Here is a 140639-nt window from a genome sequence, read left to right as displayed (position 1 = left end):
CCAGTGATCTGAGGAAGGCAAGGACCTCCTGGGACAGCAGGTATCATCACATCCTTGGCACAAACCAAGGCACCCAAGGGTGAAGCAAAACGAGGTGCATGGTGTAAAAACAGCTCCAAACTGTCCTTGCAATGGAGGGGCTGGCAGAGGGGTTCAGAGACCACAAGAAGGGACTTAAGCTAGGCAGCAGTGCAAGTCCTGAGCCCCAGGGGAGCACCCCTACACAGTGCAAAAGGGTGAAACATCTCACCTGCTTCCTCCAGCAAAGAGCCCTCACCATCATCCCCAGCCCCACCTCCACCTTGGTTGTCCAAACCCACCGCCCCAGTCTGAGCTCTGAAGGACCAGAGTCCAAGGGGCCACCCTTGCTAGACCACCTGTATAGTAGGACCTTGTGCTTTAGTATTTAGGGGAAGCTGCCCCCCCAAACTGACAGCATGGCTCAGAGCTACGAGCCCCTTCCCAAACCCCATTGTGCCAGGGGATTGGGGTACAGTCCTGTGCCAGCTCCCCAGCCCCAAGTAGGGAGTAATCTGGAGGCTCCAGAGTTACGCTGGTTTATGTTCAGTGCCTGGGACAGGATCTAGGTTCAACTACATTTTGGGGGTGAAAAATCAAACATCACACACAAGAAGCAGCTTCTCTCACAGACCATCCCCACCCTGGACAGAGGCATTTACAGGACCAGTTCCCTGCTGCTTCAGGCTGCTGCCGAATTACAGCAGGCTCTGGAAAATAAGGACTAGGACCAGCCCGTTCCAGCAATGTGCTTTGCATGGACATCACCCAGACAAGAAGGGCTTCATTGCATCCACAGAGAACATCTGTAAGAGCAGAAGCAGGAATACAGGCTGAGCTGAGCCTTTCAGAGGTCCCTTTCCATCCTTCAAAGGGACCAGCGGGACCACCTCCAGGCTGCAAATCAACCCAACAGCTAACGGCAACAATGCCAAGCATCCCACCAGCAACGGGACCAAAGTATCAGTGTTGAGACCCAGCTGGGGGATCCCACTGCAAAGGTGAGAGCTGGGAGCACGGGGGAGAGCAGGATGCTGGTCCTGCTGTGCTATCCAGCAGGAGGCAGGGAAGAGAACACAAGGGGAGGCTCAGACATGCAGTGAGGTGAGGGTGAGGCCACGTGTCCCCAGGACAAATTCAAGTGTCAAAACCATAACAATAACAATAGTTAAGAGAAAAAAAATTAAGACCATAAACTCCCCACCTCATCCCCAAAACAAAACCCAATGATGACAGCACCCAGCTTGCACCGTGAGGTAGCTAAACCAGATTAACACTCGAGAAACGCTCTCCTGCATGGAAAATACCAACCCACACAGATACTAAGACATAAACACACACACACACACACACACAGAGGAATATGGGATCACAGTCACCCCTTGCTTCAAAGACCTCCTTCTCCAGACCCCTGCTGTTGTGCCACAATACCCCCAGCTCCCTCCACCTGCAGGCTGTGAAAGCCTTGAAGCCACCTCAGTGTGCTGCTGGATGCTCAGCACCATCCAGGATTGGCTACTCAGCCCTGGGAAATTAAGCAGGACCTGCAGCCTACGCACAGGAAGAAAAAGGTGGCGAAAGATGAGACAGGTGTGACCGCAAGCCCCCCAAGAGCAGGTCCCTGCACCGACTGCAGCAGGGAGCAGCGAGAGGTTTCAGGCCAGGCACTGGTAGATCTTGGTGCAGACACAGATGCATAGGGTATACACGGCTACACAGTCAAACACACACCTCCCCTCTGGCCAGGGAAAGGTTAAATTGGCTGAGGAACAAGCAGGGAAACCCCCTCCAAGACAGGCTTAGAGCGTAACACCTCCTCTAGCCTCCTACATCTGTGCTACCCTGGCAGCCGTGGTGCCCCGTGCAATTTTGTTTGCCCCCTCCAGTTCTGCAGGTCACCCAGCCCATAGCAGCTGGCACTGGCACCACATCTCCACCGGCTGCAGTCCCGGGCTGTGCAGGGCTCAGCCAGGATCACCAGGGACCAGTCACTGTCCTGGGCAGAGTCACACCCGCACGTGCCATCACGCCCTCCGCCAAGGCAAGCCAGTAGGATGGGGTTTTTCCCCCCCCTAAAAGGCAACCCCTCCCATCAAATCAATAGAGATAGTCCTGTCTTTCAGGATGCAGAGGAATGTACACACTCCACCCGGAATGGTTTTAACAAAGGCTGGTGGCAAATGATCTGGGGCTGGTCCACAAGTCACCATGGTTGGAGAAAGCAGAGGGGAAACGGTCTGTGCTTTTATGGGGCAGGTCCTGGAGCCTCTGGCCTCTGAGATCCCAGTTCAGTGCTAGTGGGATCATGTGGAAAAATCCTTAAATTTGAGTTCAAACGCTGCTGCTTCTGTGACAGACAGGAAATGAGAGTATGTGAGGCAAGAGCAACACTTCTGGGGTCTCCTCGGCTATCCCGTGAGAAGTCCTGCCTGGCCCAGGGCAGGACAGAGCAGGGGATGGTCCAACAGGCCACAGGACAGATGGAGGAAAGCTCCAGTGTGAGACGAGGGCCTTGCCAGCCCCTTGAATAGGAGAGAGGGAGTAGGGAGCCTGGAGAATCCGTGTCCTTGTGGAAGCACTCCTGGATGGAGCCCCCGGCCTTTCATGGAGATGGGACTGTGAGAGATCATCCACTGCAGCACTGCCCTTCAAACGTGTGGTGAATCAGGGCACTTGTGCAAGACCAGTGTGTGCAACCCCTTACTCACCCTGCTCCCAGCACATCTGACTCCAACCCAGCCCATCCTACAGCTCCCCTGTGCCTTGCTGGGCCCTCTCCGGCTCCTGGATCCACGGGGGCTGACAGCCCAAACCTGAGCTAACCCCCTCCCAGGTAGAGGGCTGAGAGCAGTGCCCAGGGGAAGGACTTACAGCTTCCAGCTCCCAGTGATGACAAAACAAGATAGGCCACAGGGGTGGGGTTGACAAATCCAGCTTGTCTTCTTTGCCCTGTAACCTCCATTCTTGCTTCATTTCTCCGTCTCAAGGGGGTTAACATGCAGAAGGAATCTACCACAAGAACCCTGCTGAGAGCCAAGGTGTCAAGAGCAGGGCCAAGCAACCCTTCCCCACTGCAGAGCAGGGTGGGCACACAGAGAGGAGCCCAAGAGCCATGGGTCAGCTGAGCTTATGACTGGGGTTTGGAGAACATCAAAGGGAACCGCCAGCAGGTTTGTCTGGAAGTTGGTGGATGGAGATCTTCCCAGGCTTGCTATGCCTCCAGAGCAGGGACATGGCAAAGGGGCTCAGAGGTGCACACCTCCAACTGCTGGGGACAGGTAGACGGACTATGGGAAATGATGGGACTACCTGGAAAACCTTCAGCAGGCCCCCCACAGCAGAGAGGCTGTCCCACAAGTAACGTCTCCAAAGAAGCAGCAGACACCAAATGTCCTTGTGGCCATCGAGCAGAGAAAAGATTCCTGCAGGAACCAGCCCCAGAGCCAACAGGGACAGAAGCAGCACATCTCAGTGGAGGCCACATGAGCCCATGGTGGCAGAAGGGAATTGAGTGTCTCAGAAGGAGCCAAGGAGCTTTGACCTTCAAGAAGTCCTGGCTGGCGTTACAGCAGTGTGGGTGAGAAGAGAGATGAAACATTTCTTAGTCACTGGAAAACCATCAAGAAACTTCAGCAGGAGGGAAGGTGGAGCTGATGGTGTCCCACAGAGCTGCCTCCTCACAGGAGCTGGCAGTGCTCAAAGTACCAGATGGGACATCGTCCACCCCGTTGGGTCAGGTACAAGGAAATCCCTATCCCTGGGCTGAGCTCCTGTAGATGACCGGGTCTCGATAGCAAGGGAGAGGTACCCTGACCTTCACCCTCCTGTCATGTCTTCCAGTCTTTTTGCAGTTGTTAGTTTGACCCCATGGGTAGCCTCCTCCCACTCCAGAGCTTCACTGTCAAGTCGCTGAGAAACAAAGGTGAGAGGGACAGCATGACCCAGGGGTTCCTGCAGGAGCCCTGCAGACACACTGCAGAGGGGCACTGCAAGGAGAAATGCCTCCCACCCCCAGCCCATGGCAGCATGCAGCCCACAAGACTTACAGGCCCTTTTCTCTTGGCAGGAGGTTGCCCAATCAGTTTTGGGGAGCAGGCAGGCCCAGTGGGGCTCAGCCTCCAGCTCACCTCACTGGCAGCAGTTGGGACAAAGGGAAAAAGTGACCCTCAGGGCTGACCCCGACATCAGGACTCCTGTACCCTTTGAACGAGCTCTGATTAGGTCAAAGCAGTGACACGGCAGGGAGCTGCTATGCTTGGTCTCCCCAGGGCATGGGCTGCTTTGGGGGTGGCTGCTGACTCCCATCCCACCATCCATGCAAGGGTGAGGGCAGGCCACGGCTTCCATGGAGCTGCCACAGTAGATGTGGGCACTCGGCAAGGAAAAAAAAAAAGCAAACCAAAACAATGCAGGGGTATGGCTGGGACAAAGGGGCAAGTCACTTCTAGCAAAGTTTTATCAAGTGGGGAAAAACGCAAAAGTTTCATACCGTGAAGAAGCAGCTCAGACCACAGAAAAAGAAAGAAAAAGAGAGAGGAGCAAAAGCAAGCAACAGAGAGAAAGACAGAGGGAGAAAGAGATGGAGAGAAAGACACAAGGAAAGAAAAGACAGAAGAAGAGTGCATGAGCAAGAGATTCAAAAAGAGCAGGAGGGTCAAGGCAGACTAGTAGCACGGCCCTTTATGGCAAGGACGCGTCGTGGAAGGCAAGGGGTGAGCCCAGGCACGTAATTCCATAACTTTACCCGGCAGTCACTGTGGCACAGATGGGAGGTAGGGAGGAGGAGAGACAGAGAGAGACAGAGAAAAAGGAAGGGAGAAAAGGGACATGGTCGAAAAGAGGATATCAGAGTCTTGCTGCCAAAGAGCTCCCCAAGAGCAGCAGAGGATGCCCAGCCCCAGGGGAGAGGGGTCCCTGAGTGGGGGGATAGCCCGGGGCATCACCAGAGTGTGGGCAGGGGACGGCCAGGGGAATAGCTCTTGGCACTGCAGTGGGCAGGCTGTGTCACGGGGCAGGCTAAGGTGGGCAAGATGAGATGAAGGGGTGGAGGGACTAGAATACTGCAAGGCTCCCCTCTTCCCTCCCTCCCTGCTCCCTGTCCACTCAGCGTAAACCCGCCCAGGCCTGGGGATGACAGTTCAACCCAGGGGGCTCCCACCTCCCAGGGGCTCTGGGGAGCAGAAAGCGTAGGGCTCACCTGGAGGCAGTGAAAATGTGCTTTGAGTTGGTGCAGATGGCATTGATGGGGCTGTCATGCCCTTTGATCTCCCCAACCGGAGTGAAGGTGTCCACGTTCCAGACTTTGATCACGCCTCCTCGGCAAGCACTCAGCACCATGGGGCGGCCAGGGATGAAGGCCAGGGCACAAACCCAGTCTTTGTGGGCATTGGGGATTTGCTGTAGGTACGGGCACAGAGCAGAGATTATCACCAACCTCATCTGCAGCACCACCAGCAGCCTCATGCACCCAACCTGGGAGGCTCAGATTCCCACTGTCGCCCCAGGGCTGATCTGGACTGTGGGGCTAGTGATGCAAAGTTAGGAGGCCAAGGGGATGGATTCAAAAGTTCCTTTGTCCCCTGGGCAGGAGACATCAATCTTGTCTTTAGCAAGGAACACAACATCCAGCACTGCAATTGATGGCGCACCCTGTGTGCTGGGGGAGCTAGCAATCCTGAGTGCCCTACAGCACAAACTTAAAGGGGTACAGAGCCACCTCACACATGCACTGCCAGATTCCTAGGAATGGGAGTACCCTCCTTGGCTAGCTTAATGCAGAACACTGGCACCAGGTCCCTGAACAAAGGTGTCCCACACACCCCCAGCAGCAATACTCTTCTGCCCCGTGTTCCCCCAAGGACCTGTGCTGTATGCTCCCCTCCAGACCTGGATAAGTTCCTGCTGCTCCAGATCCCACTTCTTTATGCCGTTGTCCCTGGAGCCACTGAAGAGGATGTCTCCCTGGATGGCCAGGCACTCGATGCCATCATAGTGAGGGGGCTCAAAGTTGTGAGTGGGGCCAATATTGCCCACCATGCCCTCGGCAATCTCAAACACCTGGGGGAAAAACAGTGCATGAAAGAACCCAGATGGAACTGGAAACAGTTGACCCTTTCTTGGAAACATGGCTATCACTGTTTTCTAGGCTCAAGGCACACAGAGTGATGCTGGAAAGGGGAATGGGCATTGGCCAGTGGAGGCTTTCTTGGGGCTGAGGTCTCTCCAGGGGTCCTGCCACCATCAGAGAGGTCTGCCACCAGAAACCACCCCCCATTCTGCTGCATTTTACTCATGGCGAGCTTTCACACATCTCCATGAGCCAAGCTAACAGCTTGCAGCTGTCAGAAGAGTGGAATCCTGCCTCCCTCATCATCTCACTATCCCTCTTCATTCTCCTTGTGCCAGCTCCAAACCAGCCTGGTCAAACTCAACAAAAACACAAAATGAAGGGGCGAGCTCTTGCTGTGCTGGAGCTGTGAACAAGCAGGTGCAAAGCATTGTATCGAGAAGGACAACAGAGCAGAGCAGGGTGAGCTGCTGATCTGGGTCAGCCATAACATGCAAGTAGCAGCCACAGAGCCCAAGGGTTGAGAAATGCAAATCCATTTCCAAAGGTGCATTTGTATCGTGGATGAAGCAAAAGGCAAGATTCGGGGTAAGGAGATATGCAAAAACCTCACATACAGAGGTGAAAACAGAATCTGGGCTCAGATCTCAGGAGGGAAGAAGAGACTTTAGGGGTTGCCAATATCTGGGCTTCCCTTTGGGACACAGGGCTCTGCTCTCCAAGGAGGGGAGTACCTTGACGTAGTGATCTTTGGAGCCTGTGACCACCAGGTCGTGGTTGCTTGCCGTCTGGTTTACCGTGAGACACATCACAGGCCCGATGTGGCCACTCAGCTTCCCGATGGGCTGCAACCTGAGTTCAATAACATGGGTCAGCCAGACCCTTCCCTGGTGCCAAAGCTCCTCCAAGGGGCTGCCCCCAGGCAGAGATGCCCACAGCCCTGGAACACCCCAGTAGGGATCGTTCTTTTTGAGGGACTGTGAGCAGGGACATCCCTCTTCCTAGCGATGCTGGGGGAGGAAGGCAGCCTTGGGACATGCCAGCATCTGGATACAGAGCCTAGGCTGCAGCAAGGGGTCAGCAGCCCAGTGACCACCCAGCAAGGAGTTGGGCAAGGACAAAACCATGCTGCTCATCCCACGTTTTTGTCTTCTCCTGAGCTCTGCCCAGCTCACGGACACCCCCACCCCCACCCCAAGTAGCTCCATTGCTGCTCATCATCCCTTGGGTCCCATAGGAAAGGGTCCTGAAAGTCCTTACTTCAGGAAATTTCCATTGCTAAAAAGGCTTTCACTTTCCCTAAAGGGAGAGTCATTTCAGGCCCCTCTGAGCCAACAGTGTCCACTCAGCATCTGTAAGCTGTCCTGCCCACCCCAGCAATAACCCCTCACCTGCTCAGCTCCCAGATGCGGACGGAGTTACCAGTAGCAGCGTAGAGCATGGTGCCAGTGGGGTTGAGAGCAATCTGGTTGATCTGGTGCTCCCCCTGCACACTAGTGATGGTGCGGGTGGTGGTCCCAGCACATGCGTCCCCAGAGATCACCTGTCCAGAAGATCTAAGGGAGAGAGAGGTCAACGGGGGAGGATGAGTGGAGATCAGAGCCACTGAGGCCCCACTGATGAACCACATGGGGCTGTTGGCTCCAGGCTGGCACAGGTGTGTCCCACATCGGGGAAAAGCCATAGAATTATCTAAGACCTCAGTCCCCTAGGCCAGTGCCCTGCTTGCAGAGGGAGCCAAGGATGTCAGGTGTGTGCATAGGATGGAGCACCCTGACTTGGTTTCAGTTTGAGGGCTGCTCTTTGCTCCTCCCATTCCTCTTTGCTTCCTGCAGGAAGAGCTGGCTGGTGCTGGCAGTCAGCACAGGGAGGCAGAGGTATTTGGCCTCTGCACCAAGGGAGAAGCACCTTCAGGTCAAGGCAGATGAGCTGAGGCCGCATGGAGAAAGGAGCTGTATGCTGGAACAAGCTGATATCCCTGGCCTGCCATACCCTCCTCACATGTGAGCCCTGCTCCAGACCGGCAGACCACAGCTACAGCCTGTCTCACGCTTCTTTCTGGTCCTCAAACTCCCCATAATAATCTGAGTTTCCCAAACTGGAGAGCCTGTGATTTACTCAGCCATGATGCTGTTAGGGGCCGTGCCTCCTCTGTGGAGGTACTAGCTCTCTTGGCCACCCCTGGAAGTAGCTGCAAATCTTTTCAAAGCTCTTTACCCGAGCCTTCGCTGCAGGAGGTCCCCAGGGGTCCCCTCACCCCAAGCTCTCTCCCAACCTCCCTGTTCTCTAAGGATGCAGCACTGCAAACTGGCACTAAAGCAACTAGTGCTTGGCCCTGTCCCCAGCCCCAGCAGGCCTTGGGACTGGTTTCTGCAAAGCCAGAGATGCCCAGAGTGTCCAGGGTCCCCCACAGCTGCTCCCACCTGCCACGTACGTGAGGGTGCGGATGCACCGGGCTGAGTCCCGGATGTCCCACACTTTGATGTACGATGTGGACACAGTGAACACCAGCCCTGTGTGGCTGCAGTACTTGATGGAAACCACATTGTTCGGGTGACCCTTGAGGGAAGCAATTTCTTGGCCTGTCACCAGGTTCCACATTTTGCAGCTCCGGTCTGCGAGGAAGAACATGCCCAAGAGTGTCAGGCTGGGGGAGTGTCTCCCTCCGGGGGCATGGTGGCTTGGGGGCAATACCCCTTCTGAGCATTGCCTCCCACCACACACAGGGGCAAAGGAAAGGAGCCAGCCAGCCCCAGCACTGGGGTAGGGCAGGGCAAGGCTCGACACTGAGGACAGGAAAGGGGCCCAGGTGGAACCATCCCCACAGTGCCCAGCACTTCACGTATTCCCCTGTGCCGACCTGCTCCCACAGCATCTGCAGGCCAGCAATTCCCCACGCCCTCTCTGTCCATCACACACCTTTGGACCCAGTGAAAAGCAGCTCGTCGGTGGCATCCAGGCAGAGCACAGGCTTGGTGTGTCCTTCTGCCACGGAGACACATTGCAGCGGGGCTGTCCGGGCGTTCTTGGTGCCACCCACTGGGTTAATGATGCCCCTTTCATGGGAAAGAAAGAACAAGCATGGTGGGGTGTGTGTGGAAAGGCACCGCGCTACACAGTCCCAGGGGCATGGGAAAGCAAGAACTGCCTCACCCCAAACATCTTCCACCATCCGGCAGGGTGATGGGACCCTACCTCTGAAGCCAGCATGTCTGAGCAAAGAAAGGTCTTCATGGAAACCCCAGGAATCTCCCCAGGAGCAGCCCTTGCCTACTGCCTCTACCCCCTGCAATACAGACTAGGAAAAAGGGGCTGCTCAGTTCTCCTGCTGAACCTCTCATGCCTGGCTAGCACGGACCCAAGGATCCAGGAGACCTAGCTTAGTGGTCTTCAGGTCAGTTTGGGACAAACTGCATCTTCTCCAGCCTGAAGCTCTGCTGGGACAAATGTTTCAGGGTACCAATATCCAGCACCCCAGTTCTTTGGAGGCTGTCAGCCTGTGGCTGGTGACATTTGGAGACAGGACCCCACTCCTTTACATCAGACCGGAAGGGTGACAAAGGACAGCACCAGCATTTGCACCCAGCATCCCTGTCGCAATGGCTGCGGAAGCCCTGCACCCACCACTGGCTCCAGGCAGGAGAAGACCTATCTCTGCCAAACCTTCCTCCAAGGGACACTTGCTGCCTGTCCCTCTGGACACAGCATCTGCCAATGCCCTCAACTTCAGCAGTGCTCGAGGTGCTGAGAACCAGCCCCTCTAGACCTATCCTTCCAGACCCTAGCGTGCATGGCTACCAACAGCTCTTCCCAGGTGGTGTCCCAAAGCACAGCCTCCCTGTGGCCATGGGGCCCTGGGTTGTGCTAGCCTCTTCTTATAGGCAGGGAAACTGAGGCACGGGACTAGAGAAGGGCAGGCCCAAGGCCACATAAAGTTGCATTAGTCATGAAGACAAACACAGGGCCATTAATTTGGGTTTGGAAATCACATGCATGTGAGCTTTCCTTCTGTTAGCAGCTGCACTTACAAACTCAAATTAAACAGCCCTCCTCTGACCCCTAGTGTTTCTAATCTAAATGGAAATCCTGGCTCCCCAGGGCTGCTGGACTGCAAACAGCCCAAGGTGAAGCAGCACAGACTCTGGTGCCACCTCCCCAGTGACTGGGTGCCTGAGGGAACTCAGGGCATGGGCAGTGTGAGTGGACAACTGGGTGCTGGAGGGCTGATGTTCCCAAAAGATGGGGAAAGGTGGCCTTCACATTGGGAAACCTCCATCGGCAGGAGGGTGCAGTGGGGCAAGCCCAGGAGGACCTTAACCCCAAGGCTGAGCTCTGCACCACAATCTGACTTGTTTTTTTTTGGGAAGGAGATCTACCTACCCACAGGGAAGCACAACCAGGTGTGGGAAGCACATGGAGATATTTGCCTGGAAGATTCTTTACTTGCAAGGACACACTGAGAGTGCCCAGGGTTGCTTGCCCCCTTCCCCAGCATCACACCATCCTGCTGGAGAGCTGGGGAACAGGATGGGACATGGTGGCATCATGCTGATGAGAACCCATCACAGGTAGAGGAGAACATGCTGCCACCCGCCAGTGCCTGTAGGTGAGCCCAGCATCACAAGTCCAAGGGCTAATCAGAGAAGGAACAGTTCAAACTTGCAACCGAGGGGACAGCGTCAGACACCAGAGGTGGCATGCCAACAGAGGACAGCACGCACGAGCTAGGAGTTGGGGGAGAGCAGCAAGGTGCAGGTGGAGCATGCAGGGACAAGGGAGAGCAGACTCGTGAGACAGAGAGGAGGAGGAGGAAGGGATAATAAATAGAAAGTTGTCTATACCTCAGCACCTCCGAGACAGAGGAATCGCTGTCATCAGACCTAGGGGCAGAAAATTAGCAGGATTATGGGAGAGAAAACCCAGACTAGAAGAGGCAGCAGAAGAGTCAGAGATAGAGGATTGTTATTGCATCCGAGCCAGTGTAGGACAGAGAGAAGGAGGGGAGAGAGGGAGAAAGAGAAGCACATGTGGAGAACCAGGGGAGAGAGCAAAGGAGCAAGGAGGGCATGTGAGAATCAGTCATCAGGTCTCCATCAGGGAACATCAGCGCTGCTAGCAGTGCTCCAAGTTGAGGGCAGCTGCCCAACCTGCTGCAGGTAGAGAGGCTGGAGCAGCATTTGTGGGCTGGTGTCAGTTTGTCAGCTTCCCGCAAGCCCCCATCCCACCTCACCCCATTCTGCTCCATCGCCTTTTCCAGTGGTCGAAGGCTGGCATCGCCCTTTCGCCAGGTAGGGTTTAGCCAGAAGCCAGGGCTGCAAGCTCCTGCAAGTGGCCAGCCCGGAGGGGACACAGCAGGCAGAACAGGGCAAGGGTACAGCAGAGCCCTTGCAGAGCATCTGCTCCCTCATGAAGAAGAGCAGGGAGTGAAAACGGTGGCAGGAGGCTGGCTGGAGCCGAGCAGGTCCTGTGTTCCTACACACCACCACGGGGTCTGGTACATGCCATTTGCTGTTATGGCGTGGGTCCCACACACACAGACCCTCCCGCCCTACCAGGACTTACTTATCCAAGGCAGAACCCTGGCTCTGGTTGCTTGTGAGCCGAGAGAAGACATTGCGGTCGTTGCGTGGACGGGTGGGTGGGGATGAGGGAGGTGTGAAGCCAACATCTGGAGGCCTGAGCCAGGAAGGATTAGAAGGACACATGACTTGGGAACTGCTCACCTGAGATGCCTGGCACACCAGGGCCCAGCAAGAGCTGGTCCAGCCAGCATCTCTCCCCACTTGTCTGGGCTGCCCAGCCTCTTCCTCCCCATATTTCCATTCCTCTGGCTCCCAAGCTCACCTGGCAGGTTGCCCACGGTCATAGGATTTTCTCCTTGTCAGAGGTGAAGTGTCTGAGCCACGGGATTGCCTGGGACTAAAGCAAGTGAAACAGAGCACAGTGGGTCCCTTTCCCCCTGCTGGGATGTCTCTGTGATGGACACCCATGTCCTTCCCCAGCAGAGCAAATGGACAAGTTGGGCTGCCCTGGGGTCGCAATCACAAGATGAGAGGATGCCTCAAGTCACCGCATGACTGCGGAGGCTTTTGGCAACTCAAGAAGCCTTCAAGAAGGCTGAAAACCCAGGGTAGTGAGTTGGGGACCCCTGCATGCCCCCCTTCTTTCCCTCCTTCTGAGGTACCCTTCTCTCCATCTGCAGAGGATGCCAACACACTCCCAGATGCTCTCCAGGTCCCACTGGAGAAATCCATCACTGCTTGCTGCAGACAAGTCTGGATAGATGCAGGATTGGGCTCACCCTCACTGCTCTGCAACTCCACAGCTAGGGCACAGCTTCCTACCTGCTGGCTCATGTCTCCACGAGCCTCCCAATGCCCAGAGACCCATCACCCCATGCTCACAAGGTGCTTCCTCGCGTGGGCAGGCTGATGGTGCGCGACACCTTCTCCTTGTAATGGGGGTCTCGGATGGAGAAGCTGATCCCATCCTCTTTGATCTCCATGAGTGATGCCAAGGACTTGGTGATGTTCTTGGTGGAGACGTCCAGTGTGGGTCCTAGACACTCAGCTGACACTGCCTTCATCTGCCCTGAGAGCTTGGGCTCTCCCTAGAGCAGGACAGAGGGCTCAGGTACAGGCAGCATGGGGGAGAACATCAGGAGCAGTCAGCAATCTGTGGGGTGGAAGAGCTTGTGCTCTCTGGACACAGGAGGCTGAGTTCCCCTTGTATTGTGCTGGGATGCTCATCACAGTGCCGGCTCTCCATACTCTAGGCAAATGTGACAGCCTGTGCAGAACAATGGGCACTTTCCTCTACCTTTGCCAACAATGGATGTAACATTGCATAGGGACCTCCTTGGTGTCCACTCAAATCTGGAGGGTATTGGCTGATGTGGTGGGTGTTTCCCAAGTTTCTGGTGCTTCAGAGGACCACAGTACCGGAAGGCTCTGCTTCCCCCTTGCCTAGAGCTGACCCCAACCAGAGACCAGACGTACCGCCTTATGCCAAGCCTGACTCCCCAAGGGTTAGACTACAGAGCAGAGGCCTGGAACATCAATGAACATCATGCCCCTCCATCCCTCCTCTCATTCCCTGGGATGGGGCCACACAGAAAGGCCAACTAACCTTGAACTTGAAGTCATCTTGGCTTGCTGATCCCTTCATGGTGAAAGACTGGGAGACGCTGCAAGGAGAAGGGAGCAAAGATGGATCTTCAGTGCCAAAGTCCTTTCAGAGAGTCGGTTGCCACTGGCCCACCAGATTCCTTGGGTCACTCCCTGCTCCCCAGCACCCTTTCTCCAAGGGATGACCTACTCTTCACTCTCTGCTGGAGTCTAAGAGACACCTCTGCTCCAACAACTGAGTACCACAGGAAAGCTTAGGCAGGGGTTTGTTCATCCATGTCCATCTGCGGGGTCCCGTGGGGGGCACCAGACATCCTACCCTACCCCTGGCCTCCCCAGCCACCACCAGCTCAGGCAGGGCTGGGCTGGGTGCTCACCTCCCATCTGAAGCCAGGCTGAATTCTGAGACCTCCTCGTCTGTGCTGGTGTAGCCGTTCTCTGTGCAGGAGGGAGACAGTGAGTCAGCAGTGCAGAGGGGACCGATCATGCCGAGCCCTCTCTGAACTGTGTGGCAGAGGGGGCAGTCCAGGCAGTTGGTGCGGGGAGCTGGTCCTCATCCCTGCTGTGTGATGACCAGAGCACACGTCCCCACCCGTCCCCACCCTCGGGGCAGCCCTGGGCACACCGGTCCCAGCCAAAGCACCTCCAGGTGCTTCCTGGGGGGCTGGCACAGGTGGGGCATCTTGCCCCACAGGCAGTATGCCTTGTCCAAGGATGCGCCAGCCCAGGCTCCCACCTTGCTGGACGTTGTGGATCAGGGCCTGCAGCTCGGGGTGCGACTCGGCCTTTTCTCGCAGGGCGTCCAGGATGGCGTGGTTCTGCGAGGAGCTGCTCATGTCCGTCTGCCGCAGGCGCCCCTCCAGCAGGCGAATCTGGGCCTCCTTCTGTGCCACTTGCAGCCCCTGGGGAAGGAGAGCCATGCTGGGCCTCAGGCGGGTGCTTCAGGTCCCCGCCACCAGGTCCCCACCCCGGCACCTAGCTCCCCTCCCCAGCTGCGAGAAATCCCCTCGCGCATCTGGGTCCCGACCTGGCCCCGCACCTTGTCGATGGAGGCCTTCAGGAAATTGTCCAGCAGGAGCCGGGCTTCAGCCAGGGAGCAGGAGCTGATCACCACTGAGGTGTCCGTGGAGTCCAGCTCCTCCTGAAATGTGGAGGGACAGGCATTGGATGCAGCAGGGGAGCTTTGCTGCTGGGGGTAGAAGAACGGGTTCCATGGCCAGCACAGCACCTCCACTGCCCTGCCAGCACTGCCCAGTCCCGACGCTCACTCTCCTCAGCCTGCCCGAGTGACTGCTGCGGGAGATCTGGCCACGGAGATGGCCAACGCAACCTGAAGGGCTTCTGTGTTGCTACAGAAATCCTGGTGCCAACACTTAATTAGACACTAATCTGCAGACACCAGCCTCACCTGAATCCGCAGCAGATCCGGTCACTGGCCCGAAGGCTAGTGTAAATTAACAACAACCCTTTCTTCCCCACCAATCTAGGTGATAGCCGGGACAAGCCAGGGACAGTACAGAGCCTCCAGCCCAAGCTGCAGCCACTAGAGGGGAGCTGGGAGCTGCACAGCATCTCTGCAGCACGCCCCGTGTCAAAAGAGGACACAAAACCTGCAGGGTTTCTGTTGAAAAAAAAATCAGTCCTCCCTGGGATGCTTTCAGCACATGAAACTCCCATGGGGACAAGTGACCGCCAGCCCCATGGGCAGGACAGGGGCTGCAGCTTTCCTATAATCCCAGGGCGATGGAGCATGGGGCACTGGCAGCCTGTGCATGGACATGCAGGGACCTGGCAGCACTCCCCTCCACAATTAACCACCAACTGAGAAGTGACTATGCGGTTGCATGAGTGTGTGACATAGCTCAGAGGAGCACTTCGGGGCACCCAGCCTGACTGTGCCCAAGGACACCCTCGCCTCCCAGGGATGCTCCTGCTGTCCCCCGCCAGCTGGGACCAGTCCAGCCACCCACCTTGGTCTCCTCGATCTGCATGATGGTGGCCTGGCAGTCAGAAATGCTATCATTGATGTAGTCAATGTTGGCTCCCAGCACTTCAATCTCTTCGTTCAGCTCTTGCAGCCCCTTCTGCTCCTTGGGGCTCTCTGCCTGCAGTTTCACTCTCTTGCCCAGTAATGCTTCCTGCAGCAGTGCCAGCTCCTCGCGTTTCTGGGGGAAAAGGGAGGGAGATTGGCACTGTTGGCATGGTTGTCCCCCTGCCCCACACCCACCACCCAGCGCTTTCTGTCCCAAGTGCCATGGTCACCTTGATGAGCCGCTCCATGTCAGCCTCCAGATTGACAATGGTCATCCTCTGCATGACAATGTCAAAGATACGTCGCTCCAGCGACTGCCACTTGAGGCGGGCGGCTTTGCTGAAGGTCTGGCTCACCCCCTTCTTGGGGAACTTCTTCCTACACCCAGAGGGGAGAAGAGGCACATGTGGGTGACTGGCCACACCATGCCTGGAAAGCTGTTCTTGCCCCAAAAGGATGTCTAGTCTGTGGCAGGTCAGGAGCAGAGGAGGCATCTGCATTGTTTCTGGATTGCCTAATTCTTCCATTGCCCCTTAGCAATGATGAGCCCAGCAGGGTTTGTGCTGTGGCATTTAACACTCATGGAAGGCCAGCACTGGGCTCAAGCCCAGGTGATGTTCAGTCACACGCTGCCAGCACAGCCTGTCACTGAGAAAGTGATTTAACACGGGCCAAACACACAATAAGATGCTGGCCTTCAACCTCCACCACCAGCCAAAAGCCAGACATGGGAGTCCTGGGATGCCTCATCACTCATCCACACAGCCCCTGCCCTGACCTGGTGGTCCGAGCCCCGTTCACAGTGGATGAGGGGTCTCCCAGGAAGTTGTTGATTTTCCTGTTCCACTGACGCACGATGCTAGAGACAGAGCGAGCACCAGACTCTGGCTCGGAGGAGGTGGTGCTGGCTGAGACTTCTGCGCCTGAGTCCAGCATGGCTGGCTTCTGGCTCGTCCTGCCGGCGACCCGGTCTGACATGGGCTTGGCGAGACGACGCAGTGCCGAGACCTGCCCAGAGGAGGGACAGAGGAGAGGGTGTCAGACAGGCACCCCCAACCCAAACCTGTAGCCGTCACCCCCAGGTCCCCATGGGACCAGGAGCCGCAGCTCTGGAGACCTGAAGCCCTGGGCCATTTGTGCAGCTATAAAGACCTTGGCTCCTCATTTGTGAGGACACCGTTTGTGTGAGGTTTTCCCCCTTCTCCTGCTGTCGGGCTCAGCTGCCCCAGGAGATGGGCAATTCCTCTGCTGCCTGCAACCATCTCCCACCAGGTTACTGAGCCATAAAAATCCTCCCACCCTTTTGGAAAACCTGTTGCCAGAGTGGGCACTGGAGGACAGGGTGTCTGTGAGCTGAGCACTGGGGTCAGGACCCCCATGGGGAATGGGGGCTACCTGGAAGCAAATCCCCTCCCCCTCACCTCCTGGGTTTTCCTCCGCAGCACTATTTCCTGCTGCCGCTTCTGAGACTCCAGAGCCCGGATCTGAAACTGCACGAGAGAGAGAGAGAGATATCCCCGGGGTCCTGCCCAGAAACCTCAGCGATGGTCGCAGTCCCAGGGCTCCCACCACCGAAGTTTGGGGCAGTTACTTTGGCACAAACAGTCTCACTGCTGATTTTAACAGTGAGAAGGTTTCCAGCTTGGAGACTGGCCCCGGTGGCCTGCTCCCCCTTGAGCGTGGCGGGGAGCTCACAGCATCTCCCCCAACCACACTAGGAGCTGTGGGAAGCCCTTGGGAGCCATCCAGCCACGTGCGCTCTGCTGGGGCTGTGCTTCACTGGCTGATATTTATGAGCACCTCAGAGTGCAGAGCAGGACACACATCCATCTGCCACCAGCCAGTTCCCCCCTGCACAGGGACACGCAGCGGCACCCGCACGGGCTGGTCTCTCACCTCCTGCCGGCGCTGCTCCTTCTTGAGCTGCGCAATCTCCCGATTCCTCTTCATCTCCGCCAGCCGCCTCCGCTGCTGCTCCTCCCGCATCTGCTTCATCAGCGCAACCTGGAACGGGAAGGTACTGGGTGTTGGTGTGGGCACCTGCCTGTCCCAGGGCAGCCACCCACCAGACAGACAGGCAGATGTCCTGCACTTGCCACCAGAATGGAAAACACCACTTCTGCACAGGAAGCCAGGCTTGACCAGGAGATGCCCTCCCTGCCCTGGCATGTCCAGGTACCTTCGCCTTCTTCATCTCGGCCACCTCCGCCTGCAGCTTCCTCAGCTCCCGCTCGTAACGGGACTGGTTCTTGAGCAGGCGAGCATGCTCCTTCTGGGCTGCCTGGAGCTTCTGCAGGTCCCGGTTCATCTCCTTCAGCCGCTTCTCGTAGTCTGCTTTGATCTTGTTTGCTTTCTCCTCCGTGTAGCACTCCATGGTGCCTGGGGGAGAGAGAAGAGGGCTTGTGATGGCCATGCACCCCGGGCTCCTCCTGCGCCTACACACCCTGCCTGGAGGCACCAGCCACCACTCCCTCCCCATCCCACTAGACCCCTCCCTCACCCCTCTGCTTTGGCCCCATCACAGTCTGGGGTCTGTCTGTGGGCACTTGCTGGAAGAGATGGGTTAGGGCTCAGCGGGTTAGAGCACAGTCGCTGGGCTGAGAGGAGCTGCAGACCTAGACCTGCAGCCATGCGCATGGGTGATCCTGCCCTGCTGACCCCAGAGATCAGCTATACCACTAGGTCTTTGGGGTCTTCATGTGCCCCTCAGCACCTCACTTTCCCCAGGTGTTCCCACACCTCGTGAAGTGGTGTTCAAGGCTAGAAGAGGCTTTGTCTCACCATCCTTTCCAGCCACCTCTCCAGCTGACTATTCCCACTCCCACGGCAAGACAAGCAAGGTCTTGGGGGTTGTCCTAGGGGCTCAAGCAAAGGCAGGGAGATGGCAAAGCTCTACCAGAGAAAGCATGGCATGCAGGGGGTGGATGCTTTGGCTCTGAGTCAGCTGGGCAGGACTGGGGACTGGGGCCCAATGCTGCAGGGCTGGGATCCCACAGATGAGGTGGTTCTCACTGAGGTTCTGCAGGACCCGATCCCGCTCCAGCTGTGTGTCCCGAATCTTGTTCTGCAGCAAGATCAGCTTCTCCTCATACTGGTGTTTGAGGGTCTGCAGGCGCCGCTGGCTGTTCTCCAGCTCATCAATCAGCTTCTGCTTGATCTCTATCTCACAAGTCAGATCCGCCAGGTCGGCCTGGAAATTCACGGCTGGAGGCAGGTGGAAGACAGTCAGGCTGGGAGGGATGGGGGAGCATCGCTCCTACAGCCCCACTGAGCCACAGCACAAGGAGAGGGCAGAGGGAGCCAAAGGGACCCCACATTGCTGGGGAGCAGCAACACCCCAAAGAGAACTGGAGACTCCCTGCAGCAACCCTGGTGCTTTTCAAAGCCCCCCAGAGGAGTCATGGCTGCAGCATCCCAGCAGACTTTCCCTTCCCAGGACCAGAGCTCAGTGCCAGGAGACAGCGGCAAATGCACCCCCACACCCTGGGGCTGCATGCGTGGCTCTGCACTTTACCCTTCTCCTCTGCATCCGAGTCTGAGTCCACCAGACTCTCTTCACTGCCCGAGTCCTCATCTTCATCCTCACGTCCATCCTCTTCCTCGCAGCCACTCTCATCCTGTTCTTCCTCCTCCTGAGACACGAGTGCCTAACCTCAGCATGGTCTTGCCCTTGTCTCTGCAGCTCTTCCCTCCTCCAAACCTGAGTTCACCCCACAGCAATGGACTGTAGCCCCCACAACAGGTCTCAGCCTCCCACACGGGATGCCCAGGGGCTGCAGCACCATTTCTGGACCCCCAGCATACACTGTTGAGAGAACCAAGCCCAAAAAGATGTGGGCTCCTCGCTCCACAGCAGGGCTGGCTGAGGAGCATCCAGCTCCCCCCTACTCCAGCAGGGGGTCCTCAGTTCCACAACCTCTCCAGCCTCCAGGCTGGGCTTGGTCTCACTCCCACATGGGGCAATGACAATATCCCACACCCAAACACCCTGCTCAGTATTAGAATGAAGCCTGCTCACCTCTTCTACCTCGTTCTCATCTGTCTCCTCCCCATTGTCCTGCTGCAGTTTCTGACGCTTCTTGAACGCTTCCTTCTCTGGGCTGGGGGAGAACAGAGGGGTGTTGGTGAGTCCCAGCAGGGGGGAGCCCGGGGACAGGTCCTGACAGGGCCCCCCTCACCTCCTGCTTTTGGACCCTTTGAGGAAAACAGTCTCCAGGATCATGAAAAGGTGGGTGAAAAGGAGACCAAGGGCAAGGCAGTGCTGGGAGGGGAAGCCAGGCATCTGGGCTCTGTCTCACTGCTCTGGCTTTAGCATGGATGTGGGAAGCAGGATACCTGACCGCACAAGGACAGACAGGGACCGACATGCAGCCTCTCCCTTCCCAACATCGCACAGCAGCTGCCTTCACCTCTTCCTCTGCTGCCTCCTCTCCTTCTTTTTCAGGCGCTCCAGGTCCTGCTTGGCCCGTCGGAGGACATCAGAGGCCTCAGTCTCCACTGGAGCAGCGGGGCTGCACAGGCCAGCCAAGCCAGATGCTGGGGATGAGCCCATGGAGTAGGGGGGACGGGCAGAGACACGTGAGAGGCTGCGACGCAGAGACTCATTCATGGACTCGCTCTCCAGAAGCTTTGTCCTAGAGAGTGGAGATGAGATGTGGTCACAGAGGTGACATCCTACTGTCCCCAGGGGAAGAGATCTTGCCTGGTTTTAAGATGGTGTGAGCCAGGGACAGAGTCACCACAAAGCTGTTCCCATTCACGTTGGTCAGAAGGTCAGGATGCTGCAAGACAAGGTCCCAGGATCGCACAAGAGACAGGGAGGGACCCAGCTTTGGGGGGCCAGCAGTCCCTGGGAGACACCGGGCACTCCCACCAGGATATTCCACTCCATCAGTGTCCACACAAAGGACAACAATGGCCAAAGCACGGCTTGGCACCAAGGCTAGGACTCCGACAGCCCCAGTGTAGCAGCAGTGTAGTCAGTTGCTACTCCACCAGGGCTTATGACTCACCCCAGTGATGCTGGAGGCATGGAACTGCGAGCCACACCTGGAAGCAGAGCCCACCGTGGCACCCACCAGCCCAGGGACCCAGGTGACTCACCAGCTCCCATGCCCGTCTCACCTCAGCTCTTCGATCTCCCGGATATAGTTCTGGATGAGGGCACCAATGGCTTCATTGCCATCACCTGCAGGAGCAGAGGCGCGGGTGGATCAAGGCAAGACACGGGCCGTAGAACAGCACCCATCCCAGCTCTCCTGGCTGGGCTGCCGCACCATGCCACACACTAGCCCAACCTCACCTGCCTTGGCCAGCATCAGATTGGCTTCCTGGCTCATGAGGTGGGTGACCCTGCTGTTGATAGCATCGATGGCCTCCTGCATGGCCTTCACCCGCATGCGCAGGGTGCTATTCTCCTTCTGCAGCATGGCGTTCTCACGAAAAAGGTCGCTGTAGCCCTCCGAGCCATCCTCCCCAATGACCCGCTTACCCTGTGGGGACAGGAGGGGTGTCCCTGAGTGCAGGGCAAGCTGGGATATGGGGGCCCACCACTGCACCCTGCGGGGGCAGCCCCAGCCACCAAAGCAGGGGCAGGGACAAATCTAAGGACAAGGAAGGCCTGAGCTCAACAGGCAGGGAGTGAGAGATGCTTCAAGGCTTCTCCCTGCCTTAGCATCCCCAAGAGACTTGCCCAAGGTCCTGCCTGCTGCAGGGCAGGAGCTGAGCTCCCATCTCTTAAGCCTCCTGATCTCTCCTAGCAATTACTCCTATCAATAGGGGCAGAGCACGGTAGGCAGGAGGGTCTTTCCTGCTAAAAGCGCCCCAATTCAAACACGAGGAGGCTTTCTGCTCCCGCCTCCACCACACCAACCACTCGCTCAACCACTCACCGCCTTGTACTCCATCAGCTCCATCTGCAGGCGGGCGATCTCAGCCCGCAGGGCACTGATCTGCTGACTTGTCTTGTCCTGGTTCACCACCACCTTGTTCTTGATGTTGCGAGCCCGATTGGCATACTTGAGCGTGTTCAGGGTCTCCATAAAGTCCCGGTCAGATGGGCTCACACAGGCGATCATGATGGTTTGGCTTGGGGAGGTGAAGTTCAGGGTGAAAGGACAGTTTCCCCCATCCTGCGCCAACTCAGCACCTGGAAACCTGGGACCCAGCACAGGCCACAAGCCCCCAGACACCCATTCTAGGCCCTTCTGTGTTTTAAAACCAAGGTGTAAACTGGGTTCAGTCCCTCTCAGAGCCAGAGCACTGGCAAGACCCCATGAGCAACACATCACACAAGCGCTGAGCAAAGCCAACCTGCACCAGCCAGCCCACACGCACCAGGATTGCTGAGGAAGATTGAGCTCTTAGAAGTACCTCCAAATCAGGCAAGGAGTTCAATCCACCCCATGCTGGGCAATGTCACCTGACAAATTCCAGATCTGTGAGGGCTCCAGAGTGTTTTGCACCAGCTAATTCTGCCAAAGCTGGCTAATTGTGCCTGGGACTCACGAGGAGCCAAGGTCTTTATATCTGCAAAGTCATGCACTGCTGCCAGGAGGCATCCCCTCCCCACCACGCAAGCCACTAGGCATTTGAGTCCTGAAATAGATCCTAGATAGTGCCACAGACCCTCAGCCCTATTTGCAGTGGGACAGCCCCTGCAGTCTTCTCCCGGGGCTCAGCCCCAGCCTGGGACCCCCTTACCTGTTGCCCCCGAGGGAGTCCTGCAGCAGGCGGGTGAGCTTGGAGTCACGGTAGGGCACATGCACAACTTTCTTGCTCTGGTCTCCAAGGGCACTAATGACGTTCCCCAAGGCCAGCTACCAACACAAAGGAAAGCCCCCCCCCAGATTCAGCCCCTGCTGAGAATACAGTGGTCACATAGAGAGCACATCAGGCCTGGGGCATGTGCTGTGGCACAGGTTTGGAGTGCAAGAGGTTGAGGCATATAGCCTCCCTTGCCAGTCTCAGCATTCGCCCCCCTTCCCTGGGCTGTGCCTCTCTCCCATGAGCACTGAGGAGCAGCATCGAGCCGTGGAAGTTTTTTTTTAAGCTGAAGTTAGCAGACCTTGACCCTCTGGGGACTTACACCCTTGTGTCCACCTGTTCCCCTCCCCATAGTCCTGCCCTCCGCAGCAGAGCTGTGCACTCACCACTGGTATTTTGGATTGTGTACATTCCTGCCTACAGGGCCAGGTAGCATAAACACCAGCAGAGACAGCAGCAACCCCAACAGCCCGGAGCAGCTCCAAGCAGGACCCAAATGTGATGCAGGCTCCCCCAGGAGCCTCTCCCCTCCCTTGCACACCGGTCCCCAGGGCCGTACCAGCCCACAGTTGATGGAGATGCCTTCCTTCGCTCTCTCGCCAGTAGCACCCGTTCGCTTCAGCCTCTCTGAGCCAGCCAGGTCTACGAAGTGAAACTTGGCCGTGAGGGTCTCATACTCAGTGGTGGGCTGGGCTTCATCCAGGAGGCTGGTCACCTCCCCGTTCACCTGCAGCCAGGCACACATGGAGAGGGTCACCACTACGGACCCAGAGCAAGCAGGAGCTCCCTTGACCACACTAAGATGTAAGCAAAAGCCTGCGCATTCACCCTCTACATCCAGCCCCTCAAGGATGGGGTAGAGGCTCCCAACCAACAGCAGCTTGCTCTGGGCCATCCCTGCCTTGGGCCAGACCATCCCTGCCTTGGATGGGGCTGCTCCAGGGCAGATCTCAGCTCCCATTAAATGCTAATGCTGACTATGACTGCAAGGAAGAAAGACAAAGCTCTGCCTCTCTTTATAAGACTTCAAACCCTCTCCCCTTTCCAAGGGATCTACACACATTGCCTGGGTATCAGATCCAGAAACAGCCCGGCCATGAGGCAGGAGCACATCTCACCAGCTCCGGACGGGTGCACACTCTCATCTGGCACAGGTGAATGGTGAAGATGGCGTGGGACCGGGAGCTCTGCACATTCATCTGGGTGCTGGCGGTGGTGCGGGAAAGAGCCCCCTGTTTGAGGCACTGGATCAGCTACAATGACACGGGGCAGGGAAGAACGAAACCTTGAAGGACCCTTCTAGGGAGTCAGGACAGAACCCTGCCACAACCCAACAGGCACACTGACCTCTCCCTGCATCACCCCGGGGCTGCTCTGTCCCACCTCAGGTGAGATCCTCTCCTCACCTGGCTACCCCACACAGCACACCCCTGGCCAGTGGGCACCCAGCTGCCACCCCTCCTCCACGTTTGCCCCATCCCGCACCCACCTCATCCTGTGAGTTGATGAGGCGTGATGTGACCCCTGTGGTGTAGATGCCTCCACTGGCATCCTCGTGGATTTTGATGTTGGATTTACGGTGACGTGCATCAGGGTCGCGAGCACTGTCAAACAGGTCCAGGATCTCCTCGTTGTAGAGCTGAGTGGGGTGGAGGCAGGTATGGGGTCAGTAGTAGTAAGCAGGAGGCTGCTAGAGCTCAGCACAGTGGGAGTGACAGGAGCTGCCCTCTGCCATCCTGCTGCAGCAGTCCTGAGAGCCAGGAGGACAAGCCACCTGGCTGGGAGTGCACGCGTGTTCACAGATATGTGCACACATGTGTGCTTAGGCAAGGCTGACCAGGAGAGCTGGTGTGCCTGCAAGGGTCAGAGAGGACACACAAGCATGTGCGTGCAGACAGGAGATGATGCACTGGCAAGCTCTGACCTGCACACACGGGCGCCCAGCTAGGGCATGATGCCCAGGGGAATGGTATGTGTATGCACGCATGTGTGAATGGGTGCATACATGTGTCTCTCTGCCCCGCAAAGCTCTGAGCTGCAGTCTGGGTTGGTTCCAGCTGCCCAACCCTGTCCTGGCCCACACGAGCAGCTGTGCATGAACCAGGACACTTTTAGAGCCCTGTCCCCAGAGCCTGAGTGGACACCCAGGAGCTACACAGCCCCCCAGCCTTCCCGGCTCACCCAGGGAGCCCCTGGCCACAGGAGCCAGCAGAGCCCCTCTCCCATCACAGCTCCCTGAGGTCACCTCTGCCAGGTGGGAAGGGGACAAGGGGGACCAGGGACTGCAGAACAAGCATGGAAAGCCCTGAGGACCTGGAGATGACAGAGGATGCCCCCATCCATATCTTGACCCTGCAGCACCCTCTCTCACCCTGGGGTGGAGGGACACCCATGTCTGTCTGTCTGCCTGTCACCAGCACTCAGTGCCACACGTTACCCTCTCACGCCCACATCCCAGTGCAGAGAGCAGGGTCACCTGAGGACCACAGGCCAGCAGGGTAGATTAGGCTGATCCATCCCTGGCTGTCCCAGGTGCAAACAGGCTCCCCAAAGGTTAAAACCCCGCTCTGACATCCTGCTCCCAGGAGAGTCACAGGTCGGGGATCAGCAGGGCCAAATCCTGTACCATTGCCTGGACAGCAGGGTCGGTACCAGCGTCTGATGTGCCCATGATGGCACAGGAGAGACATTATCTCCACAAAACCCTCCCTGGGTTGCCTAGATTAGGGTGGCTGTAGGACAGGTCTAGGGCACGGTGGCACAAGACCTCTCGGTTTGATGTCTGTGCCTGCCCAGTGGACCAGTGGGCAAAGCCCTCAACAGGTTCCAACAGCCTTGGTCACTGGGTCATCAGGGAATGGGTTTTTACTCTCCCCACATGTAACAGGGCCCTTGGAAAGCCTTCAAGTCCTTGCCCCTGGGGCTGCCAGTGTCCCACTGGGTATGGCTGGCCTGGCGACCATGATGATGAGCAACTTTGAAACACAGCAGAGGAAGACTTGCTGACATCCTCCACCACTGGCACTGGACAAACCTCTCTGAGGCTATTTTGAGAGCCAGAACCACCATGCGTCAGAGGTGGCGAAGAGAGAGAAAGGCTACAGGAAATCCCCAGGGCAGCTGGTGTGACCCCATACAGGGCCACTGCTCTGTCACCCCAGGTGCCTCCGGGTTCTGCTAAACCTCTTGGTCTGCAGAGAAGCTCCCCAGGATCACCTGGGACAGAGGCAGCACAGGAATCCCCTCCCCAGTGTTCATTCTTCATGGGTCCCAACCCCAGCTAACAGGCTACCCAGCTCCTTGGGCCAGTGTCAGGTCATCCCAAACTGAGTGGGAGACCCCGAGGCAAGGGAAACTATAGCTGGACAGCAGAGTCTCTCCTAGAGGGCAGATACTGCAGGCTGAGGGAAGGGAAAGTGTGTCACACAGGGTGACGGGGCATAAATTGGGCTGAAGCCCAGTATCCAATCCTATAGCCCAGGGAAGGCATGACTATGTCCTGACCCCAACAGAGTTAGGGGACTCTTCAGCAAGGAGAAAGCCTGACAAGGTTCATCTCCCATCAGGTCTTCAGCAGAGGCAGGAAATTGTCTCCATTTCCATCCCAGCCCACAGGTTCCCCAGAGTGGAGCCTCACAAGGCTGAAGATGCGTGGGAAGGCAGCCAGGAGCTCAGACAGGCCAAGTGGTGGGGAGGGAAGGATGTGGCTGCACACAAAAGCACCATGGGAGCTAGCAAGGGCTCTGCAGATAGAAAGCTATTTGGGAAGGATTTCTCTGACAAACAGGTCAGCCCTCCAAGCTAGGAGGTAACTTTGGGTACTGCTTCCCCTCTCCAGGCCATTGGCATCTGGAGGAACCCAGTTGTGATGGCCACCAAAGCCATGCGGAGGCAAAATCACAGCACAGGGCCTGTCTCTCTGCCTGTCTGTCTCCTCTGGGATGTACCCCAGATCAGGACACCAACCAGATGACATGTGCTCAGGAGCTCAGCTTTGCTCAACACCACCCTATGTTTTCTCACCAGGCCTTAAAACATTTCCCATCTTGAACACCTTTATACTTTCACCCCAGGACCAGCCCCCAGGGAAACCACTGCAGATACACAAGGTCCACAGGCTTTTGGGACAAACTTCTTCAGGGAAAGAAGCGGTTAACAGAAGAGGCTTTTGGAATGGAGAGGCCAAAGCAGAGGTGGGAGAGGATGCAATGAAGTGCTCTCAAGGTCAAAGATGCAGCAAAACACATGGGAAATAACACAGCCCTTCCTCAAATCCCCACAAGAATGGCACTTTTTCCTCTCCCTTTTTCGCTGGGAACACTGGTCCAGACCCAGGGGAACAGGTATGCCACTATCCTCTACCTCAAACAGGAATAAGTGAGCTCAGAGTCCCCAGTGGACTAAGGCACAAGCCCCTTCCCCATGGAGAGGGCTCCCCACAGCCAAGAAAGTGCCACCCCAGTTTGTGGCCAACATGAGGTCAACAACATTCAGGTGCTTTGAGTCTCCTTTTTCCTGGCACACATCCCCAGCCACACACCTGCTGTGGGATCCAGCTCAGCTGGGGAGCAGTCGGGCCATGGAAGACTCAAGGAGCCCAGGACAGGGAAGCTGAGCAAAGGACAGGGCAGGGCCACAGTGGCACCCAGACCTCATGTCACCCACCTCCAGGAACTGGGCGCTGACTTTGAACTCCGGCACTGCCACGCCCTGACTCTGGGCTGCCTGCTTGCGCTCCTCGATGCCACTGAAGAGGTGGCCAATGGCCCGTGGGATGATGCCCTGCTCATCCTCAGAGATGTTCATGTCGAAGCCAGTGCCCATGGTGTACGTCTTCCCCGCGCCAGTCTGCAAAAAGGCAGCAGCTGGGAGAGCTGGCTGGGCCCTCCCAGGCTCAGCTGTGCCCACTGTGCCCCACACCTCCCCCTGACACCCCAGGCTCCCCAAATGCCTCTGCGAGCTCCTCTGACCTCCCCCCCCCCCCCCCCCCCCCCGCCAGCTCTCCTGCTCCCACCCCAGCCCTGCCTCCCTCTCCTTCCACCCAAGGCCACCCCCTGCCCCAGCTCTCACCCAGCCCAGGGACAACTCCCTGTCCCATCCACACCCCCCACCTTCCCTAACCTCCGCAGGTGGCATCTCAGCATCCCCAGCACCCAGTGCTGCAGGAGGGCCCAACTCCTGTGCCAGAGGATGTACCTGGCCGTATGCCAGCACGGTGGCATTGTAGCCCTCAAAGCAGCCTTCAATGAGCTTGCCCACGCACGTCGTGTAGATTTGCTCCTGCCATGTGTCCAGGTCAAAGACAAAGTCATAGGTGAAGGCCTTGTCCTTCCCCAGCAGCACCTGCGGCTCACCAGGCGTCACCGAGGTACAGATGTGACATCCCTCTATTTTCTCTTTGGACAGCTGTGGACGGATCCTGCAGGAAGAAATATGGGCTGAGGGCAGCCTCAGGGCTCACCCCAGTCTTGGCAGACACGAGCCTGATCCTGAGGATGCAAGTATGGCCCATGCTGGAACTGTGGCTGCTGTGGGCAGGGGACCATCAGCACTTCTGCCTGCAGCATGGAGCAAACAGTGCAGGGGATGCTTCGACTCCTGCACTCAGCAACAACCTTGGTCCGTTTGTGGTTGAGAAAAGAGGTTGGTTCATGTCAGTGATGCCATCAGCCACCTCCGCAGCTGAAGTGACAGTCAGGGCTGGGTATAGGCAGACCCAGTGCAACCTGCATTTAAAACTGCACTTGCACCAACAGCTGAATATGGCCCATGCAGGGCCAGCCAGCCTCCCCACGCCTAGGCTCGCTCCTTCACCGTGATGCCCCCAGCCAGGCAGCGAGCTCTGGACTGCACTAGACATTGATCAGTATGTCAAAGCAGCCCTGATTGGGACTGGGAGGGTATGGGCGGGCAGCCGGGACACACTGCAGCCGGCTGCGCTTGCTTGAGAGGCAGCGAGGTCAAGCTGCAGTTACAAAGGTTTGAAATGCAAAATGCAGAAACATGACAAAACAGTCCCAGAACCAAAACAATTGCCTGAACCAAACTACCGCCCAGCCCCACGGCTGTCCTCAGCCAAGGGGACAGGCAAGGCTGTGCTCTGGCGGTATGCACCACCACATCCCCATCCACCACGCAATCCTTCCCGAGAAATGTGGGTACAGAACAGCCGGACCCATGCAGGCACAGCTCTGCTTCAGCACATGCACTGGTGCGCGTTAGGGCTGCAGCAGCTCTGGCTTTCGGTGGATGTGCCGGCTGCGGGAATCTCGCTGGTCCCAGGGGACTCATGGAGTAAGAGGGAGTGCAGAACCAAGCACCATGGCAAACAGCTCTCATTAGAGCTAATGACTGCACATCTCCCCTCCCTGGGTGCTTCATAAACACAGCTATTAATTCCTCCAAAGCCGCATTGCTGGCAAACTGGTGCAGTGACCGCAGCAGACCCTTTACAGATCGGGGCTCTGCACGAGACACGGCTCCTCACCAGCCTGGCCAGCAGCAAGCAAAGCCCAGGAGAGCCAAAACCCACTGTGTTTGGGGGGACAGGGTGTCCCCAGCGGGGCGGGAGGCAGCATGAGCACCCTGCTCACCCTGCCGGGAGCCTGTGCAGCAGACGTGTGGGAACAGCTATGTGCGCCCATGGGTATATTTAGCTCAGCAGCCACAATAGAAAGCAGCTTCTGATGTGCTCAGCCCTAGACTTGCTCCAGTCGCCTTCCCAGGGTCCCACCCTCCTCCAGGAAAATTAACCCCAGCTTTAATTACTTTTCGACCAACATAATGTGCCCCTCCCCGGCGCCACTCCAGACATGCACAGCGACAGTGTCACCAGGGAACAGGCAGAGGAACAAAGTGGAATCACAGTATTTTTAGAAATTTTTTTTCCTCCCAAGAAAAATAAGAACAGCAAAAGATTTCTTTCTTCCCCCTCCCACCCCCTCCAGGTGATGAAATATGTGCACATGGGTTTGGAAGAGCGGATGAGCAGCAGCACTGGAGGGATGTGAGCACATGAATTTTCCACAGGGCTTTTGGGGACCCACCTCGAGCCTGGCCATGCTGGGGCTGTTACAGCCGTCCAAACGCCAACACCGATGTCTCCCTACTCCTGCTCCCCAAACCTCACTGCCCAGCCAACTCCAAGCACCCGATGGACCCCATCACTCATCCTGGCTCTCACAGGCAGGGGACCTGTCGGGGCTGGAGGGGACGCATGTGCCAGTCCTTAACATGCTCCCCCACGCCGTCCCATCTCCCCAGAGTGACTGGAGATGTGGGAACCACCCCGGAGGGTCCTGCTCTCCAAGCAACCAGCCAAGCATCACCCAGAGGTGTCCTTGGGAGCTGCTGCCAGCTGGTGTGCCAATGCTACAGACCCCCACCACAAGAGCATGGCACATGGAACAGGAAGGCGGGGACAAGCACCAACAGGCACAGCCCCACATAGACAAGCACAGAGGTGACACCCAGCACCACAGGAGATTTACGCGGCCACCAAGAGACGTCACAGACGGTTTCTCTAGGCCCGTGCAGCTGCTCTTTCTGCGCCCCACTGTTAAACTGTCCCAGCTCTCCCACGCCAGGGTGTCCCATCCCTGCCCTCCCAGGAGGAACATCACCATGCCAGGCACTGGGCAACACGAGGCCCTGGTCAGGCCAAGTAGGTGTTCATGTGTAGTTTGAGTCATGCCCAGGCACCACAATAACTCCTCCAAACACAGCATCATCATCTGCAGAATCAACACAGGCTCTCTCTTTGAACCTTGTCCTCAGCCCCACCAGGTGACACTGGGGGAGTTGGCAGCGCTTGCTGTGCTCTGCCTCAGTTTCCCTGCTCTGCAACAGATATCAGAGACTTTGGTGGTCACACAGTTACCATCTGAGTGCATTCTGGCACTCTTTGTCCCCACCGCTACAAAAAAAGATGCTGGCCATGTCCTGTCTGTCCATGGGTCCACAAGAACTGAGTGTGATGTTGTCAGGTCCCAATCTGCGTGACAATGGAGCTTCTCCCTCACTTGTATCTGGACACAGCCAGCCAACCCGCTATGTGTCTGGCCATGGGTCATAAGCCAGAAGGACAGCTTGTGCCCAGCACCAGGACCCATTGCAGAGCCAAACACAGTGGTGTGCCCTATCCTAAATGGCTGGGACACCCACAGAGAGCCCAGCTGATCTCCTGGGTGCCCATGGCACAGGCTTCAATGGTTATATGGCAATTACGGACTTATCTGCTAAGCAGCAACCAAAATAAACCAGCATTTAACCAGTGGGGTGCTGCTTCACCACCCCTAGCTCAGGCAGAAGCAGAGCAGAGCCCCTGCTCCACCGGACAGCCTGCGCCCAGCTGTCCCCACGCTAGCAAGGTGGCTGCTTCTGTTGCTCACAGCCAGCGTGGGGAAGACACAGGCTGTCCTGGGGTCTGCAAGATGATCAGTGCCAGCCCCATCTCCCTCCCACCCACCCTTGCTGATAAACCAACCTCAACATAGGCAACACACCCAGGGAGGAGAGACCTGGAGGACCACAGAGGCACTACAAGCCCGGCCACCACCTCCGGCCCCTCCACACCCAGCTCACTTTGAAGAGACGGTGACAAAGGGACCAAGCACTCAGGACAGAGCTGCACGGTCCCAGCTATGTGCTCCTGCCAAGCAAACCTGACCACTTCCCAGCCCCAAGCATCTGACACACAGCGTTGCGAGGCAGATAGACACGCAGACAGAGACAGAGGCGCAGGCAGGGGTGGAGACCGCTCCGTCCCGAACCGGCAGCTCTTGCTGGGACGGTGATGGGTGGCACAGCAGGACCCTGCTGGCTCCAGCATCAGCATCCAAACCCAGTAGCATGAGCAGCATGTATGCCAAGGAGAGATCGTGGTCGCACGGGGACACAAAGGGGACCTTGGCTGGAAGCCTCTCCATTGATGCCCTTCCCTTCCGTGCCAGGCTGGCAGGCTGTGAAAGCACTGTCTCCACGGCTGGGCTTCCAGGACAACTGAGCATCTGGGAGGAAGGGGGGAGCGGGTCGACACCCCCAGGAACAGGGAGTTTTGGCACTCACACGGACGCGCTCAGCGGCAAGCACAACGGCCGAGCTGTTCAGTGCCGCCGCCCTATGCCAGCGTTGGGCTGGGTGGGGGGAGCTGAGCAAGGCTGGGAGCCAAGCGCTGGATGGGCACCGTGGGGCAGCCAGCTCCCACAAGCAGCCCTTGCAGGGTCAGCTCAAAGGTCCCTCCACCCTGGCAGGAGCAGTGCCCCTGGGGAGAGACCAGCCCAGCCCATCCCAGCATCTCAAGCCCTACAGCCAGTGGCGGGGATGGGGTTCACCACACTGGGCACAGCCAGTATCCCCGTGTCAAGGCTGCACCACCCGTAGACACTGCCCAGCCCCCCGGCGCACTGAAGGGAAGCTGTTTCCTTGCACAGGAAGGCACAATTCAGCTGACATGGACTGCTGGGTTCATGTCCTCGTGTTCCCCTGCCTCCTTACCTGACTGCCTGTTCCTCCCCTCTCAGCCCACCACTGTGGCAGCCCCAAGGGGCTCCAGAGCATCCTTTGGTCCCCAGCACTTTGCCAAAGCTGTGGCAGCACAGCCCCATAGCCCTGCTGTCCATGCTGAGAGCCACAACACCCCCCCCACACCAAATCACCTGCACCCACAGCCAGGAACACTGGGGGCTACCCCCCAGGCTGCCCTGCCTGCAGAGACACGGCCACCCCTGGGGCAGAGTGGCCATCCCACCCATCACAGCTTGCCAGGAGAGGACGGGCATGGGAGCAGAGGGGATCCAGTCTCCCCCAGGCCCATCACCCAGCATTACCCACCTCAAACAGGAACTGTCCCAGCTCCCCAGGGAGGCTGAGCACATGCCCACTCACAAACATTTCTCAGCACCGGCAAGGGGCTGCAGGGCAGCCGCTCCAGACTGGGGATGTGGGTGACCTCCCAGCTGCAGATGCCTTTTGCTGCCTTTTATAACCTTGCAACTGCAGATGGGCAGAGCCTGCCCCAGATGCAGCAGGAACTCTGGCCCCTCCGAGATCCCTCTGGGAGGGAGGGTGGCTACCTGCAGACCCCCTGCAAGGAGCCATTCCTCTCCCCTCCCAAGGCCGTATCCGAGGAGGCTGCCCAGCCAGGCAGGGCTGGTTTCCCAAGGAGCCGAGCCAGAGAGATGGGAAGCAGTGGGTGGAAGAGCTCCACGGCATTTTCCCTCTCTATGCCAGGCTCTGGAGGCTCAGAGCCTCTTGCTCTTGTCCACCCCATCTCCAGAGGGACAAGGCTGCCCACTGCGATGCTGGCAGTTCCAGCCCCTGGTGAGGGGCTGGGGCACTTCCCCCCCGCCTGGCCACGGACACTTCTGCTGGAGTGGGCTGGCAGAGGTTGGAGCTGACAGACCCCCACCCGATGCACAGCCTGGCTGCTGTGGCTGTGCCTGCCAAGACAGGCGGGCTGGGCAAGCCCGGGCAGCACCCGGCTCTGCTCCCCACATTGCCAGCATTCATCCTGCTCCCATCCCCACATCACCTGTGTTCACCCTGCTCCCATCCCCACATCACCCTCCTTTGCCCCATTTCCCCTCCCCACATGACCTTGCATTCACCCCACTCCCATTCCTGCACCGTCCGTGTGCACCCCAATCCCGTCCCCACTCCCATCTCTGCATCACTCATGTTCACCCTGCTGACGCTCCCCCCAGCCTCCCCAGCATCAGAGCTGCAGGAGCATCTACCAGACAGCCCAGACTTGCACATAGCCCATCTGCCAGCCACGCTACCCCCTCTGCTCTCCCATGCTTTGCTCTCCTCTGCCCCAAACCTGCCCTCCATGCTTTGCTGCTGCCTTGCAATCCCACCCAGCAGCACAGGACAGCCAGGAGAAGAGCAACTCTAACATTGTCCTGTGCTCCCCTAGGACATCCTATGGGTCAAGGACACCCCAGGCATTGCAAACTCAACAGGAAAGACAGTGTGTAGCACATGGGCTGCAGTGTGGAAGTGCACGGAGCATTCAGCCTGGCCGAGCAGATCCCCAGGCAGCTGGATGCTGCCAGCATCACCAGGGTAAGGTCAGAGCAAAATGCTCCAGGTTTTCCTGTATCTCCAGGCCAGCACAGCAAGCCTGGGAGCACACCAAGTGTGGGAGCACAGCAAGCTGCCTTCCTGCACCAGCAAGACAGGGACTCCCCAGGCCTGAGGTCAGTGTAGCTTGATCCCATGGGGGGATCTGCCCCCTTGCCCAGGAAGGGATGCCCCCAGCCCCATTTCCCCCTGAGCACGGGGTCCAAGGAGAGGGCCGGCTGCCAAGAGCTGGCTGTTTGCACACAGGTTGCTTTGGATCCAAATCAAGACAAAGTTAAGCATTTAATTACCACTGCAGAGAAGCAGCTCAGCAATCAGAGAAAATTGAATCAGGCTCCCTGGGGACTGCCAGGTCTGGTCAGCAAACGCTCCAATTAAGGGATAGAGCAAGCCACATCCTAGCAGGAGCGAGAGCAACACGGGAGAGTGCTGGGCTCAGCCTGCCTGCGGAGCCACCCACGCCAGGCAATCACTGCCTGTGCTCCAGCCAAACACCACCAAAGCAGAGGGTGCCCTGGCCAGCATGGCTGGACCAGCACCAGGGCCAAGATGGGGCTCCCTGCCTGCTGGGTCCCCACCCCCTGCAGCACCGGGCAGCCTGGGGATAGGCAGGTCCCCGCAGAGCTGGGGTGTGCATGGAGGCATGCTGGACACGGCTGAGCGGAGTAACATGCCTCCACCCCACATCCATCCCCCAAGCAACCCCAATACGGATCCTCCACATGGATGTGCTGGTTGTGCCCAGCTCCCAGCTGCCCAGCCTGATCCCCTGAGGGGCAAACACTGCTGCTGTGGACTCCAGAACTCCCCAGGCCTCCCCTAATCTTCCTGCTCCAGGCTTTCCCAGGCTTAGGGAAACCTTTAAATCAGGCTTTGGCAGCTGCCATGTGTTGCTTATTAGCTCTGGCAGGAGCACAGCGGCACGGAGCAGCACCTTCTGCTCTACACCAAGACCCACCGTGGGTCCGGGACAAGGGACGCACTGCCTAGGTGGGGACCCAGCACCCAGGGACACTCAGCCCAAGGCAGCAGGCAGAGACCAGCAGAGCTCAGGGAAAGCACAGGATCGTGCTTTACCCAGCCCAGAAGTGAGCAGCAGCAGAGCAAGTGTGTGATCTCCCTGGATTCCTCCTTCACCCCATAAATGATTTGCAATACCACCAGCTCCATGCTGGACCTGCCCAAGAGAAGATGCTGAGAAACATCACAAGGATATTTGCAAACAACAGACCCAGGACAGTCACCCACAAAGGGGTGCAGGGCCCTAAAACCCCAGGCGGTATGGGCAGTGCAAGGAAACACGTGTGGCAGCACATGCCACTCGACGCATACCCTGGCAGGGCCCCCGCTCCCCTACGACCGCGTGGAAATGGCCACAAAACCACCAGCTCGGCAAAAGCATCAGCGATTACTGGAGAGCAACAGGAAACCGTTGGTCACCAGGAGACTCTGAGCCTGACCCTGCAGGGACACAGAGATGCCACTGGTTCGACGGAGACAGACACACTCCCACTCCCAATCCTGCACCCCTGTACTAGGGCTCCCATATCGTCCAAAGCCAGTGAATCACATCCAGAGTCTCTCCCTTTTCCAGTGTTGCTGTGAGGTCCCCATGTCCCAGTCCCACCCCAGAACTGGTGCACCCATACTGGAGATAAGGCTTTCCTGGCCCCCCCCCAAAGCAGGCATGCCTGCAGCCCCCCATCATGCTCTGATTGCCATTGGGAAAACAAGCCAACCCTGGCAGAAGATGCTGCAACCCCAGAATCCCTGGGGGACATCGGAAGCAACTTGCCCACAAGACAGGAGGCTGGGTGGCACAAAAGAAGTGCCTCTCCACCCTCCCTCAAAAACAATAAAAATCCCAGGCCCTTGGCCAGCAGGAGCAAACCTGGTCTCACAGCTGGGAAGGGAACAGGCATATTTTGCCTTAACATTCTTGGGCAGGTGCAGCATGAAATAATAAATGAGCAGAGACCACAGTGACATGGCCTGAGCGTGCCCCCCTCCTAACGCAGGCAGGGAGCGGGTTGTGCCTCCCAGCCTTGCAACACTAGGCCAAGGAGGTGCCCCTGCTCAGCGCCTGGAGGGCAGAGAGGAAGACAAGGACCAGGAGCCCAGCTCCAGCCTTTCTCTCGCAACATGACTCCTTTCGTCCTTTGCCAGCATTGCTCATCTCCAGTGCAGGGATGGAGACATCCCACTCCTGTCACCCAAGCAGCACGCCCCCAGCACACCCACAAGGGCTCTGCCAATGGGTTATTTTGATTGTTAAACCCAGCAGCACAGAAGCTCATGTGAAGCTCGCAGGACCTTTGTGACTTTTGGGGAAGAGAGTGCTGAACAGACCTGGCACGTCCCCCCCCCCCCCGCCCCACTGAGCCTCCTGCCCCCAGCACCTCCATCCCCCTCCCCTGCGCACCCATCCGGGGGTCCCTGGCCTCCAGCGCTCAGATGTGCCCCAGCCTGTGGTGGAGGAGGAAGGAAGGTGGAGGCAGTTTTGTGCCTGGTGCTCAAGGTCAGGCTGCACTGCTCTGCCGGGAGGGGGCTGAGAGCCTGTGGGGCCCTGGCTGCAGCAAAGCCCAGGGGCAGGGAGGCAGAAGGACCTTTATGAAATCTTTTGGCCGTGGGGAGGGCCAGGCTGGTGCGGGAATGCCCCTTGGGCTGCCCCACGGCCAGTCTCCAAAGCTTTGTCTTTGCTGCTGGCCCAGACATGGGGCTAGTGACACTGGGAGAACAAACCGAGAGATGGAGTGGGGCTGCTGAGCCACCCCAGGACAACCCAGAGGTATGGGTGGATGGGCTAGGAGGTGCTTACAGCCCCATCGGGTTACACTGAGTGGGAGGGACAATCAGACAGGGAAGCGTGGGGCCACAGAAAACTGTGACAAGAAACCTCCCCACCATGTCCTGGCCTCAGGGACCTGCAGAGGAGGGGAAGGGATTTTGCTGGGATCCCTGGGACCTTGGGCTCAGGCCTGAGCCCTCACTTGGAAGTGGACACAACGAGCGTGTTGCGCCCACGTGGAGCAGAGCAGAGGGGCAGATGCTAAGTGGGATGAGGCTGCCAGCCTCCCCCAGCCTCACAGCAGTGTGGAGCCAGTGGGGACATGCCAGAGCAGCACTGGACCAGCTCCTGGTCTGCCTGGAAGGGAAGGGGTGGCAGGAGGCCAGCTGCCTTCCCTCCCAACAAACCAAAGCAGAAACCCATCAGCATCTGACCAGGGTGGGAAGTCACCCCGCAGCACGCTGATCTCCTGCAGCAGAGCCCAGCAGCAGCTGCCCTCACAATCCACCACATCCCAAACCTGCCGGCTGTTTAACCAACGACAGGGACTGTTTTGATAGCCTCCAGCAGGAAAAAGCCCCGTGGGACCACTGGGGTCAACCCCCCTCCCAGCAGGACCAGCATGACAGCCGCCTGGCCAAGGCTGGCTCCTCAGTTAGCACCGGGCTCAGCGGGGGTATCACCTTCCCTCTCTGGGAGCCAGAAGCCATGTTCCTGACAGCTTTGTTTAGGGCTTCATCTGCAATTTTCTCCTGCCTCCAATATCACTGCTGGTGCAGGAATGCTGCAGCTGGCTGTGTCCTCTGGCTTAGAGACAGCACCAGCCTCCCAAGTTCCTGACACTTCCTGGCATTACGTATTTAAATCCCTTGCTGATGGGTGCAGGCACCAAAAAAGCCTCTTAAAACTGCTTTGCTCCGCACTGTGCCACAGGCATTGGTGTGTCTGCATGGGACTGCAGGGTGCGGCTGTGCTCCCCCCTCACACCAGCACCATCTCCATCCCCTTTCTGACATTTCCGCTGTAAAAGCCAGCCAGTATGCGCCTGATTGAAGCCAGGCGCAGAAAAACCCCTGGCGCCCACACACCTGGGCTCAGCACTTCCCTCCGAAACTCCGTGGGGCCTCCCACCCGGCACAGACCCCAACATATCTCTCCAGACCGGAGAGGCCAGTTTAACCCTGCTCGCTGGGAGCCAAAAGCACACCCCCCCCTGTGTTGCACCGGCACTGGGAAGCCCCAAAGTGAAACCAAAGAGCCGCGGGTCAGCCAGATGGGTTCAGCACAGCATCAGTACAGCCACGGGACATGGGAGGCCCCCACTGCCAGGAGGGCTGAGCTGCCCTCCGTGGAGGCAAAGGATGGGGATAGCAGCAGGGCTGCCCATGCTGGTGCTCTGCCTGCTCAGCACTCCCAGGCTATAGCAGTCTCCTGAGATATTTCCTTCCTGGGATCAGGGCTGCTCACCAGGCAGCCTCCCAGCCCCCCAGCAGATGGGAGATGGGGCACCCCACGGCTGGGCTGTGCCACCACACTGGGACAGGCTGTCCCACTTATCACCACAGGAGCTGGACACATCCCATGCAGTGAGGTGGGTTTGCCTCCCCTCTCCTGCACAGCCCTGTGACATCTGAGCAAAACCAGCCCAACACCAGCTAGACATGGCAGGAGACAGTGTCCCATGAGCCACTCCACAGTGTCCCCCTGGGGCCACACTGAAGGGGCTCAGAGCTGCAGCAGCACTGTGGCAATGGTGGGCAGCGGGCACCAGGCTGTACCACCCCTCTCCATGCTGGAGCCCTTGGGCAGCGTGCACACCAGTGTGGCACGAGCTGGGCTCACACCACCTCTCCATCCAGACCCAAAACTGCCTTGGGAGGAGCTGGTTTGAATGGGTTACAACAACCCTGCCTGCTCGGGGACTGAGCCCAGCTGGTCCTGGAGGCTTTGGGTTCGCAGAAACCTTCCAGCAAGCAGAGGAGCCCTGGCCATGTGGCAGCAAAGATGCCAGGACCCTGTCAGGACCAGGAGCCCAGCTGATCCTGGCAACTGGCCTTTGCCAGCATGCTCCCACCGAACCGAGGCCTTGCAGGGCCCATGGAGAAGGGCACGCACATCTGTCCTGTCCTGAGTGGCACATCCCGTCCTTTTTCCCAAGGAGGAGGTGGGAGCAGCTCCCCAGGGCAGGACAAAGCTAGCCTGGGGTTACCTGCGTGGAGTGCAGGCCACCACGGCAGGAGTGTTTATGAGAGCAGCAGAGCACTGGAGGTTGCAGGGTTTAAATAAACTTGAAATCCGCCTCAGCTTCCTTCCCTAATTTCACAAGCTCTGTTTCCTGAGTCTCTGCAGCCAGCCAGACACACTCGGGTGCCACGGACAGCTCTGGCACACAGGGTGCCACTTTCTCTCTGATGAACCGGGCAGTTTGAAAGCACCCTCAGGGAGCATTTCTGAAGCCAGACTGGCTTCTCAGACCTCTCCCAGCCAAGGAGTTTAATGGCCTCTGGGTCAATACACGCCATCAGCTCTTTCTGACACAGCAAAACCACCCGCGCACAACTGGGCTGGGCTCCACCTCCTGCAACCGGCACCGCAAGTCCCACTCCCCCCACTGCACCCTCGGCTCACTGCAGCTACAAGAGCCGACAGCACCTTACGGCAAATTTGGGTGCTGCAGGGAGGGTGCTGGTGAGGCCCAAGGGGAGGCACGAGCCTCAAATCGACAGCTGCGCTCCCGGATGGAGGGCACAAGCGGGGAGCTGCCGAGCTGCCTGCATTGCAGCCACCCCTTGGGAGGTCACCTACAGAAGGGAACAGCAGTTGGTGCTTTCCCCAGTCACTGAGGAAACCCACCCCCCCCCTGCCCCTCCAGCATCAAGGAGCAAGGGGCTCCCGGGGCCTCCCCACTCAGCACCGTCGTGGCAGGCAGCTGCTTCCTGGCTGAGACCGTTACCCCAGCGCAGGGCACGTGGGCGCCCAGACTGACCGCTGCTCAGCCCCATCACTTCCTCCCCCGGCAGCACCCACAGGCTCAGACGCGCCCACGAAGCCACACACCAGGCTGAACGCAGGAGGGCAAGTGAAGGCAGACCCTGCCTGCAGGGAGGGGGGAAGTCGGCGCAGGATCCAGCCCTGCCTTTGCAAGCAATGCAGGTCTGAGTTGTAGGTACGAATCAGCCCCAGGGCCAGGAGCAGCTGCTGGGCCTGCATTTCCCTCTGCCATCAGCAGTGCTGCAGCAGGTACTAGCCATTTCAATCCTGACACACAGGAAGCCTAAATAATGTGCCCCGATCAGTGGCTCAGCACCCAGGTGCTTTGGACCAGCAGTGCCAGTATGGCAGCTGGGGGTCTCCTGAGGGGAAGATGGGGACCTGTGAAGTTGACAGTGAAACACCACAGCATCTCTCCTGTCAGGCCAGGAGAACCAGCAAGAACTGGGGTCGCCCCAAGGACAGCACAGCCCCACCACCCCTGCTCCTCTGGCCCCACTCCTCCCACCCTGAGGACTCTGTGAGGCCCCACAGACGATGGTGAGTGCAGCATCACCTCTTGACATCAGCTGGACCATCCCCATCACCCAGCCATTTAACCCCAGCTGAATATGGTGCCTCCCTCCAAAGCCTCCATTGCTTCCCAGTGTCCCCAGCCCTTCTCCAGGTCCTACTTTGCTCCCACCAGCAGCATGGACAGAGACCCCAAAGAAAAGGCACAGCTGGCACATTCATGTTGCGATAAATGGACAAAAGGGGAGCTTCGATCTGTGTCCTGCTGCACCCCAGAGGCATTCAACCTCCATGCTCTGATGACTGTGGGTGGTGAGACCTGTGGGCAGGTTTGTTCAGAGGATGAGGAGTCTTGGAGACTCCTGCAGCTCAGCCACTCCACTGGCAGGGTGTCACAAGAGCTCACAAAGGAAAACCCCGCTCTGCTCCCAGCCCAGGGCAGAAGGGAACCCCCGGGGCTGCTTTAGCAGAAGAGCCAGGTGGTCCACAGGGAGGGTGGCTGGCTCCTTGCACACTCAGCCCAGCCTCAGGAGCCACCTCCCCACATGACGCTGCAACCTGCCTGCTTTGTCTCGCAGCCTCCTTGCTCCTAGCCCTCTTCCTTTGTCCTGCCGGCTCACCTTCACCACCACATCACTCCAGCTGCACAAAGAGGATACCAGCTCACTTCCTCAAGGAGGGGGTGGGAGAGAGTTGGACCTCCCCTGTCCCCAGATCCCTGACACGGATACCTCAGCCCTGCTGCAATGCTGCATACTCAAGTCACCTCCCAGTTGTGATCCCCTCCCTGTGCACTCAACAGGCCTCAATGCCATCACTGGCAGGGGCCGAAGGGATTAGGTGGGAAGAGCCCAGCAGAAACAACACCACAGCTGCCATCCCCAGGGGCACCCACTCCACCCCTCATGCAAAAGGGACCCCGGCCCTGTGCTGGGCCTTTGTTAAAAGGCTTCATCCCAAGAGAAGTGCAAGATGGAGGATGGGAAGAGTCTAGCCAGCGGGAAATCTCCACCCCCAGCCACCAGCATCACTCGGTTCCCAGGTCAGTATCCTTGCATGGACATCCCCGCCTTGGCACAGCCCAGCCCTGCCCCTGTGCAGGCACCCCAGCAGCACCTGCATGAGGGGGGTGCTGCTACCTCCCCTGCAGCTCCCCCGTCCTTTAGAACCATAGTCTGGCCCTGACTCAAACAGAAAAAGGCAGAAAATCACCATTGCCTGCTTCTAAGACAGGAAGACTGGAGGGGCAGGCAGCACTGGGAGGTGTCCTGGTGCACACACACACGGAGCCCCACACACATCCTCTCTCTCTCCATCACTGATGCTGCACCCACCATCTTTTGTGCTCTCGCTCTGCCCAGGCTGGCAGGGACAGGCCAGGGTAGTGCCCTCCCCAAATCCCCCTCCAAGGACCAACACAGTCCCCCTGCAGACTGCCCTCAGCACCCCAATCTGCCTCGTGCTGTTAGGGGTGCAGACAGGGGGACACAGCGTGCCCTGCCCTCCCCCAAGGTGACCCTACAGCCCCACGGTGGGAGACAAGGCAGATGGGGAGGTCAGCGTGACCGTGTGGGGCTGGGCCTGCCGAGCCGTGTCCCCACGGGCACCCGATCCCCAGCACCATTCCGACCCCCTGCACGGGAGCTCGGGGCGCCAAGGGCCGGGCCGGGCTCACGCTTGTCCGGAAGACGCGGGGCTCGGGGGGGTCGTGGGGGGGGGGGGGGGGGGGAAGCCGCACACGCGGTCCCTTCCCCACGCTGTCTGCCCCGCGGGACGGCAGCTCCGGCAGCAGGAGCCGGGCAGGGTCCCTCCCTGCCTCTCCCGCTGCCTTCGGAGGGACTCGTACCCCCCCTCTTCCTCGGGGGGCTCCTTCCTCCGGGGGCAGAAGGAAGCAAAATGACGCGGGTCTCCGGGACCCCAGCGGCTGTGCACGGAACACACCCAGCCTGGCACGGCGCTAACAAAGAGCCCCCCCCCCCCCCCCCCGGTTTCACCCACCCCCGTGGGGCTCTGCAGACGTGGTCTGCCCCGCCGGCTGCCCCTTGAGCTCCAGCAGCAGCCCCCCCCCCCCCCGCCCCCCCCGCATGAATGAGATGCCGCCGGCAGCTCCTTTACGGAGGTGCACGATCTGGAAGGCGCATTGTTCCCAGCCCGGAGCCAGCACAAAGGACACCGAGATGCCGCATCGTTCCCCACCACCTAGCGGGGGGGGGGGGGGGGGGGGGGGCAGACAGGGGGCCCCCCCACACCCCCCCACACCCCCCTCGGCGTTTTGCCTGACACCACCGGGGGGGCCAAACCCACCCGCAACGCAGCCAGGAGCTGCCGAGCCGCAAAGGCTGGAGACAGGCGACACCCCTCCAGGTGAAGGGGCCGGGGGTCCCCAGCCTGGCCCCCCCGTACCCCGGCCGCAAGGGAGGGGAGCTGAGCTGAGCATCGCGGGGCTGGGCAGCAGGGACCCGGTGCGGTGAGGGGGGATGGGGAGCGGGGGGGGGGGGGGGAGGGGGGCAGCCCCGAAACGATGCGGAGTGGGGGGTTGGGGAGGATAGAGGCGGCAGTGGGGCTGCGGGACGCGGGTGGGGGGCGGGGAGCGGGACGGAGGGGCAAAAGACGATTCGGGGGGCACCCACTGCCCCGGGAACGGGCAGCGCCGAGCCGGGCACTCGCCAGCCCCCCCCCGCCGCGCACACGGCAGCCGCAGCCCCCCAACCCGCCGGTGGGCATCGTGCCCCGGGGTGCCCCGAGACCCCCGCACCCGCCGGGGGCACACGGCCCGCCCAGCACCCACCTCACGGCCACCTTGACGCAGCTGTCCCAGGCCGCCATGGCCCCGCCGCCCGGCACCGCGGCCGCAGCGCCCAGGGGCGGGGCGGGGCGGGGCGGGGCGGGGCGGGGCGGGGCGGGGCGGGGCGGGGCGGGGCGGGGCGGGGACATGCCCCCACGGCCGCGCTGCCGACACGCGGGCACGCGGGGAAGGGTCCCCGCACACGCACACGCGAAACCCCCCGGCACCCCCACCCCCCCCCCCCCACACTCACACACACACACACGCTCACACACACGCACACACACGATCACACATGCACACACACGCACACACACACGCTCACACACACACGCACACACACGCACACATACGCTCACACACGCTCACACACACGCACACACACACACACGCTCACACACACGCTCACACATGCTCACACACACGCTCACACACGCACACACATGCTCACACACGCTCACACACACACGCTCACACACACATGCTCACACACACACTCACACACACACATGCTCACACACGCTCACACACACACGCTCACACACACACACGCTCACACACGCTCACACACACACGCTCACACACACACGCTCACACTCATGCTCCCTCATGCTCACAACCTCACGTTCACTCACACACGCTCACTCACACTCACACACAAGCTCACACCCTCACATGCTCACTGATGCGCACACGCTCACACACATATCCTCGCTCACACACCCTCTCACACAGTCACACACACACACCTCACTGACACATACACATGCTCGCTCACACTCACACACTCACACGCACTCATGTGTTCATACACACCCTCACATACATTCACATTCACTCACGCTTACTTACACTCACGCTCCCTTGTGCTCACACATTCACACACGTGCTCACACTCACCCTCTCCCACTGTCACACACACACACACACGCTCACACACACACACATGCTCACGCACACCCTCACACACATTCACTCATGCTCGCATACACTCACCCGTTCGCTCACGCTCACATGCTCGCTCACACTCTCACACACACTCACATTTGCTCTCTCACACACACGTTCACACACTCGCTCTCACACCCACCTGTCGGTCCCTGCTGCCCCTCTGCCAGGCCATAGTCCCCACTCCCGCCCGCACACGGCTGTCCCGGTTTGTAACTGGGCTGGGCCGGGTTGTACCCGCGCTGTGACGGGGTAAACCTGGAGCAGGGCCCCAGCAGATCCCAGTGTGGAAGGGCCCCAGGGAGCTGGGGGAGCCTGGGGAGGCCATCAGCTGCCTGCCAGCCCAGTGCCAGCCCAGTGCCAGCCCAGTGCCAGCCCAGTGCCCTGGCAGTGACGGGAACTGGGCAGCCTGCAAGAGACCACTGCATGTACGTGAGGGTGCAGGTGCTGCTGGGTGTGACACAGGTGGAGACAGGGGTGCTGGACACAGCCAGCACTCCACACGCTGTCCCCACCCACCCACCACCGACAAGGCTTGGCACAGAGGAGGGAAACACCTCCCTGCAAAGGTGTTAATGACAGTCCCATGTGGTCCCCAGAACAAACCCTCCAGCTCCATGGTGCCAATAAAGGATGTTTCCAGCCTGCTCTGGGGTGTAGTAACGGCTTGGGACAGGGGACAGAGACAGAACCCTTGCAGGTCCCTGCCTCTGCAAGCAACAGAGCCTGGAGGAGGATGGAGGTTTCTTCCCACGTGGTTGGCATCACTCAAACACCTCCATGGCTTCACCTGGTCCCATCCCAGAGCTCTGCGCTGTGGGGGGATGACACCATTGAGCAGCAGGAGTGAGCACAAGGCAGTGGTGAGCTGGGTGCTCCTGCAGAGCCTCTGGGCCTGGGGAGGGGGGACTGGTGACCCTGGGGGTTGCCCAAGGCTGTGGCGAGAGCACAACCCAAGAGGACAGAAGATGAGGTTGATGGTATGGGTATGACAGGACAGTGCCTAGATGCTGACACGGTTCTCCAGCATGCCCAGTCCACACCATGTGGCTATGGGGGCCAAGCAGTGAGATGGGCACCTGTGGAGCAGAGGATGGTGCTCACAGGGCAGTTGGACTTTGGAGGCTAGCAAGGGGCACGTGCCCAGGGCCCATCAGGGAGCAGGAGTGGGGCCGGGCAGGCGCTGAGGAGCTGGAGGTGTCCTATCCTGGCTCCCCTCTCAGCTGCCTTCACATTGCTGGGGCTGCTGCTGGATGGATGTGCTGCCCTGTGCTGGCAGCACAGGCAAAGCCTGCGGTGCCCAGGTACACAGGGAGCCTCTGGCTCGGCAGGAAAAAGCATGTCCCAGCCTGAAGCAGGTGTGGGACCTTCAGTGGAACCCTGCAGGTCGGTGGTGTTGTCAGGTTGAACAGCAATGGAGTGTGAGGGGAAACTGAGGTACACTGAGATTTACTTTGAGGAGCCCAGGCTGTGTCCTGGGAGAAGCTGCCCATCTGCTCTGAGACAGCCAAGGCATGCCAGCACTGGTGGCCTACAGCTAATGAAGTCAGAACTGTGCCCAGTGCAGAGCCTGGCACCTGCCCTCTGGATGCCTTCACCTCAACAGCAGCAGCCCTTTGCTGCATCTGCTCATGTTCCTCCTGAGGCTCCCAGGGCACCTGGGCCACATGCCATGTGTGCACAGGGCTCTGCGCCCTGGGGGAGCTGGCTTGGCATCTTCTGGGGTGGGCAAGTTCCAGAGCACCTCATGCTGGTATAGCATCATGGGGATGAGCAGTACACGGCCCGTCTGTGATCCTGCAAGGATGTGAGGAGCTGGCATTTATCTTCTTTTGTCCCTGGGGACCATGTTTGAAAGGACACCTGGGTCGGGGCAGACTTCCCACCCTGAGCTGCCATTTTATCTGAGGCTGGATCCGTGGAAGCTCCAGGAAGAGAGGGGCAGTGACCGTGACGTGGTGTTTCTGGCCCTATCTTCCTACTCCCACCCTTGTGCCGGCCATGTCACAAGCCAGATCTATTCCCCAATTCAACTAGAAATTAACTCAAGAAAGATCTCCCAGATGCTAGTTTGGGGCAAATCAGTCCCTGTGCAGCCCCAGACTCCAGGAGACGGTGCAGAGGCACTGCCCCATCACTGCAGTATGTCCCCACCATAGCGTCACCCTTCATGTTTGGAGTCCCTGGTGAGCACCCATTTGCCTTGGAAAGTGTCACATGCAGTCCTGCACTTCACTAACTAACGGGACCAGGAAACCACCACCATTCACCTTGTAACTAATGAAGCACATCCTTCACCTCCCCCTGGCAGAGCAGATGCCAGAGCCTCATCAGCAACCACGACCCGCCCCTTCCTTAGGAGTGGGTGGATGTGTTTGTGAGGGTGTGTGTCTGTAAGGGGGTGTATGTCCTGCCCCAGGGCACTGAGGCAAGAGCGAGGGATGCAGCAGCTGTGCCTACACCATCCCTGCTGATTGCCTGTGTCCCCTCCGGGGAAAGCTGTCTGCTCTGCCATGTTCCCTGTACAAGATGGGCTCCCCCACTCAGGCTGCAGCTGGAGCTCAGCCACAGCCATTTCCCTTTTATTAAGTTAACAAATAAATGCCCTGCTGGAGTTCAGGCAATCTCTATTGATTCAGCACCTCCACTGGGACCCATCAGTTTTCTGCATTTTAATATATATTAGGCAAGGAAGAGCCCTGCGTTGCCCAGATCAGCTGGGCTGAAGGCCCATCTGGAGCAAGACCCCGGCAAAGAGGTGGCCTGGGGAGACAGGGCTTCCCTCAGTGCTTGGCACCTAGACCCTGCCTGGGACACTGAGATCTGTGAAGTGAAACCCCTGGGCAGACCCATTCCCTGAGAGGAATATCCTCAGCTGCTTGATACCAGGCAGCAGTGGAGAGTGCACGGGCAGCGCTGGCACAGGCATGCAGCAAGCGCTCTGCTCCCCATGCTCTCCTGGCCGTGCCTCTCTGGCCTGTCCCCTGCAGAGTGGATGAGACCTTCCTGTGGGCTGGGCAGCAGCCCGGTACAGCCCCAGTACAGCCCAGTTACAAACCACTACAGCCGTGTGCTGGTGGGAGCGGGGATGGTGGCCTGGCAGAGGGGCAGGGGGGACCAACGGGTGACAGTGTGAGAGCCCAAGGTAGATCTGCCCAAGCCACTTGTCCTCCTCCCCAAAGAACAGGCTTGGCTGCAAGCAGGAGGAAGAGGCTCTAGCAGAGACGTAAGGATGCTGAGTTCAGCTGCTGGGATGCCAGGAGACCCCCAGAGCTTGGTACCCTCGAAATGGCTGGGTGAGACATGAGCACTTGGGAGCAGGGACAGACCTCCCTTAGCATGGGGACTGGAGGCTGTCACATGAATCACTGCCACCTTTGGTTAAATGTGGTCTCGAGTTTGCAGCCCCCTCCCCAGGCTGGGCTAAGCAGCAAGCAACGTGGCCATAGGCTGTGCAGGCAGGGTGGCAGAGGAAGGAGGGGGGACAGAAGGATCCACAGAGTCACACAGCAGGAACGCTTTAATGACCCATCCAGCTCTTGTAAAATCCTACTGGCACAACATTGTCCTGTCCCGCACCAGCATCTGGAGATCCAGCCCAAACACCCTCCTGCAGCTGGACAGAGCCCACCAGGACTGCAGGCAGGGAGGGGGAGCAGTGTGGCATTGCTCCAGTAAGCCCCTGCAAGCTCCTGGAGGGACCATGCCTGCGGGGTTGCATCGGCAGTGGCTCACAGGTGAGTGGCAGCGATGGTCTTTTTGGAGGGGGCTGCACTGAGGGAGCTGGCTGGTGATGCGGCCGAGGCGTCCTGGTGGGCAGAGCCAGTTTTTCTGTCTTGTAGTGTTTCTCTTTGCTTTAGTAGTTCCATGGCTGCTTTCTCCACTTCATCCATCTCCAGCTGGCTGCTGGCTGCCATCTCATCCCTGGTCACTGCTACGAAGGATGGGTTGTGGGCCAGACTCGCAAGGCCCCCGGAGATCAGAGCCTACAGCAGAGGATGGGATCACAGCCCAATGTGTGCTCAGTCTGTACAAGTGTCCCTGGCTGCAGGCAGCCCATCCTCACCTCCTTTTCCCTGCTGCCATCTGCTCTGGCACACAGCTGCTGCCCACCCTCATAGCTAAGCTTTGCCCTCCAACCTCCCAACTTGGCATGAGTCTGGCATGCCTGCCAGCCCCTTTCACTCCCTGGTAGCCTTGTCTTTCCCTCTACCAGGTTGTGCCTTACCTCCTGAATGAGAAAGGTGATGGCCGGGGTGGAGGATGTCCTTGGGGCACTGCTTTCACCCTGCTGGTACCCTGAGCTGGATGCCGTTCCTGTCACAGTGTCATCCTCTCCGGGTAGCTGGGCGAGAGGAGCAGAGCTGCAGCCTGGGTTTGGGCAATGCCCATGGAAGATCTCTCCCATGTTGAGGTGGGAGCTTCAGGTGCTGTCCCCAGCCTGGATACACACCCCCATCCTGCCAGAGTTCCTGGGCCCAGGGCACCACCCGCAATGGGACCGGCAGGGCCATGTGGGCAGAGAGAACTGGGAACCAGCCCTTATCTCCTGCCCTGGTACTTGCCAGGTGATGAGGCACTGTGGCCAGCCAAAGGCAGCCAGGGGAGAGTGGGAGCAAACCTGACCCACCCCTTTTTTCTGCCCTGGCTCCAGAGGCAGCTGGGGAGCCAGAGAGATGCTGCTTTGAGCTGTCCCAGCCTGGATGAGCACCTTGTGCTGCAGCAGCAGGGAGGGGGCCTGGCTCCTTCCCTGAGCTGATCAGAAAGGAAAGCTCCAGCAAAGCTGGATTCATGGCAGGGAGCCTTAGAGACTGCCTCCTCCCCAGTTTGGCTGTGACAGCCTTTCCCAGGAGGGGAGGAAGGTTCACCCATGTCCCCCGCATTGCTGCCTCTGGACATACATTATCCCCTTTACCTCCTTGGGGGGAAAGTGCAGCCCTGATGATGGGTGACCCCCAGAGGTGGCCTCTTGCCTCCTGCTCGGCCTCTGTTGCAGCATCTCCATGGGTAAGGGGTGGTTGTACCCTGGGAGAGGCAAAGGCAGGGACATCAGATGGACACAAGAGCAAAGACATCACTGCCACCTATAGCTGGGAACAGCTTAACTAGACTGGGGAACCAAAGCGTTTAGGAGTTCAGGAACAACAAAAGTCCCAGTGCCTGCCCACTGCCCTGTGCTGGCTCCTCACTCAAGGTTGGGAAGGAGAAGTCCCTGTTTGTGGAAATGAACAGTCTCATGGCCCTGATGCCTGGGGGTAGCCAGTCCGAGGAACTGGTTCCATGCTCCATCACCCCAGAGAGTAGGAAGGTGGGAGGAGGGTCTCCTGGAGCTCCCCAGGCCAGTCCCGCTGTGCTTGGGGCTCTCAGCTAATCCCCAAGTTGTTGGGGCCTGTATCTCCTCCTCCTGCCTGCCAACATAAGCCCCCTCCCCCTATGCTGGCCCCTGGGCTAGTCCAGATTCCCCAGAAGAAGAGCGATGCTGAGACTCACCCCGTCCTGGGTGCCTGGGTGCTGCTGGTACCGTCTTCCTCAGCACCTCATCCTCGTATTCCATCCTGGCAAGGGCAGGAAAGTTGTCAGCCTGAGTAGGGACCACATGCCGAGACCAGCTCCAACCAGGGGTGCAGCCCTCCCCACTTTCTCCACCCTGGGGATTGCAGCTAGTGGGGGGGGCAGGGGACAGACCAGGAGGGGCAGCTGCGATGGATCAACAGGGTGGAGACCGCAAGAAGTAGGATTAAGTACATCCTCTCACATTGGTAACCCTTGTCCCTTGTACCTGTGCTCAGGCAGGTGCTGGTGGCCCCTGTCTGGGCCTTGGCACTCAGAGAGTGGAGGGCAAGGGGGAAGGGTTGTTCCTCTGATCCCTGGAGCCCTGCTGTCCACCTCAGTCCTCATGGCACTGAGATGAAGCAGTGATGGGAGGAAAAGAAGGACAGGTAGGGCATTGCACATGCCGTTATGCGGAGCCACACACCAGCCCTGGAGCTACCCTGCATGTCCTGGGAACATTTCTGGGAGTGCCAGGCTGGTGTCTGGGGATCAGTGAGTGGTGTCTGCCCTCCCTGACCCTTTGCCTGGGCCCTGCATCACACCTCAAGGGCTGAATTTCTGCCCAAAGCTTCTGTGTCCATGAAGCCACTTCCACAGCCAGCATTCAGTTCCTCCCAGTCTGCAGGGACCTTGCTGCTGCAACTCAGCCACTTCTCCAGACCTTACCTGTCCATGAAGAGCCCCTGGGCAAGACCAACATGCAGCCAGCTGCCAGCACAGACTTGCCAGGAGCCACCAGGCATGGCCCAGGTCTGAGATCTGCCCCTCCTCGCTTGCCCATGTGAAGCTCACCAGCCCTTACCCCTCTAGCCAGTCGTTGCTGTTGGCATTGTTGATGTTGCTGTTGCCTTCTTGGGGGAGGTCATCAAGGAAGACGGGGGAATCAAGGTCCTCAGTGCCCACCTCTGTGAACTGCAGGGGCCTCTGGCTAGCCACGTGGGGCTGCAGAGGGCTGCTGGGCTCCAGGAAGCTGTCGACCTGGCCAAACAAGCCACCTGTCCTCTGCAACCAACAAGGAGGGCATCAGGGGAGGTCTGGAGCTCTGGGCTGCTCTGGGGTCATTCCCATGGGAGGAGACATGTGGGGATGCCCATAGGAACTGCAGTCTCTCTGCTCAGCTCTCTGCTCAGGCCTTGCAGACTGCACAGTTTCAAAAGCCTCGCTGCCCAGGTGGGGAAACTGAGGCATGGAGGGGTGATGGTCATGCATCAGCACTGGGATGAGAGCCAGCTCTATGCATGACAAATCCTGCCACCTCTGTGGGACAGCCTGAGCTGGTGGCACCTCTGGACATAGCAGGAGGTGCAAACCTGCCACACCACAGCTGCCCAGGCTGTCTCAAAGACTCCCAGGGAGTGGGAAGTGAATGTGTTACTGCTCTGGTGATGATGACACCTGAGCTGTTCTGCCTTAGCCTGGCAGAAGGTGTGAGTGGGGCCCTCCAAACCTGTGGGTAAACATTCAGCACACCCCTGCCAGGCATATGAGCAGGGTCCTTTTACAGAGGTGAAACTGAGGCAGAGAGCATGTTGCCCAGGACAACTCAAGCAGGATCTCCTGATACTCAGGGAGAGGAAAGAAGTTCTTGCTGATCCATCCTTGTGGTCCACACTGTCTTTCATGGTCAGGCTCACCTCTGTGGACTGTCTTCCAGCTGCTGGTAGCCATGCTGACCCACCACCAACACATCAAAATGGGGGCTGGGTGGGACCACCACCCCCTGGGGTGTCCCGAGGGCTGCACTCACCCTGTATATCCCTTCCTCCATGGAAGCTTCCACCATTGCTCTTTCTAGCTCCTCCTCAGCGGTCAGGTCCCCAGAAATGGCCCGATGGATTTCAGGAGCAGCTTCTTCTTCAATGCTCCTCAGACCAGCCTAGTGAGGACAAGAAGGCACAGTTGGATGTGGCCTGGCCCCCACCACTCCTCTCACTTTGGGCTTTGAGAGGGAAATATGATGAAGCATGCTCACCTGGTAAGCCACGCTGCCCTGCCAGGTCTTCTACCAGTGGCAGGCCATGGGTCACCCTGCAACTGCTTCACTCTGCTTAGTGAAACAGTTTCTGGGCTAATGCTGTCCCACAAAGGGGTATACTAAGGGCAGCCTGACAAAAGCTTGGGCTGGTGATGCCCAAGGGGTAGCTGTGCCTTTGTCCCTGATCTGGATATATCTGATCTAGGGCCTGGCTCTTTTCCTTGCCTTGAACCTTTGGGACCTGGTCTCTTAACTCTAGAAGAGATTTCCTCCCTATAAGGTCAGGACAGGCTGGAGACATCCCAGCTGCTGTGGCCAGGCACATAAATTCTCTCCCATCCCACAATGACAGCATCCTTCAGGGCTTCTCTGACTGCAGTAGTCCTCCTCAAGATCAGCCACATCATCCCCTCTGCACCTGATGTTGCACTAGGCAATGAGAGATGATGCAGAGAGCACCAGGCACACAGAACGATCTGCAACACTGCTAAGGTGAGGAAAGGGAGAAAACCCTAGAAATGGAGAAGAGTAGGTGGATAAAGGCCTGGATGAGCAGCGTTCCGCCCAGACATCGGTCTGCGGTGGGGGTTTCCAAGTCCTGAAGCTGCTTGGTGAGGCGTCAGACCCTGCTGAGTCCTCTTTGTGGCCAAAGTCAGTGGGGCAGAGTCAAAAATCTCCTTGCTTCCAGAGTCACTTGCACCCTGGAGACTAAGGTTACCCTTAGTGGCGGAGTGCTCATGGCCAGTTCAGCACTGGTTCACTTGGGGCCACCTCATTTCCAGAGCCTGATGTACAGAAGTCCCTATGTGTCATTGCAGCTCTGCCTCTCTAAGTCACCCTGGACTTTCCTGAGCTGGGGGAAGCCTCTTCCCTCATCTGCAGAGCTCCCCACCACACCCTGCCAGCCCCCAGAAAGGATTACCCCTCCAGCACCACCCACATGCTACCAACCTGTATCTCCACAGGGTTCTTCTTGGGCCGGTACCCATAATACTCCTCCTGGCGCTTCATGAACTTCCTGAAATGCTCTTGGATGAGGAAAGTAGCATAGAATTTGCCCACTGTCACCTCATCCTCTGGAGGGGAGGAAACCAAATTGACAGTGTGACCTATCACAAAGCCCCAAGTTGTTGGAGCAGCTGAGATCCCGACCAGGTGTCGCTCTGCCTCTCTGGGCAGCACCACCAGGTGACATACCTCCAATAGGTGGGATGACCTGGTCCAAAAGCTTCATACTTGTTCGCTTCCAGATTTTTTTTATAATGGCTCTGAGCTCCTCATTAGCCTGCTCAAAGTTACCTGCAAGAAAAGTGAGCAGGACAGAGCGGTTCGTTCTCAAAGGAATGTGAACATGCGTGAAGACAAAGCATGTGAAAACCTGGCCAGACTTCTCCAGGGTGTGACAGCTCCTCTCCAGCCTCCCCACCCAACAAAAATGAGCTTTGAAAGAATGAGACTTTGATTTTAGCAAAAAGACTTTAACTATAGTGTGAGTCAGATCTAGCAAACGGGTGGAGTGTTAGTGCCACCGTCTCTGTTCTGGTGATCAACAACAGATTTCGGCCTCCCCGTTTGGTGCTTTCACAGCCTTTACCATTCCTGCTCACCTCCAATCCCAGTCCCCGTGTGTGCTCCTCCCAGGGCTGCCTACACTGTGCCCGAGGCCACGTTCCCCACCCCAGCTGGAGGGAAGGCACCCATGCCCCGCTGCTGAACGACGCCAGCCCCAGGGGCCGAGCGCTGCCCAGCCTCACCTCCTGCCAGAGCTGGCTGCCCCAGCCCCAACCCCGCCACAAAACTGCTTGTGTGATCCTGCCTAACCCACAGGCACAGAAACAAGCTGGGGTGGCCTCTTCCCAAAGCAGGGCTTTGCAAAGCATGCTGCTGGCAAGGAAGGGGATGAAAGCAACTCCTCCCCAGCACAGCTAAACTCAAAGAGGATCCATCCCCTTCCATTCCAGTCTGACGTTATAAATACAAAGGGAAACACAAAATTGGAACAGGTGGTGCTATGCCAGGAGTGAGGGGAGATGAGACTACACTCGACAGTGTGAGAAGGGAGACCAGTGGCTGTGCATTGCAGCAGGGATGGGAATTCAGTCAGAACCGCTCCTGAACTGTTGAGGGTGAAGTCACACAACTGGGGTCGCATTGGTTTACTCTTCAGGGCTGCAACACATGGGCCTGCAATTAATAACACCCTCCAGGCTTGACCTGAGCAGCCCCAAGCATGTGTCCATGGTCTCTGGTCCAATCATGAAGCCAACGGTTGCACCAGAGGGTCTAGCCCCATAGGCAAGTGCCCCGAGGTCCCTGGACAGAGTGGGGGGACGGTGTGTAACCGCAAGACAAGGAGAGAGTTCCCCCATCAGGCCGTAGAGGCAGACAGGAGCATCACTTACCTTCTGTCTTGATCTTGAGGGCTGTCCTCACCAGCGCAAAGAGGGTTGCATTGAAGGTGACGGTGCCATCGCTGTTCAGGGGCATGTTCATGCACACTAGACGCTGCACAGCAAACCAACAACTGTGACCCTCAGCGGCAGATCAGGCTGGAAGCTCCCCACAAACACACAGCCTGTCCTGTCCTGGGGAGAGGCTCTGTTCCGGGCACTGAGCTGCTGGCCAAAGAGCCCTCCCAGTTCCGTCCAGGCCCACAGGGCTCAGCACTACTGCACGTGGGCCAAGGGCAGCAACATCACTCAGCCTAATCAGCCAGCTGAACCAGATCAAGGTGTGGGGAGACTCAGGCCAGGTCTGTGCAAATAACCCAACCCTATGGGGCACCAGTGCCATGGGAGAAAATAACAGAATCACTGAATTATTTAGGTTGGAAAAGACCTTCAGGATCATCGACTCCAACCATAAACCTAACACTGCCAAGTCCACCACTAAACCATATCCCTAAGTGCCACATCTATACACCCTTTAAATATCTCCAGGGATGGTGACTCAAGCACTTCCCTGGGCAGCCTGTTCCAATGCTTGATAACCCTTTCAGTGAAGAAATATTTCCTAATATCCAATCTAAAATTCCTCCGGTGCAACTTGAGGTTATCTCCTCTCATCCTATCACTTGCTACTTGGGAAAAGACACCAACACCCACCTTGCTTTAACCTCCTTTCAGGTAGTTGTAGAGAGTGATAATGTCTCCCCTGAACCTCCTTTTCTTCAGGCTAAAGAACCAGCCAGCAAGAGACACAGCATTACTCTCAGGGAGATGGGAGTCATTCTGTGCTGTGCTCCACACTCCAAAAAGTGCCCCAGGCTGCCGTGAGGGATCTGGGAATCAAACTTCCTAATGAGTTTGCCCACGACCCATGAGGGTTTACACCAGTCCCTGAGCCCCTGCCCATGTGGTTTACACGTGAGCCTCACGCAGGCCCTGGATTTGTGCAGAATGAGCCAAGCCAGGAAAAGTGCACTCGTGCCTACAGAGCTAGTGTTTCCAGCTCCCTCAGTACTATCAGCCCTGGGAAACAAACTCCTACAGCCCACTTGATGTGGCCAGGTACTCAGGCCCAGAACTGCCTTCCTGCATCAGATGCAGATGGGGGTCACCCTACTGTAGCTTAGGAGTCCCTCTGCACCAAGGGCTCTAGGTTGGGCAGAGACCAGCCCACTGGTGCCATCCCGGGTGTGGGGGGTGAGCACAGGCAAGTCCTTATCTTCAGGAGCCTGGAACACGTCAGCTCCACGCAGGTTAACAGCATGTCTCCTTGCTCTCAGAATACTCCCCTCCATTAAACATAAGATGCTGGGAAGCTGGCTGGATTGTCACCCTCAGCCTCCCTGGGGAGGATGCACAGCCAGCTTGGGGAAGGTGCCCCTTTTCCCACACCCTCTGCCACCCCTTTGGCTCTTACCTTACAAGCTACACGGTGAGGGCAGAACTTCCCAAAGCCCAGGGGAGGCTGGATACGTCTCAGCAGAGTCACTACATCCAAGTGTTTGATTCTGCCCCTGCAGATGCAACAAACTGCATCAATAGTGTGGTGGCAGACACAGGGGACAGTGGTTTGGGTAGGGGCAAGTCCCTACACTTCCCCGTGCTCCTCTTGGGGAAAGCAGCTGTTCCCTGTGGCACCAGATAGCAGATAAAAGTGCACAGTGGCATGGGAGGAGCTGGCAGCATCACCAGGGCTGGATGAAGAGGGGACTGGAAGTCTCGTGTCCCCAGACATCCCGATGGCTTGTATCAGCCCTGGAATATGCTGGCAAGTCCACATCCACCTATGTGATGCTGGGATCTAACTCTCAGACAGTGGCACAGCTCACAATGCCATGTGTCTCAGGGCAGCCCACCCCAGGCTCCTCATGGTCCATCCCCCCCGTACCACTCACTCCCTGTCACTCACTTGGCCTCAGGATCGTACTCAGCCCAGATCCGCTTGAACTCGTCCAGGTGATGGGGCCCAAGGATGGACCAGTCGCGTGTGAGGTAGTCAAAGTTATCCATGATGACGGCCACAAAGAGGTTAATAATCTGAGGGCAGAAAAGCCGGTGTGAAGGACCTAAGTCAGGGCAGGGCCAAACACTCAGCAGGTCTCTGGGCAGGGGGACAGTGACAGCCCTCCCAGCTGGCAGCACGGAGCAGGGCAGCACTGCACACAGGCGCCAGGCAGGGCCGTGGGAAAACGCAGGAGGACGTGTTCAGGAGGAGAAGGGGCTTGGGTTCCCCTGGGGCCAGGGGATGCTGTGGGCCACCCCGTGCAGGGATGGGCCTCCCACCCAAGGGGATCATGTGAAGGACTGCAGCACACACAGGGCATCTCTTCCCTCTCCACCCTTGCGAGAGCCAACAGAGACAGATCTGGACAGCAGCGCACAGGGGCTATGGGAAGGGACTAACAGGGGATCCTGGGCCCCACAGGAGTGCGGCGCCAGGTTTACAGCATGGCTAGGTAGTTGGACTGGGGGGATGATGCCCCTGGGAGGAGGGTGCTGTGGGCTCAGCCCCATGAGATGCAAGGCTAAGAACACCAGGCACTGCCCAGGGCCAGGACGGGGATGTGAAAGGGAGCCCTGTGGGAGCTGGCATACCAGGAAGGCACAGAGCATGTAGAAGCTGATGAAATAGAAGTAGGCGAAACCCGTGCCGCAGGTGTACTCCTCGCCCTCGGCAAAATCTGACTCGGGGTCGCACAGCTTGCCATAGCTGCAGTCCAGCAGGATCTCCTGCCAGGCCTCACCGGTCGCACACCTGGGGAGAAGGGATGTCTGCTGGTCCTGCCTGTCCTGGACAGGAGCTGGGCACGCAGGGAGGGCTGTGGTCATCCCAGCGCACAGCGGAATGGGGAGCCACGGGGAAAGGAGTGGCCGTGCTGCTGTGGGGAGGCTGCTATTGAAAGCTCCTAAGTGAAGTGTTTGGAGTCAGGGACAGCCTTGGGCTGAGCCCAGGCTGGGAAGGAAACATTCAGAATAGAAACCCCAAAGTGCCCCTCTCTCCTACAGCTCAGTCACACCAGGCAAACCAACAGCCACTCCTGAAATGCTCCCACTGCTGCAAGAGATTTTCTTCTAGGGCGAAAAAGAAATCAACTACAGAAATGCTGGTCTCCCTCACTCAAAGCTGGTGGGCTCCCATGCCAACTCTGAGCCCAGCTCCTTTCTGGAGCTGCTTGCTCACCAAGACAAGACTGACCTGAAGAGCAGCAGCACAGCTTGTGGAAAGGTTTGGAAGTTGTTATTTCGGTTGATCTGGGTCCCATCCACCACGGCAATCTTTCCAAACATCTGTAAAACACATTGTCAGGTCCCCAGCACCCTCTTTCAGGTACTGACCAACCTCTAGAGCACCCCTATCCCTGAGCAGCATCCCTTTCCTCTTGTTTATTTGGCTTTGGGTGTCCCCAAAAGAGACTGAGACCGGTGTGTGGGTGCTCTGGGGCTCATGAGTTCCTTGGACATTCCTGCCTATGTTGAAAATGCCCCTGTCTATGCTGTACTTCATCTGCGCCAAGGAGACAAGGTCTTATGAACCAGGCATAAGCACTGGTGACTGTGTGTCTAGATTGTGCCACTGACTCTGAAAATGCTATTTGCTGTGTGCCCTAGCTGCAGCCAGGGGATGGCAGGAGGCTGCTGGAGCTGTAAACGTCCTTGGACACCAGGGTAGAATGGTCCCATCATGTGCAAAGTCCCAGGGTGTGCCTGGCAGAGGACCGAGTCCCTCTCCATCCCATCTCCACAGATGCTATCAGGCTCAGGGCATCTGTTCAAAATCACATCCCACCCCTGTGCCTCTCACCTGCATCCCGATCACAGCATAGATGAAAAAAAGCATCACAATCAGCAGGGCTACGTAGGGCAAAGCCTGTAACAAAATGACCATGGCTTGTGTGAGACACCAGCCCAGCATCCAGACAACCCAGGGACAGGAGGTTGGGTATGGACCTACTGCATGAGGCCAGCATCCAGGCCTCCATGTGGGAAGGGGGCAGCTTACTTTCTGCCTGTTCCTCTATCCACCCTCCCACTAGCCCCACTCTCCAGTTCTCATGCATGGGAGCCTTATGCCAACCCCCAGGGGAGCACTGGGTCTCTGCAGCTGGGACTAAGGCTGAACACAACCCAGGGATGCCCAGGACTGAGGGAGCTGCCCAGGCCCAGCAGCTGTTTGCTGAGATGATGCAGCATGCTCTCCAGCTACCCATTTGGTGCAGAGCACAGTCTTGCTGGGACCAGACCTGACAGGGCCTGCCTTCTTGCTCAGCCCAGCTCTGACACATGATGGTGTCAGCCAGGGAGACCCCCCCCCACATCTTCCCACCCATACAGGCAATGTTCTCCTGCACAGCACAAGCCCCTGGCCCAGTCTGAGGCCAGCAGCCTGCCAGCACTGGAGCTTTCTTCCTCTGCCTGGTGAGGACAGACTGCTCACCCAGCTAGCCTGAAGATCAGGGCTTGCTGCTAGCCCAGGGCATGGGGCTTGTCTGGGAGGGGAGCACTGTTCTTCACACACCTGGAAGGACTTGATGAAGGTCCACAGGAGGGTCCTGACACCCTCCCCCCGACTCAGCAGCTTCACCAGCCGCATCACCCGGAACAGGCGGAAGAAAGTGATGGAGACACGGGAGTTGTCATCAGAGTCCTGCAGGCAGAGCACAACACTTGGAGGGCAGCAGCTGCTGATGCCTCCAGCCAGACAAGGCAGGGGCCAGGTCCTGGCGGGGAAATGTAACGAGATTTTCTCCCTCAGGCACCAGTCATGGTCCCCACAGCCCTTGCCTGCACAGAGGACCAGCCTGCAAAGGGGATGTGCTGGCACTTTCCCTCCAGACTTCCCAATGAGTTCATCTCCCCAGCCCCACTGTCTCACATCTCTGCCCCCCAAGGCTGCTCAGGATGCCTGGCTATGCATCTGAGAGCAATCCCGTTAGCTAAAGGGAGGGGACACTGCAGGGAAAGGCATGCTGTAACACAGGCTGGGGGAGCTGTTCACCACATGCCAGACAGGGCCACCCAATGACAGGATCAGGTCCCTCCAGGCTCTTGCCCAGCACATACCATATAGGACACTTCCACCTCAGGGCCTATTTGTAAGGTGAGCTGTTGGCCAGGCACCAGGCACCAGAAGGGTTAACACTGGCTGTTTAAGCACAGAAAGGTTGGTCTGAGGATGTCCCAGCCGGGCTTTCATGGACCAAAGAAGGGACTGAAGGCAGGGTGGTTCTGGGGCAGTGCTGCCCAGTGTCAGCCCTACCTGCAGTGATGCTGACTCTCTTGGTGTGGCTGCAGATGGCCCCTTGGAGAGGCGAACAGCCATGTCCCAGGGCTGGCGACTCCTGGGTTCAGGACAAAATGGGTGGGCAGGAGGGGAGCCAGCAGGCACAGACAGGTTTTGTCTGGGAGCACCTGGGACACTGGCAGTTGGAGAGGCTGGGGGCTCAGTCACCTGCTCCCTTGGTTGCTCCAGCATGGCACAGCCTCAGCCCCAGCCTCTGCCACCAGGAACCATGAGCAGACTCTCCTGGCCTCCACCAGGCACTGTCCATCCAAACTCCATCACTGCTTAGGATGCCTTTCCCACTGCCCCTTCTGCCTTCCAGAGCTTGGCTGCTGCCACTGGATCTCACTCAACTCCCACCACCCAGCCCACCCACTCCCAGCTATTTCAGGGCAACAAAACCCAGCTGTAAACAGCTCTCCCAGCAGCTCCATCTTCCCCAGTCTTGCATTTTTGAGTTCCCAGGGCTGCACTGGAAAATACCATCCCCTCTCCCCACCACTCTTTCTTTTGCCTTTCACTCTCCTACTGGCCAGCAAGCATGGTGCTCAGGAGCATGCCATCATCTCCAGTGCATCATGCCCCCACCACTGAGACCTGGGCAGTGTCCAGTGAAGGCCAGCTTGCCCTCCGCAGTCCCCAGTGCCAGGGCATTGGGACCCCTGGGAAGAGGCTCCCATGCGTAGGACCCTGCAGCTGGACCCTCACCATTTTCAGAGCTCCTATGGGCGCTCCTATGTGCCAACTCAGGGCACCCCCACCCCACTGCACCTGCTATGGTGGTCTCAGCCACCAGTGCAAGGCTTGGCACATTCAGCCCAAAAGCACATCAAGGCAGTAGCCACGGGACACAGCCAGCTCCCTGGGGGAAGGCACGGTGCAAGAGTCGCCCTTCTAACCATTTTTCTGGCTAACAGTGTCAGAGGCTGCATTCACGCAGGCAAATCCCTTCAGGCCTAATGCAGACAGGGTGATGGTCAGAGGAATCAAGGACAACTGTCTTGCCCTCAGTAGCCAGGGATACCTTTGTTAAATGCTCAGTTCAGGTCAGATATTGCAGTGCTGGGGGGTGGGATGGTTAGAGGGCAGGGCAGGGGTAGCAGATGGACCCAGGAGGGCTGGGGAACAGCCCGGCACATCTCAGGGTGGGAAGGGGTGTCTGTGTGGGGGGTGTCTCACACCAAGTCCCTCTCAGCAAGGGGAGAGCTACACCCCAGAGAGAGCAGCTGGGTCTGGTGTGTCTTAATGACATGCAGGACACACGCGAACGCCAGCCACAGGCATGCTGGCATAGCCATGGGCAGCAAAGGGGAGAGGGGTGCACTGCAAGCACATGCAGCTGATATTTACAATGCTATCACAGCCTCCGCCAAGGCAGTACAATCCACCACTGGATGCAAGAACAGTCTGTCAAGAGAACAAGAGAGTCAGGAGGAGAAATAAGGCAGGAATGAGAGGGAGGGAGGCATGGGTGGTTGCAGATGATGCCACAGACACAGAAGAAAAAGTAAGATGGAAATTGGGGACAAGAGGAGGAGCATAGGGGAAGGACAGGCAGAGACCCATCGTCACTTGGGCTCATGGGCAAGGTGATGTGACTTTTGAGGGACGCACTGATCATGAGGGACCTACTCACTTCTGTGCCCTACTGCATCTCATCTGCTGTGACATATATGTCTGGGGCAGGGGTGTATGGGCCAGGAAATCTGGGCCAAACCTCAGGAGTGTGTAATTTTGCTGCCTCCCATGGACACCCCCAGGGTCAGGCCCAGGGCTGCGGCAGGTGGGATCTGCAGGCAAGCTGACCAGCTCAAGCTAACCCGTGGCTCCTCTGCAGCAAGCCAGGCTGCTCTCAGCAGGGCTGCTTGGACACCAGGATGAAACTGGTGCAGGTTTGCTGGGACCGAGCACCGAGACTGGTAGTCCCATGTGTCAGTAGGATGCAAACCACCGCCCTCCACTGTTGCCCACTAACCCAGAGGCAGGAACTGCTGGTCTGCATGCACATCAGCACACGCAGAGCACACGCACTCACATGGAGAAGAGTGCTCACTTATATACACACAGACACGCATGCACACAAACCCCTGAGACTTATCAAAGCTAGCTGGAGACACACTCCTCTCTGCAGAGGGCCTAGGATACTCTGGGGCAGGGGGACTCTTTCCCAATGCAGCCACCAACAGCTGACCCTTGGTGGGGTGGCCCAGCCCCAGCACTCCCTGCACAACCAGGCTCAGTCCTGGAGATCCAACCAGCAATTGCAGGAGGCTTTGGGTAGCCTGGGAGGGTCAGCCCTTGTGGAAAGACTGAGCTTCCAGGGCGGGCAGTGGCTGGAGTTACACAGCAGCATGGACACAGCCAGCCCCCCACACTTCAGAGCTTGGGGTAGCACTGCCAGCAAGGCCCCCATCCCTACTTCCCTCTTGCCCCAGACCCCTCAACAGCCCCTGGGATCTGAGGGAACTCAATGATTGAACAGTCATGAAGATCTGGCTGTTGTGGCTAGCAGAGGGATCCTGACAGCACAGTTCTCCCCACCACCTCACCCTGACAGCCATTCACAGAGACATGAGGGAAAAGAGGCAGAATGGAGAGAGGGAGGAGAAGAGGACAGACTTTGCAAACCAGTCGCCTGCCTGGGTGCCACCAGGACTGGCTTGGCTGCTGTGAGGTGTCACCCGCCACCCCCGCACTGCGGTTGTCCTGGGTTGAGTGAATGGTAGAGTTTTTTTTGGTGGCAGGGGAAGGGGCTATCAGGGTGGCCCCCTGTGAGAAGCTTATCGAAGCTCCCCCAGCTCCAAGTCAGCTCCACTTCTGTTTGGAAACTGAGCCCATCAGCTGCGCCTCTGCGATAACGTATTTAAGAAGGGACGTGGTGAGGAGCAGTCGGACTTGTGAGGAGGAGTTGCTGCAGCTGCATGAACACCAAGGTCAGTGGAGGAACGGAGGAAGAAAGGAGGGGGGAGGTGTGCCGGAGCAGAGACCCCCCTGTATCCTGTGGGGAGACGGCAGGGCGGCCCCCCCGCTGCCACCCATGGAGATCTGCGGTGGAGCAGACACTGATTTATGGCCTGTGTTTTTTGCCTGGATGATTGAGGTGCTGTGCCCGAAGAAGGCTGGGGTCTCGTGGGAAAAGGCAGCCCCACTGCTGTAATTCAGCACTGGGAGGATTGCAGCATGTGGGGGTGTCCCACACCGGAGCAGCTCAGGAAGGGCTGCAGCCGTGGGAGGGAATCCAGTCAGAGGAAGTTAGTGACCCATGACGGAGCAGTGTGGGGAACGCTGCGGCCCGTGGGAGGAATTCATGTTGGAGAAAGTTTGTGGAGGACTGTCTCCTGTGAGAGGGGGACCACGATGGATCAGGAGGAACAAGTTCCGAACAGTCCCCTCACCGAAGATGAAGGAAGTGGCAGCACTGCCTGCACCCCCCATTCCCTGCCCCTGTGCCGCTGGGGGAGGAGGTAGAGATATCGGGAGCAGAGCTGAGCCCGGGAAGAAGGGAGGGGTGGGGGGAAGGTGTTCTCAAGATGTGGCAATGCTTCTCACTGTCCTGCTCTGTTATGTGTTGTTAGTGTCTGTAATAAATGTATGTTCTTTCTTTCTTCCCCTGACGAGTCTGCCTTTTGCTCGTGATCATAAAGGGGGATTTTCCCCCATCCCAGTCCTATCTTGAACCCCAAGCCTGGCTCTCTGTCCCTTCTCATTGCCGGAGGGGAAGGGAGAGAGAGCTGCTGCATTGTGGTTGGCTGCTAACCAGGCCCAAACCACGACAGCGGTGCAGGCTTGTTTTGTTAAGAACACCCTCCTGAAAATGCTGTAGCCCCCGAGGTCTGCCTGCGCCGTCAAAGTGATCTGTGATGGGTGCAGTGGTTGCAAACAGCGCCTGGGGACCAGAGGTAACAGACCCACCTTGCACTGATCTCTCAGCAGGGAGGAGATTTACCAGAAGGGGACGTGAGGTTGCCCTCCCACTCCCCTAATCTTAATCCCTCTGCACATCACCGGACAGCTGGGAAAAGCTTGGTGATGCTGGGAGAGATGTGGCCTGGATGGAGAAGAAAGCACATGGAGGGTGGGGCAGCCATGAGGGGCTCTGCTCACAGCAGGGGACATAGATGGTCACTGGGGCATGAGACCTGCCAGAGCAGGGCTGCCTGTGATGGAAGTCCCTTGGGGGTCTGAGAGGGGAGACCAGCATTCTTAGAGCCCCAGCACCCAGACCCTGGGGAAGAGGATCAGGGAAGCTCAGGCCATATAGGATCATTCTTGAAATCCTCCCTGGCCTTCTGAACAGCCCTGCCACTGCCAGCAGCGTTGTGGCACACAGAGTATAGCACCTGGGTCAGTCCCTGCCAGCCCAGCCAGGCCACCAGACTCCTCCGGGTGCCTGTGACCTGCATCCCTAGGCATTCCCACAGACCCACAGCCAAGCACAGCAGTACCTTGGCACCTGTGACAACTGGATTGGGCTCTCACTCCACAGGGACTGAAAATCTCTGCCCAGTGCAGGACCTTGAGCACCCTCTGAACTTCATTTCTGAGTGACAACAGGGTGGGAAAGGAGGTAGCACACTAGGAAATTATACCCTACAGGCAATGGGAAACCAGGGCACAGGTACAGAGAGCTGGGGGGCCAAGGATGGGGTCCTAGAGGACCTGGTGACAGAAGAAAAGTGCTGGCACTGGCATGAAATCTGGGAGCTTGCCAAAACTGAGAAGCCCAGAGGCTAGAGAATGGCAGTATCAATGTGCAGGGTTGTGCAGGGTGGAGCGTGTTGCTGTCACAGGCCTGGACCACCCTCCAGAAAAGGTGACTGCTGCCAAGGGCCTGATCATCCTCTTTTCCCCATCACAGAGAACAGCTGAAGGTCACCCTGTGCAGGAGTGGCAGTGACAGCAGCTCTGCCAGACACAGCCTTGCAGTGCACTGGAGCTGGCAAACCCTGCTTCTGAGAGGAGATGGCATGCCAAGTCACTAGAGAGGGTTAATCTGTAGTCTACCCAATCCTACAGATGCTTCTAGAGTTATCATCAGGTCTGCTAAATGCAGCACATGACCTCCTGGTGCATAGGGTCATTTTCAGTGCTAGACATGGGCTGTAGATGTCCCAGTGCTATGAAAGGCAGTGGCACGCTGGCTTCCTAGCACTGCTCTGAAAATGCTCCCAGCAGAGCACTTGCCATATAGCCAGCCACTGTCTGCAGCCACCCAGCCAAGCAGTTTATATGGTGTAGAGCTTCTGAAATAGTGTATAGATTATACACATGCACACATATACAGTCAGTATGTGTATATGTATGGATCACTGTATAAAGGGACACATGCAAAGCAAATGCCTTGAAATTTGATCTGTCTGATCCTCCCCTGGCATGGGACAGCAGTGTCCTGTGGGTACAGGATGCTGTGGAAACCCTTTTTCTTCCCATCTGCACTGATCTGAGGCTAGACATGTGGGTAACCACCTGTCCAGGTGCACATATGGGGAAGATAGGCAGGGTGAGTGGGGCAGGGGCTGGCACACATCTGGCTGCTCGTGGTCCAGTCCTGAGTGAGTAGACTGTTTTCCAGAGGATCCCAGTGCCTACAGATTCAGGGGATGGAAGGGGGGCAATGTCACATGTCGGCTGGCTGGGGATGGTCCCCTATGTTTAAACAGTGCTTTAAGGTCCACAGGGCCATGGCTGTGATCACCATACACTCATGCCATGGGCTGATCCTGGCTTGTCCCTCCTCAGAACCAAGCAGAGCAGGGAGAGAGGAGAGGCCACCAGCACACAGGCATCCCCGTCTTGCCCCAGGGCAGGTGCTGTGGCATAGCCTCAGGTGGGTGCTGCCAGTGGTGCTCTGCAAGGACACCCTTGTGCCTGAGCAGCCTGACACTTACATCAATCTCACTGAGGATGACATCAATGATGCTGCCAATCACTATGAGGAAGTCGAAGACATTCCAGGGGTCCCCGAAGTAGCCCTGTCAGGGAAGAGCCAGAGAAGAGGAGTGAACATTCAAGGGTTAAGTTAAGGAGGAGACAGATCCTGAAGCCCAGAGGAAGGAGTGCCAGAAGGATCACTAGAGACCTCTGGCACCTCAGGTAGAGCCAGAAGAAGGGATGGTGGTCAGACCTTGTACCCACTGGTCAATTGTTTGGACCTGTCTTGCAATGGTGTGAAATGAGCAGGGTGGATCAAGGTAGCTAGAGTTATGACCCCACCAGTGACAGATGACCCTGAAGATGGGAAAAATGGCTGTCTGGATTGGGTTGGATTTGGCTAGCAAGGGTAGCCCTGACAAACAGTAGACCTTCCAGAAGCTAACAGGTCCTGCACATGGGGGTCCTCAAGGATGTCACAAGAAGTTCTCTGGAGTTGCAGGCCTGGGGGTGCTTGTACTCGAGAGATGCCAAATGCAGTATAAATGGACTCTCCTAGCCTGGCCTGAGGAGTCCTGCCCTCCAGACCATGCCCTCCTCTCACCTTGACTTTAAAGGCCATGAGTTTGAGAATCATCTCCAGGGTGAAGAGGATGGTGAAAGCCACATTGAGGATGTCTGAGATGTGGTTCATTTCTGCAGACTGATTGTAATGCTGAGGAGAAGACAAAAGGAGCCATGTTAGCCCACGGCAGGTCCAGCCTCCGTTGTGAGCTCAGAGGCATGTGCTGGATGCAGGACACCCCTCCCAACCCCACAACTATGGCTCAGCAAGACAGAAATTTTCCCCCTGCAGCCCCTTCTCTGGGTTCCCCACATCCAACCAGTCCCACATCCAACCAGTCCTGCTTTGCCCCTATCCCTAGAGGTGCTGAGCATACACCACGAGCTTTGCTACGTAGGAAAGACCTCCTTCACAGCAGGTCCCTTGGAGGTGGCAGGGCTGAGCTAGCCTGTCTGCTGCCATGGACAACCCTCCACCACCCGTGGTGGGTACTATACCCCTTACCTGCATGCCCAGGCAGATGGTGTTCAGCAGGATCAGGAAGAACATGAGGTACTCAAAGTAGGAGGAGGTGATCACATACCAGATCTGGTACTGGTAGGGGTTCTTGGGGATGTACCGCCGCAGCGGGCGAGCCTTCAGCGCGTACTGCACACACTGGCGCTGGGGAGGGAGGGCAGGTGTGATCCCACAGCAGGGCACAGGGCAGTGCCAGGGGCACAGACACTGAACCAGCACCACTGGCAACACTGCATGTCCCCATAGACACGAGTTGGGTCCCCCTTTCTCTCTCAGCCCAGCAACACGGGCCAGGGGCAGCGACAGTACAAGTATCTTCTGTGCTTTCTGCAATTATACCCCCCAGAGCACCCACATGGGAACAAGTTTCCAAAGCCACTGCTTGCCTCCAAAAATTGCCGTTCTGCCCTTGTATCAACCCCTCCAGTTCTGAGCCTGCCTGGTTATCATGGCGCTTTCTCAGGGTCTCTCAGGACTGGCCAAGAGCAGCTTGAAGACACCACATGAACCAGGGGTGGAGGGGGCACTGAGACTTCTCTCTGCACCTGAGAGGTGCTGAGCAGGCCCTTCCCTCCCCAGCAGGCCAGGCCCATCTCAGCTGGGTTCATGTGCAGCTCACACCACACCCAGCACCCTCAGCTCAGGGTGTCTGTGCTGCCTCTGTGATATTTCTCAGCACATGAGCATTACAGCACCTCATCTGGGTCAGCAAGCATCCCTGTCTAACTGTCCTCCCCAGTGCATGCCACGTCCTCTGCCAATGCCAGTCTCGCTCCTGCTGCTTTCAATCTTGATGTCCCCAGCCAGAATCACAGCATGACAGCATCACAGAAGGGCTGACAGTGGAAGGTTCCTCTGGAGATGGTCTAGTCAAAGTTCCCTGCCCAAAGCAGGGCCAGCTAGAGCATGTTGTCCAGGACTGTGTCCAGCTGGGTTTTGAAAACTTCCAAAGATGAAGCCTTCACAACCTCTCTGGACAACCTGTTTCAGTGCTTGATCACCCTCACCATAAAAAAGTGGGGGGTTTATGTTTAAATAGAATCTCTTGTTTTCTTCAGTTTGTGCCCACTGCCATTTGTCCTGTCTCTGGACACAACTGAAAAGAGCTTGGCTCCATCTTCTTTACTCCCTCCCATCAGGTATTTATACAGATAGGTAAGATCCCTATGAACCTTCTCTTCTCAACATCAGGCTCAACTCTCAACCTCTCCTTATATGACAGATGCACCAGACTCTCAATCATCCCAGCAGTCCTTTTCCGGACTCACTCCAGTACGTCCATGTCACTTCTGTACTGGAGAGCCCAGAATTGGGCACAACCCTCTGTTCCAGCTCAGTCTGGGCACTCTACCTGCACTGGAAGGCCCACTCCCTGGTTCTGGTCTGCTCTGCCCTTCCCTTGGAAGACTTGTGTTGTGCCAGGCACGGGTCCAGCTGACCCTGTCCCAGCAGCAAACAGACGTGGGGCAGGTTCATCTCCTCTGTGCCTGCAGTACCAACACTAAGGGCTGATCCAAATCAGCCAGCCCCAGCAATGCCAGATGCAGGGCTGGTCCACCTTGCCCTGTCCCAGCACTGTCATTACCTGGTTCTTGTCCAGCTCACAGTTCTTGTACTCGTTCTCCCCCTGCTCCTGGAAGGTGACAATGACAAAGCCCACAAAGATATTCATCATAAAGAAGGCAATGAGGATGATGTAGATGATGAAGAACATTGCAATCTCCACCCGGTAGTTGTAGATAGGGCCTGTATCCTCAGCATTAGTGTCAATGGCCATGTATAGCAGCCTACAGGAGGGAAAGCAAGGCAACAGAGATCCTAATTAGGTGGGAAAGGCCATCTCTCCTCTTGAAGGTTATGGAGGGCTCTTGGGACATCCCAAATCCAACAGTGGTGGGACAGGGGTGCTGGGATGACCTTGTCAGCTCCACGGCCACTGCCAGGATGGCTAGCCCTGCTCCTCAGCCTGGGCAGCTCTTCCTTCTTTACCGTGGTAAAGGCCTGCTGCAGTGACCCGCTCCCAGCACAGACTCATCCCTCAGCAGGCCCCGCACACAGCCAGACTCACTCTGGCCAGCCCTCGAAGGTGGAGACAGTGAAAAGTGACATCATGGCTGAGAAGACGTTGTCAAAGTGGTAGTTGCTGTGCACCCAGACACGCTCCTGTAGCTCAATCTGCGTGGGGTCACCATCCACGTAGTTGATGAAATATCCCCTAGAGCAGAAGGGAATGCGGTGCTTACTGGGCAGGGCCCCCTCAGCTCACCCACTGCGGTGCTGGCCCAGGGCTCTTTGGTCCTTGGGAGGGGAGGATAGCCCCGTGCTTGTTTCTGATTTACCCCAGGGGGAGGGAGAACAGCATGAGACCTCAGCCCCACTTTTTGGATGCAACATCCCCATGCAGGAACAGAAGTGGCCCCCACCACACCCCGCCCCCACTCCCATCCTTGGCCACTGCCCTTCTGGCACTCAGCTGCAGACACCTCTTACCTGCACTCCTTCTCCGTCATCTTGGATGGATCTGTGCATCTATAGAACTTGCCCTGCATTTGACAGAGATCAGAAGAGGCTACGATTTTGCTGTGACTTCGGGAGCCCTGGGGAGTTTTGACTTTTTCACAGCCCACAGTCAGTCCCCATCCTGCCTCCATGCTGACTCTGGCCCCTGCCTCTCACCACCGCTGGCTTCCCCACTCTGCATGCCAATGCAACCCAGTTCACAGGGTGTTTCAGGAGCCATGGCAGACCCTAGGGTCAATCCCAGGCTGAGACAAGTAAACGTTGCCTAGTGATGGGAACAAATCTTCCAGGGCCCTGAGCTGTAACCTATCCCGTTCATCCTATCTGGGAACCAACTACTGGGAAAACAGGGAAGAAAGCAGTAACCATAGTGTTAACTAAAAGTTAAGGTAAGCTGACAGGTCTGCTCAGTCTGCAGAGTGTCCTGAAAGCATAGTGTCTCTCCATGTCAGCTGGGAATTTAAGCTCAATTATTAGAACAAAGCTGATCTCAGCCAGGGCCAGCTCTGCCAAGGTCCAGAGAACAGGAGTGGTGCTGTGAAAAAGGAAACACTCCGTATCTAAAGTGTAGAGGAAGTCAGAAGCACTTGCTGCCTTAGAAAAGGGAAACTGAGGCACTAAGTGGGGCAAGGCAGCTGGTCCCTTTACATCTGCTGTCTGGATCTGACAGTATCCTGAGTGTTTCCTGCCCTCCTCCTTCTTCAGACTCTTCTGCCAGGAGGTCTGGTGCAGGCAGGTCTTCTTGCAGAGCACAGAGAGTATGGCCTGTGCTGACCTGGGAGTCACCATCCCCAAGAGCTATGACTAGAAGAGTCTGTCCAGGACGTGCCTGAGCAGAATGTCTCTCGTGCCCATCTGAGACACCTCTCACCTTGAAGAGCTGGACCCCAATGCAGGCAAACATGAACTGCAGCAATGTCGTGACGACCACAATGTTGCCAATAGTCTTGATGGCCACGAACACACACTGGACCACGTGCTGCGGGAGTTGAGGACAGTGCACACATGAGCATGGCTGGGGCAAGCCCCTGCTGCATGTCCCACACCCTCTCACTGCAGGGAGGGGCCTCAGGAAGAGTGGGAGCTTGCTGAGAGCAGTGGGATGGGGCAAATCCCTTCCACAGATGTGGAGTGGGAATTGGGATCCTGGTCCCACAAACCATGCAGGGCATGATGCCTGCCACAGAACCTCCTGTGAGGTCTCCCATGGGCTTAGCCACAACCTCCCTCTTACCTTCAGCCCCTTTGCCCTGTTAATGGCTCGCAGAGGCCTCAGCACTCTCAGCACCCGGAGGATCTTCACCACTGAGATAGCACTGGACCTGAGGAGGAAGGCAGAGCTGAGATGGGGCAATTCCCCCACCTAGGCCAGCCTGGCACCACCCCACCAAGCAGCTATGGAGGCCAGGTTGGGACCAGGAGAGAAGGACAAAGTGATGACAGAGACATGCTAATGTCATTAAGCTATCACCCCACATAAGGCCAAGAGACACTGGAAGCTGGAGAAAACAACTCCAAATTTAATTCCTACCCAGATCTTCACCTTTGCCACTCAAGGAGTTTGCCTCCCTGCCTCCCAGTTGCCTATGCCTTGTCCCCCTAAGCATGACTTTATGGACGCTAACACGTGAGCTAATGCTTGGGCTGGCTGCTCCTCTCCATCCAGCACAGAGAGATGCAGCACCCCAGCTGCCCTGCCAGGCTCAACACACCCGTGCCCGCCCCACGAAGCATGGAGGTGCTTACTCGATTCCCATGGAGATGAGGGAGACAGCGACCACCAGCAAGTCGAGGATATTGAAAGAGTTCCTGCAGAAGGAGCCTTTGTGCAGGAAAGCACCATAGGCTGTCATCTGGGGAGCAGAAGGAGTTAGGAGAGAGGCCAGGCAGGGGTTGGGGGCATGGTACCTCCATAGCCCTGGCACACACAAGGCACTCATAGCTCCATGGCCTGGGAACCCTATCCTGCTCAGACCTCTGCCTCCACAGTCAGGCAGGAAGCTGACTTCAGCTGTAAATCCTCTGTACTGTACTGGACAGAGACAAAATACTTCCCAGTCATTCAGCAAATTAAAGAGAAGAGTAAAGAGACTTGGAGTGGGAGCAACATGCAGTATATGCTTGAATTACTGTTTTACTCTACAGATTTCCATTGCTTTCTCTTTCTCAGAGTTTTTCTTAAAGGCACGTCAGAACGAAAATGCTGGTGCCATGGCCCATCTGTCCCTATGTCACAGTGCAGCTGACTTGGCTGCCTGACCTCACTGGAGGGGACACATGGTCTCTGGGGTAGGTCATGTACCACCTAGATTGCATGAACTCTGGGGACGTGAGGATCAGCTGGCAACTTCTGCTCTCTGGGACCTCGAGCTTGTGCCCAAAAAGCATGAGTGCCCATGGCCAAAACAGTCTACACCCATGTGCTGGGCCATCTGCATGGCCAGGACTATGGGGTAGAAGGACTCACCTTCAAGATGATTTCAACGGTGAAGACAGAGGTGAAACCAATGTCAAAGTATCCGAGAATCTGGGGACAGAATTACCAGAACCCGGTGAGATTTGAGTGATATGGGAAATGCTCCGGTGTGTTCAAACATCCTGGCCTTGTAGTTTTGCCCTCCACTCTGTGGACTGGAGAGCCCATGTAGCTCAACAGAGCCTGCAAACCCAGTGGCAAGAAGTCTCCTGAACTTCCCTCAGCTTTGCTGATTTTCCCCAGTGCATGATCCAACCTGCAGCCTGGGACCAAGCTCTGTTTCCAAGTGAGTAAGGTTTGACCAGATTTACCTGAAAGCATCTGATCCCCAAAAGCACCAACTGCCCTGGGAAGCTGTCTCATGTGAGACCCTCCAGCCCCTGCCAGACACTGCATGGGTGCAGACCCATTTGTGCTGTGTGTGGCTAGTCCTGTGGCTACCACTGCTCCATGCCAGCAGCATTTCAGGCTGCTGCACATACCAGTGCTCCAGTCTGCCACCACACAGGATCTCCCTATCCTCAATAAGACACCACAGCATTGAACCAAGGTAATCTCACACACCCTGCCAGGTGGATATCTTCACCCAGAAATAAACTGAGACACAGAGCAGTAAAAGCTTGTCCCAGCTATGCCATGAATGGAAAACACAACCAGCCTCTCCTCCCACAGGGTATTGCCCTCCCAGAGGCAGGGATGAAATCACAGCTACCTGCCTAGACATGACCTCTGGCAAGCAGGTCTCTGCTTACCGGGGAACTGTGGGTCTCCTTGAGGTCTCCCCCATCCATCCCAACCCTCCACAACTACACGGGCACCTGGTTGCGGAAGGACTCAGCCCGGATGGGATCCTCAGCTGCCAGCGAGATGCTGCTGAGCAGAATGAAGAGCAGGATGAAGTTAGTGAACCAGGTGGCATTGACAATTCTGTGGCACAGCATCCGAAACCTGCCAGGGACAGGAACAGCATGAAATACTGTGAGGGGTCAGAGGGACATCAGATAGCGCGATGTTAGCCTGGAAGAGGGTTACGACTAAACTTGGGGGACAGGAAGGCCCCAGGCATGAAGGGATGTCTGTGCCAACCCTTCCACAGAGACTGCTCAGTGAGCTGGCTCCCTTCAGAGCTGGCTGTTACACACTAGTAGGACCCCACTGGGAAGGGTTGGTGCCAGACGTATTTGGACCAGGCCTGGCTCCACAAGACAGGGAGAAGGGTCAGTGCGTACTTGTTGGTTGGGCTGAAGATGAAGAAGGAGCTGGCTTCAGGCATAGGCACAGCCTTCTCTTTCAGCTGTAGCTCTGCAAGGGGACGTGGCCGAGGACTCAGGGGGATTTCAGGCTCATCTTCCTCATCATCACCTGCAGGGTGGCCGCGAGGAAGGAAAAGAAAAGAATCACCCAGAGAGGGAGAGGGAATGTGACTTTATGGACAGTCCTCTGACCTTGTGACCCTGATTTGGCATCTGTGTCAGAAGGACCTCAGGCCCTGCAACTGGTGGAGGGTCACCACATCCTCTGCTCCTCACACATCCAGGGTTCTTGCTGGCCTGCCCAGGGACAAGTCTTACCTGGGAAGTCTGCAGAAGGGTAGGGGTCTTTGATCTCGTTGACGTTGGATTCAAATTCATCCACTTTTAACTGAAACAAGGAGAGAGAGAGGAGGACATGCAGCTGCGTGTGCCAGTATTACTGTGATATGTTGCATGTTGGCCAGACCCTATCGTCTTGGAGGACATCTGGGGCAAGCAGTGTCTCTGCATTTGGCCTGTACAGCACCAAGCACATGGAGTCCTGGCCCAGGATGGAGTAGGATGAGGGGAAATACCTCAGAGATGCTGCAATCTGAGCAAAGAGCAATACCAAGAAGATAGGACAGGGGAATGTGTGCTCGGCAAGAGTCTGGGGCCATGTACCTATACCATGGGTGGAATAAGACATGGGGTGAGTTCCAATGGGGCATCTCTGGAAAGCGGATAGGGAATTAGCTGCTGGCCAGATGCTTATGAGGCAGCTTGGCACCGTCAGCACAGCTGAACAGAGGGTTTTGCATACAGAGGGTGCTGGTGTGGACATAGAGGTCTGAGATGTTGCTGACCTGCTCTGCTCCCCTCCACACTAGTGTGCACCAGCCCATCTCAACCACTGACAACTGACTGTGGCCAAGGAAATTAATCAGAGGAAAAGGATCCCCAGATCTGTTTCACCAAAAACATGTCCTGCCTCAGCCCAGAGAGCCCTCATCACCAAGGGATGCTAAGGTGAGGAGCAATTCTGGTCCAGACCCAGGCTGGCTCCAAGCCTCTGTCAGTCCTGTCTGGTGGGAGGAGGAATCCTGTTCCTCACCAGGAGCTCCCCAAAGTCCAGCCCCAGAAGCACTGACCTTGGCTGTTGTGGGAATCCCTTCTCCCTTTGCTTTCTGCTCAAGCTTCTTTGCCAGCATCTGCTTCTCTTCTTCAGACTTCTCTGGGTATCCTCTGAGCGGAGAGGAGGAGAGAGCAGGAACTGAGCTCTGAGCAGGGGCATGGGTGATGCCGTTCTGTCACCTCACTCCAAAGCACTTGTTTGGGGGCTCCCACTGCCAGGGAGCACTCACCTGGACATCTTCCGCCGCTTGCGTTCCTCTGCTTTGGCCTTCTGGGCTAAGGTCAGGCTCTCAGCCTCAGCCAGGTTATCAACTGCGATGGCCAGGAAGACATTGAGGAGGATATCTGGAGGGACAGTGCTAAGGATATGAGCTTGGTTACTGTTTGGAGGATGTGGCCAGAGGTGTCTGTGGTCTCCAGGGTGCCCTGAGAATCCTCTTGGAGCTGAGATCATGAGATAACCCTGGCTGGTGGTCCCTAACCCTGCACCCATCCTTGTGAATACTGAGCTCTGGGCTGGCTTTCCTCTCTCTGCCTTAGCTCAGTCTGTCCAGCTCAATTTTGTGACTGCATTGACTGATGGCTGAATCTATGCCTGCCAGTGATCCAAACTTGCCCCGTGGTGTGCTTTCTTCCATATTCCAGACCCCAGCTACCACCAATGCAAGCCCTGAAGCCTGTGGTTTGTTCCTCTGATGTTCAGGACTGAAAAGCTTAAGGCAAGCACTCAAAAGCTTAAGGAAGTCCCCATTTCCCCACCTTCACAGTCCTGTGTAGCTGATGTTGTGGGGCTGGGTACAGGGAGCCTGGGCTTGGCTTTGCAGGCAGAGGATACAGTTCCCACATACGAAGAGGATGATGAAGTAGATGCAGACCAGCATGCCAGGAAAGGACGGGCCCCCAAAGGCCATGATCCCATCATACATGATTGAATTCCAGTCCTCTCCAGTCAGGATCTGGGAGCAGAGCAGAAATGGGGACTCAAGAGCCCATACAGCAGAGCACGGCAGAACCCCACAGCTTGATCCTGACCTGGCTCCAGTGCCAAACCCTCACAGACCCTACAGCCCCACAGCCAAACCCCACATCCCTGCTCAGCCCTGAACCTGCACCACTGCTTGTGACCCCAAATGCATTTCCCTGCTCCTGACTCAAAGCCACATCACCTCTCACAAACCTACATCTCTCTGAGCCCCAGCTGTTGCCAGGAGACCCCACAGCCAAGGTGGGACTCCCAGCACCTTGTCCTCCAGCCCACTGCTGCACTTCCCACAGCCTCATACCTGAAACACACTGATGAGAGCCTGGGGGAAGTTGTCAAATGTGCTGCGCCGCACTTGCATGTCCTCGAAGTCAAACATGCCGCCAAAAAGCTGCATGCCCAGCAGAGCAAAGACAATAATGAAGAGGAAGAGTAGGAGGAGCAGAGAGGCAATGGAACGGACAGAGTTGAGCAGGGAAGCCACCAGGTTGCTCAGGGATGTCCAGTACCTGGGGAGAGCAGACAAGAGTGTGTGGGAGGTGAGGGAGTGGGGAAGGCTGTGGGCAGGACCAGGTAGGTGAAGGGAACAGACTGCCTGGCCCACGGGGATGTGCTGGCAGCCCAGAAAGGGGGTCTCTGAAGCAGTACCAGGCACAGGTTGGGCACTGGGACTGCTCCAGCCAGCCCCCAGGAGGTGGAACCGAAGCTCCAAGTGTGCTGTGACAGGCAAGACACCCTGCTGCCTGCACAGGGCACCAGCAGGCAGGATGGGGAAGGGGGGTGAACACACAGTGAGTTGGTTCCAGAAAGAGAAGCCAGGAGTCCTGGCCCCCAGCACCCCCATTTACAACACGCCAGAACACAAAGCAAGAGAGGGACCCCATGAAACTTCCAGTAAGACCTTCTCTGTCCTCCCCAACACTCCCAGACCATGTCCTGGAGAGAAATATCCCCAGCTTGGCCTTGTTCCTCCATCCAGGAACTACCAGCTCTGTCCACACTGAAGCCCTCTCCAGAGACAAGGCCAACAATGCCTGGGGACTGTAAGCTGCCAGCACCCACAGAGCTCCGTCCCCAACCTGGTGATCTTGAAGATGCGGAGGAGCCGGATGCAACGCAGCACAGAGATACCGAGGGGCGACAAGGTGCCGAGCTCCACCAAGATCGTCTCCAAGATCCCCGCGCACACCACAAAGCAGTCAAAGCGGTTGAAGAGTGACATGAAGTACTGGCGCAGGCCCAGTGCATACATCTTCAGCAGCATCTCAGCCACAAAGAGTGCTAGCAGCACCCGGTTGGCATTGTCTATGGCAGGAGAACAAGCCCATCAGAGCATGGACCTCTTAATCTCATCATGAGACAGCAGGAAGGAAAGCAGGGCAGTGCTGCTCACCTCCTTTCTCTGCCCACCGAGGCCTGAGCTGCAGCTGCAGCAAATGCTGTTTTTCAGGGAGCACATGGTAGAGGAAGATGAGGAGAAGGGTGATGTGCATCTGTGTGCTTGTATGTGAGTGTGGCTGTACTGTGCATGTGAGCCCATGCAGTGCGTGCGTGTGTACTGGGCTGTATGTGTGCATATGCATGGCTGAGCTGTGTACGTGTGTGCACTACTGTATTTCATGTGTGTTTGCATGTGTGTGGGTGCAGGTAGTGTGACTGCATGCAAAGATGTGTGTGGCTGTACTGCATGAGTGCATGCAGTGTGTGTTTGTGTGTACTATTCATGTACAAGTGTAAATGTGTACAGTCTATGTGTGTTCATCACGTAAACCCATGCCCCTAAGAATAGATACACTGTGCATGTATAACTGTAGGCACCATGCATGCTCAATGTGCAGTTGTGTGCCAGTGCAGTGAGGATGGTGTACACACACTTGTGTGCAAGCTGTGTTTGTGTGCATGAGCAAGTCTGCATGTGTCTAACAGCCCCTGTGCCATGCCAGTGTGGCTGTGCGTGCACAGTACAAGTTCACGCACATTTCCAGGGCAGCAGGGTCTCCCTGGCCCTCCCTCTCCCTCAGGCTGTTTGCTCACCTTGCACCTGTGTCAGCCATTCTGGCTGGAAGTGATGCTCAGAGGCGATGGAGAGGGTGTTCAGTGCCACCAGCAGGATGACAAGCCAGTAGAAGAACTTGGACTTCACCACATCCCTGCACTTCCTACGAAACATTCGGTTCCAACGCCTCCACTGACGGCTGGAGAGATGGCCAGAGGGTCAGCAGGGCTGGCCAGCAGGTCCTGCCCAGCATGGGGCTGTGTCTGTAGACTGCAGAGCAAAACCACCCCTGCTCCCTTCTCCAGGGGCCTCCCCTGAAAAGGGCTGAAGAACATAACCCTGCCCCAGCACCCGGTGCATTCACTCAGGCACTGCTGTTCATTCACACAAAGACCTCCTGGCTCCTTTTGGCCTACAGTCATGTCTGGTTGGCTGCTACAGGCCCAGCTCTGAAATCACAAGACATGCTGCATGGGTCATGAGAGGATGCTCAGAGCCTGGTCCCGAAGTGAAGAGACTGTTCACCTTGAAGTGGATTTTTGTCAGTACCAGAGCAAAGTTTCCTACTTGCTCTCCGCAATGTTTGCATCTCCTCCTGAGCACACAGACCCTGGCTCTCCCTCAGAAACCAGTGGCTGACAAGAAAGCCTGGCCCAGCCAGGACAGCAAGCAAGAGACTGTGCAAACCCACATGCAGTGCAGCAGGTAGTTCAACCAGTGCATACTTACAAGTAGAGAATCCACTTGTTCATGCCCTCAATTTCATACAAGCTCTCTGTCTCTGACCCTCCTTCATCCAAAGGCATCATACCTAAGGAGGGAACGACATCCTAGGCTTTCCTTGGAGCCCTTGGGAAGACTGTGTGGGAGGGAACCTCTCCCAGGAGCACACCAGGAAGACCTTCCCCATCAGAAGTGAAATCAAGAAATGCCATCCCAGGGAGGCAGCAGCAAGAGTTTGGGCAGAAGATTTTGAGTGTCAGATGCAAATCAAGTAGGAGGCACCAGGAACACCTGCTCTGCAGCAAGAGGCAGTCCAGAGAGGCAGCCTTAAGAGACAGCAGTGTGTCCATGGGCTGCCTTGGTGTGAGGCACTCCCAGCATGGAGAAAACTGGGGTCAGCTGTGCTCTGAGTAAATGCTGAACAGGAGGTTTGTAAGAGCACCAGCCACAGGTATGGAAGAGGTGTTTTGTCTTTCCCATTATTTCCCAAGGCTCTGCACACATGTATCGCTCAGCTTGAGGCATCAAAAGTTACTTCAAAAGGCAGGGTGGCAATAGCAGGTACAGCGTCTCAGTGGCAGAGTTCCTGGGCCTTGCTGAGACTTTGGCTAGATGCCTGTATATTCACCTCCTTCCCTGAGCCTCTTCTAAGCCCTTAAAATTTTGTCAAGCAATGGCAAGAAATTCATGCATCTGTTAAGAGTGCAAGCTATTAACCCTGTAATCTGCTCCTGCATACAAGAGTGCATGTGCTCCTCATGGCTTCTCATGGCCATTTTGAAGTGCCTTTTGCCAAAGGAGACCTAGACCACACTACTAGTCAGTGGTTGAGGTGCAGATGAGGGCCAAGTTATTGCTTTGGGTCAGATTCAATAAAAAGATTCAGGAAATTAAAAAAAAAAAAAAAAAAGAGAAAGGAAACTGTTGCAGAAGTCAAAGCATTTTGTTTCATAGGTTTTCAAACAAAACGAGTCTTTGTGACTTCTTCACTCTCCCTTGCTAGGATGGTCAGTGTTAGGAACCCAACCCTCATGCTAAGGGTCTTTGATCAAGCAGAGCTGGTACCTTCTCCCCTGGCTCGGTCACTGTCCATGACCTCAGCATGGGTGATCCAGTCCATGTAGCCCTTCAGATCCTCCTCCAGCTGCTGCTTCTCCCGCAGCTTCTGAAATGTGCCTCGCGACTTGGCCTTCTCACGCTCTTTGGTGAACTCACTGGGACAAGGCAAGCAGCAGAGTGAGACTCAGGAGGGGGACAGAGTGGAGGTCAGGTACCACAGCCCTGTGTCAGGCCAGTTCTTGTAGAAAGATAAAACACTGAAACACCCTACCACCTAGTGCTACCACTAGATTGCTTTAGTGACTTTCCTCTTTCTTGGACCTGCTCCATGATGCAAGATCATGGATGATCATCACCTCATTATAGCAGGCAGGGTTTCTTCCCCACCACTGGCTGCTCTTTGGGAGCTCCTTGATACAGGATGCTGTCACTGGACAGGCCAACTAATGCTAGATGTTGGAGGCCGTGGTAGTTCTCCAGCCCTGCTAAAGATTAGAGTAAGTGGGGTCTCACCCATCTGGGGGGCAGAAAGCTGCCCCAAGCTTTCCACGTGGGGAAGGTGAGCTCATCACATGGCAAGTAAACAGGACATTCTTTTCATGGTAATGTGGAAAAGACAGGTCTGTCAATGCAGAGGGTCCCATTCTTCTCATTCTTCTAAAACTAATTTATTTCCTCTCCTGGTATCTGGAAGGACTGTAGATCTGCTGCCCAGCCAGTCTGGTGGTGCCACATGTTAGTAATACAACTCAGACTTTATAACAATAACTAGACATACTAAGCCTCAGGACTTGTCAGGCTTTGTCTGGATTTTCCTGATCGCAAGCATATTTTAGCTATATTTGCAAAAAATTTCAGAAACTTTTGCTATGCCTGCAACTTAGTCTAGGATCAGATGACTATTGTCCAGCTCATCCTGCTGTTACAGTCAACTTCACGCAAGGGTCAGGTGCCTCTGGTCTGTCTTGTGGTTTTGAGCTTATTTTAGTTATATTAACACCAAATGTGTTTTAACCTTGTGCAGTTGCACGGTTCTTGCCATAGAAGAGGACTAACAAATCCAAGTAGTTAGTGTATAACTAACCCTGTGAACTAACAGAGATGATGAGTGTGATCTACTTGCACTCCCAGGATTGAAACATATAAAAAAGACCCTGAGCCTACAGAGAATTGAGGAGAAAAGCCCCCCTCACTCGCCAGGACAACACACACTTCCCAGCAACAAAATCAGGATGCTGGCACCTCATCACAGCAATGCATAGTCAGTCGAACGTTGCATGAGACATATTTTGTGCATAGCAGCTTTAACTGTACTACTATGGGAATTAACACTGAGTCATTTGTCATAGAAGCATTACGATCATTGTAACCAGACTGATAGCTCGTTGTTGTATTTGGGTGAGACTGTTGAAGAAATAATTAGACTAACAATAATTCTCTTGGATCCCTTGCATTCATATCAAAGGTCTTTGCCTTAGGTTGGCCATAAGGAAATCATGTGTGCTTACAACAGGATGGCAGCACTGTGGGTACCAGTGAGAACTGGTGTCTCAACTCACAGCCATGGGTTAAGGAGTGTTGCTTTGAGCTCTCTGCTCAGCTTTTGCTGTGAGTGATGGCAGATCACACTACAAACATCTAATAATGTGACCCATGGCTTTGTTTGCTGACAGCTGCTTGTGCCAGAGGGAAAAGATTTTTGTGTTAGGTGTTGAGCTAAAACCTCAGTCACGCACACTAACACAACAAGTAACTCAAGGCTCAGGGTTTCTAAGCATGCAAAAAAAAAAAAAGGGAGAGGACTGGGAGAAAAAAAGAAACAGAGATTTTTCCAGGCTTTCTTCTTGTATAGTTAAAACCAGCCAATGCCCACACTCTGATGACATTCACTCATCTGCTGGCAAAGAGAAAGAACAGGGTAGCACTTACCCACTGAGCACCCCCAGCACCAGGTTGAGAACAAAGAAGGAGCCAAGCAAGATAAGGCTCACAAAGTAGATCCAGGGCCATTCATTCCCAATGGCATCATTTACCTGGCAAGGAGAGAGACAGAGGAAGCATTCTGAACATACTATCTGCTGTCTGTCTCCCCTTAGGGCCTCCTGAACAGCCTCTGGGAGCTTTGCCTCTTTAAAGTGAGCACTTGGAATGGCAGCAGATAAACCCGACTCTGAGTTCTGGCTCCTTATCGCTCTGCATCTGGTTTTAGAGGAGGTAAAGCCAGACCCAAGCATTTTGGGAGCAGATTTAAACATCAGTCCCATGCCTAAGCCCCATCAGGACAGTCTCCCAAGGACTGCAAAACATGGGGTTTTGCAGGAGAAGCATCCACCAGCCTGCCATTGCTATTCCTGGTCTGTACCCTTCACAAAGGTGGGAGCTGGAGCACTCTCCTGTCTATATGGAGAGCAAGGACAGCTTGGACAGTGCCTGCAGAGATGCAGAAGAGAGATCTGGTACACTATGGGATCACAGTATGAAGCTGGGGGGGCAGGATGTCATTCACTGGCAGAGAGACCTAGTCCTGCTATAGAGTCCTGTGTCCTGGAGGGAATTCCCCGCTCTGAGGCAGGACCAGCAGTCACCTCTGCTGAAATGGGCACCGAGCCCAAGCTGCTGAAGCCTACCCAGTAGAGGACTTCAGTCCAGCCCTCCATGGTGATGCACTGATAGACAGTCAGCATGGCGAAGCCGAAGTTATCGAAGTGAGTGATGCCATTGTTGGGCCCTGGCCAGCCACTTCGGCATTCAGTGCCATTGATGGTGCAGTGTCGCCCGTGGCCAGAGCTGGTGCATGGGGCTGGCTTCTCTGATCCCACCGTGGCAATCACATCTGAGGGGGAAAGCCGTGGTGTGAGCAGCAGGTCAGACCAAGCACAGCAGGTCCCAGCACCTCCAAGCCTCCTGTAGAAGCTTTCCAAAAGGGACCCCTTTCGCCACCTCCTCACACCATGTACCATCACCAAGCTGTGTGCTCTACCAAACATCCTTTGGTCCTGTCACACTCCCAGGCCTGACGTTGGCAAGACCAGACTTTCTGCTACCCACAGAACCTTTATGGTTCCCACAGCAGCCACACAGAGACGTCTCTGCTGTATCACCCCCCTGCCACAGCCCCACCTGTCCCGAGGTAGTAGCAGGTCTTGTGCATCCTGCCCTTGAAGAGCTCTTGCCCGACAATGGCATAGATGATGATCATGAAGAGGACCAGCAGGGCGATGTGGAGCAAGGGCACCATGGCCTTGATGATGGAGTTCAGGACGACCTGAAGGCCTGTACCAAGGAGAAGGGAGAGGAGGTTAACCACTTCCTAAACAGCTTTGGGTGCACCTTGCATTCCTGCCAGTCACTCTGAGAAACAGCCTCTGAAATGCCCTGTGCCAATGGAAGAGGGGCACAGATGGTTTGGGACTGAAATCTCTGAAGCAAGAAATCCTTTCTCTACCCACCATGCAAGCATGTGGATGACTTAAGCAGAGCCAGGCACCAGGCAGTGCTGGAGGCTGCTTCATGCCCCTCCATTTGTTCTGTTGCTCTCATTCTGGCTGCATTCATATGAGTTACGGGAGAAGGAGATCCCTGCCCTGAGAAACTGGAGTGAGGTCCTGGCCCTTTTCACAGTGGCCACCCAAAGGTGCAGACACTGAGCCACGGAGGGAGCTCTGTGTGTGCCAACCTGCCAACTCCAGTGTTGACAACTACAAGCTGTAGGGATGAGCAAGAACCTGTGGCTCCTCCACACCCACTTTGTGACTGGGCTTGATCCAGCAGCAACAAGAAACCTGCCCCATGGCCCCCCACCCTGACCAGACAGGGGTTCAATCCACCCGCCAGCCCTTCATGCTAGCAGGGCACCCAGCACCCACTCGGCACTCCGGACACCAGACGCAGGGGTCTCAGCACACGAAACGCTCGCAGGGCCTTCACGTCAAAGCCGCCTTTTCCCCCTGAAGTTCCTCCCTGCTTCGCATTGACCTGCTCCAGGGTCATGGTGATAAGCCTGAAAGAGCCAGGGCACAGAGCAGGGAGGGAAGGGGGAGAAGCAGAAGGAAGGATGGGGAGAAAGAGAAGGGCATGAGGATGGAGACTGAGAAATCTGTGCTTAGGATTCGGAGCTCTGCAGGCAGGAAAACAAGGGACAAAACTGCCAGCCATGGTCAGCCTGACCCAGGGAACAGTTCTTGGCTAAGTCCAACTTCTGGGCAAACTTGTGGCTGGGCATCCTGCTGCTGGATGCCACCTTCTCTGCTGAGCACCCACCCCCTGGTGCTCAGTGGACCCTCTCCCTGTGTGTCAAACCCTAGAGGACCCCATGCCACTCCCATTCTCCAGGGCAAGGAGACTTAAGAGGAGTTAAGGAGTCAGACAGGAAGAAAGAAACAGAAATTAGATCCCAGGGGATGTCAGGGCATGGAAAAGGGGCCCACGGGAGAAGGCCATGAAGTGAGTCTACAAGCTGCCCCCAAACCCACTGCAGTCACTAGAAAAATCCATGTAGCCGGTGGGCTATGGACCAGGCCTGACACAAGCTGAGCACCAGCAGCTTCCCCTCCTTGCATTACCCTAAAGACACGATGGAAAAGTCGAGCACGTTCCAGCCGTTTCGGAGATAGGCATCCGTATGGAAAAGAAACCCATAGGCAATTATCTTGAGCATCGCCTCAATGGCAAAGAAGATCAAGAAGGCGTATTCAATCTTCTCCTGGGGATTGGAAAGGCAAGCAGGAGAGGATACTCTATTATAGCAGACTGTCGCCTCCCTTGGCAACACCACCATGCATGGCTGCCCCTCGCATGTTTCTGGATCAGCCCCTGCTGTCAACCCATCTGTGATCTCCCATGCACACCAGGCAGCACTGGTGCTACCATGGGCAGGAAGGGGTGGCGTGCTGAGCCACCACATGCCACTCTCTGGCTTGCAGCATGATCCCCTGCATCCCTTCAATGGCATGCTGCCAGGACCATGCTCCTGGGCTATGGGTACCTGTTCTTACAAACTACGCCAGCAAAGCCACCACTTCCCACCCCAGCACTCAAAGGTGCCTGGCCCAGGGCTCTGCACATCTCTGGTTCTCCACTCTGCTGCCTCACCCTCCCATTCTCCCATAGCCTTCCTCCCGCAGGCAGCACTGATGCCTTCTCCTCGTCCTCTCCAGCTGAGGGCATGCTGGGTATGTCCTGGAGACACCACACAGTCACCATGGGACAAGCCAGCTGCATTGTGGCTTCCCTTGTGCCCTGGGCTCCCAGGGAAGTGAGGCCTTGGGCTCAAGAGCTCCTGCCTAATGCCAGATGTCTGCCTGGCAGAGTGAGCTGCTAGGAACTGGTCTGGGGGCTCTGCTGGGCAGAGGCGTTGCACCCACTTCGAGATAGAACCTAGCACCCCACTGCAGGGGCTTGGCACAGCACTGCAGTTTCAGGGCCCAGAATAATTCATCTTTTCCCGGAACGCAGCCAAGAGCTGCCTGTGCCCACCTGGTTCTGCCTGTCACTGGGATCACTGCCCTTGCTGCTGGTGGCCCTTTCCAGACTGGGATTAAAATCCCTCATCCCTCTGAAGCAGCCGGACGGATGGGGTTATTTATATTTCTGTTTTCCCATGGCCCCTCTCCTCCATCTGCACCCCGTGAAGGGCAAGGAGCATCCCTGCTTGGGCCCTGCAGGAAATTGCACCCTGAAAGGCACAAACATCTCTCTCAGACCAAACCAGGAGCGGATCTCCACTGGGGAAGATTGCAGTGCTGAGAACACACCTTCCCCCCAGGGTCCCTTTGTCTTGCCAAATGGAAAATGCTGTCCATTTAAGAAACCAGGGCCAGGGCTCAGACAGAAGCATCACTTGCTCAATTACTATGCCCAAAAGCAGTGGCCATGGCAAGTGCCCCTGTATGACTGTCACCCATACAAGTGCCAGTTCCTTGTTGGATCTGAGGGCAGCAATGCTAAGAGCAGAGATCTAAGCACTGTGATTATTGGTGTTGCGAGGGCTCTGCCTCCAAGGTTTTAGCTAAGGCAACTTAACATCACTTGTCTCCCCCCCTTATCAGTGACAGATCCCCTCTCATCTGTCCCAAAAGCTTGTTCTTGCAAGCCCAGACATGTAAACACAATATTATGAGGATCATTTCGGGTATGGAGGGACTGCAGAGCCACACCAGCAGCCAGTGGTGTGGTGGGATATCTCTCCTGCTGCAAATGGAGGAGAAATGCAGGAGCCCACTGAAAGCTGCAGCAGCCCTGCCACTGCCAAGGCCCAGGCTGGTGAATGTCAGGATCCAACCTGGAGCCCCAGCATTGCAAAAGCTAATTCCTTGCCCTGCTTCACCCAGCAGGACAGAATCAGGCTCCAGGGTCTCTGACTAGCAGGGATGGCTCTCTAAAAACCCTTTGCCCAGAATCAAAAGGTGACTTGCTACTCCTTGGAGGTCTCTTTGAGAAGCCCAAACCAGATGAATGGTGTTTTGGCCAGCTCCAGTGGTATTTGCCCACCATGTACAGGCAGCGAGCTGCAAGGTTCAAACCTGGGCCAAGTGAGAGGCAGCAGGCAGCCCTCCCTGTGACCTGGCTGTTCCCTCTATCCTGAGAGAGGCAGTAATTGCAAATTTCCTTGCAGTACCAGCTCACTGTTGTGCTTTGCAGACACAGCCACATACACTGAGCTGGATCATCCCGATCTGTCCCGCTGGTGTAACCCCTCTAATATAAGGAACAGTCTTGGCATGGCCCATATGAAGGCTCTATGCAGTGATCCATCAGTACTGGCTATAGGGATCCCCAGACCCCTGTCCTACAGCTGTGGGTCTAATCTAATCTGGCTGTAAACTGTGGGCAAGTGTTGATGTTAGCAGAGCAAGAGGAGCCAGGTCTCTGACTATGAAGGCATCTCACAAGCATCTCTGTCAGTGGACTGAGGTGGTATAGCCTTTCAGTGGGGTAGGTCATGGCAAACTCTCTCTGGATTCTCCAAGTGGTAGGTGTAGCTGCAGGACACATACTGGCAACAAAACTCATGTGGCCACAAAGCAATTTGCCAGGGCAAATTTACTGCCACCTCTGGATATCAGCAGGAAGAAGCTAAGGGATATTTTGTCCTGGCAGACTTTATACCAGGTCAAGCACAGCATGTCCTGCACCTGGTACAGACCCCACTTCACGTGCCCAGGCTGATTTGAGAAGAAATCAGTCATACACTTCCCCCAGCTCTGGTGCTGCCCAAGTTGCAGGTCAGCACAGAGACTGCACTCACAACACAAGTGGCCACCCTCTGCCTGTGCCATGAGGGGGACATGGCAGACCCTGCCAGCCAGGCACACACCACATACAGACACAACTCCACTGACTACACTGAAGCCCTGGCCAGTTTCTAGCAGCTGAGGACCCACTCTGTGCCACCAGCACCCACCATCCCCTCATCACCCCCAGAATTCAGAGCTGGATACCCATGGTGGGTACCTGGCAGAGCTGGGATTGGGTGTATGAAGAGCCCAGCCTTCAAAAAGCCACTATAAAAAGATGCAGGTCTTTATAACACACTGGGCTTTTACACACACGCATGCTTCAACCATGTTAGGGGACACAGTAACCTGACCTGTGGGTGCTGAATGAGCCACAGACCAGCAGGAATAACAGCATGCACCACGCTGATGCAATGCAACATGACATAGCTCCAGCCTGCTCAACAATGTCAGATCAAAGCCCCTACAGCCACACAAGGATCTCCAGAATGAGCCCCAGGTAACAAGGGGGAGCAGGGCTTGGATAAAGCCTCCCAGCTGGCCAAAGTTGGGAATAGGTGGTGAGGGGGCAGTGTGATCAAAACAGCCAGATAGCTACCCCTGCTTCCCAGCAGAAGAGACATCTGTGTGCAGAGGGACTCACAGCACTCACACTCCTCCCTGACTGCTCCAAACCATCCCCAGCCCCCTGCTCTCCTCCTGCCCTCTGTTCCTGCTCCTGCACCATCAGCCCCTGCACCTCCCCTAGAGCCTCTCAGTCCCAGTCAGGCCCTGCTCCCCTTTCCCCCTGCAGCTCCGGCCCCCATCACCTCTGCTGTCTCACACCACCCTTCACTGCTAGGCTGAGGGGTGCCCTTGCCATCGCTGAGGCAGTTGTCACACATCACAGGAGGCTTGGGGCTGGCAGGGATCTCTGGAGATCTAGTCCAAGCCCTCACTGCTCAAAGCAGGGCCAGCTTATAGTGGCTTGCTTTATCCACACGGCTTTTGAATGCCTCCGAACACTCCACAGTCCCTGCCCCGGGTAACCTGTGTCAGTGTTTGATCACTCTCCCCAACAAAAATGGGTTATTTATCTGCAATGAGGCGATTGGGATGCATGTGTGGACTTCCTGCACCAGGACACACAGGGCAGGGAGCTGCGCTGCTGAAGTCTTTCATAAGGGCTTTTTAAACATAAAGTGTCGATAAGGGTGTTCTCCAGAGGCTTGAAGCAACAAGGCTTTTCAAAACAGAGTAGCCCTGTGTCTTTCTCCCCTTCCCCTGAACACAGATGAGACAAGCTCTGCAGATGTGAGAGGGAGAAAGGGACAGGACAGCTAATGAATGTATGGGAACACAGTTATATCAATCTCACAGGCTCCCTTAACTTTGGAAATCAAGGTAAAAATGAGGTCTGGAGCAAGGCTCCTTTGAGTACATGGTGGGAAACCCTGGCACCTGGCATGGGAAGGGCATAGTGGAAGGCATGCAGGCCCCTCAGGGCAACTACAAACCATGTCCGGGAAGAGACAGTGAGAGAAACATTTTTGCTTCTCACATTGGCCGCTGTCATAGCATGGGGAGAGCTTGGGATGGGGAGACGTGCAGGAAAGAATTTGGGAGAGTTTTTGAATTGTTAGCACAAATTTTTTTAGAGCAGGTGGTTAGACCAGGTGATCTACAGAGGTCCTTTCACCCTCAGCTACTCTGTGATGCTATGATTTTCCTGCCATATCCACCAGCCACAGCTCCTCCTTTCCCATAAACGTGACAGACAAAACCCAGGGCTGCAGAGACAGGAACCAAAAAAGCAATAACCTCTCCAGCAGCTATGCAAGCACAGGGGCCAGGCCCTATAACGAGTTGCTCTCCACTGTGTCTCACTCACTCGCTGTCCACAGCTTCTCATTGCTCCACGTCCCTTCTCACCAGCTGCCTCACATCTGGTCAGGTGTCTGTGGAACACCTTGACGGCATTCTTGAGAGCTGTCCCTGAACTAGATGCCCTAGGTCTGCTTGGTTTGAAAGGCTTTGCTGGATGCTACCACCTCAGCCAGCAAAACCACAGACAGGAGAATGATTTGGACACAGTATGGACAAGGGATCAGCCAACACCTGTCAGACCCAGGGTGTGGAGAGCCCAGCTAGAGGAAGAGAAACCCAGAGGACCTGCAGCTAATCCACCCTTCTCCAGAGCTGGGAGCAGCCAGTCAGCAAGGTCCATTCGGAGGAACCCTTGCTGTGGAGCTGGGGGCCATGGGGCATCCTGCTTGATGGAGCAGGCTTTGGAAGCTGCTGTATTTTTACTGGCATTCAGGACAAGTGATCAGCTCTGCTGGCCAAACTGGAGGGTGAGAGCTGTGCACCAGCAACGGGCAGCAGAAGCCACAGCTGGGATCTGTGCAAAGGGGAGGTGAAATCCTCTCGCCAGCGTTGTCCATGGGGGAAGGAGCTTCAAAGAGGGCAACTTCATGACAGCAGAGATGTATATGAAAAGGCTCCCAAGGTGGCCAAGCACTCATGAGTAGGGCCAGGAAGGGACAGCAACAGAGAGCTCAGAGAGGCCTGGCTCAGGAGCCTACCCAAAACCCTGGGATGGGCCATGGGGGCTGCCAGGTTTGCCAAGCCAGAAGCTGGGCAAGGTGCTGGCCCTTGACAGCAGCCCCAGCCCAGAGAGAAGGGCAGCACTGAGGCAGGGGAGGCTCATACAGCTGCATCTTTATGTGCGTCGCTAAAGTTGCTGGGTGAAGGAACAATGTTAGTTTCTGAAGTCCCATACACTGAGTCTGTGCATGGAGATGTGCAGCTGTGTGGTCTATTCTCACAGCTATTAGAGAACTCCAGGAGACCAAGGGTGACCCCAGGCTCTAGGAAAGCCACATGTAATCAGGACTTCCCTGCAGTGAGTGACCCGTGCCAGCCTCAAGGGACAGACACCCAGCAGCAGGTACTCACTCTTCAAAACCAGCACTGGACCAGCAATCTCTGCAGTCACAAGTCAGCTGTCCAAACGTAGCTGTTTTCAGTGCTGGAAATGCCCTGGACTACAGGAGACAGTCCTGGGGTGGCAGATGATACACAGGACCCACAATCAAGTTACACCCCTCCAGAGCAGCACCTGCAACAGCATCAAATGCCCATATTCCTGTAACTGAATTGTGCCTGGGCTGTGTTCAGGCTTTAAAACACAGGGGTTCCCTGACCCCTACGGCTGAGATACAACCCAATGCAACCCAAAATGGTGGGATTTTCAGAAGCATACTCCTTTATATTAAACATCCATTTTACCTAAACATAAAGCCATTACCTGCGACTCTCACGAAGTGCCTACCCATACGCCACTACCTGTGTTATTAAGAGTGTCTTTTGTACAGCTTGAGCTCCAGCTGTGTCCCCCATTCACCTGGCCCCATGTTCTACCTGATATGTTTACAAAGCACATGGGACTCAGCCCAGTTCCTAAAGGCTGGCCTCCCTCTGAGCAGTCACCCTTGGGTCCCATTAGTGGGGGAAAAGTAGGTACTTTAGTGTGTGCAGCATGTCAAACACCACCCAGCAGAACTGCAGGAGGAGACCAACTGCCCTAGGAGACAAACCTTACACTAAATTTGCCTTTATTTCTCCACTGACCATAAACAAAGTCCAGGCAGCCAGCTCACATGCAGACATCTGTATTTTCTTGAGTGAATCCCCTTGAATAACCTGTCTTGTTAAACATTTTCTTTCTGAACTTGCTTGCTCTTGAAGCAAGGCTTCTAGTGAAAGGCAAACACTGTAATTTGGAGCTCACTGACAATTTTGGAAACCCAAGTCAAAGTGAAAATAATGCTATGAATTTTTGATCGAGTTGAAAAGTCTAAATAATTTCATCAGGGTCAAAGAAAATATTTTGATTTCATTAGAATTAGACAAAATTAGACAAAAACAGCATTACAAAAGAAATCTTCTGGATCAGAAGAAATCTAAGCTAAAAATAATAATAAAGTAATATGTTGAAATTTAACAACTGTATTTTTTCCAGGATAAAGCAAAACAGATGCATGAAAGATTTTCGGGTTATTAAATATACTTTTTTCACTGCCCCAAATGAGTTCTGGCTAACAAAGCTTTCACGAGACATTCTAAATCTGATCTAAACTCTGTGCGCAGATCTTCCCCAGGTGATCCTGGAAAGACAGAGTCACAAGTGTGGCTGATCGTCAGGTTTTCCAACCTTGCAGGAAGAAGGTGGCAGCAGAGGTTTCCCAGCAGATCCTCCCTTCCCGACACTCTCCTTGCTGGAGAGCAGAGTGGCTTTCACTGCATTAAGTGCCTGGGACGCGGGAGGCTCCTCTGAAGGAGGCTCGGGCTGGCCAGGCTTCCGCACACCTGTTAGTGGTGATAGTGGGCCTTGATCCTACCTCCACAAATAACATGGGGAAACATCCCCACTGCTCTGAATCATTCTCCCCTAACATGTTTTGCCTCCTCAACAACTTCAAGGTCTTTAGACAAACTCATTCCTCTCCAGAGAGGACTGGGCAATGAAGAGAGGCAATTTTAAAAGTGACAGGAAGTGATTAAATGCATTGCAGCACCTCCGCTGCAGGAAGAAACGCCTCCAACGTGTCTTTGCTGCGGGCCCCATGCAGAGCACAGTGTGACAGCTGAGGTGATGAGGGCCTGGCTCAGCTCTTAGCTCGGATTGCTCCTACAAAGCCACCAGAACATGATGACAAAGGGACATGCAGAGCAGGGATGAAAGAACAGAAGCCTGAGGCTGCCACACTCCTGATACAGAGGGCTGTTGGTACAGCAACAGGCTGAAAAAACCCCAACAGGACATAGCATAAGCAATCTAATGTACAATAAATACGAATAGATGAAAATTCATTTATATATGACATTACTCAGTGCACACCTGCCAGCCTCTCATTACGGGAGAGGCTGTTGGTCCTTCTTGGACAGCACCAGTCCCTGTTCAGGAGCACTGCCAGGCAGGTGGCTGCCAGGATGTCCCCCCATCATGCCACATGGCCATGCGCTGCTGGGCTTTCTCCAGCTCTGCCCTCACAGACATCCTGGTCTCAGTTAAACCCCAAACCCCTCCCAGTGTGAAGCCCCCATCCCCACTGTGCTGACCTCCTGCTGTCCATGCACAACCTGCCCCAGTTTTGCTCTGCCTCTTTAATCTCTCCGCTGAGATAACTGCACCTTTCAAATCCTGTTATGTCCTCCTGGCCAATGAAGAAACCAAAACTAGCATCTGGAGCTTACCTCTGCCCTCAGCTCACAGGTGTTAGAGAAGCTCTCCGGGAAGTTGAATGAACACCCCAGGAATTAACTCTCTATGGGTATTTTTAATTCCCCTCCTCTGTGGGCCTGTCTTGGTTTTATTTTTAAAAGAGATAACAACACATTGACATCAGTGACCCCTTTTCTTCTTATTCCAAGGAAATGAGAAGTAAACATTATCTTCACTGCCACTAAAAGCCTGTTAAGAGGGAAAGAGTCAAGGAACTAAAAATTGCACAAATAAAACCTTACTTTGTATTTTGTATTTCAGATTCTTTGACTGATTTAATATTTTCCTCTGCAGACTCTCTAAGGAACAAGCAAAAACCAGAGAGGTGCCTTTTTAAGTCACAAATTGCCAGCAACACCTGCACACAACACATTACACCCCAACGCAGAAGAGTATTGAAATTTGCAGAAGAGAACATTTAATTAAAAAGGATGTATTTAGATGCTTGGATGAAGTCACCAAACTCAGGCTCCCAATGGAAATCAATGTGGATTGAACCGCAATGGGGATCTGAAGAGGGGAAAGAGGTGGCAAACTATTGATCTGGATCACATCAAAACATCTTATTCCAGGCAAAATGGAGTGACTGGGGAAAAAATGGAATAACTGATTGAAAGAAGCAATCTCTCTGCTTAACAGAAATAGTTTCCTCCCTCTTAAATAAAAAGTACCAAAATTAAAATACAGTTTTGAAATGAAATGTCAGAAAATTTTATTCCAAAAATGCTGAAATAAAACATTTGAGCTTTTCTGGAACAGGATGTTTCCTTTTGAAAGTGTCATGATAAAAATTTGAGGGAATTAATTATTTTTCTGGCAGCAATTCTTCCTCCCTGTGTACATCATACACCAATCTGCTGCCTCTGATCTCAACCTAGGGGTGGTTTCAGCCCCTCTGAAAACCCATTGTGCAGCGGTTTCTCCACCACTTTGCCTCCCTCTACTTTGCAGCATCTCTCACTGGACTGATGATGCCCGGCTGCACCCCACAGGTCAGCAGCAGATGCCCCCACTGCAGGTATTACCATCTTGCACCCCTGCCACACCGAGTGTCCAGCTCCACAGAGCCCCCGCAGACAAGCACCCGGCTGTCCAGGGCAGCAAGGGGGCCGTGCCTTACCAGGCTGGAGTTGGCAACGTTGGTGTCATCCTCAGGCATTGGCAGGTATATGGCCAGTGCAACACAGTTGGCAAAGATGGTCAGGAGGATGATGATCTCAAAGGGTCTGAGAAGAAGCGTTAAGGAGTGGAGACAGGAACAAAAAAAGCAGGTACAGCCCTGTCCCTGCCCTGTCTGGGTATGTGTGAGGAAACTCCGCTGGCTATGGGGAAACAATCTCCCACTGGGGCAGAGTACCAGAGGGAGCAGTCACACTTCACCCTCTGCACATCCTCAGTTGCTGCCCATTTCTTGGGTCCCTGGGGAGGGAGGGAATGGGCCAGGATGAGACACAGGGCCTGGACACTCAGCACATGGCTGCTGGAGAGGGGCAGCTTTGGCAGAGAACATATGGGGAAGAGGGACAAAGTCAAAGGCTGCAGTAAAGGAATAATGAGGGGATGGGACAGCTGATAGTTTCCCCCTCCTCATCCTTCAGTGAACAATCCTGAAGGGTCAGGATCCTCCTGCATAATGTAGGCATTAAATCAAAGCATCACTCTCTGGAGCGTGCTGGCCCTGGCTCCCTCTGTACTCAGCACCTGTGAGGGAGACACTGTTGAGCAGCAGATCTCAGGTGGGCCACGTCTCCTGGACTAAAAGGGGCAAGACAGCTCATCCAGGGTCTCCTCTAGAAGAACATCCAGCTGCTAACATCCCTGGGTGTCCTACAGCCTCAGTGCAGACAGTGCTCCTGTGATTATCCACAGGAGTGCCATCGGTTAGGAGTAACCAGCGTGCTCAGCCTGAACTCCGTCCCACTCCCTAGAAGGTGGAACTGTGCTTTTGGGCACTATGACATCTCTTAACAAATGGGGTAACTTGCTCTTTCCCTCTGAGGGCCCTACGACAGGTACTTGGTCTCTCCTAGGTTCCTGCTGCTGTCACTGCTCTGCTGGGCCACTGAAACCTTTTTGGTTAAGCTTCAGCTACCATGATCCTAAAGCCCCTAAAGAGCTCAAACTCTGGCTTTAGGACCAGGGATCCCACTCTGTTTTTCCCAGCTTGGTCCAAACCTGACACCCTGTAGTACCCTGGGAGTACAGTAGACATCTGGTCAGAGGACAGCCATCATCTTTTGCTTCCCCTATGCTGGTCACATCCAGGCCTGCTGTAGCATTAAAATGATTGTGCCTGGCCACTGCACCATGCAGCTATGCACATACCTAAAAGCAAAGGGGTCTTTTCCACTCATCTAGTGGCCTTGCAATGCCAGAAGACAGCTGGGTACAGCAGCATGCAAAAACCTCCAAGAAACATTTTTGGTCACAATGTTAATCTCAAAGTTTCCTGGACAATAATGTTTTTTGACAAGTACATCTCAGTTGCCCCTGATTCCCTTGCCTTGCCTGTACCTCTGGAAGCACTGAAACTAAAAGCAGATGGAAGAAATTAAAATGTTGGTTCAGCTGCCCACCAGGCCAGACCCACCTACAGTGTAAATCAACAAATGGTGACATAAATCAGCATGCTCCCCTCCATCCCCTTCTCTCCATTGTCCTACCAGCCAACATCCACACTTAGGACCACAGCCAGCATCTACCTCCATGAACTGTTTTGAGATCTCTCATCCTCACCTCAGCCTGTAACTAACAACCTGCCATCACAGGCAAACTGGGAAATCTCATCCAGCGGTTGCAGAGGTCCCAGTACAAGACAAGGATTTCCCAGCATCGCCATCTCACTTAGGGTAGACCTCCCAGAGGAGAACAGCTCCCAGGAACATGCTCTGTGGTAACACCTACAGATCAGCCGTGCAGACTGACCCCACTACAGATCCCAGCACAGCCCTCGAAACTCAGTACCCCAGCAGAGGCCCTGCAGCCATACTGATCCTTCCTTACACCAGGGTTATTCAACTAATTATCTCAGCTTTCCAGCTAATTATGCTGAGGCCTGCCTTGGGCTGCAGTGGCTAATACCATTTCCCAATCCAGCATCACAGGCCAAGGGGCACCTAGGGAGCATTCTCTCCTTATTGGCCTGCTGAGCTGATTGAGTGCTGTCAGTTGAGTCCTATGCTCATCACAGGTCATTATGCCTTTTTTGGACCCTTCTATCCATCAACTCGATGACACTTTAAAACCTAAAGTCATCTGGAAAAGCTGTTCCTCTCTGTGTTCCAGGAAATGGGGCAGAGCCCAGGGGTTAGAGGCTTCCTGACAGGGTGAGATGAGCAGCCCTCCTTGAAGGGTGACCTATCTTGTAATTGGAGATGGAATCAACTTGCTGCTTGCAAATCTGTGAATCTGGCACCGTTATTAGGTAGAAATGCAGTGGGACAGATTGATCCAAAAAAGAGGTATGTAGTGTCACTGGGCACAGTGTCTCTGCCTCTTGCCACTTAGCCAGAGCCTCAACATCATGCTCACCTCCTTGTCCTGCAATCTCACTTCTTTCTCTCTAGAAGCCTACTGCCACACAGCACCCAAAGGTCCCAACATCTGCCTTGAGCAGGAATTAGGCCCTTAGTACCTTACAGATCTGTGGTCCTCCAGAGTCCCCAGACTCCTCACCCATCTGCCTTGAAGTTCTCCTGGCTGCAAAATGATCTGGAATACCAGGGTGAAGCCACAAGGCTAGACATGTCCCAGCAATCATCAACTTGCTGGGCTAACTGTCAAGCACACAATACCCAGCAATTTGCAGTGCACCCAGATTTCCTTGTGCTAACAAACATGGGGTTTGAGATGTGAGCAAATTTCAGCATAAAAATCCCTCTGCCTCAAGCCAGCTTGACTTTCACCCACCCTAGGCTGAGTGCAGTGATACTCCCCACTATCCAACTACATGGAAAGGACCCTGTCCCACTCCTGTGGCTCAGCTTTGTGCTCTGACAGCAGAAGCTATACAGCAGAGATGGGCCCAAGGAATAGAAATGTGCATGGCCATACTGAACCCAGATGTCAGGTATCCCCACAGTAAACAGTCACAGCTAATCTCTCCCTGGCAGCCTGCCTGGCCCTGAAGACCATAACAACCGGCAGAATCTGGAATGACCCTGTCATGCCTTGTAAATACTGATCCCTGAGCAAGGGAAGCCAGGTGCATTTGGGTATAAATACAGCCAGGCACAAGAGAGGTGCTGGAGAAACCTGGTGACCCGGATCATTTGTCATTCACAGGTCAGAACCACCTGCAAGCTTCCTGGTGGGACAGCTACCTCTCCCCCCCACACTCCCCTTCCAGGGCACCAATGTGGGGAAGACCCCCACTGTGCTACGCACGCTCTCTGGCATGTGTTGGCCCAGGAGGAGGAATGTGTTTGAGCATGTTGGAAGATGTAAGTCCTATTTCTAGCTCTTCCCCTGACACTAGGGTATATGCACAAGTTTCTTCCATACTCAGTGCCTATTTAAGACACAGACACAGTTCCCTTCCATGTGCTTTTAGAACAACCCAGGCCTCAGGCCAAAGAAACAGAAATGGAGAATTCCCCAATTTTAGCTCTGTTGCCTCTCCTCAAAGGACAGAGCGTTTCTCTGCAGTGAAGGAATAAGGGCTCAAAATACATGGCCAGCACAGCACCACCAGAGGTGTGAGCATGCCCTGAGTGCCTGCAAACAGGCACCCTGGGCTTTGAACAAGATGGCATCTATGGCAGTGTCGGAGGGGGATGGTTTTGGTGTCACTACAGCACCATGTGTACAGCAATGCACCTAGCCTAAGGCAACCAAGCCACCTCCAAGAGGAGCAAAGTGCTTGATCCCAGGTGTTTTGCTGAAGCCAAAGTGAAATGTTTCATCTCCTATCTTCTTTCCTTCCATAAAATACAAGTGAACAAAGCAATATCTAATGGCCTAAAATAGTTCCTGGATGGGTGGCAGAAACATGACATTATGTTATATCTGAGTCCCAGTGAAAAGATAGCCAATCAAAGAGCAACCACCCAAACCCCATCCCTAAATTAAGCCAGAGGCACAGAGAGATACTGTCCCTCTGAACAGTATCACTCAAAAAAGCCTTGACCTGTGACAGCTGTGCTGGGGAGGGATGGGAAAGGGGGGCTGAGAGGACAGCAGTGTTGGCAAGGATTCAGGGGATGCTGGCCAGCCCCCCCACAGGGCAGGGAGCAGCTGTGGGATCAGGCAAGCGGTGACACACAGAGAGAGCCATCCCAAGCAGCTTGCCAAGGTCTCGATACCCACTCCCAAACCTCTCCCCTGGGGTAGCCTTTTGTCCCCAGCTCCATCCTCAGCTCCTGCTCCCCTAGCCTGGCCCCCCTCCTCTGCCTGGCCCCATCACATGCCAAACCCTCTCCCCTCCCAGCAGGCTGTCCCCTCTTTCTCCCCAGCACAAAACATTTTCACTCCCACAAGTCCCTTGCCACACAGGCTGTCCCTGCCTGTGCCCACACCACCAAGTCCCCACAGCCTGATCTGCTTCTCAGCCCCAGCTTCCACCACCAGCCTATTCAAGACCCCAGTTTGCACAGCCTTTGCCTTTGCCAACAGATCCTACTGGGGCTCCCCGAGCACCTTGTTGCCTTTTACAGACCTGATGAGACAGTCAGCACAGGCTTGGAGTAGGCTGCCAGCTCTCCTGCTTGCAGCCCACGGGGTCCTGCTCTCCAGCACCCCTGCTCACAGTCACACACACAGGTGCTCCCAAGCCCACACAGTCAGAAGGATACTTCCACTCCACGATGCTGATGCATGCCTTTCGCAGTGGGTTTTGTAGGGTTAAGCAGAACAGAGCCCTGGCTGGCCGGGGTGCTGCTGGTGGCACTGGTTTCTTGGACTTCTCCTTCTGTTGCCTCTTCTTCATGTCATCCTGGGGAGAAGCAGGCTCCATGGTGTTTCTCCCCTAGCCGTTTCTGCCCCTCCTGCCCCACCGCCGAGCCGCCCTTCCCCAGGTCCCAGCCAGCTCCTCTAGATCTCCCTTCTTGCCGAGTAGGTCTCCTCCGCACACCGGGGGAGGCGGTGAGGGAGTGGGGGCTGGAGTCCGCACTCGCATGTACAAACACACAAAGCATGAGTTTAAATTTAGATCCCGGCCAGGCTCCCGGGTGCTGTCACAGCTCCTGAAGCAGCAGAAGGGCCCCTGCAGCTGTTGCGTCTTTCCCAGCGCATTGGGAGGCAGGCGAGTGCTTCACATGCCACTGACCCAGGCTGGGGGTGGGAACAGGCTGACCAGTGATGGGCACACTGTCTGAAAGAAAAAGTGCCTTTGTCCCAGGTCAACTTTTTCCCCAGCTACCCCAGCCTCCCTTGCCCGAACTGGGAAGTTGAGCTCTCCGGCGCAACATGTGCAGCCCCATTTGCCCAATAACATTATTCAGGGTGAGATGGAAAACTCAGCTCTGGCCAGATCCCAAAGGTTACATCAAAAACTGATCAGTCCTTTCTCCCTGCAGGATATCACCTTAATTTGGCACAAACTGCTCAGTTGAGCCCTGGACCCTGCAATCCTGGGGCTGTAGGGTCTCTGGAGCTGGGTCCATCTCACTGACAGGGACTTTGACCCCAACCTCAGAGCCCCAGGGAATCATGGTGGGTCCAAAAAGTGCTCTGGCTTGCTTTTCTGGAGGGGGTAGAAGAAACCCATGGCTGGTACTGGTGACTCAGACAACCCCTTGCTCAGCCTCACCTCCCCAGTTCTGCTTGCAGGGGTATGGAGGATGCCTGGGGATGCAGGAACACAGCAAGCCTAGGCTGGATTGTCTCCTGGCAAGTCCAGCTGGGCTTGGGAAAGCCCAACTGGATGAATGGTATGAACAGTTATGGTAACTCCTGAGCTAGAAGGCAGGCAGGGAGAGAGGCAGGTTATCAGTACCTCTTCACACCTGGGGAAACTGAGGCACCAGGTTTGTTTGTCGGGGGTTGCTCTTCGAGTTTTCCTAGGGTTTCCTGGACTGAGTCAAGAAAATAACTGCAGCGATCCTATTACAGTTATAGCTCACAGCAAATGGTGTCCCTCTCCTACAGTGAAGTTACAATCTGATGTGACTGACCAGCTGTGCCCTAGTCAACCCCATGCATCCCGGGGAGCCGCTCTACCCACTTCACCACACTGCCCTGCTCAGAGATTCCTCTCCATTGATTTACAGGGTCATTCCGCTGTGGAGGGAAATTACTTTGCAGCTGAGCAGCAGGCTGTGTCGAGGGCCAAGAGGGCCACAGTGCTGAGGGAACCTATCACTCCCTGCCCACAGCAGGGAGATAGCATGGGAGAGCAACTCCTGCAGCTGCTCCAGCCAGTTTTGATGCACTTTGGAGGAGGGGACCCCCAACTGTAAAGGGGTTAAATTAGTAACCTGCCCCTTCCTACACTACTCTGCCACATTTTATGCTAATCAGAGTTGAATCATTCCTGCTGAGGGCTCCAGCCCTGTCTCCATGTGAGGCGGCTCCACGCGTGTTCCCATTTCTCATTTAGTCTTCATTCTTCCCCCAAAACCCTAGTGAAAGCCAGGAGCTGTATTTCTGCTGCTGCCTGTGCAGTAGAACCTGTCCCAGGGACAGCAAGGATGCGGGGCCCATCTAGTGGTGAGACCGAGAAGAAACATCTGCTCTTTGACTCACCCTGGGAAAAGTCTCAAGAGGAAGAAGGCAGAGTGAGCAATCCAGGGCTGCCTCTGCCTGTGGAGAGGACACTCAGTGCCTCTCTGGTCTCCTCTACACCCCCTCGCTCACACACCATGTGTGCAGCTGCAGGCAACCGCTTGCCACCTTGTTGTGCTCCGTATTTTGCACAGGACTGTGCCAGCAACGACCAGTCTGACATGGCTTTAACAAAACCCACTGCAGCGCTCCGCTCAGTGATGTTTCTACCTGCCCGGCAGGAAGCGGCTCCTCGTTCGTGAAACCTCTTCACATCCATCCTCATCTTCCTCACATACCTCATGGGCCTTCACGTTCATCTCCGGCTCTGTCGTGGCACAAAGACAGGGCTTTAGGAGGGGCCCCACGCACAGTGAGCCCAGGATGGAGGCCTGCCCCAGCTGCTGGGCTTCTCCAGCCGCTGTAAAGAGCGGGGATGGGAATGCGTCCCGCGCTGCCCGTTCTCCAGCAGTGACCATGCCGACAAATATCTCACACCTCCTGGCACGCACAGGCTCTGCTCAAGCACCTCCAGAAAGCCTCCCCTTTCCCCAGCCCAGGCATTTCCCAGCTTCGCCGCCCGGCTCTCGCCCGTCCCTCGGGGCTGCCTGAGCTGGACAGACAGACGGCAGCAGGCAGCCCGTCCCGCCCGCACCCACCACGCTATCTCCCACCCGCATCAGCCAAGGGTCGCGGCGCCCACGGGAGCTCGGCCGGGGCCGGAGCGTTGCCGTGCCGCCGGTGCCCGGGGCAGGGCGGGGGGTCACCGGCCGAGGCCCCGGGGGGCCGGGCCGGAGCTGCCCCTGGCCGGGGCTCTGTCCTCAGCGGCCCACGCGGGGCCGAGCCCGGCCCGGGGAGCGGAGAGGAGCCGAACCCAGCCCAGCCCAGCCGGGGGAGGGGAGGGAAGAGGAGGGGAGGGGTGCGAAGGGGAGGGGAGCCAAGGGGAGCCCAGCCCGGGAAGGGGAAGGGGAAGGGGAAAGGGGAAGGGGAAGGGGAAGGGGAAAGGGGAAGGGGAAGGGGAAGGGGAAGGGGAAAGGGGAAGGGGAAGGGGAAAGGGGAAAGGGGAAGGGGAAGGGGAAGGGGAAGGGGAAAGGGGAAGGGGAAGGGGAAGGGGAAAGGGGAAGGGGAAAGGGGAAGGGGAAGGGGAAGGGGAAGGGGAAGGGGAAGGGGAAGGGGAAGGGGAAGGGGAAGGGGAAGGGGAAAGGGGAAAGGGGAAGGGGAAGGGGAAGGGGAAAGGGGAAGGGGAAAGGGGAAGGGGAAGGGAAAGGGGAAAGGGGAAGGGGAAGAGGAAGGGGAAGGGGAAAGGGGAAGGGGAAGGGGAAGGGGAAAGGGGAAGGGGAAAGGGGAAGGGGAAAGGGGAAGGGGAAAGGGAAAGGGGAAGGGGAAGGGGAAGGGGAAGAGGAAGGGGAAGGGGAAAGGGGAAGGGAAAGGGGAAGGGGAAAGGGGAAGGGGAAAGGGGAAGGGGAAAGGGAAAGGGGAAGGGGAAGGGGAAGGGGAAGGGGAAGGGGAAGGGGAAGGGGAAGGGGAAGGGGAAAGGGGAAGGGGAAGGGGAAGGGGAAAGGGGAAGGGGAAAGGGGAAGGGGAAAGGGGAAGGGGAAAGGGAAAGGGGAAGGGGAAGGGGAAGGGGAAGGGGAAGGGGAAGGGGAAGGGGAAGGGAAGGGGAAGGGGAGGAGAGGAGAGGGGAGGGGAGGGGAGGGGAGGGGAGGGGGGGAGAGGGGAGGGGAGGAGAGGGGAGGGGAGCCCGGGAAGGGGAGGGGTGCAAAGGGTAGAGAAGGGGAGGAGAGGGGAAGGAAGGGCAGCCCAGCCCAGCCTAGTCCAGCCCCGCCCAGCCCAGGGAGGAGAGGCATGGGGAGGGGAGCGGAGCCGAACCCGCCCAGCCCGGGGAGGGGAGGGGAGCGGAGCCGGGCGGAGCGGCAGCGCGGGGGGCGGCAGTGCCGAGCTCAGCCCCGCTGCCGCTCCCGGCCCCGCCAGGCGGGCACAGCCCCGCACGGCCCCCGGCTCGCCCCGGGAGCAGGAGCAGCGCTGCGGGGCACCTTTGAGATGGGGGGGGGGGGGGGGGTCAGCACCCCCCCCGCACCATGGGCTGCGGGGACCGCGGGAGTTTGCGAGGTGGCGTGGGGGCAGCTGATACCCGCGCGGACACACTCGCGGGTGCGTGAGTGAGGGCGGCTCTGCCGGCGCGTCGTGGGCTGCGGCCTCGGGGGCTGCTGTGCCCGGATGGCGGCAGCTGGGGAGGCTCTGTGGGGTCCAGGGACAGCTACTGGGCACACAGAGGGTCTGACCCGGCTGCTGGAGGGAGCTGCATTGCACGCCTCTGCGAGTGTACGTCTATATACATATGTGTGTGTATATATGTATTTTTCCCACTCAGGGACTATGAGACCTTCATCCTGGCCAGCCAGAGGGAAACAGGATGAGGCCACCAGTGCTGTTTGTGCTTTTGTGAGTGCTGACTGTATGTCTGTGTGTGGCTGGTCATATATGTGTATATATACATGTATATATATGCATATACATGTGTATGTAGATGTGTTGGCATCTGTGTGTGGGGGAGTGTGTATGTGTGTGCATACTGGGAGCCTGTGCTCAGCCTCCCTACTCGTTGGACCTGGGCTTACGGAGCTGTGGCAGGATTCAGCAGCCCCTAGCAGAGACATGTTTCATTTGCAGAGTTTACTTCCACAACCCCTGATCTTTTCTTGTTGATTATGTCCCCTGGGGATGCACACGCCATCTTAATTTTTAGGTAGTCAGAAAGCATCCTTTTACCAGGGTTGAACTCACAAGCCAAAACCCAGAAGGTTTGTTCAGATCCCCAAATAGATGGAAAGTACCTGCAGTGAAGACAATTACAAGTTTTTCTGAGTTTTCTCAAAAAACTCATGGATGCCAGCATGTAAAATAGCTCTGCCCTGAGTTACTTAACAAGAGGATGAAATCTCCTGGGTCATGGGAGGGGGAAGAGCCACGGTCTGCCCTGTAGCTGGGAAGAGGGTCTTCTGACTAGGCTACTTTGAGCATTTTTTTTTTTTTTTTTGTAGATTCGGCCATCTAAACAAATATACCTTTCATAGTTGTTTTATACATTAACATAAGACAACAGTTAAAGCATCCCTTTATTGCATAAACATAAAAGCAATCACTGCTCACCAAGCAGCAGAACAAAGCATATGAAGAAGCACACATGGTTTTAGTATTGTCACCTTCCATTTTTGCACTGTTTCTGGATTCAGCCTTTGTTTGGAAAAAGGACTAGTGACCTAAATAGTAAAAAAATTCACGTTCCCAATCAGCTTTCCAACCCATTGCATTGTTTCCTCACAGAGATGCTGCCTGCACCTTTCCTAGTCTGTGTTTGATCTGATATCTCAAAGAATTATAAGAAAAGTCACATTCAGCCAGGTCACATTTCAGTACTCTGTCTCTCACACCAGCCAGGAGCAGATGTTCAGATAAATTTAAGGAGCAAGCATAGTTGTCTGTCAGCCAGCTGTACTAGCCACCTCAGTCAGCAACTGTGTCCTAGTTACAAGGCAACTGCGGTTATGCAGGTCTTATAACTGTTACAGCATTCATTATTTTTTGTGTTTTCTACACGCAGATAAGAAAGAACAAAACAATAAGAGAAGGTAAAGGAGGAAGGGAAAGAGGTTAGGAGGAAGGGAGGGATGAACAAGAAGAGAGGAAGAGATAAAAAGAGAGAGAAACCCTAAATGTTGGTAAACCCTGTTAGTCAGGACAACAAAATCTTGAGATGGGATTATGCAAGTAAATGGCTGAAACTCCATCTGTAATGCACTTCTACTAAGCTTTGTTTCTATGAAACCATCAGCCTTTACGTTCTCTACTTGCACTGCAGTAGTGCAAAGTCTTCATATTGTTAACAATACCTAGTACCGTTTCTACCTTAATAACACACTGCTTTTAATTCCCCACACCCATCCATTTTCCCCAGTCTTTGCTCCACACACTCTCACTCTTCACCGTTGGTCACCAGAGAAAACAGTCACTGCTTGTGGAGTAATTTAGCAACCCCTGACATAGGAATGCAGGTTTTTGCCCTTGCAATGGTCTCTCCAGCCATACCTGGAAAATAAATACATGATACAACTTGAGGCATTAGGTAACGATTGAATTGGTTATAAAACAAGCTTGGTTGGTCTTTGAGAGTCTTGGCTGAAGAAAGCTGGGCATGAAAGATATGAATCAATGAAAATTCTGATAAGCTCAGTCTAGGGAGCTGGGGGGAAGAGGATGAAAACAAAAGGGAGAGTTCTGGGAGGGAAGGGAAATTTAGGGAGTTAGAGCAGATGCTGGGAGCCAGGACCCCTCAGTTATTCTTTCAACTCTAGGAGAAGCACTATGCTAAACTTTACCAAACACAGCTTCTCACCCATTGCCTGCCTCCACTCCCCCCCAGTCAATATCAGGATTTTCTTTTGTCTCCTCTGTTCAGTTTTCCCCAGTGCCCACTGCAAATATCCTTACCAGGGACTGAGGCCATGAGCCTCTCGAGCAATCTTCTTGGCACACCGAATATCATCCTCAATATTATTTTGTAGAAGTTCTGTAGAGAAAAGAGAAAAGGTCAGTATGGAGGAAAGAGGGGTAGAGGGAGAGCAGAGATAGTTGGGCAGAGGGAAAGGTATTAATCAGAAAGGGTAGGTGAGATACTGAGAAGATGGATGAATAGAAGGACACATGGAGAACTACTACAATGAGCTACTACACAGATGCCATGGATAGATCAGGGTGCTTTCATAGCATGGATGAAGATAGGCTCTTTGTTCTGTCCCACTACTTACTTGAGCAACGGATATGGCAGGCATTCTTGGATCCATGTGTCTTCCCATCCTCACACCAGTACTGGCTGTTGATCTGAAAGATCCCATAGTCCCTGCTCGCACCATTGTTATGAAATGCTTTAGTGTTGTAACCACTCTCATGTTGCACCAGGCAGATCCCTGCAGGAGGAAGAGAGCCCAGAGGAGGAACATCAAGGTATGCTCAGGATAAATAAGAGCAAAGAGATGAAGGGCTCGAGGATGAATGAAGAGCTGAAGAAGTAATTAAACTGGTGATGTCGTATGTCAGGGAAATGGATGGATAAATGCTTGGAAGGATAAAGATCAGGATGGGTATTTGTTGTGTAAGCAACAGAAGGGGCAAGGAAGGGGATGAGGAAGATAGATGATGAAGTCAAAGGAATGGAGGGACAGAAAAATACTGCTGAAAGATTACAAAGAAGCTGAGAGGGACAAGGGTGGTATAGGCAGAGAGATGCAATGGGAGCTCATTATACTCACAGTCAGCTACAGTTGTGCCCACAAAGCCCTCAAAGCCATGCCGGCGTAAGATCTTCACCAATTCACATCGGGGGATGATTTTTCCCTGGGTGCATGGCAGAGCCAGGACAAGGAATACAAGAAGAAAGCCAAAGAAGAGCACTGATTTTCTCATAATGCAGCCCACAGCAAGGAAGTGTCAAAACAACTTGAACTGTCTGTCTGTCAGGACTGCCTTCAGTGCCAGCCTTTTATTCCTGCTCCCTGGAGGAGGACCAAGAGGCTAGCCAAGCATGCCATGGGAAGTGTGGGAGGCCTTTGCGTTAACAAGCCAATGAGGAAGTGGGCCAAAAGCCAAAGGCAATTCCTGGAGGATGCCTGCACTGCAAGGCTGGGTCATGTGCATGCCATAGACAATCCAGCAATCCCCAGTTCAATATTCCAGATATTAGAAGTCAGGAGCAGAGTTATTCCAGGAAAGAAATTTAGAGATAGAATTGGGATTATGGTTATGTTTGCCACAGAAGTTGAGCTGGGATTTACCTAGGAGTAAAGGAAAACTCCAAGAGACACATTTACAGTAATGTAAAAGACTGAGTTTGCAATTAATTTATAGTTACCTATGGGTTAGGACCAGACTTAGTTTTATTTTATTGATGCAATTTAGAATTGTCCTATGATTTGAGGGTAGAGTTGCTGTAGGGACCATCTCTGGGTAATTGCAAGAACTGAGATCACCCCAGATTGCTCTATATGAGGGTTTGGCTACACATGCATTAATTTTAGGATACTGTAGTTACAAAATCTTGAGGCAATCACCAACCTGGTGGTTGATGTTATGGACACTTAATGGATCAAAGGCTATAGTTACCTTGTGTGAGTGTCGTGGTTTGTCCCCAGTAGGCTGCTAAGTGACTCAATCTCTCCCCCACAGTGGGATAAAGGAGAGAATCAGAGGGGTTAAAATGAGAAAATTCATTGGTTGAGATAAAGACAATTTAGTAGGTAAAGCAAAAATTGTGCTCACAAGTAAAGCAAAATAAGGAATTAATATACTACCTCCCATCAGCAGGGAATACCCCACAGGTGTTATCAGCAGGAAGATGTTTAGCCATCTCCAGTAAAGCAGGTCTTCATCACACATAATGGTTACTTGGGAAGACAAATGCTATCACTCTACACATCCTCTCCTTCCTTCTTCTTCCTCCAGTTTTATTGCTGAGCATGATGTAATATGCTATGGAACATCCCTGGAGTCAGTTGGGGTCAACTGTCCCAGCCGTGTCCTCTCCCATCTCCTTGTTCACCCCCCAGCCCACCCAGTGGTGGGGTGAGGACCAGAAAAGGTCTTGACTCTAAGTGCAGCTCATCAATAGCTAAAACACCCCTGTGTTATCAACAGTTGTCAGCACAGATCCAAAACATATCCCCATACTACCTATTCTGAAGAAATTTAACTCTATCCCAGCCAAACCCAGTACAGTGGTTTACTGTGACCCTGGGCCTGGGAATTATGTTGTCCTACAGGCTAGGCTAAGATGGAGGCTTCTCAAGGGCCACATTTCAAGATATACTCTGTGGAATTGAGACTGTTAAAAAAGACTTTATGTTTGCATAGTGAGCTTAGGGAAGGGCACACTACTAGTTTAGAAGGCAGGACTGGGAGCCGTTCTGGCCCATTTGTTCCCCCTGTGGGAGGTAGCAGTTTACAGCCTGGGGTTCTGGCTTTCAGATGCCTACTAAATCAGTCATACACAGCTTAAGACATTAACACTATGGTTCATAAACCATTTACATCTCCTGTGGCAGACACGTGGACATAACAAAACATCAAATTGCCAGAAGACCTCTATCTGCAGATGTCTCAACAGAAGCTGTAATCTCTACTGAAATCTCATACTGCCAGTGGGGTCTATTATTATATGATACATGAGACACTTTCCAAACCGGCTACTGACTGTGGATGCCTCATTCTGGAAGTGTCTTCTTTCCTAAGTTTTTGTACAGCATGACTTATCAAAAAGGGCTAAATATGTCATTCTGAAAACCAATCCCCTTTCAGTTTCTTCATGAAGGAAGTAATACCTCTGTTCAAGCTTAACACAGAGACATGCTTCTGTCAAAAGCAGCTGTCACAGGGTGAGGGACACATTCTCATGGTGGTAAAGCAGCTTCCTCCTTTTCATAATTGCATTGCCTTTTTGCTTCCTCTTTGGGGAGAATCCTAGTCCCACAGATGTTCCTGGCAAATGTGGAGAGGAAAAGCACAACTCTTATAGCTGACTGAGAATGGCTAGTTCCTGACTGTTACTGGGCCATGGTCCATCTGAACCTAAAGAAGTCCAAAGATGGCACTGAGAGGAGGGAACTACCAAAAGATGAGTCTGTACATCCCAGAGCACCTCCCTTGCAGACAGGGAGATGTCAAGACAGTGTCAGATAAGAATTTATTTAGGCACTGGAAATTCAATTGTGCCAGGGCATGAGTGTACAAGAATTAACATGATTATCAGGATAATTGCAACAGAATGTCTCTTTCACATGAGCAGGTGCGAAACACTGTGTTTATGTTTCCAGCAAAAGCTGAGAAGCAAGGATAATGCATTATAGAGTTTGGCAGGTTACAATTCTGTTTATTTCTGCATGTGAGAAGGTGATGAGAAAGTACAGTTCCAACTTCACATCCTGAACTTTTGACCACCAAGGCAGGGATCCAAAGATCCCATTGCAGTCACTTCTGTGGGACCTGGTACCATTTGCACTGAAAATCAAACTTCCCACTGGGCTGGAGATATGGAAAGGGTCTGAGTGGCATTCAGTTACCAAAATGTATGTGTTAAGTGTATTTTGAGATATCCTAGGTATCTGAAAGTGACCTGCAGTCACTGATTCAAAAATGTTTCAGAGATGTTTCAGATATCCTGAGTTGTCTCAAATGGCACTAGATGTCAATGTGTAGTCGGTGGGCCTTCCTTAGATGTCCTGCCACCGAGGCCCTGTCAGTCTAATCTCTAACATCCCACTTCTGCTCTAGACCTGGCAAATTCATTGTTTAGTTCTCCCTGCTTGTGATGGATTAGCTTTGGCTAATGGCCAAACTCTCACCCAGCTGCTCACTCAATGACCTGCTCAGTGGAATGGGGAGACAATTGGAAGAGTGGGAAGAAGAAATCTCATGGGTTGAGATAAAGACAGGACAGTCACTTACCAGTCATAGTTGCAGGCAGAACAGACTACTAGAGGAAAATTAGCTTAATTTATTTCTTCTGCCCTTTCCAAGACTCAGTTTCATTCCTTCATTGATGATACCTCTACCCACCCTGAGCACCACAAGAGGGATGGGGGGATTACATTTGGGACATACCGGTTCATCTCTGCCACTCCTTCCTCCTCAAACTTTTCCTCTGCTCTCAAATGGGTTGTAATCAGGCTGCAAGTGTATCTGCTCCACCATGAGGCACCTACTCCTTTCCTTTCTTCTCTGACCTTGGTGTTTTCACTGTTTTGTTGTTGTTGTTGTTGTTGTTGTTGTTGTTGTGGTGGTTGGTTGGTTGGTTGGTTGGTTGGTTGTTTTTTTTTCCTTTCCTCCCTGTGTGGCGTTTTCTGCCTTTTCTCAAATATGTTATCACAGAGGTGCCACCAGCTTTGCTGACAGGCTCAGCTTTGGCCAGCCCATTACTTTGGATCCATTTTGGAGCTGGCTATAGCCAGCCATCCCCAACACAGGGGCAGCCTCTGGCCTCTTCTCACAGAGAACCACCTGCAGCCCCTCCTGCCAACACCTTGCCATGTAAATATAATATACTGCTTACCCCAGCAAACTCAAGTGCACTCACAAAGGGTGATAATACTCACTTGCTTCTGTAATATATTCCATTCCCCTCGTGTTATGAGGAACAGAAACCTCCTGTTACATTTAGTTAGTTCTAAAAATAGTATTAGCAGAATCACTGGCACTGGAAAGGACCCCCGTAGATCTTCTCATCTAATCTGTTCTAAGTATTTCTACCTTCAAAATGAGACGAGATAGCTCAGCAACTTGTCTGGTGAAGGCTTGAAAATCTCTGAGGATTTTCCTTGAAGAGAAGGTTTTTTTCATTATGTTCTGTTGGTATTTCTCCATTTTCAGCTTGGCCTTTCACTGTGCCCTTCCGAGAAGAGTCTGGCCCCATCTTCTCTGCCACCACACTTCGGGGTTTCAAAATCTGCTATTGGATCCTCTCTTCAACGTTTCATCTCTAAGCTAAATAGTCTCACTTCCTGCAGCCTCTTCACAAATGTTTGGGTTCCATTTCTCTGACCATTTTGGACACATGCTGTTGGACTCTCTAGAGTTTGTTGTCATCTTGCCTTCCCTGGGTGGCTCAGCAGGGGTTATAGTATCCAGATGCAGAAACACAGGTGGAAGGTAGAGCAAGACCATCACTTCCCTCAATCAGCTGTCTACCCTCTTATTAGTGAAGCACACACTGAGGTTCATTACTACAGCTGCACATGCTAATTTACGTTCAACTTCTTGTTCATCAGGATCTCCAGCTCCCTTCTGGCAGAGCTGCCCCTTGGGTGGTCAGCCTTCCTTGCATCATGAGGGTATTCTGTACCAAGAAAAAAGCAGGACTTTCACTTTGCTGAATTTCATGAGGCTTCTGACAGTTTCTGCCAGGTAACTGGCAACTTGTAGAGGTCCCCCTAAATGGCCACCATGCCTCCAGCATTTTAACCATTCACCCCTCAATTTGTTTTTCTCTACAAACTAATTGCACTCTATCCAGTCTCTATTCTGTTCATGAACATGTGAGCACTATAAGCTCCAGCATCAGCCCCTGCAGAAAATTACTCCAAAGTGACTACCACTAAAACTTAGAATCAGCAACCACTGCACTTGAAGGTTTATCTTGTTTTCACCCACCTTGCAGTTCACCCATCCAGCCCTTATAACTTGAGCTTCTCATCCAGGATATTGTGTTGGAATCCTTATGAAGGGGGAAGGTACATAAGCACTGCTTTCCCTCCAGTCACAGAACTAGCCATTTCATCTTAGAGGACAATCAGGTTTCTCAGGCACAATTTGACCTTTGTCAATCCATGCCAACTCTTTCCAGTCCCCTTCTTGTCCTTCATGTACCTGGAAGTGGCTTCCAGGAGGACTAAACCCATGATCCTCCCATGGACTGAGGTGAGACCGACTGTTTTGTAGTTCCCTGGATCTTTCTTTCTTCCCACCTTTTTGAAGATGGACATCACATTTCCTTTTTTTACCAGTCACCAAATACATCTCAAAGTACCACTGCTTTCCAGAGATGTTAGAGATTAGCCACAAAGATATTGGCTATATCCTGTAGCAGCTTTAGAGGTATTCCATGGGGTGTTACGGACTGGTGAATGTCCAGCATCTCTAAGACATTCCTACATGCAGCTTAAGCTACTGTGTATAGAGGAGACTTGAATGGAATGGAATAGACTGTTTCAATTGTAAGGGACCTACAGCAATCGTCTGGTCCAACTGCCTGACCACTTCAGGGCTGACTAAAGCATGTTATCGAGGGCATCGTCCAAATGCCTCTTAAGCACTGTCAGGTTTGGGGCATCAACCACCCCTTCAAGAAACCTGTTCCAGTGTCTGACTACCCTCTCGGTAAAGAAATGCTTCCTAACGTCAAGTTTATAGTGTGTGTAGCTCTCCAAATATCACCGGCAGGTGTGGAGACCTGCAAGCAGTTCTTGCCAATGAAGACTATGGTACAGGTGGCATGAAGTACTTCAGCCTATCCCATGTCCTAAAAAATATTGGCACTCTAACTATATACTATATCTAATAGTTCTATTATGATTGTGTTTATTCTGTACTAGAATAATAAAAGTGTCATTGTCTATTATACAAATTCCACTACTGTAGAGTTATCTTATCTCAGTCCCTTTTCCAGTAATGCAATTTCCTTTAGGTAAGCCATCTAATTAACCATTCCTTTAAGAATTGGCTTGTGCATTGACATATATATTTACCTCCTTCCTGTAATGAGTAGCTTTTTGCTTCAAGCCTCTCCCAGTTATTGCCCATGTCCACCCTGTGCTTGGCAGGACCAAATCCCACTTAAAATTGGGAACTTTCCTCCCTTGCCAGCACTCCATGTTTTTTCATGAGTCATCAGGGAGATCATGGCCTGCACAGTGGAGTGTCTTGGTGCACGTGGCAGGAGCTGTGGTGGAAACTCTTCCTCCGTGTGCTTGTGTGGGGTTTTCAGATCACTGACCTGAGTCAGGTTCCTTGACTATGGGAAGGAGACTCCAGCTGTCAAGATGAAAAATGGTGGAGATGGGAAATGTTGATGTCATGAGATGTTGCCTCTGGGAGAAATTGCTCAGATGTCTACCTCACACTGGGCTTTTCATGTCTTTAGGGAAATTCTAGCTATATCATTGCCTGTATAGAGTTCTCCCTTTTCAGTTTTACTAATAGAAGTAGAATGCGGCAAATCAAAGAAATAATGGTTATCTCTACTTGCTGTGAGAGTATTGTTTGGGTGGGCAGCTCACAGACATAGAGAAATGATAGAGCAGAGAGGCACATAAAGGCAGAAATGTCACCCCAAAATGGTCAGTTGTACTCTAGAAACTCAGTGAATGCTTCTTCTCAAGATCTTCACACATGAGCTTTTTTCATAGATCATCTTTCATACACACTTTCCACAGTATGAAGTGATGAAGGCTGAACTGTCCTGATACACACATCAGTGATGCACTGTATCAGTGAAGCTGACCACAGTGATAAACAGTGGGTGGCATCTCCTGCATACTAGAAGCTCTGGCCTTTGCAAGGCTATCACACATATATTATCCCGCTACAGACCTGGTCCAGGCTCTGTGAGTTGTGTGAAACAGAAAGAAGTGGAGGTTTGGACAGTCCCTAACCATATCTTCCCTACTGTGGGTAATATTTCTCTTCTACAGACTTTGTCATGAGACACAAGGACCTCAGGGCAGATTGCATCAGTAAAGCCTGAAGCCAGGAAGTCAGTGAGTAGAAGTCAGCCTTTTCCAAGTCATTTGTCACTAGATCCCCTGCCTCATTGAGCAATTGACCCACATGTTCCTTACCCTTCCTTTTTCTGCCCATATACTTCTAGAAAGCCTTTTTGTCATACTTCATATGCCTCAATAGTTCAACTTCCAATTTAGCTTTGACTTTCCATATGCCAGCTCCATTTGGACAATGTCTCTATATTCCTCCTGGGTAGCTCATCCCTGCTTACATCCCCTACATCCTTTTAAAATATTTTTGTGTGTTTGACCTCTCTCAGGATTTCCCTGTTCATCCACAGAGGCTTCATGTCACACCTGTGCAGCTTCCCACATATCTGGCTTTACCACTCATGTTCTCAGGAGGTCCTCATTTCAGTTTTACAAGCTGTTCTGGGTGCCTTTGCACTTCATGGCAGTTTTCCATGGAGGAAGAGAGTCTCTTGGAATCACACATTCAGACCTGTATTCTTCCTTTGCCAGAGAGGAAGTGACTTGTTACTGGTCTGCTCAAATACAGAGTTGCATGGAGAATAATCACCAAATCCTTCCCTAAACCAAGGCTTCAGCTTCCTCAGATCTCTACTTCCCACATAATGTTGCATCAATCATGTTTCCCACAGAGATGTCATCATAATTCAAAGCTGTGAACTGGTCACCAACTATTTTGCTTTCCCTTTATCCAGCTTTAGTGATAAGGTAGCTGATGTCACTTCTGCTCTGTTTCTTGCTTAACACTGTAAAGAAACTTTCAGAGGAATTGTTCAAACCAGTGCCCATTATGACAAATAGATGATGGTTTTCAGCATTTATGTACACTAATACAAGCAGCATAGGGTGTAAACTTGAGGAATCAGAAACATGCATTTCCATGATTATGATTTTGTTGGGATCATGAACACATAGTGGAATCACTCACATGATTGGATTGTTGCGATGGTGGGATACAGGCTCTTTAGGAAGGACAGGGTGGGAAGACAGGGAGGGGAAGTTGCCCTTGATGTGAGGGAGCAGCTGGTGTGCATGGAGCTCTTCCTGGGGAAGGATGAAGAGCCAAAGGAGAGCTTCTGGGTGAGGATGAAAGAGAGGACAGGTAGTGGGTATCTGCTACAGGCTACCTGACCAGGAAAAACAATTGGATAACAGATAGGAGCAGCCTCAAGTTTGCAGGGCCTTGTCCTCGTGAGAGACTTCACCACTCCTATATCTGTCGGAGAGACAACACAGCAGGGCATAAGCAATCCAGGAGGTTCCTGGAGGACATCAATAATAATTTCCTGACACAAATGATTGATCTGTCAATGCGGAGAAGTGCTCTGATGGAGCTCATACTCCAACAGGGAAGCACCAACAAGGAAGGGCTCTAGGGATGCAGCTTTGGCTGCAGTAACTATGAGATAGTGGAGCTCAGAATCCCGAGATGAAGGAGCAGGGGAAAAAGCAGTATCACAGACCTGGGCTTCAGGAGAGGAGACTTTGGCCTCTTCAGGGGTCTGCTTGGAAGAATCCCATGGGATAAGGTCCAGGAGGGAAGAGGGGCCCAAGAAAGCTGATTAAAATTCAAGGATCACTTCCTTCAAGCTCAGGAGTTGTCCATCCCAACAAGTAGAAAGTGAGACAAAAATGCCAGGAGGCTGCATCAATGAACAGAGAGCTCTTGGCAAAACTCAAACATAAAAAGGGAGTATACAGAAGGTGGGACCAGGGACAGGTAACCTGAGAGGAATATAAAGACACAATATAGTCAGCATGGATTCTCAAAGGGCAAGTAATTCTTGACCAACTTGATAACCTTCTACAGTGAAGAGACTGGCTTGGTAGATGATAGAAAGGCAGTGGATATTGTCTACTTTGACTTCAGGAAGTCTTTCAGCATTGTCTCCTAAAAGATCCTTAGAGTGAATCTGATGAAGGATGGACTGGACAAGCAGACACTGAGGTGGATTCAAAACTGGCTGAACAGCTAAGCCCAAAGGGTAGTGATCAGTGTTATAAAGCCCAGTTGGAGGCCAGTACCTAGTGCTGTATCTGAGGGGTCAATACTGTGTCCAGTCCTGTTCAACATCTTCATTAATGATCTGGATGATGGGGCATAGGATACCCTGTGTTTACAATCCCCCACTACATTATTGCCACTAAATTGGTTAGAAATGGGTTTGATGGATGGACTGTTAGATGGATAAAGAGCTGGTTGGGTGGCCACATCCAAAAAGTTATAGTCAGTGGCTCAAAGTCTAAGTGGAAAGCAGTAACGAACAGTGTCCCTCAGGGGTCCATACTGGGACCAATACTATTTAATATCTTCATCAATGACATGGATAGTGCAATCAAGTGCACCCTCAGAAAGTTTGTGGATGATGCTGAGTGGTGCAGTTGACACACTTGCGCAAAGGGATGCCATCTGGAAGGACCTGGACAGGCTGGAGGGGTGGGCTCATGCAAACTTAATGCAGTTCAACAAGGCCAAGTGCAAGGTCCTGCACCAGGGTTGGGGCAATCCCCACTATTAGAACAGACTGAGGTATTGATGGCTTGAGAGCAGCCCTGTAGAGGAGGACTTGAGGATAGTGGTGAGTTAAAAATTGGACATGAGCCAGCATGGTGAGCTCACAGCTCAGAAAGCCAATTACATCCAGGGCTGCATCAAGAGAAATGTGGTCAGCAGGTGGAGGGAGGGGATTCTCACCCTCTGCTCCCCTCTTGTGAGATGACCCCCTGCAGTTCTGTGTCCAGCTCTGGAGTACCTTGGCTAGTTTCCTTCTTTTGATGATTATCTAAGGAATTTGGCACTACAGCAGCAGGGAAGCAGAGCCATGCACCTTTCAATACATCCCAAACTTCCTTGGGCAGTGTTCCTTAATCACAAAAGCCACAACTTGTCCTTGAGGCTTTCAGTGTTGAGGAAAATTTGAGGCATTGATTTCTTCAGTTCCTTACACCTGTTAATTACAAAGGCTGGATAATTGACCATATTCAGAGCCATTGCCAGCTCTTTTCAATTTTTTTCCTGGCATCCCAAGCACTTTATGCAGTTCTTTCTCTAACTAGGAACTCACCAGATGAACAGGTCCCCCCCCGCTCTTGAGACAATGTCCCTTTCCACCCATTGTGTAGAAGAGCTCTCAATGCAGCCCAAATAGTGATCCAGAAACTTTCAACATTTCTTTTATGCCACTATTACTCAGTCTGGCCACATATACTGTATTTTTCTGCACTTGCATATGACTCACTAAGCAACGATGTTACACACTAGATAAACTTTCTAATCTACTCTCTCTTGTCTGCTGGGGTTGGGCATGGGTACATGAGAAGATAGTGGGATTGAGAGAAATCTGGTAACTTGCCTTGGGAAAAGCTTTCTAAAGGAGAATCACGACTCCAGATTTTGTCCAAGTACTTAAGGTAATGAGCTGTTCCTGCTAACAGATTTTTAAGAGCATAAACTACACAACAATCACTGGAAGTCTAGGAATGGGGAAAAGCCACTGGTTCTTCAGAATTGCAGGTAATTGTGCCAACCATAGAATTTCTCTATGCTGGTAGTTGGACACAACTGGATGAACTTGAGCCACTGGAGTTTCTCACAAAGATCCTGGAAAAAAGGAGAGGGAGTTGTGCAGTGAGAGCCACCACAGGAAGGAGAAGGATTTTAGGGAGAGATCAGAGGAGTGCCAGGAAGAAGTGCAATAAGATTAGTTCCTAGGGAACTGTACAACTCTTCATTTTTGTCTGTGTCCTTCAGATAACTCCCCCAATCTGAAAGGGTAAAGTATACCAAAACCCTAGAGATATGTGCAGGTCTCCAACTAAAGAGGGCTAGGCACAGGTAGAGAGGTCTTAAACCCAGAATTGTCTAGAAGGTAGGTTTAGCACAATTAAACTACTGGAAAGTAACAGACTTCTTTAGGCTCTTTTCTAGAACCAATTCACATAAATAAATCATTCAAAGATGTCAGAATTATAACACATCAAATCTGATGCAATCAAACCTGTATGCTGCTGAAAAGCCTGACCCAACATTTAAATTCAAAGAGAAGAAAACTTCCTTCATATGGTCCTCCTGAAGGCCTCATTCACCTACCTGTTCCTCAGGCTGTAGATCAAGGAATTCAAAACAGGGTTTGCCAAGGCATAGAAAACAGATGATCTTGTCCTGATTGACAGAATAATTTGAACTAGGCCGCTGCCATGGTTTAGGACAGTAAGGGAAAACATGTTGTTTTCACATAACAAGCCTGATAAGAATAACAGGACTGATTCACTAGAATGATTAACAAGAGGGATTCACAACCATTTAAGTTCCTAGCCTATGGCTAGAAGATAAGTGGTCTTTTTGTCAACTGTGATGACCCAGTACTTGGAACTGGTTTTACATGAATGGAGGTACCGAAAGGCTTGGGGAACCTCAACTTTCAAACTTTTCATCTTAGTATGCTTGTGTGATGAGCTCATGCGTATTGACTTTTCAGCCTTGCAGGGAGCCAAGGTTCATTTCCATGAACATGCAAAGTATGAACACATCCATGAAGGGGCATGATGGTACAGGAAGTCGGTACACCCTGTAGTACTCAGCCAGTGAGGAATCAGGGGAGGGAACTTGCTGTCAGGAGAAAGGGATATAAACCTTTGCACGATGGCTGTTAGGCGCATCCATCTGGTGGGTTGCCTGGTCTTGCAAGAACGTAATAAAAAGTGTTTCACAACGCATCCTGTCTGAACCACTGATCATTGGCAATTGAGCATTTATCACAATTTGGGGGCTCATCCGGGAGCGAAGTTGTCACCTGAGGGGTCTCCACTGCTGAGGTCGGAAAGGTGTGCCTGGTTGATTTCAGTGGTCTCTTGAATCACCAGCAGTGACTCCACAAGGACCGGCTGAGATCCTGAGACTGGTAATATAGATAGGCCTTGTGAACCACTGTTGGGGAAAAAAAATAAAGATAAGTATAAGGGAACCCCGGAAAGCGCTATTAGATGGAACGACTCCGTGCACAGACCAAGGTAAGGAAATTGGACTGTTAAGTACTGCCTTGGTAGTCTGGGAGATTCTGGTGGGTGGGAGTGAGTGAGCCATATATTAGTATGGGCTGAGGGCAGAGCCTGCATTGGTGGTTCTGCTGTTCAGCAAGGGAAATGCCCAGAGTCTCGGGAGGAAAAATGGGGAACAAAAATAGTAGGCCTAGGGAAAATTCAGGGAATGGAAAGTCCCTGAAAACATTCCTCCAGACAGTCCATTGGGGAGGATGTTGATATGATGAAGGAATGTTCCAGGTACAAAGGGAATATTGTGGTTTTGTGTGCACCAAGGAGCCCATTTTGGGAAGTAAGGTTCTTTGGCCAAAATATGAGTTGACTAATGACTGGTTATGTCAGGACTTGAACGGAGGTCAGGATCATGGGCACCACTGCCTCCAAAGGGGGAATGTTGAAAAAAAATCCCCCCGGGTTGCATTTTGCAATATTAAATATATGGAAAGTCTAGAGGACTTGGATTTAATGATAGCCCGCAGAAGGAGGGAGGTTGTGAATAGACAGCTGTTACATGTTGCAGAGGCAGGCAGTAACCTGTTAGGCCTGGGTTTAGTGATACAATTAGGATTACAAATCCACACTCATAAGGAATGTATGACTATTACTATGAATACTGTGACAGAGAAGGATGAAGCAGATATAAACACCATTGTGTGGGTCAAAGAGGGTAATAAGGGGAGGGCTAAAAATACCCCCCACTGTGAAAATTACTTTGTTGGATGAACATGAAGTAGTGTGAGAAAAACAAATTCCTATTTCAGCCAAGTGAGAAGTCTTCGACCAGTAATTGAGGGGATGCTTAAGGACGGACTGCTAGAACCCTGTATGCCCCCTTTCAACACTCCCATCTTCCCGCTTTGAAAAACAGAAATGAAATAGTTAAAGAGATACTCTGTGGTCCCAAAACCGTATACTTTGATGAGTAAAATACCACATGAGCACTGATGGTTCAGTGTTAGAGATTTAAAGGATGCCTTTTGGGCTTGCCCTATGGATCAGGAAAGTAGGATTTATTTGCCTTTGAATTTGAAGACCCCCAGACAGGGCACAAACAACAGTTGAGGTGGACTGTTCTGCCTCAAGGATTTACAGAATCCCCTCATTTATTTGGGCAGATATTAGAACAAACTCTGGAACAATTTAAGCCACCTGAAATTGAGTCATGTTACTACAGTATGTGATGACCTTTTACTCTTGGGGGAGAAGGACTCAAGGTAAAAATAGTCACTGATGAACTCCTTAGTTTTTTGGGAAAGCAAGGGTTACGGGTCTCAAAGGCCAAACCCCAATATTGATTGAAAAAGACAGAGACCCTGACTTGGAACATGATTGTTTAGACTTAATAGATTACCAAACCAAGGCAAGAGTGGATCTCAGGGATGTGCCTTTGCATACAGGGCTAAGATTATTTATAGACACGTCCTCAAGAACAATACAAGGAAAGAGGCACAATGGGTATGCAATAATTACAGGAATAGAAAATGAAGTAAAAGAAATGGGGCAACTGCCTAACCAGTGGTCAGCACAAAGCTGTGAGTTGTATCGTTTGACTGGGTGGGTGGAAGCTTTCCCCTTAAGTACAGCTATGACAGCGACGGTGGAGAAAACACTGATTCAGATCAGGGAAGACATTTTACCTCAGAGGTATTATAGGACTTAGTGAAAAGCTTAGATATATCATGGGATTTCCATACTACTTGGCACCCTCCTTCATCTGGGAGAGCAGAACAAATGGATCAGACAATAAAAATACAATTATCCAAGCTGGTATTAGAGATGAAACTGCCTTGGAATTAATATAGGGAACTAACTGCTTTGCTATTTCTTAACAATTCTGTTTACCTTGAATGTTATTCTGCTGCTTTGAATGTTCTTTTGAAACTTGTTTATTAGAGACTGGTGCCTAGGCTTATCAGGGAATGGTATTCATCAAGGACTGTGTTAGACGCAGGGAGAGATAACAAGAATAACGGTGTCAATCTGACCTTAAAACTGGTTAAAACCCATCAAGAAGCTAATGAGATCACCAAATACGAAGAGAGCATGAGTGAATGTCTAAAGTTCATCTAAATGACAGAAGAGGAAGAGGAAGATAAGATCCCTGAAGAAGTAAATGACCATGAGAGATAGATCTGAGTCTGCACAAACTAACCTCGCCCTGCTTATGCAAATGTATGTTTATGTTGCATAATTACATTAATATGTATACCTACACTGCATAAATTTCTGGCAAAATGTGCTGTTGGTGTGCAAGCTAGGAAGAGCAATCCCCCTTGCACCCAGCACTGCAATAAACATGCCTGCTTTACAACTCTTTGTGAGTTGTAAAGTTTGTTTCCGTGCTTCAGACTAAATGTTTACCCATAGCCTTATTAAGCATCCGAACTACTGCCTCTCACCCCTCAGACAGGCTGTGGGGAATGCTGGTCCAGCAACAATAAATGATCCCTTTACTATGTGGTTTAGGAGGTTTATCGTGATCGGACCACCATTGCTTTAATTCAAACTCCCCAGAGAGGGTTGCATGGAGGTAACAAGGGAAGGGAATGTGCTATAGGAGGAAATAGGATGAGACACTGGAAAAAGAATTGCCCTCAATTAAGAGCAAAATATCATTCACAAATCCCTCTAATAGGAGAGTGATCTAAGGAAAACAGATGGCCCCCCCACCCTCAGGAAACGTTGCACCTGGGGGTTGAGACATGCCCTTTGTATGTTAAGATTGCTTGTTGGGACATGCCCTTTGTTTGTTGGGACATGCCCTGTGTTTTGTTAAGACATGTCATTTATCTGATAACATGGGAGTTGCTAGGGGAGGATCAGCGCTGGGGAGGCTTGGGGTGGGGGATATGTTAAGGATTTCTCAGAACTAATTGTAATATTCCCTCCCTATTCCCAGAATTGTGATACATATGTAACATTCTATGTAATAAAAAGGAGCTGCTTTTGGCTCCAAGCCATGCATGCATTTGGAGGAAACGATTCCCCCATGCGCCCAGCGCTGAATAAACTTACCTACTTTATAACCTTACTGGTTTTAAAGTCATGATTCTGCACCTTATTTTGGCACCCCAGATGGGTCTCTCTCTGCTCGGCTGCCGGAACAACTGAGGAATGGACATCCTAGCCGTGGCCCGAGAATTCTTGGAGGAACTCCGCTCCCAGCTGTTCACTGCGGGAGCAGACAAGAGCCATCCAAACTGTGGACAAAGGTGTGTTTATGGGGTAATGGACTGCTGGTAAGGCGCGCAGAGACATCTGGCGCACAGCGTAGTGCCAAGGTGGGGTACCCAGTCTGGTTAAGGCGCCCTGGGAAGGGCTCTGTCTGGAGTGGTAACAGGAGTGAGGGACAGGCTTTGGGAGGCTATCAATGATTGGCATATAAGAGATAGTTTGCCTTCTGTAATAAAGTCCTGCCGGAGCACTCCTACTCTGCCCTGACCTGGACTTGTGGGAATCTCTTATTAAGGGCATTATGCAGGACTTGCGGGAATCTCTCCTTAGGGTAGGAGGGCAGTATGCAAGTGAATTCCTGGCGCGGACCCCTTATTAAGGGCAGTACTCAAGTGGGATAGCTATCATTCATGTCATCTGTTGTAAACCATGGGAATTGAAATAAGTTTTTTTCATCTGGTACCGTGCATTGTGTGCTGATTCACATTAATTGGTTTTGTACTTGTGGCAAATGGTTAATGTTTTATGATTTATGCTACATACGAGCTTGGCTGTTGTTTTAAATTGATGCATTTTGTGGTGTGAGTGAAAAGTGTGACGGGCTCTTTGATGGCGCACCTGCGTGCCTGCAGGGTGTGAGTGAGATGTAATGCAGCTGCGAAGTGAGTGCGGAGTTCTGATCCGCGGTTCCGTGTTCTCCACCATAGAGAGCAGCTGGAGATGAATGAAGTGAATGAGACTGATATGCTGAGTTGGATATCCTTAGCTGCTGGTGGGGTGGTAGCTGGAATAATAATTGCTGTGGTCATTTATTGCTGTTTTTGTGGTATCATCAATTTAACGTAAGATTAAAGCGGTAACAAAAATGGGAAATACCCAAGGTAAAGAAATCCTAAAGAAAAGCCCTTTAGGATGTATATTAGCACATTGGAAAGATATTGCCGGGTCTAGGGGCACAGAAAGTAAAAAGACCCTTACTGAGTACTGCAATCAGTGGTGGACACTTTATAAACTGGAAAATGAAGCAAAATGGCCACTAAATGGGACCCTAGACTATAACACCCTTCTACAATTAATGTTGTTCCTAGAAAGAACAAAGGGAAGTAGAACTTTTAGTGGATACAGGAGCAACCTATTCAGTCCTTAATCAGGCCTTGATGCCCCTAGGAGAAGAATATGTTACAGTAAAGGGCTATATCCTGTAGTGGTTAAGGTACTATATCCTGTATATGGTAAAGGTACTATATCCTGTAGTGGCTAATCCCTATACCTTGCTTACTACCATGACCCATGAATTAACCTGGCTTACTGTTCTAGATTTAAAGGATGCCTTCTTTTCCCTCCCTCTCCACGAGTCTATCCAGAAACTATTTGCTTTTGAATGGGAAAATCCCAAAAGTGGCCGTAAAACTCAATTAACCTGGATGGTGCTGCCTCAAGGATTTAAGAACAGTCCCATGATATTTGACAGTCAACTAGCTAAAGATCTTGAAAGCTGGGACCCGCCACCTGACAAAGGCAATTTCTTCAATATGTATGCTTGTTGCCGCAGAAACCAGAGAAGGTTGTACAGCCTGGACGGTGAGTCTCTTAAACTTTTTGGGCCTACAGGGGTACCAGGTCTCCCAGAAGGTGGCACAGGTAGTACAAGAGCAGGTTGTCTATTTGGGCTATGAGATAAGTGCAGGGGTCCGTACTCTAGGACAAAGCCGAAAGGAAAAAATTTGCCAGACACCATAGCCCAGGACTGTGAAAGAACCATGCACCTTTTTGGGCATGACTGGGTGGTGTAGACTCTGGATTTACAACTATGGACTCTTGGTGAAACCTTTGTATGACCTTATCATGGCATGCACATGCGAGAACAGACTGAGATGGACCCCAGAAGTGATCAGAGCCTACACAGACTTAAAAAGAGCCCTGATGTCAGCAACCGTGCTCAGACTCCTGGATGTGAGTAAACCTTTCCTTTTATTCTTGCATGATCAGTAGGGAATTGCTTTGGGAATCCTAGCCCAGGACCTTGGGCCCTATCGAAGTTCTGTGGCCTATTTCTCCAAGCAATTGGATGAGGCTGCAAAGGATTGCCAGGATGTCTCAGAGCAGTGGCAGCTACTATCTTGAACATCCAGGATGCTCATGGCAACCAAGGGGAGCCTGTGGAGCATGACTGCTTAGAGACTATTGAAGCGGTATACTCCAGCCGTCCAGACCTAAAAGACACTCCATTGGAGGGAGCTGATGGCTGGTTCACAGATGGAAGCAGTTATATGGTAAGCGGCACCCGATACTCAGGATATGCTGTCACAACAACTGACAGAGTTCTGGACTCTGGGCCGCTACTTGCTTCAACCTCAGCCCAGAAAGCAGAAATAATTGCCCTGACAAAGGCCCTTGAGAAAGCTAAAGGATTGAGAATCAACATATGGACCGATTCTAAATATGCATTCGGAGTGGTTCATGCTCATGGAGCTATTTGGAAGGAAAAAGGACTCTTGAACTCTCAAGGGAAAATCTTCAAGCATGTCACAGAGATTCTGAAACTTCTGGAAGATGTCCAATTGACAGAAAAAGTGTCTATCGTGCATGTAAAGGCACACCAGAAATATGGTCGGCAATAGAAAGAGGGAATGGTTTCGCGGACAGAGAGGCAAAACAAGTGGCACGAGCAGAACAGGTAACCAAGGGAGCACTAATCCCAGATGGTAAGGTCATACTGGAGGGAAAACCTCACTGTAATAAGGAAGACCTTAAATTTATAGGGGATTTAGACTGGGAATATAACCAGGATGGACAGGCTGTTGCTCCAAAGCAGAAAATCATAGTTCCCTCACACATGATATGGGCAGTAATTTGAGAGGAACATAGAAAAGGTCATTGGGGAGCAGAAGCACTGTATAAATATTTGATTGGGAAGATCATTGCCAGAAATCTGTATACAACAGTGCTACAGGTAACACAACAGTGTGATCTTTGCCTTCAGACTACCCCCAAAGGAGGTCCAAAACTAGAAATGGGCCAGATAGGCAGAGGTAACCTGCCTGGTCAACAATGGCAAATTGATTTCTCGGAACTCCCAAGAAAAGCAGGGGTACCGATATTTGTTGGTACTAACTGATACTTTTTCAGGATGGCCAGAAGCATTTCCTTGCAGGAGGGCAAAAGCTCGGGAGGTCACCAAAGTCTTGCTACAAGATATCATTCCATGTCCACTGAGTTTATTTAATTCATGACTTTAGGGCTCCATCTGTTGTAACAGTCTTCAGGGCAGGAGAGGTGGTGCATGATGTTGGACTGGTACATGCTGCAGCCAGAGCTTGTGGGTGATATATTTAGTGCAGCCTATAACCACAGTCTATGGATTGGAGATGTTGATCTTGAGGAAGTTGCTGGGCACAAGTTGCGAAGCGAGTTCAATTTCCATCACCAGTGAACTTCACTTGGTTTCATCAAAGTCCATCCTTCAATGATTTTGGTGATTCTTACTGTAATACCATTGATATGGCACACAGCAACTGCAATAGGGATGACATAAAGTGGCAGGACTATTTTGCAATTAATATCATGTAATTGAATTCACTGGCTATTCTCACCCAAAATTGAATCCCTTTGAGGTATGTATCAAACTTCCTTATTCTCTCACATCACCTACCAATTGTACCCAGGTCCCTGAGCCAAAATAATCCCACAAATTGGTTTGCCTTTGCCCAAAGCAGGACTAACACAGACTATCTTCCCTAACATATTCTTCATATACTGTATGGGAACTTTATCCCATTCTACAGTATGTGGAAGTTTTGATTGATCAGGGACAGCTTAATTAGTAGGTCCTCTACTGTTCACTAACCAGGTGCTTTTTGCTAAATGTGTATCCCAGTGTCTGAAAGTCCCATCCCACATTGCTCTCAGTGTAGTTTTTAGAAGTCTGTTGTATCGTTCAATTTTCCCAGAGGCTGGTGGATGATAGGGAATGTGATATACCCACTCGATGCCATGTTCTTTGGTCTGGGTGTCTATGAGGTTATTTCAGAAATGAGTCCTGTTGTCTGACTCTATTCTTTCTGGGGTGCCATGTCACCACAAAACTTGTCTTTCAAGGCCTAGGATAGTATTCCAGGTGGTGGCATGTGGCATGGGCTATGTCTCCAGACATCCAGTGGTTGCTTCTACCACTGTAAGCACATGGCACTTGCCATGGTGAGTGTGTGGGAGTATGATATAGTCAATCAGCCAGGCCTCCCCATATTTATATTTCTGCTATGATCCTCCATACCACAGTGGATTTAACCACTTGTCTTGTTTGATTGCAGCATATGTTTCACATTCATGGAGAACCTGTGCAATAGTGCCCATGGTCAAGTCCACCCCTCAATCCCGAGGCCATCTGTATGCTGCATCTCTTCCCTGATGGCCTGAGGTATTATGGGCCCACCGAGATATAAATAATTCACCCTTATGTTACCAGTCCAAATTCACCTGAGCCACTTCAATCTTGGCAGCCCGATCCACCTCATGATTTTTTTTCATGTTTTTCAGTGGCCGAACTCTTACGTATGTAAACATCTATGAGATGTACTTTTACAACCAGCTTCTCTAGCTGGGCAGTAATATCAAGCCACAATGTGGCAGCCCATATGGGTTTGCCTCTGCACTGTCAGTTGCTCTGCTTCCATTGCTGCAACCACCCCCACAAGACATTTACCACCATCCATGAGTCAGTACAGACATGGAGCACTGGCCACCTTCCTTGCTCAGCAATATCTAAAGCCAGCTGGATGACTTTCACTTCTGCAAACTGGCTCAATTAACCTTCTCCTTCATCGGTTTCTGCAGCTTGTCATAAAGGACTCTACACAGCAGCCTTCCACCTCTGATGCCTTCCTACAATGCAGCAGGACCCATCAATGAACAAGGCATATTGCTTTACATTTTCTGACAGTTTATTATACAATGAGGCCTCTTCAGCATGCATCACCTCCTCTGGTAACATTTCAAAATCTTTACCTTCTGGACAATTTGTGATCACTTCCAATATTCCTGGGTGGCTAGGGCTCCCTATTTGAGCTCCCTGCGTGATCAGTGTAACCCATTTACTCCATGGGGCATCAGTTGCATGGTGTGTAGAGGGGACCCTCCCTTTGAACATCCAGCCCAGCACCAGCAGTTGGGGTACCAGGAGGAACTGTGCTTCAGTGCCAACCACTTCTGAAGCAGCTCAAACCCCTTCATATGCTGCCAATATCTGCTTTTCAGTTTGAATATAGTGGGCCTCTGATTCTCTATATCCCTGACTCCAAAACCCCAGGGGTCGGCCTCGGGTCACCCCTGGTACTCTCTGCCAGAGTCTCCAGGGTAGGGCCATTCTCCCCAGCAGCTGTGTAGAGCATGTTTTTAAAATCTTGTCCTGTCTGGACCAGCCCAAGGGCTACTGCATGGACAATCTCCCATTTAATTTGTTCGAAGGCTTGTTGTTGCTCAGGGCCCCATTTGGAACCATTTTTCTTTCAAGTCACTTGATAGAGCAGGCTTACAATTAGGCTGTAATTTGGGAAATGCATTTTCTAAAAAACCATAACACGTAGGAAAGTTTGTGTTTCCTGTTTACTAGTTGATGGAGACATAGCTGCTATCATGTTGATCACATTTACTGGAACCTGACGATGTCTTTTTTGCCATTTTACTCTTAAAAACTGGATCGACTGTGCAGGTCCTTTGACTTTACTTCATTTTATGGCAAAACTGGACTTCAGAAGGATTTGGATTATCTTCTTCCCTTTCTCAAAAAATTTTCTGTTGTGTTGCCCCTTACAATGATGTAATCAGTGTACTGCAGGTGTTTCAGAGCTTCACCTTGTTCCAGTGCAGTCTGGATCAGCCCATAGCAAATGGTGGGGCTGTGTTCCCACCCCTGGGACAGTTGATTCCAGGTATATTGGATGCTCCTCCAAATGAAACCAAACTGTGGCCTGCACTCTGCTGCCAAAGGGATTGAAAAAAATGTGTTGGAAATATCAATTTTAGCATACTGCTTGGCTGCTTTTGACTCCAGTTTGTATTGAAGCTCTAGCATGTCCAGTAGGGCAGTACTCAGCAGCAGTGTGACTTCATTCAGGCCACAATATTCTACTGTTAGTCTCCACGTTCCATTAGATTTTCACACTGGCCATATAGGACTATTAAAGGGAGAGAGAGTTTTGCCGATCACCTCTTTGCTCTCCAGTTGATGAACCAGCTTATGGATGGGAATCAGGGAGTCTTGGTTGGTGCAATATTGCCTCTGGTGCACTGTTGTGGTAGCGATTGGCACCTGCTGTTCTTCAAACTTCAGCAACCCCACAACAGAAGGGTCCTCCGAGAGACGAGGCAAGGTGGACAAATGTTTAATTTCCTCTGTCTCCAAGGCAACTATGCCAAAGACCCATTGGAACCCCTTTGGGTCCTTGAAATACCCTCTCCTGAGGTAGTCTATGCCAAGGATGCATGGGGCCTCTGGACTAGTCACAATGGGGTATTTATGTCACTCATTCCCAGTTAAACTCACTTCAGCTTCCAATACAGTAAACTGTTGGAATCCTCCTGTCACTCTAGAAACACAGGTGGGATCTGCTCCTTCATAACTTGATGGCATTAGGGTACACTGTGCACCAATGCCCACCAGAGCCTTATACTCATGTGGATCTGACGTGCCAGGCCATCAAATCCACACCATCCAATAAACCCTGTTGTCCCCTTCCCCCACCAGGCTGGAGGCAAGGTCTCTCTAATCCTGGTCATAGTATTCATTACTCACGTTTTGTAAACAAGAATCAGAAGTCCCTTCAAAAGGACCAGAAGTGAAATCAGCCCTTCAACTCTGTTTGAAGAAATTCCTGCTGGAAACTGGAGTGACATCTTTCCAGGAAGAATCCCTTTGTGTGATTGTTTTTCTCTTTCAACTCATGTACCTGGGCATCTAGTGTCAAGGTAGGTTTTCCATCCCACTTCCTCATGTCCTCTCTGTGATCACACAAGTAAAACCACAGTGTACCCAGTGGTGTATACCTTCTGTATTCTCTCTCTTGAGCAGAGGAATGCCTACTGATAGCTGAGATATGGGCCCATACAGGTGTGGAGTAAGACATATCCTCTTTGAATTGCTGGAACTCCTGGGACAGTTTCTCCACAGTCAAGACTCAGGCCAGTAGGGAGGAAGAGAGACTTCCTTCATATTGCCTGAGTTGGCCAGCCAATTCATTCACCACTCGTCCCTCTCCTTCTTTCCAGGATATTACTGCCAATGAGTTGGCATACGGTGGTGTAGCACTTCGTAGAAACTTCCACCACATGGATTGCGTGCATTGGACTGCATCTGGATCTGTGGGTAACTGCGCATTAATTGGACCTTTATAGATCACCTCCAGCATGACTAATTCCCTCAGGTACTGGATATGTCTCTCCATGGTGGTCCACTTGCCTGAGTGACATATAACATCTTTCTTGAAGGGGTACCTTTCCTTCACGCTTGACACAAGTCACTTCCAGGGATTGAGGGTTTGTGTCTTTCTTCCAATTGCCTTGTCAATGCCCCCTTCCCTAGACAGGGATCCCAGCTGCCTGACTTCCCTACCCTCTAATTCCACACTATTGGCTCTGCTATCCCAGCATCTGAGCAGCCAGGTAGCAATATGCTCACCTGGATGGCTGCTAAAATCCTTTTGCATGTCTTGCAGCTAATTCAGGGACAGGGATCAGGTAATTGTCTCTGGTTTTGTGTCTTCCTCCTGTTCTCATGATGACCCTGGCTCACCTTCATCCCTCACTGAGTGAACTTATTTTGTATTTATTCTTCTGTACAGGGGCAACTGATACTGGCATAGGTTGGTTCTCTGGTTCAGCTTCTGTTCCTGTCACTGGGGTTTGAGTAGCTACAGTGCCTATTGTTGGGGCTGGGGTAGCTGCAGTGCCTGTCAGTCTATGTTCCCCCCTTTCCCCTTGAGGGTGTTGCCTATTATCAAGCACTGTTTGGCAGATACTAACCAGGGCACAGCACAGTGCCATAAGTTGTGCCTCTTTGGAATAGACATAGCATTTTCCTTTCAAATATTCTATGACTTTATCAGGGTCCTGTAGCTGTTCAGGAATGAAGTTCCAAACCACTGAGGGGAGAAGTTCTCTAGACACCTGCCATATTGTCCCACATGGCATGCCACCCATGACTATCCAGCCTTGGGGCACATCTCTGGGTGGCATTCTTAAAAAAAAAAATGTGTAATCTTAAACAAGACTTGAGACACATTCAGAATACACAGCAATAAGAGCATGCTGGCTTGTACATCCCTAGGACATTAAAAATTCTCAGAAACTGTGGTAATTAGCTAGAAGGAGAGAGTATCCCCCCTGGTCTTCCCCATAGATTGGGTGCGATTACTAATAAATTCCAAGAGAAATAATCTGAGGTATGGGAATAGCAACAGTGCTGCATATGAATGTAAGTTTAACCTCGTGACCAGTGATGTAATCACATCATAAGTTGACTTTACCCAGTACAGTATCACCCAAGGTGATAAACATTCCCACAGGGAATACACAGCACATCTAAGCACTTACATAACCTCACTTACATAACCCCACAGGGTGAACAAATGAACCAACATTGTGACTAGAAACTATTTGGATAAGAAATGTGTATAACAAATCTGTCTTAACACGCCCTGGTCAGATTTTTGCCATTATCTCAACCCTTCGGGCCCCACATTGGGCACCAAAAAGGACTGTTGTGGTTTAGGCCCATCTGGCAGCAAAGCACCAGGTGGCTGCTCGCTCCCCCCTTCCCCTGGAGGGATGGGGAGAAGAATCAGAGAAAAAAACAGGTAAAACCCTGTGGGTTAAGTCCAGTTTAATAGAGCAACACAAGAAGAGAAGAAAATGATAAAACTAACAATGCTAACAAATGTATGGAGTGATGCACAATGCAATTGCTCGCCAACTGGTGCCCCATGCTCAGGCCCTTTCCAAGTCATGACCACCCTCTCTCACCCCTGGGCCAGTTCCCCAGTTGTACACTGGGCATGAGTCAGCATGGTGAAGAATATCCCCTTGGATGGTTCAAGTCACCTGTCTGGGCTGTGCCCCTTCCCAGATCCTGGTGACAATTAACCACATTGTACTCGAACCCAGGACAGCCGCAGCTACAAGAAAGAATCTGTTCCATAGAAGACCATGACAGCTATCAAGTGGGATGCTCATGTGGAAAAAGCTTTGTGCCTGCCCTTGGAAGATTGGATCTTTAGGATGGAAATTATAAGAAAGCTGCAGGATACAAGAATGATCAAGATTGTAGAGATCGCCACCACTGTACTGCTGGTGAAATGAATAATGTTAATGGCAAGGGTGTTGAAGCAGGACAGCTTTAGAACCAGAGGAACATCACAGAAGTGATTGATGATGTTCAAGTAGCTGAAGGACAGGCGGATTACAACTGAAGTCTGAATTATGCCATTTATGCAGCTCATAGTGTATGATCCAAGTACCAGGAGCAGACAGAATTGCATGGACATATTTGTGTAAAGCAGTGGGTTGCAGATGGCCATGAACCTATCATATGCCACCTGTGCCAGCAGATAATATTCACAAAATATAGCAATGCAGAACAAGAAAAACTTCATGGCGCGGGCAGTGAATGTGATTGCTTTGGTCTCTGCTCATTAAGTCACATTTAGAAATGCCAGGTTGCTGATAAATAAATACATGGGAGTATGTAGGAGGTGATCAGTCCAGATTAACAGGATCATTCCCCACCAGCATCATAAGGAAGAGCCAAAGAAACAGCACAAAGAGATTGGCCCACAGTTTAGGACCAGTTGTGAATCCCAACAGGATAAATTCAGTCATCATGGTATGATTTCCATCTGCCATGGATCTCAGATGCACTCTTCACTCCAGATGAGAAAGATCGTGCCTCATGGGAAGAGGAGCCAGAAAACAATATGACTGTCAATACTTTGGTATAATTTTGCCCACCTCTTGAAGGAAGTCTGAACTCCACGAAACATTTGTTACGATAGTCTTCCTTCATGACCTTGTGGATCAGAAGCTTTCTCCAGTATATCTATACATACTTGAGAGTTTTTAATCATCTATTTCTTCTGCTCCTTATTCTGTTATCACATCAGCCCATAAAACTTCAGCAACACTTTACCCCTTAAGTGCCTTAAACCAAAATAGTACACAGACATTTTTTCAAGCTTCCAAATACACCAGTTAAAATGCTGCTGCATGCTTAACTAAGGAATGCCTAATTCTGTATGAACTCAGAGCCAGCTATATCACTAAATCAAGCTGAGTGACAAAATAACAGTTAGGAATCGATTTCCATCATTAAGATTATACTTCTACTGACCTTAGTACACTTAACTTTATGGGTGGGGTTCATTGTTCTCATAACTTGATGCAGGTCATTTTACCAGTTTGTTTTCAGACTACCCAGGACAAGATTTATCTAAATCAGTATTTTAGGCTTCACCTATTGTTAAAAGGGAAAGAGATACCACCAGATCGTAAATCATCTCAAATATCATCCTTTCACTTTTCCAAAGAATGGCAAATTACTCTGTGGAGGTACATATTTCTCCATTGATTAGAAAACACAACTAGAGATTCTAGACAAGACACTCCAAAAGCCCACGTTAAAAAAGGAAGATTAATTAAGATTCTTTGTCCCAATAACAACAGATTTGAATTCCTGTTACATTTTGGAAAGCAACAGGCCTCTGTCAGGGCCTAGTTCAAACCCCACACAAATGCTATGCTTCAGGTGTGCTGTGGGAAATGGAAGCACTTTCTTCCATTGCTGGAAAGAGGCTGGAGCTATTTGTGGTGCACTCTAGGCACTGACAACATGTCCACAGACATCCACAAGTAGTCAGTGAAGAGAAATAGCAGCATACAGGTTATGAGTCATTTCATCTTAGAGTTTTAAAACAGTGTGTGTGAATTATAACGCTACAATATTATTCTCAATTGGCTTCTAGACAACTGCCTTAACCTAAGAGGTGTACAAAGCCTCAGGTGGGTAAAATGAATCCTACTGTTGGTTTGACTATCCCTCTTCATTCTCCAGTTCAACACCAGTTCAGAGAATAAGCCTTGGATGTGATAGTCTGCTAATGAACCCACTCTTGGATTGACATCCTTGATAGACTGTTTACGAGAGTAATCCCTGTTTTTCAGAAAGCTACATTCACATACTTTGAACCCTGGATTTCCATTTTTTCAGAGTTTGGGCCCTTTCTACTCTGGTGTCTGAAACCTAAAAGAATAAAAAAATGTCATTCATAGAGATTTAGAGTAAAAATATTTCCTGGAATTTTCAAATTTGCACGCACGTACTTTCCTGCTGGCTAAACCGCCATTAAATTTTTACAGTAATACCAAAAGCACTACCTTCATAATCATCTCTTCTACTGCTGACTATTCATGTGAAAGACTGCACAAAGTCACCTGTGGAGTTCCAGAGGAGTGCGTGCTCTGTGACAATTACAGTAAAAAGGGACCATTGATCATTCTAACTTTAAACAACACCTTTCCTTCTGTACATTTATGTCAATCACCAGTTTTTCAGAGGAGCTTCTCTCTCTCTCAATTACAGAATGAGCCCCAGGAAAATAGTTTAAATTATATGTATAAAAATATTAAATAATTTTTATACCACTGAAGAGGACACTCACCTGAAAGAGATGCAGAAGATAAGCTTCATTTCACTTACTTGTGGGTGTCTGCACATGTACTGAAGTTTTTAAAGTCTTACTGTGATCAACAGACATCTATCAGTGCTGTAAGGGAGCTCAGGGTCTGATTACTCTCATTCTTACCAGGACTCTTACACTTAGTCATATAATAGTTCTCTCAGTTCCACTGACAGTATAAGGTAAATCTTCACTGTCCATCAGAAGGATTCTCCCTTCTTTGTCTCCCAACCCTGAGGTCCATCACCAGCATGCTCACTGACCATGGTCAGTCTCACCCAAACAGCAATGGCTAAGTAGTCTGTTTCAGTGTGTTAAGGACATCAAATGGCATTTTTTCATCAACACTCTAATCTGCAATAAATAAAGAAATAACAGATGCCAAAGTGATATTCAGCATGATTAGGGTTCTGTCTGCAGTAAATAATGTTTCTGCTCCTCAAAAGAAGAAATTATTGACACTTACTGGGAAAAAAAGTGAACATCCTTTTAGACTTCTGACCCAGAACCATACAACTACTTTCTTCACAGCAGCCATCTATTCCAGTTGGAGATTTATAGAAGTATTTATTTCCACAGATGTTATGTGGTGACCATCTCCCTGGAGGACACTTGCGTATGAACATCATCAAAGCAGATGTCATTAGGATTACTAGAAGACATGGCCTGTCTCCTTGGGGATAACTGCTAACAACATTTCACCTCCCAAATGTGCATGATCTACCTTTCCCTCTTTCTCTCTTCTCATGTGCAAAGTCAGATCACTTTTAAAAGATCAAAATCTCAGTGTGTCAACTCTCATCAACAAGACAGAGACTGACAGGAAGTCAGCAAGAGTGATCCACATGCACACAATAAATGCTGGGCATACACTGGGATGCTGCATGCCTCCCTGCACTGCCTTGAACCTGTTGATTCTGTTCCAGACCAGGGATAAAATACAAATTTGTATTATCAGCAGCTTATATTAGGTGACTAAATAATATTAGGACAGATTAATAAAATACTTCACAGCCTACTTTTCAGTCACCATAGTGTAGTCATTTTCCTTCTAAGTATACTGACTGATTAACTAGTGGTTGCTCACTGTAATCTTAGAGCTGCCAAGAGTAGCAACATTTACCTGTGACATTAGTTACAAATCACACAGAAAAGGCTGAAGTACTCAAAGCCTTCTTTGTCTTGGACTTCACCAAGGTAAGGTCAGTGCCCAAGTTTCTTTGCCAAGAAACAGAGATAAAGAAAAAGACAAACCACCTACAGTAAAGGAAGGTCCAGAAAAGAACACCAAGACAATCAGAGCACTGTAGCACTTGACATGATAAAAGGATGAAGAAATCAGGTTTGTTCAGTCTAAAGAGAAGAAAGTGCAGGGGGAATCTAATTAGTTTTCAAATACCAGCAAAGTTTTCTCTAGAGAAGATTACAATACTTCACAAGGATTCATGGTGATAAGACAAGAGGCAATAAGAAAAATATTCTACACGGTGAGAATAAACATCAGAATACATTGTTCAGAGAAGTGGTAGAATGTGCTTTGCTGGAAACATTCAAGGCTTTGCTTCACAGGGCCCTGGATAGCCTAATTTATGGCCCTGCTTTCAACAAGATGTTGAAACAGGTAATCTCCTCTAGTCCTTCCTAATCTAGACTTTTCTATGATTCTATAAAATTTGAGTCTTGGCTCTCTAATATTGGCACCTACACACCTGAAAGACTGCTATCTGGTAGACCATGCAGCTATGTAGGGCACATTCAACCAAGGCCTGACATTAACATCAGAAGTTCTGTTAGAGAATGGTAACACCTCGATTCTGTACATGCAAGAGCTTACTTTACAACACCAAAAAGGACAGTCACTTAGGAGTCATTCAGCTTTCAAGCTTATTACAGATCTGCAGGCTCACTACATACATACTGTAAACATTCACAAGGTACCACCATTAAAAAAAAGCCCTTAGAAGTAGATTTGCTAATGAGCCATCATCATCCCAATCATAGGAGCTTGCAGAGCAGGAGTGTGACTTTCGGGAGGAAGCAGTGGATCCAGTGTAGGGGTCTAAGCAGCAGCAGGTGCAGAGCGAAGCAGAGCAGGGGGAGAATTTTGACTCGAGCCTCCCAGCATTTTATTGTGTCAGCATCTGTCTTAACTTAGCTGAATCCCCATATCCCTCTGGTCGTTTAAAAGCCCAGTTATTCCAGACAAATCAGTAGTTCATTTGCTGAGGTTTCCGATCCTCCAAACATTGACACAAGAAAGTCAGCTTGCTCATATCAAATGAACCTTCCAGAAGCTGCTGCTTGGAGGGTGTCCCCTCCTGAGTTTCAGCTGGCCAGTCATTCTGACAGAGAGCTATAGCTCAAGCTTTACTGAATCCTAAGGTACCAATGTTTTCCTTCCAGTTTTCCAGAATTTCTGCCAGCATCAAACCCCATTTTTCTTTACCTATGGAACCCCTCACAACTAAAACTGCCCCCAGTTTTAGTATCTTCCCAGTGACTGCGGATTCTGCAAGGACAATCAGGTGAACTCACCCCATGCTGGCTGCGCTGTATGAAGTAGCCACACTCACCAGGTTGGAAACCTGCAGTGTTCCATCTGGGTCACTCTCAGAGATCTCTCATACAGAGCTGATTTAGTAGTTTAGGTTCTAATCAGTAAATTTAGGTATATAAAATATTTAATAAGATTGGCAGTAAATACGCTGTAATTTACTACACAAAGTTGATATGTGATACAAAAGTTATTGCATAATCTGAGTATGTGTAATTGTATATACATGTATATAAACTATATAATTGCTTATATATATCCAAAAGTTACATGCATGCAGAAAAATGTCACTTATCAACCCACTGATGTCTGGTGTCAGGTAAGGGATTGTCAGCCTCAAGGGGTAACCCTGAATAGTGTCCCTTCTCAAGGGGAGATGACTGCTGTGCAGCCAGCTGCTAGGGAGGGAGAGCTCAAGGTCTCATTAAGGCTGCTGATATTTATAGTGCAAAGTAGTTGGCTGCTAGTCAAACCACAAGTATATGCATCTTTTTTTGTACTTGATGAGGTCCCTGATAATCTGGTTTAAACCAGTTTCGTGTCCTTGTCCATGGTCCAGGGCTATTATGCCCATGGGTTCATGCTTCATCATGAGGTCTGTTGTTCCTGTATAAGCTCAAACCAAAGTACAGCCAACTTTCTTAGGAGTTGAGTTTTTCCATCACAGTTGCCAAATTATTAGCAAAAAGAACTTGCTCGCATTTTAATTCTTTTCTTCTAGTTCATGTGCAGGTATTGGAAAGAAGGCAGCAGAAGTACATACCAGCTAAAACCAGCAATTGCCTTTAACTGCCATCAGTAAAGGTGCCGCTCAGCTGTGAGCCTGAGAAGGCCCCTGTGTTACACTATTGATTCTTTATATAAAATTTTAAGACTACTCACATATTTACTTTTGCAATTTACATAACCTATTGTCTTTGGCCATGGCGTTACTTGTTACCATTCACTTTTGAGTATTTGTTCTTGTGATTTTCCTGTGCAAGAAGGCTTAATGCATATTTATTAGCTGATTTTGCATTATTTTTCTGTTGTAACTTTGCTGCTTTCAGCTGGTTTGTTCGGGTTTCCTCTAACAGCAGACCCTCTTGTTCAAGTGAGGTCATTGTCGGCCAAATTCTATTGTGCATATCTTTGAAGCCGTCTTTACATTGGAGCTTTTTCTTATGTAACAAAAGCATGTTAAAGTGAGTTCAGAAAAGTGTGGACCAGAAGAGCAAAAACTTTTTTGATCTTGATTTTCCATGCAAATACAGACAGTGAAGTGTGAGGCCTCTCAATCCTTCTGACTTTTCAGATTTTAAGCAGAAAGTCTCAAAATAGTCATGAGATAACTGATTTGAGGTAGTTACGTGTTTTAGGCATGACATTTTTTTTTATTCAGAGATGTTTGCTCTTCCCTTCATCTTGAAGGAGACTTTACCAAGTGCTGGGTATTTCATCCACTATCAGGGAACATAAACTGCATTTAGACTATGGTTAGACAAGTTACTTTTACCCTTCTGGTGAGGTATTGTTGCAATGGTAATTTGTGCTCAGCAGAATAATAATCATAGGTTCAGGGCCTTGGTGTATGTGCTTGAGCAAGGAACCAGTGCAGCAAAGACTGAGTGCCTCTAAATGAGAATCACCCCTAAACCCGACCATACTGCAACATCACAGTACCTAGGTTGGCTAACCACTCTCCTTTCCTTCCCCCAGCCCAGAGCACACTGAGTCTGCTATGGCTGGCCACACACATCAGGGTGGTCAGGGCATCCACTGAGCCAGGCTACCTGTCCCCCTCTGCAAACTGCGTGTTCACAGGGAATCTCATGCAAAGTCATTTGCAGAGAGTCTAGTTCCGGGTCAGGCTTTCATATGCAATGAGTATCTCCCTCTCTGCAACTCACTGGAAGTCAGCACTTGCTGCAAAATTTTGTCACTCAATCAGAAGGACCTTGGCTGATGGGAGGTCTCCTTCCTTCCATGGCACTCCTCACCTTTTCACTGCTGTTACTGGTGGACGAGGAGAGGTGCAGCAAGGAGCTGTTATTCACAAGTATAAGAGGTTGACCTGGTATCTGAAATTTCCTTTCACTGTAGTCTTCACTACTCCAAGTTGGAAGCTATTAATTGAAGTTATTTCACTCCACTCAAACCTGGAAGAAACTAATTTAAATTATTTTTCATGTAATTTTCTTTTCATATAAATGAATTATGGAAATCACTGGTGTTGTCTATTCCAGAAAATTGCACAGTTTAAAAAAAAAAAACCCAAACCTCAGTGATATTTGTGAAGAAGAGCCCATGAATGTTTATCAAATTAAAACAATGCAGCCTTCCTCTTGGGAACTCTGAGAGCTTCCACTGAAGTCCAGGATTAAACAAATACATTTCTAGATTTTTTTCTTGTCTCTCAGCTCATGGTCACTGTTAGAGGTTGCCTAGCTAAAATCCCTTTGCTCCTATTCTCAGTGTGGCTGTGTATTGCTTACAAAGGAAGAGACTGCCAGAGTATTCTGTGCTTCGGGAAGGCAATCAGAGAGAGAGAGGGGACTGGTGCAGGTTTCTTTCCGGATCTCCATAAGAAGTGCCTGACAATCAGTGGCTTAATAAAATAACACAGGATAAGAAGAGTATTATCAATAGTGAGTAACTCTTACATCCTTTCAGATGTGGGATGCCCAGTGTGTGGCACAGTGCACTGTCAGAGGGACCTCAGATGGATTTTCCCACAGCGCTGTGCAGATCCCATTCACACAGGGAAGCTACTCCTTTTTGATCACTCAAGCTATTCTATAATTTACTTAAAAGAAAACAACTCTATTCCTAAAAGATGTTCACATGAGAACTTCTTGTTGCACTGTGAGATAAAGGCAAGGCTGAGCAGGTAGTGTGACAACCAGCACTGAATGGGAGCTGCTCACAGGCCCCTCTGTTACGATGAGCTGCTGGGATTGTCCTGCAGCCAAGAGGTTTTGTGCCCCCCAGCACAGCTGGAGAGACAAGCCGGACATGCAGCACAGCGTGGTAGAGCATCGCTCAGGGTTAACCTGGGTCTCCGACTCCTCCATGTATGGTTATCTGTCAGATCAATACATGTTTAAACCACTGTAGAAAGAATAATTAATTGCTATGTGTTAGTTGGGATGCAGTGAGTGTGCCACATGAAATGAGAAAAGTTGTGATTTTTATGTAAACAGTTCGCTGAGAAGTAGTAGTTATCTATGCTATTGATTGCTTTTTCTCTTTTACATAAATAACCAAAATAAAGGTAATATATCAATACCAATGAACGAGCAAGTTAATTTTAAATTAAATTCCCTGCATCAGATGATTTTGCCTATGACAGTAGATGGTGGAGAAGTCAGGAAAACTTTAATTTATCATAGCTTATCATTGGAATAATTGGCTTAGTTGTGAATTTCTGGAAAGAGCCTTTGAGTCTTGTTTTAGAAATTGTTTTTGTTATTTTTTAATTTATTTGTGTGAGTGCTTTGTCTTTATGTATCTGCCAGTGTCAAGTGTACCCTGTGGATCTGCTAGCAAGTCAGGACTGCCAAGAATGGTGTGTCCCCACTGCCTGTGTGCGTGAGACCAAATGTGAACACTGTGTGAGCAGTATGGGATTGGTGGTGGAAAAGGGACTAGAAAAACTGAAAATTGGACCTGCGTGGAAAGATGACCAGGACAAGATGGGATGGTACCATGATCCTGTGGCTTGGAGCTCGGATCACCACCTGGGCTGCTCTGGGAGCAGTCAGCAAAGACAAAATACCTGGGATGATACAGAGTGGGATCCTGAAACCTGGGATGGTGTTATCTGGGATTGTGATGATGAAGGAAAAAAATAAAACAAAACAAAACAAAACAAACAAAAATGTCAGGCAGCCTATCCCACCATAGTTAAGCAGACATGGGAATGTGAACATCATTCCCCAGCATGTCACTACTCACAGTAATTGACAGGATGAAATAAAGAATTTGTGGAAAACTTACAGCCTCTGCCCTCAGGAAACCCTTTTGCAGTGGCTATGGTGGTGCTAGGGAAACAGAGCAGGCAGTATATGACTGGTGTCTTTGCAGGGCAGTGCTTGCAGGAATCTGGGGCCATGTACCTCATAAATGCTGTCCTGCTTGACAAGGATGGACTTTGGAAAGTGGTTTATAAAGCAGTGTGTGAAGCAATGACCTGATCCTGCAACCCAGTGAATGAGATACTCTTCTGGAGACACAAGGAGGGTCAATCAACTACAGTTGCTCAGGCTGGAGTGTGTTTATAAGCAATGGGGGAGGGATCCCCAAGAGATCATGGTTACTAATGCCATGGCTTGAATGCTCTGATGGTTGGGCATGCTACCAAATTAATGACTCTCTGTATCATCAAGTAACTTAATGAAATGTCCTGTTGGTTAAGGAATGTACTTGTATTAGGAAGGGGAAGGAGGAGGCCTGAGGATCAGTGTAGGGTCACCATCTTAGCCAGAAGTAGTAATAAAGATTCATCAAACTCCTCATACCTTCTTTCTACCCCTTGGGATATTCCTAAAAGAAAGAGGACTGGTATACTCTATTGATTGCTTCTGGTCCTGATCCACCTGCAATCCTTCAAACTGATTCCCTGGACCATAGTGAGTGAACTGAGAGAATGGGAAGGTTATGAGTGTCTGGAGATGGCATCTTAATCTACTTAGGAGAAAAACAACTGCAGAGTTATACGGGGCTTCTACTGATTCTGATGCTGTGGGAAGTGTTCAGGTAGACCCAGCCATTGTTCTCTTGGTGGCAAAAATATTTGTCACTGGCAGTATTGAACCAACTGAGGGGCTAGTGTCGATACTGAAATATTAAATTATTCTCTTGAAGAAACAAGGGGTGCTGTCCAAAACACATCCAACCTGTGAAGGTTGACTATTACTGGACTCTGAGCTCTCTACATACTTACTTGAGCCTTGCAAAGCTTCAGCCAAACCCCAGAAGGAAGAGGTGTGTGCATTTTTGAGTGTGCATGTCTATACCAGAGCAGTAAGTACTGTCATCATTTTGTTGTATTTCAGGAAATATTTCAATGGCAGAAAGACATAAATTTAACTGGCTGTTGTGTACCACATGGTGACAGCCACCAGGAGGAAGGGACTGTGTGTCCCCAGTGAGCTGATAGCATCCTCAGAATATAAGAGAAGATGCAGGTATAAGATGTGATGAATGCAGAAGTGATATACCTGAAGAGGAATGCTGGGGTGTTTTCACATGGGGAGCTCAGAGGCAGTTGCTCTGGCCTGATCAGGTCTCTGGTCTCCTCCCTTCATGCCATCCCAGGACTGTGTCCTCAGTATGACAAAGTCACAGCAATTTGATTTTGTCTTATAGTGGCATCTCTGGGCTTTGTCAGGCCTCATGCTTTCCCACTAATAGTGCTTGGTATGGCCCCAGGCCTATTACAGATGTAGCTGCTGGGTTTAAACCTAAGCCTGAACAACAATCATTTTTCTCTCATGACTCTATATTTCAGATGTAAGTGGAAAGTCCTTGAAGTTATTTCTGGGATCTTCCCCACACTTAAAAAGGACTCTGCACTGCAGCTGATGTAACAGATGGCATCTATGAGACACACTGACAATGCAATTTCTTCTAAAATAAAATTAAAAATCAGGGTTTCTGTACAAGTTTTTTTAACATTGTGTAGTGGGTTTTACCTTGGCTGGATGTCAGGTGCCCACCAAGCTGCTCTATCACTCCCCTTCCTCAACTGAACAGGGAGAGAAAAAATATGATGAAAGGCCCATGGGTCAAGATAAGGACAGGGAGCTCACTCACCAGTTACTGTCACAGGCAAAACAGACTTGACTTGGGGAAATTACTTTAATTCATTGGCAATCAAAATCAGAGTAGGATAATGCGAAATAAAACCAAATCTTCTACACCTTCTCTCTACGCCTCCCTTCTTCCTGGGTTCAACTTCACTGCCGATTTCTCTACCTTTTGCCCCCCAGGATGCCTGGGGGTTGAGGAATGGGTGTTGAAGTCAGTTCATCAAACATCTCTGCCACTCCTTCCTCCTCACACCCTTCCTTTGCTCCAGCATGGGGTCCCTCCCATGGCAGACAGTCCTCCACAAACTACTCCAGCATGCGTCCTTTCTACGTGTCCTTTCCACAGGGTGCAGACCTTCAGGAACAGACTGTTCCAGCATGGGTCCCTCATGGGGTCACAAGTCCTGTCAGCGAATCTGCTCCATCATGGGTTCCTCTCTCCATGGGTCCACAGTAGCCTGCTCAAGTGCAGGCTTCCCACAGGGTCACAGCCTCCTTCAGGCACATCCCCCTGCTCTGGCATGGGGTTCTCCATGGGCTGCAGGTGGAGATCTGCTCCACTATTAGCCTCCATGGGCTTCAAGAGGACAATCTGCTTCATCATGGTCTTCACCACAGGTTGCAGGGGAATCTCTGGTCCAGCACCTGGAGCTCTTCCTCCCCCTCCTTCTTCACTGACTTTGGTGTCTGTAGAGTTGTTTCTCTCACATGTTCTTATTACTCTCTTGCAGCTGCTGTTGCTCAGCAGGTTTTTTCCCCTTTCTTAAATATGTTATTTATCACCATTGCTGATGGGCTCAGCCTTGGCCAGCAACGAGTCCATCTTGGAGCCACTGGCATTGGTTCTGTCAGACATGGGGGAAGCTTCCAGCAGCTTCTAACAGAAGCCACCCCTGGATCTCCCACACTACCAAAACCTTGCCACACAAACCCGATACACCTTATTTACCTTATTTACCAGTGGAGGGGTGGATAGAAGAAACCTGCAGAGCACAAGCTCTGTGGCACCAAAATACAGGTACTTTACCAAGAATCATCTCTGAGGTTATTTCTTTTGCCAAGCGAACCATCTTCTTGAGTTAGCTCTATGCCTTCCCAGCAAAGTAAAGCAGACTGAAAATAAGATTTGTTCAAGCATATTTAAATCTCCATCTCTAAAACAGTTCTATGCAGTATTCAGCTTTGCCTGACTCATAACCTTTAAATAAGCCCACAGGGTGACTGGGTCAGTCTGCCACCAGGTCAGGTTTTCCTGATGTACAACAAAGATATTCTAGAAATCCTGTCAGTTTTTCCTGGACTTTTTTTCTTTGAGGCAGTTGATCAGTGTCCTCGAGTTTAGGGCAATAATCAAGCCTGGAAGTTTACGGTGAGAACTGCTATTTTCAAGAACGGTTTGTTAGACTTTAACAATGTGTAGTGGAGACAATTTATAGATCCTCTTGAACTTATCTGTAAAATTACATCTTTGCAATTTGCCAGGCACAAACTTCTTAATTGTATCTACTGAGAGCTTCTTAAAACCATCCCGAGTAATTTCCTGGAGAAGCAAACTAATTATATGAAATTGTTTGCTTTGACTCCTCAGTCACAAGCCCCTTGAAATTTTAATCTCTTTGGAACCTGCACTGGATTTTCTCATTAAACCCAGAATGATTATTTCAAATTAGTACTAGCAATAGTATGCACAGTTTTTTCTTCGAAAATCCCAAGAAATCACTAACAAACTTTATTTCCTAAAGAAAATCTTTAACAATTATGCTTAGCAGAGAGGAGGAAGGGAAGGGAACAGGAAATTAATTTAATGATCTGTGATTGTGAAACTGTAAAGAAGAAACAGCTGAAATGTGTAACTTTGGTTCTGGTGTGAAATGCTACTGATTTTCTACTAATAAATATTGACCCATATTCCTGTGTTCCATCATCTTTCCCATCTGCCTCCCTAGCACAGGCCTGTCTAAGCAGGGATGTCTGTTAATGGCTAGCAAAAGCAGAATAGTAATCGAAAAATTCTGTTTTGAACTCAAATATCTAACACTGCTACAGGTTATGAAAAGACTCTCCCAAAGATACATAGTTATAGGTATAGATATAGATGCATATAAAAAAATTCCTTTAATTATCATAAGATTGGAATTCTATACCAGTCTAAATCCCATGAGAATTCCAGGTACTACAATAATGGCAGATAGAAAATTGAAGTCCTTTCCCATTTTAAAATCTCCATTGCGCTAAATGTCCTTGTGAGACAGAAATAGAAGACCTTGAGTCTCAAATTGTTCCAGTGATCCCAGACCTGGATATGAAGAAAAAATTCAACACTACAAGGAATAAAAGTGTCTCAAGTTGGATGGGTATATTCTAAAAGTTATCCACCATCTAGGTTTCTAATCACACCTGGTATGTTAA

The 140639-nt window shown here is 52.6% G+C and overlaps 3 protein-coding genes across 10 annotated transcripts in view; all 3 read right to left on the bottom strand.

Moving 5' to 3' along the window:
- The window catches only part of KIF21B (kinesin family member 21B), a 43429-nt gene extending 1174 nt beyond the window's left edge, over positions 1 to 42255 (bottom strand). Inside the window, exons 1-35 of one of the 4 annotated variants that reach the window (XM_042800032.1) lie at positions 42175 to 42255; positions 27206 to 27428; positions 26675 to 26857; positions 23499 to 23648; positions 23128 to 23262; positions 22569 to 22736; positions 21947 to 22062; positions 21136 to 21331; positions 20547 to 20736; positions 20369 to 20432; positions 19654 to 19878; positions 19263 to 19344; positions 18759 to 18876; positions 18257 to 18448; positions 17424 to 17623; positions 17141 to 17248; positions 16666 to 16734; positions 16023 to 16252; positions 15475 to 15622; positions 15183 to 15377; positions 14252 to 14353; positions 13949 to 14114; positions 13590 to 13650; positions 13214 to 13271; positions 12490 to 12695; positions 11930 to 12004; positions 11648 to 11761; positions 10927 to 10965; positions 9005 to 9141; positions 8520 to 8700; positions 7477 to 7641; positions 6820 to 6937; positions 5905 to 6075; positions 5216 to 5415; positions 1 to 3927 (exon numbers count right to left, since the gene is read on the bottom strand). The exon at positions 1 to 3927 is cut by the window's left edge and continues 1174 nt beyond it. In XM_042800032.1, the coding sequence (XP_042655966.1) occupies positions 3873 to 3927; positions 5216 to 5415; positions 5905 to 6075; positions 6820 to 6937; positions 7477 to 7641; positions 8520 to 8700; positions 9005 to 9141; positions 10927 to 10965; positions 11648 to 11761; positions 11930 to 12004; positions 12490 to 12695; positions 13214 to 13271; positions 13590 to 13650; positions 13949 to 14114; positions 14252 to 14353; positions 15183 to 15377; positions 15475 to 15622; positions 16023 to 16252; positions 16666 to 16734; positions 17141 to 17248; positions 17424 to 17623; positions 18257 to 18448; positions 18759 to 18876; positions 19263 to 19344; positions 19654 to 19878; positions 20369 to 20432; positions 20547 to 20736; positions 21136 to 21331; positions 21947 to 22062; positions 22569 to 22736; positions 23128 to 23262; positions 23499 to 23648; positions 26675 to 26857; positions 27206 to 27428; positions 42175 to 42212 (4878 nt within the window). In that variant the 5' untranslated portion in view covers positions 42213 to 42255 and the 3' untranslated portion in view covers positions 1 to 3872. Of the gene's footprint in view, positions 3928 to 4578; positions 4773 to 5215; positions 5416 to 5904; positions 6076 to 6819; positions 6938 to 7476; positions 7642 to 8519; positions 8701 to 9004; positions 9142 to 10926; positions 10966 to 11647; positions 11762 to 11929; positions 12005 to 12489; positions 12696 to 13213; positions 13272 to 13589; positions 13651 to 13948; positions 14115 to 14251; positions 14354 to 15182; positions 15378 to 15474; positions 15623 to 16022; positions 16253 to 16665; positions 16735 to 17140; positions 17249 to 17423; positions 17624 to 18256; positions 18449 to 18758; positions 18877 to 19262; positions 19345 to 19653; positions 19879 to 20368; positions 20433 to 20546; positions 20737 to 21135; positions 21332 to 21946; positions 22063 to 22568; positions 22737 to 23127; positions 23263 to 23498; positions 23649 to 26674; positions 26858 to 27205; positions 27429 to 42174 lie in introns of those variants that run through there. The other 3 variants (XM_042800030.1, XM_042800033.1, XM_042800031.1) reach the window with 3 other exon arrangements.
- Positions 42256 to 46621: 4366 nt separating this feature from the next.
- Positions 46622 to 98570, bottom strand: CACNA1S (calcium voltage-gated channel subunit alpha1 S). 5 transcript variants are annotated; one of them, XM_033001978.2, is made up of 44 exons: positions 97954 to 98570; positions 95746 to 95885; positions 91074 to 91179; positions 82015 to 82154; positions 81319 to 81452; positions 80573 to 80725; positions 80080 to 80285; positions 79382 to 79485; positions 77459 to 77607; positions 76400 to 76481; positions 75709 to 75869; positions 74754 to 74979; positions 73976 to 74183; positions 73528 to 73648; positions 72923 to 73037; positions 72710 to 72803; positions 71898 to 71967; positions 71556 to 71688; positions 71145 to 71274; positions 70318 to 70377; positions 69597 to 69703; positions 69085 to 69172; positions 68722 to 68829; positions 67821 to 67873; positions 67399 to 67545; positions 66916 to 67117; positions 65316 to 65474; positions 64851 to 64961; positions 64264 to 64347; positions 57611 to 57739; positions 56897 to 56962; positions 56291 to 56382; positions 55690 to 55849; positions 55004 to 55131; positions 54512 to 54608; positions 53050 to 53152; positions 51845 to 51946; positions 51599 to 51723; positions 50420 to 50548; positions 49475 to 49674; positions 48610 to 48674; positions 48035 to 48144; positions 47348 to 47464; positions 46622 to 47105 (listed from the first exon to the last, which is right to left on the bottom strand). In XM_033001978.2, the coding sequence occupies exons 1-44, from the start codon at positions 98131 to 98133 to the stop codon at positions 46851 to 46853; spliced, it is 5649 nt and encodes a 1882-aa protein (XP_032857869.2). In that variant the 5' UTR covers positions 98134 to 98570; the 3' UTR covers positions 46622 to 46850. The 5 variants fall into 5 exon arrangements, with proteins under 5 accessions (XP_032857869.2, XP_032857871.2, XP_032857870.2 ...); XM_033001980.2 differs by having other exon boundaries at positions 97886 to 98060; XM_033001979.2 differs by lacking the exon at positions 97954 to 98570 and having other exon boundaries at positions 95746 to 95906.
- Positions 98571 to 101679: 3109 nt separating this feature from the next.
- On the bottom strand, positions 101680 to 103114 carry LYZ (lysozyme). The gene is made up of 4 exons (XM_009972579.1): positions 102961 to 103114; positions 102460 to 102618; positions 102143 to 102221; positions 101680 to 101740 (listed from the first exon to the last, which is right to left on the bottom strand). The coding sequence occupies exons 1-4, from the start codon at positions 103112 to 103114 to the stop codon at positions 101680 to 101682; spliced, it is 453 nt and encodes a 150-aa protein (XP_009970881.1).
- Between the last annotated feature and the right edge of the window lie 37525 nt (positions 103115 to 140639).

Source organism: Tyto alba, unplaced genomic scaffold, assembly GCF_018691265.1.
Source record: "Tyto alba isolate M040663 unplaced genomic scaffold, T.alba_DEE_v4.0 Super-Scaffold_30, whole genome shotgun sequence".
Lineage (NCBI taxonomy): Eukaryota > Metazoa > Chordata > Aves > Strigiformes > Tytonidae > Tyto > Tyto alba.
Note: the sequence above shows the minus strand (reverse complement) of the source record. Positions and strands in the feature narration are given on the sequence as shown.

Bases quoted from the DNA above. Each gene is read 5' to 3' on its own strand.
- CACNA1S (XM_033001978.2), bottom strand. From the start codon at position 98,133: ATGGTCACTGCTGGAGAACGGGCAGCGCGGGACGCATTCCCATCCCCG. The intron at 73,649-73,975 runs GTATGAGGCTGT...CTCTGCTCCCAG, and splicing joins CTCTCATCAGTGTGTTTCAG to ATCCTGACTGGAGAGGACTG. The intron at 71,689-71,897 runs GTAAGACTTGTC...GCCACCCTGCAG, and splicing joins CCCTTCTGCAGACTTCCCAG to GTGATGATGAGGAAGATGAG.
- LYZ (XM_009972579.1), bottom strand. From the start codon at position 103,114: ATGAGAAAATCAGTGCTCTTCTTTGGCTTTCTTCTTGTATTCCTTGTC. The intron at 102,619-102,960 runs GTGAGTATAATG...TTCCTCCTGCAG, and splicing joins GGGCACAACTGTAGCTGACT to GGATCTGCCTGGTGCAACAT. The intron at 102,222-102,459 runs GTAAGTAGTGGG...TTTTCTCTACAG, and splicing joins CTGCCATATCCGTTGCTCAA to AACTTCTACAAAATAATATT.